We start from the raw sequence: 144,179 nt of genomic DNA, 5'->3' as shown, positions 1-144,179 counted from the left end.
GAAACACTTTTTTTATTCTATCCAGCTAGCCACAGTTTGTTTTCATTGCTTCAGTCACGTTTGAAATCAGTGCTTCTGTCTACGTTACTTTTATAGACAAATCATTAAAACGATGTATGTTAATTTAAAAGTAAGGAATATGAACTAAGTGTATTTTTAACTTAGGTTATATGTCTAGAATGTGCCACACTTTAAGAAAAGCTTTTTCAGATCTCAAAGAGAAATTTTTAAACCTAGGTTAGATGCCGTAACCTATCTTGAAAACAAAGAGCACCTATGTCTTCTGTTATTTTAGTTCAAGACGGTGAGGTCTACTGAGACTTAGGCTAATGTTGTTTAGATGTCTGACTGCTGGTTTAGGAAATGAGCTTTCAGCATCCTGGGCCCAGCTGTGTTAGCAAGACCTGTAAGACAATTTAAGGAGCACTGTGGCTTCTCTTACAGCTTTGGGGGAAGGCTGGTACATCGCACCCTGCAACAGCCCATGGCACCAAGTAGACCTTGGAGGGCTGCGTGTCCGTAGTAGAGACTGAACTTTACTGAGTTGAGGGTAAAGGTAATAAGCCTTCTGCAAATGCAGTTTTTTGCTGGGTAAAAGGGATGATTTCTGCCTTAATGAGAGCATTCCTTCACGGTTATCGGGAGAGGTTATAAAGCCTTGATCCAAAGCTAACAAACCCAGGTGTCGTCCCCTTGCGAATCAGGTTCTAAGAAGGGAGAAATCTCTTCATCTGCCTGAATATTTCATTCAAAATCATGTGTTTTTAGGGGTTAGTTTTTCCTGCCCGCTGCCCGCCCATTTCTTATTCTGCACACTCAATTTAAGGACAAGGTGCTTCCCCTCTTAGGTGGAGTAGGAGCTATGTACTGAGACCCCTGCAAGGGGCTGTCCTTCAGTCTCCTGACACGCCGTGTGCCCTCGGGGTGATTTCATGGGCGCTGGGCGAGCACCGCAGGTGCTCCTCCCTGCCACGCATGCTGCAATGCCGGGGAAGGCGGGAGGGATGTTTTGAGGGTGTCGTTCTCCCATGGACTTCCCCTCACTGAAAGGCATCACACTTCACATCATTTCAGCAATGGGCAGGCTTTTCCTCCACAGGAACTTCTGAATGTCTAGTCTCCTCTTAACATTAATGGACTAATGTGTTTGGTTATCAAAGCACGGGGAAAGGAGTACCTTTAAGAGAGAGGTATCATTACGGCTCGCTAGGATTTGAGATTTGACCTTTCCTGGGTTAATTTGAAAATCCAAGCCAAAGAGCATGGCAGAGAGTGAAAACAGGCATGTATGTATAGCTGCTTGAAGAATGTACTAGAAAAACAGCCAAAAAAAAGTCTTCCACTTCCTATCTCTGCCTTTCTGTGATCCTTACTGAGACCTGTTTGCAATCCCCAGGTCAAATCCTTGGCACTAACGGACAGAGACTTTCATGGCGTACATCATGACTGACACCAGAGAGAGGAGGTGGAGAGAGAGAGGAAAGCCTATAGTCATTGCCTGAGGCCCCTGTCACTGCAGAAGAAATATCCATATAAATTATGGCCATAACCTTGGGAAACTCTTGCTTTTGTTGTCCCAAAGGGTTTGGTATTTTGTTAAATAAATAGGAATTAAGCACATGCATTTTTTAATATCCTAAGAATTCAGTGCATATGCTGCAATGACATGAAAGTGGGAATATTGGCAATTTTTACGTGCTAGAATTCCACCTGCACGCAGAACAATAGCAAGTCCAGATCCCCTAACATCTGCTCAGGACAGGGTGATGATGTTTTGAATCATGACGGGTACTAAGTCCCTGCCTGCTAACCTACACTAAAATCCAGCGTCCGCAGTCTGAAAAGGTGTCTACATAATGGATTGTGTAATTTCTGCTATTTCTTGCTTTCATGTGAGCTAGTATGCCTTTGGAAATCACCTTTGTTACACAATATACTAATCATAATGTTGACTCTATTGTATCCTCAGCAAATATGAAATTGGAAGATGCAGTTTCCTCCCTCTGAAGTTGTGCAGTCAGCACTATAGGTCTTAGGGACAAGGTATCCTTCCATATTTTGTAAAGTGTCTTCTATAAAGAGATTAGAGACTATAGCTGCAGATTGCAGATATTGCCATAGTAGAAATAACCATATGTAATTATTAATGGGTATTGTACTCAATGAAGGACTTGAGTACTTTATGGTCTAGATTGTATTAATATTAAATAGTTATGTATTTTTTTATATAAATATAACTATCTGGATAATATTTTTGTCACCCGACAAAGCAAATACATGTTTCTTCCTCTTTAATTTTCAGTGATTTTTAATAGAAATTATCAAGTGTGAGAGACTTATCACATCAAGTTTTGTACTTTTTATCAATACCAAACCAAACCAAGCTGCATGGGGTCAGTGAGGGTTCTTTCTATTGCTGTATCCATTCTAGGCACCTTCAGTGGTATAACAGAGGGAGTCCTTAGGAATGCACTTTCGAAGTGTGATTTTTTTTCCTAATAGTTAAGTTGGTGGAACTAGTTGAAAAGCATGAAATTCTGCCGCATAAATTATCATTAACAATGTGGTTTATTTTTGTTTGGCAGTTGAAATTTTAATGTAATGTGCTGCTGAAATTCTGAGATTCAGTCGAGTTTTAACAAGCTACAGCTAGAAGGAAATTGCATTATTTTTTATGTATTTGTTATTAAAATTTTGATAAATGTTGCAAAGATTCTACCTGTGAGCTGTTTTTCACTCTCCAGCTGATATTAAATACTTGCCACCACAGCTGCATTTTTTGATGGCGATTTGTCACATGGTATTATTTCTGCTCCTAGAGTGGATGAATGCAACCTTCATCAGGTTTCTTGTCTGAAGCCTCACAAGAAATACATTTCAAAATGAAAGTCTTCAGTATGTATGTGCATAAAATTTTCCATAAAGATGTACAAGTACTGTTTTCTTGCATGAATGTTTATGACAAGGGGATGTGAAGACTTTCAGCATGGGTGAAATGGATACATATTTTAATACTGATCAAAATTTAATAGAAAAAGTTTGTGTTGTTCACCCAACTCTCTTTTGGTTTAGTCAGCATTTATCTAGGAAAAGCTACTCAGGAGCCTCAGAAAAGCCCACAGACAAGGCTCCTGTGACCCACGGTGGGTTTTGGCCACCTGGGAAGGTGGGAACGCTGGGGCTGTGGGATGCTGCTCCTCAGAGCACATACTTGCTTGCAAGACTGGTTGTGGTTGTTCTTTAGGGGTTAAATGAACCCTGGTGTGTTTCTCGCGTGCAATGCTACCTGCTTTCTTTAAAGCATCAGGTAGTCCTGCAAGAAGTCAGCATGGTGGCCTCATGCAGACTCCACGTGTGCCAACCTCACCCCAGGCCCTCTGGCCAATTGCTGTTATGGGAGATGCTCGCACAGCAGTGGTTTTGTGCACACGGTTGTCCAAAATGAGTGCAGAAAAGTGAGTCAGTGATTCCATGTCTGGATGTGGGCCTGACCCATCTTCTCTCCCGGTCCTTGTGAGCATCGTGCTTCTTCGAGCTTTTTGAGTGATTCTGCGTAATGAATCTTAGTCCACTGTGCTTAACCCTCAGCAAGGACTCGCAGCTACAGGTCAAGTTGTTTGGTGGTAAAACCTGTAGAAAGGGACTGCCAAGAAAAGAAATCTCCCCAGGGGTTCTTCCCCGATCACATAAACGGTCACGCAAACTTTCAGCATCCTGGAAGCCCAGAGGGAATACAGTCAGTGCTCTCCCTGACCTCAGTCACTCTTTCACACTATAATTTTGACGAAAAATCAACTTGCGGCAGGATGGCTGTTCCCAGGACGGACCCCTGCGAGCGCAGACTGGAGTCACAGAGGTACCTGCCCGTGGGTGGTTGCTCCCGCCTGTCACGCTGGGTGCACCCAGGGGGCTTCTGCGTTATCCCGGGAGGGTGGGTGGCCGGCCAGGGGAGCCTGCCTGACAGAGGAGGACGGAAAAGATGGCAGCATCCTTTCACGTCAGGATCTGCTGCTACTCTCTGACCCTTTCCTGTAAGTTCTATTAATACGTGAACACAATTAAACCTTAAAAAATCTATAGGTTTTGTATACGTGGCAGGCAGAGAAGGGTTGGGTGTTGGGTTTGAGTTTGATTTGAGGGAGGAGTGGGATCTGAAAGTTATAGATGCTGTTTTAAAGCTTTTCTGCAGTAATGATGATAATGAATGACGTAAGCCATTCCTTAAAGCTGATGATTAATCCTAATGAATATGTTGCAGACATATGTTTCACAGCTGTCATTAAGCTTCCATTTTAACCACTCTTCCCCTTTCCCCACTCCCACCCATGCCTGCAATCTGCAAACTCTTATTCCCTGTAGGTATTTTGATAGAGAAACAGACAGGTAACGATCCCGATGTCAGACTGTAAGCCATGCAACTGTCAGTTCACTTTGTGTCTGACAGTCATTGACAGCTTGCTTCTTCAATTTTACTAAGATTAATATTCTTCACATGTTTTATTTATATTTACTGATCTTGCTGCAGTGAATTTTTAAAGAGACATTTTCACGTTAAAATTCCCTGTTAAAAATCAAATCTGCATTTTCTTTAAAATTTAGAATTACATTTCACCAATACTGCTTGTGGAATTTTTTGCACATTGCTAACGGCCCGATCACATGCACGATGTGGTTCTGATAAATGCCCAGGATCATCATCCTGGGAACCTCCTCATCCTTGGAAACACATCCGCACATGGTTAACTTGACACAAGGCAGTAGCTTCGCAGCAGAAGACTACTCAGATGCATACAATTATTCAAGTGTGCAAGCATTTGAAAGATTCAATTTCTGTAAGGGTAACATTGTCACCAGAGTAATGCTGCTGAGCTTAAAAGTATCCACATGAGCGAATGATTGCAAGATTAGCTTTTGTACTCTGTAGTGAAACTCTTGTACTGTTCTGTGCGTTTGGGCTGGCTCACCAGCTCCCTAGATGCTCACATTGAAATAGCACCACACCGGGATGGTGTCAGTACAATGGGGGAAATTACACTTAAGCCGAAAGATTTTTAAACAGAAAAGATAGAAATAGTAGGAATTTTGGGGAAAAAAAAAAAAATCTCATTTTATGACCACTTTTATATAAATAGCAATGGGTTATTTAACTAATTTATATGAAAATAATGTTTGAAAAATGTAAAATTATATATCTCTCTCTATAAACATATATTTTACATTATTTAACTACAAAGACAAAAGCTGAATCTTTATTTCTCTGCTATGTCTGCTTTAAAAAGTGCTAACCAAATGCCCACTCCCTAGTCAAGGATTTTTTTATTGGGTGTCCTATCTGAGTGCAGGCTGACTTATTTGACCCAATTTAGGGAAATCCAGATCCTCACGTTGACCATCTTTGTATGTTTATGAATTGGAAATTTTCCACTCCAGGACTCCTTTTAACCCCTCTGATCTTTCAAATTGCACGTCTCTTAACTTCACGGATAAATTAGCCAATCCTGACCTCATCTAGCCTTGAGATGACAGCGGTGTTTTATCTCCTTTTTCCTTCCTTTCTCTCCAAATCTGCATCATCATGTTTTTCCTATCGCCATGGCAATACGGCTAAGTACACAGAGGAGTGCAACAAGCCAATTCCATGTAAAAAGTTTGCACGAAGGCGGAGCTGCTAACTAAACAAGGGGCGCTGCTGACACATGGCTCCTGCAGGGATATTGGGGGGGGGGGGGGGTGTCCCCTTTTTATCTTCGCTCCTTACCGAGCGATTACAGGTGAAAACGCAGCCGGGGAGGTGAAAGGCGACGCGTCAGGATTTCTAAAGCAGCTATAGGAGGGGGAATCGGCGTAAGATAAGTACGGTAGCACGAAAGTGTGACGTTTCGTTCGGATAATATGGAGCTCAGTCGGCCTCTAATGAAAATCTGGGTGATTTAGCACTTTCTTCTAGTGAAAATAACCCTGCCCTGGACTTTGGAGAGGGGGCGTATTGTTAACGAAGAAATGGTGGCACAAACAATCAAGGGCACAGAAAACCCAACGAATCGGTGAAAAGCCCCTCCATTTAGCCTGATAATGCTCTCCATATTCTTAGGTGTGAAACGAATAATAATTTGCCCTTCAGTAACACTTCAAGACAGCTTCTTCTTTTTTCTTTTTTTTTTTTTTTCAAATAATAGTAATAAAGTAGTTAAAACAGAGATCCCTTTGATTTTTCCTAAAGTAAGCGGAAACGGCAGAGGAACAAGCTCTAGCTTTTTACTTTTCTGGCTTGGTTTCATTTATATCTAATTCATTAATTATTTTTTGAAAAGGTTTGTCTTATTTTCAGCAAAAGGAATGCTGATTGTTCTCCTAGGGATATTATAAGAATGTCAGGGAAAGCCATAAATATTTGATAAAGACTGATAATAGAGTTTTCTGTGCTAAGGAAAAGTCAATGATTTTTGAAAAGATATACATAATGATTATCTGACTAACTGCAAAAATGAGATGGCAGTAATTTTAATATTAGTTAATAAATATTGACATTAGTATTTCAATAAGTGTAATCAGGCTTTGGTTGGATATTGGAAAGTCATGATTTGTTCAGCAGTATTATTATAAAAGCTTGACTATTTCCATCAAAGCGAAGCTATTAAACAATCTTTGCAGGAAGCCTCAGTAACTTCTCGGAATAAATCCGGTAAGACTACGCGAGAATTAACACATGCTCTCTGCATCATATGGTGAGCTCATCTGTTTTGCTGTCTGACTTAAAAACAGCATTGCGCAATAGGTTACGTGTTTATGGCATCCTCATACAAAATCAGCCTTTATGCAAACCGGTTTGGTTAAAGTGACAGCATGAGGCACATCATAGGTAATCCGATGTCCTCAGCATACTTTACCGTGTTGTATCTCACAGTTATTCAGAAGCTTATTGGCTAGGAAAAAATAAAGAGCTAGAAAATACCCAGGGGTCACCCAGAGTCTGAAATGTCAGCCGTTATTCATGGTGGTGGCCTATTATTGCAGAGACAGTCCGAAAGTCATTATTCCATCATGACTTTTGAGTTTTCAAAAGCTTTTAGTCCCAAAGTTACCACCCCTCCACCAAAGCCAAAATCCAAAACTGGTTTCAGAACTGCTCCATTTCTGATGAAGGATCCCCCTGGGATACCTGGTATTTGATGAATTAAAAATTACATCATTCTTGTTGGCTTTAGGGTTGATAATTACTGCCTGCTGAGAACACGCAGCAGCGAATGGTGGGAGAGGAAATGGAATGAGCTGACACCTTGCTCTTTGCTTAGAAGTTCATTAACAGAACGGATATGTTTGCAGCAAACAGACCAGAACTTAAAAGTGACCTTTTTTTTTTTTTCAATTTAGGCCATTTTCAACAGAAAATTCCCGAGCAGTGGTAAGGTTTCCTCACAAAACAGCCCGTTTCCAAGCAGTGTATTTTTTAGGAGGCAGCGAATCCCTGTCCCTGGAAGCCCACTCTTGCTTCTGCTCTTCAAAAGCCTCTGCTATGCTGGCACGGGTGCCCAGTGAGCTGGGCTGGGGAACAGAGCTGAAAAACAGCCTGTCTTGGATAAACTTTAGTTGGATTAATTCCTGATCCAGGTGAAATCGTTCGAAATAAACGGTGAGAGCGGGAGAAACTGAAGCTGGCTGGTGTAAGAAATGCCACTCGATGACCCTGTCTCAGCGAGCGCTACCGCGCCATCCTCACCTTGGACTTGGTGACGTATTCCCAGACTGTGCCCTTTTGCTGGCCCTGGTCCTTCCCTGACCTCTCTGTGACTCAATTTAAAGTCTCAAACCAGCTGAAAAGCAACCCTGTTTAAATTTGTTTAAATTGGCTCAATGAGGGGTCAGAGAAGCAAGCGGTGCTAATGCACTTGTGTGCATCGGCAACATGTGGCACGGCCCAGGGAAGAGGGAGGACCCTCGCTGGCCGGAGCAGTTTAAACTGGCTTGAAATTGCTCCCGGGATGTCTTGCCGGGGGCTGCGGAATAGCAGGAGGAGCAGCTTCTGCATTGCGATGTTTAGCCTTGGCGGATTTTAAAACGTAATGTAAAAAGGCTTCCTCTCTTTAAAAAAAAAAAAAAAAAGGGGGGGGGATTTGTGACCCTTTCTTTTATAAATACGCACGCACACACGCAGTATAAATCCATCTGGAAAATGTGTTGATTTATAAAGTGGAGGGGAGCAGAGGGGACAGAAAAACTAAGCCATCTCTTTTAGTCTTGGTAATATCGTGAATGCCAAGCCTGGTTTTCCCCTGCTTGGGGATGAGGAGGTTGGAGGCTTTTGAGGGAAGGACTGGGATTTTATTAAGAGGTTTTTCACAGTTGAGATGAACCGAGAGGGATACTAGAATTTTAAGGGTGGTTTTTTCGCCTATATGATTTTGCATGCTGAAGTTTAACAGCTGTTGCAGGCAAGAAGAAAACATATTTTTCCCACTACATCTTTTGACTCTACCAGATGAACTGAGGTTCTTTGGCATTGTTTCTTTTTTTAAAAATTTCAAAAAACTAGGCAGTTAAATTTAACCCAGATAAAATTCTGCTGATTTAAAATTACATTAAAACAAAGGTTGGATTTGGCCAAACCTTTTAATTGCTCATGACCCCATTATTTTCTGACCCCCTTTACTCCCCCCTCTTAACTATTTGTCCCATTGTTTCACTGGGGATTGAAGTTAGATTTACTGGCTGGCAATTACAAGGATTGCTCTTTTGCCCCTTTACCCCTTTCCCTGTTTTAAAAAATAACAAGGGAGGGGATGGGGGGGGGGAGAGAGGGAAGTCTCAGAGGGGTTTGTTTGTTTGTTTTTTTTCCCCAGTCTCCCTGTAGGCTGCTGGTGTTATACCGTGACTTTTTAGGAAAAATGGGAATACAAGCCAAGCGCTTCCCTTCAGCTCCACAGGACTGCGCTTTCCTGGGACAACGCAAACATCCGATTGCCCTGTGAACTCTCCCATCTGATTTTATTAGATTTGTTTTCCCCTGTGCTCTTGTTTATCGTCATTTTTATACATACATGTTATATTTTTGCTGTCAGCTAGAGCAACAAATAGGCTTTTATCAGCCTGCGAGCCACATGCAGGGGAGCAGGAGCGGGCGGCAGCCGGCGTACAATCTCCCCTCCTGCACCACCAAGCCCCCCGCGCCACAGTGGGATTCGCTCCCTAAAGAGATAAAGTTCCCACCGGGTCCTCCTCCCCCTTCAGACTTTCCACGGGCGTGAGCGCAGGCGTTCGCTTTAGTTTATGACTGTTAACAGAGGCCGTGGGGGACGTGCTGGGTCAGCACGTCCTCTAACTCCTCCGGCCGGCAGAACCAACGTCGGGGGCTGCCGCCATCCCCAGGAGGTCCCCCTCAGCCACAGAGGGGTTACGCTTGGTTTTGGTGGTGGTAAATTCCTCTACCGACAGATTTCCCACCTCAGGGGTCCCCTTTGGGGGTTTATATCATCATAAAATAGCACTGACTGGGATTGAATCTGGCCCCGTATTTATATCCAAAACAGCACATAAACCAGCAGTAAAACTGCAGACAAACATAAATAACACATGCTTGCACATCCTCTGCTGTGTTGTGATCCCAGGGATGCTGAAACCGGTGTCTGAGCGCTTCGAACCCCGGTTTTAGAGAATTTGAAATGCATCTATTAAATTGCAGCCTTTGCTGAACCTGTCAAGAAGGGTTTCTGCCCCAAATGGAAACTGTCCAAAAAATTATGCATGGCCATTTTAAAGTTATGCAAGGTCAGAAAATACAAACAAAACAAAACCAAACAAAAAAAAAAAAGAAAAAAAAGATGGGTGATTGAATGGCTGCAGGACAAAACCGTGAGCTAGGAGAGACCTTTCTTTTCAGTCGTGCCCACTTAGCCACGTGAAATCAGGGCAGCGGTGAGTCATCCTCACCCCGAACCACAGAAGTTTAGATTCCAGTTTTCTAAGTGTTTTCAGTCCTGACTTCATTTTAGGCTAATAGCTGGGGTTAAAAAAATACGCTTCATTGAACCGGGTGGGTATGTAAAATGGTCCTCTTTTTTCCTGCTCAGCAACAGCAAGCTCTGGGGAAATAGGGGAGACAGGTGGGGTTTCAAACCCGAGGCTGGCTGGGATTCAGTGCTCACATTAGTATGTGCTCCTGCCTGCGCTATCAAACAGGTTTCCCAATATCAAAAGCCCATCCCCTTTTTCCCCCAAACACTAGCCACAATAACCACGTCGAGGACAAAGTGAAATACTAAGCATCCTCTGATTCATAGGTGCTTTTTCGGAGTTTGGTGCATTGATGAATTATGGTGGTGGCTGGGAGAGGGTCGTGATTCCTAGCTTTGCTGGATCTGTTTTCCGGGGTACTTCAAAAGGATGAGGCTCCAGATCCATCAGCTGCTCCTCCTTCCTTGGAGACACCCTTTCCCCACCCCAGTCCCCAAACCGTCCCTCTGACATATATTGTGGTTCCTGGTCTTCAGTGATTTTCCCCTTGGTTAGTTGAATTCTAAGCTCAGTTAATCTCCACTTGCTGGATTAGTAAAAACTTCTTTGTCTTCTTGTGAGCTGCACTTTTTGTGATCTGTATTTTTAAATTCCTAACAAGCAAGTTGGAAAGGAAATATTAAAAATTTACTGGCTATGACTGTGAAATCAAATCAACCACAAGTGACTTAAAATTTTATCCATGCAACTTGATAAATGGAAGGTCTAATTTTTTCATTTATTTTTTTCATTTAAGTGAACTCTGAAAGGGTTTTGCAGAATGTCTAAAAAAAAGAATAATAATATCTCTCTATCTAAAAACATATCTCCAGAGAAAATGATCTCAAAATACAAAAAAGAGTCGAATAATTTAAAACCTGTGGGTTTAACTTCCACTGAGCACGACAACCATTTTGCAAGCTGAAGGTGCTCTGGAGCCAGTGTAAACCAAAAACACTGGGATGCTGAAAATTAAAGCTCCAAGCCTGAGTACAAACTGCCTCCCTGTGTACATCCGACAGCACAAACAATACCTCGTGTTGGGAAGACATCACTCCCCCTCTGTCCAGGGAAGCCTGGAAGATGCAGCAGCATCAAGACATGAAAAAGCTGGAGTTTGAGCCGTGGGTCTGTCATTACCGCCCTGCCTCTCATGGAAGGTAGGTCCCTGGCCAGGATTTACAATACTCTGGTTTCTCCTGGCGTAATGTGATGAACAACTTTTCAGGAAGGCTGCCAGCAACCTCCTCTCCCCCTTCCGCTGCCACTGCTTCATGTTGTCCTTGGCCTTCTACTGGTTTGTCCTGCCATGTGGTGAACTGGGTGAGGGAGCTGAATCCCTGGAAAAATCAGTTTATTCTTATATTTCCTATTTATTTTTCTATTTTATCTTTTCTCGATATGTTGGTTTTTTTGGGGTTTTTTTCAGGGGATGAGGTCGGCCATCCAGCCTACTGCACAGCTGGGACAACACTGCAGGAGGGACACAGGAGGAAGAAGTTGCCGGCGAGGGCCAGAAACTGCACAGGGCAGCTAAAGCATCCTCTGGCCCCATCGAGTGCCAGATCACAGCTTTAGTCCATTTGGAGACCCGCTGCCTGCTACGGCTATTATATAGATATTTATCAGCAGGTCTGCAACCACCGCTTCTCTGCTGAACTGTCCCTAATTTACACCAAAGCAACGCGAACGCAGCACGTCCGCAGAACGCCGCTGCCTGACTGCTGTTTCGACTTGCTTTGCACAGCTGTGAACGCAAGGTAGAAGGCAGTGGAAAATCAGGAATAGAATAGCTAAGGGTGTTATAAACAATGTCAGCGAGGTTAATTTAAATTTAGGTTATGTTTCTCAAGAGCCATTAATGATAGATCACTTTGCATTCTTAGAAAGGGGGGAGGAGGGTACCCAAGTAAATTGACACTGTTATCAAAACAACAAAAGAAATCCCTGGAGGCTGTTTAGAAGCTGTTGGAACCAGGTTTCCCAAATACCGTTAATTGTATTCTTCCCTGTTAGTGTGTTAAAGCATGTAGGGGAAGACAGAAGCAACAACAAGAGAAGACACAAAGGTGCATGTATGATGTGATGTGCTGCATATTCTTCTTGCTCTTCTTCCTCTTCCTTCACCGCTCAGGGTACTTTTATCTGCCTGCTGCTCTGACGTTACTCCTTCCAAAGGAGTAATTGCAGACAACAGACTTCCCTCTTTGGTTTATTGGCAGCTTAAGGCACTCAAGCACTGCAAGGATTAAGCCTTATATTTTGAGGAACACCTTTCTGAATCATGTTCTTGGGAAAGCTAGTGGTTATTAGAGATATATGGGCAGGTGTCTGACTGGCTTAAAAGTGAAAGATTTTTCTGAATGACTCAGTGTTTATTTTATTTTTATATGTTTTGATTTTCATTTAACTTTCCCTTGAATCCCTTTTCTTCCAGATACTCTAAGAAAGGTGCAAGGTTCTCTAAGTGTCACCTTGATCCGACGTCTCCTCCCCATGCTCTGCTCTTCGGACACAATGCTGCCTATCATTGCAGAACATAATGGACAAATGCTTCTTATACCATAGTTTAAAACGCATTTTCCAGTTACACAAGTATATAACATTTTCTGAACAAATAGTCTCATTTTGTATATGTAGGCAGCTTTTTAATAGGATGCTGCAATCGAAAATTACCATACAATTCTTAAGGCCCTGTATCATAAACATGTTATTAATCTCCTAATGAAAACATGTGAACTGCTCCATGCTTCACTGTAGAAATCCCCCCCCCTTTTTTTTTTTCTTTTTTACTTTTTACTAAGTGCAGGTATCAGGTTGTTTTGGCCTATTGGAAACAATTAAATCAAAGTCCGTGGGGCTTTCTACAGCTGTATTTAATAGAGAAGGGCAGACTCCTTCCTGCTGGTTAAACTGGTTGCTGCGATGCACAGTTATTTTTATTTTTGTGTGAAAGTGAGGTTTTGAAACCTTAAAAACAAATGATGGACTGGCAGGGGAAAAAATACTTGGTTGTAAGTCAGCATGAATATAGTGCCCTCTATTTACTCTGTGGCATGTATCTAAATTTCTATTTTGATTCTGGAATTTACCCTGATAGATTAATCTATGTTTAGTGAGAGAAGCAACTCATGCTACCTGTTTCAACAGTGATTTGCATTAAATAAGATGGGTAAGAGCAAAGCTGAATACCCCATTTGCACATTAAAAGCTGATCATTAATCCTATATTTTAACTCTACAACTGTCAGGAGCTATTATTTCCCCGAGAGCCTGACAGTTCAAGGGATAAACTGGAGTGGGTCCCATTATAAAGGTCTATGAATAGACGTCAGAATAGTTTGCGCATCAAACCCCAAAGGCTATTAAATGTGATACTTTAAGAATCAATTTGTAGCTAAATTAAAGTGGAGGGATGTGAAACCTAGGACAGATTTTAATAAAGCAGAAAATGTAACATATAGAGAGGCATTTCAAATACAATTAGGCAGATGCAAAGATTTTTAAAAAGATGTATTATTTACCTAAAAAAAAACCCCCAAACATTGATTTTCAGCCTGCTGCTTGGAAAACCGTGCCACAGTTCGCCACAACAAAGAGACCAAACAAGGAGAAGTGCTGAAATGCTGCTTTCAAAATTATGTTTTCAAGTGACTCTAGCGCTGATCGATAAGGGAGCTGATAGCTTACGAGCCTCTGAGACAAGTCAACAAATGCCATGCAAGAAAAAAGGACCAAAGTGCTGTCTTTGTACAAAAAAAATTAGTTTCTAACAGGACATCCTGCTGAATTTTAGCTTAGTTCATTAGGCTTGAAGACTGAGATCTGCGAATTCCACATGAAAAGTTCCAGACATTTGCAAAATCAAATCAAATGTGACACTGTGCTTAAGCTTGTTAAGAAGTTGAAGTTAACACTGAAACCTGCTTAAATGGGCTATCAGGAAAAATGCTATACGCGCGGTACCATACGCACTCTCTCAGCAAGCCAAAAGAAATCACGTAAGCTCGAGGCAGCTCTTGTCGGGCTTTTAAGCAACGCACTACACTGCCCCCCCCCCAAAAAAAAAAAATGCTGGGAAAGAACATGATTCTCCAGTATGTTAATTCTGTTTTTTCCCCCAAGGGGTCTCAGATGAAGTCAGGGAATCAGGCCCAAATATATAATTACAAGGGCAGGAGTGCAGAAAGACTGACAAGCTCGCTGTACCGAGAACAATTTTGTAGCTGTTATCTCACACTTAATTCTACAATTTCTTTCTCTTAAGTAGTTTATATCCCAGAGTCCTCGAAACAGGATGTGCCTTAAAAATTCTCCATCTTCCTCTGCGCTCTGAAAGTTAATAGGTGTTTATTATTCGAAGTAGGCTACTGAAATAAAAACCGAAATCACGGTTCATTCATTTCCATAGCTGAAAATGAGGCTCCTTGCTTACTGCATCTGGAAGAGGTGAAGACAAAGAGAAGTTTATCATAGACAGTTCCCCGTTTAGAGCTAGCTGAGACATGAATGGAAACTCCAGAAAGCCCTTCACTTCGTACTTCACTGGTTATCACAGATTTTAATATTCCAGGGAGGGATAGCTGAAAGCTCTATGCTATGGGTCAACCATAATGTCTAGTAAATCATTGTCTCTGATAACTTCAGAGCCATTCCTGCCTTTTTTATATTGTGAAATGCAATTAACTATTAACCACTGCATGGTCCACCAATATTTGATTATTTTCAACCGGAGGTAAGCTGTCTATAGGCATGTGCATGTGTGAATCTATAAACATACATTAAAGGAACTAGGTTCTTTACTATATTCTTAAGTCGTGTAGACGAAATAATACAGAAGGTGCCAATACTGAGGATGTCTGTTAACTCAGGCCCTTATATGTGTGCTTTATGGCATCACCTTTAATTGCACAGCCACATCCTAATTGTATTACAAAGCATCATTTAATTTTCAGGAATCAGCAGCAATTCTGTATTTTGTTACCTTCAAAGCAGTTTGTTATCCTACGCCTTACTTACTGTATGCTATTCAAACGCTTCTCTCAAAAAGGAATAATTAAATTCCTCGTGAGATTTTCTGTGGTGACCAGTTCTGCAATACTTGAACGCTTCATGAACATAAATTAAGTTACCTCCCTCTTAGCAGTTTCTGTTGGAACTCATCCCAACCTTACTGCTCTGAGTTCTTAGTACAGTGAAATTTTGGCTTTGCCCCTGTAATCTATCCTAGAATAATATATTCGAGCACAGAATAGTGAGGGCACTAGTCTATAACTGAGGACGTGGCATATGTGGTTCAGTCGGCGCTACCAGCTGTGAGAAACCTGAGCATCCTCAGTTACAGCAGAATCTTCTTAGAATTTAGCGACTCCAATTGAAGAGGTAGTGATGGAGCATGTGCAAACTGTGATTTTTCACAGACTTATAACACAGCCAAATGTACAACGAGAATAGCAAAAGGCAAAGCCCTAACACGGGGAGCCTCTTTAGATTCTTCAGACTCTGGCTTCAAATTGTGGAGGTGCTAGAACAATTCCCAGAGAAGATCCAGAATGTTTTAAGATAGCAAAACCAACCTGGTTTCTGTTAACCTCACTCTCAGAAACAGCTAAATAGTTTTGGCTGAAAATTTCATTAAAATTTGAGCCTGAATCAGACACTGTGCATGCAAATGAGGGCAGAAATGGCTAAACTGATAAAATTTAGCTGCCTGTGAAGAAGGGCTTATAAAGGTAAAGCGTCAGGCAATTTTGTCTTTTCACACCGTGCATATACACAAATGTAATCATCTCATTATACGTAATGCCGTGCACGTGATACAAATGTGTATGTGCCACATGGGTGCAAATGTGCTTGTGCAAATATACGTGAACATCAACCGTTTTATCATGTTCCAGATTATCGCCTATAGATAGTCACCGCGTGTAATTCGGGATCAGTTATGCAAGCACACGAGCCTACTGCTTGTCAGCCACTCGGCAACAACGCTACCTCTGACTTCACTAAGAACAGGACAGTCAGGATTATAATCTTATTAAAGGAGAATAGATTCAGAAATCATGTCCTACTTTTGTTAAATGCAGCACTGGTAGGTTACATGGGTAGCTTATGGTTTGAAATGCTAGTTAGGGATCTGGCTTGCAAAAATGATTTCATTCATTCGAAAAATTCGAAATATTACCATTAACAGAACTTTCTGCCTTAGGCCCATAAATCCAGGTATATATATTAAAAAAAAAAAAACAAACCCCAACCCAAAACCCAAACCCTTGTGTTTATCACCTGTAAAGAAGTTCTCGTTGTCTTTTATTGCAGAGAGCCAAGGGTGATCGCCACCAGAGGAAACCATCCAGTTCAGCAGCAGCCTCAGCAGGAAAGCTGAGTGCCAGGTGCCTGACGTGTAAGGATATCTGTGCTAACTATGTGCGCACCAAGGCTTTGATTTGCATTAAAACAGCACTGAGTTGGAGGGACAAGAATGAGAGAGAAGATAGGTAGGCACCTACTCCACCACCTCGTCTCTGCCTGCTGAAAAGGCTTGGGTTTCATGGCAGCAACACAAATACAGCGTGGAGCTAAATAATTAAAGCCTGGCATTACGGGCCAAAGTAATTTCTTGTTATCGGGAGAGTATTTTTTTGTGTGTAACAGACAAAGCTTATTTTGAAAGATTTTAAATGCGTTCCTAAGAGAAAACATAATCTCTTCTAGCATTTGCAAAACTTATATTACCCTGGGAAAAAAGAAAAGTACCCGACACCACTGAGCACATGGGCTTATCTGCAACCTAATACTGTTATTGTAAGGGTTTGTATAGCTCACTTCCTGCCTTTAGGCTTACACAACAGGATATTTAAATTACAAAGACAATGAAGAAATGAGGCAAAATGCTCGTGATATTAAAAATATTCCAGTAGCTTTGCTGCTCTAATTCCCCGTGAAGTGACTCGCAGAATTAATGAGTAAACACAAGGTCACTCCTAGAGTCGTGCTGGCTAAACAAACTACAGGCAAATTAAAGGCAGCCAGCAGGCAGGTACAGGGTTTATCAGCTGTCCCACTATGCTGTGAAAAACACGTAACTTACTACTATAATGGCAGCCACTACCCCTTACCACGGTTAACAGTCTGTCGCTGTTTCCATTGTTAACTTGGTCTTCAGGGTTTAATATCTCACCTGTATCAAATTGCATCAGGTTGAAACTTGGCACACAGGTGTGTCTGGGTGGTACTTTTTTTTAAAGAAAAAAAAAAACCAAACAACAAAAATTAAATGTTATCAATCAGGGCTCAGGAATATCTTCTTTTTTTTCTTTTTTTTTACTTTCAGGCGCTGTTTATTCACTTCCCAAGTCTGAACACAATGAACACAAACAAAAGTTTAACTTTTCACTGAAAAAGCCTCTAAATATAATTCAGTCGGTCCATTGAATCTCTTGGTTCCTATTCACTTTATATTGACAAGGCTATTTTTATCCTAGAGGTCTTTATCTGAGTGGGCACTTCTCGGCTTACGTTTTCCTGATGTACCACCTTGGAGTACTGAAAGAAACCAAATTAACCCATACTGGATTGCCATTAGACCCTGTTTTTTTTCTCTGGCTTGCCTTTGGGACAGATTTTCTGTTCTATTCAAAGTATATTTATTCTCTTTCAGCTGTGTGACTGCCTCTCTCTGATTGCACAGCCAACTCAAGGAAGGTGCAAAAACGCTTCGGCAGAGATTGCTGAACGGATTTAACCCTCGCTACACGCTGCGTTAGGTAAAAATGCCAAAACACAGTTCCAAGCACAGGTACCGCGCATGACCTGTGCCGGGGTCAGAAAAGGTCTCCGGGTGTTTCGTTACGGCAGTCGTGTGCGCAGCTCTCTAAAAGTGCTGACCCATTTTGCAGCTATAAAAAAATGAGGCTCGGAGAGAAAAATTGGCTTACGCAGCGAGTGGAGCATCCCCCCAAAACCCAGTGCATCCGGCCGCAACAGGGGTCAGACCCAGCACAGCGCCTTGCGAGCAGGGCAGAGATGCGCTATTCCTGCGTCCCGCGCTGCGGCAGGCTGCAGGCGATGCCCGCGGAGAGGGGCATGTGGCGCACGCCGTAGCGCGGGCAGGTAGGTGCAGATGCAGCCGCAGCCACCCAGTGACCTGCTGGGATCCAGCTCAGCCACAGGAGCTGTGCCGGGTGGTGTGCTCCTTCCTCTCAGTCATCTGCTCCGCAGCGGGCTCTTCCACCGGCCCTGCCCCTGCGCTGGGACCCAAGCTGCGGGAGGTGAAAAGAGGACGAGTCTTACCAACCCTTGGTAAAGACTGAGTATCTACTCGTGAACAGCTCGTGTGAAATGCAACTTGGATTAATAGTTGGAGTTCTAAACCCGTTTTGCGAAAAAATGAGCTAATATGTGGATCAATGTAACTCATTCATGGGTTTATGGGCCCAAAGGTCAGGGAGTGGAGGACTCTGCCGTAGCTTTGATGGTTACATTCTTCTATTCATATCTCTGATTAAGTTTAAGTGTAAAACTCGCGGAATTTCCCATTAACTGTACAACTGAGGAAGCTGCTGAATGCACTTATGCGAGTCCAGATAAGCAGAAACTTTAGGCTACATAAACTAGTCACACATCCCCTTGCTTTTGATAAAGCAGAAGGCCAGTAGGATCGTATGTGTGCTCAATAAACGGCATTAGATGAAGTAATGCCTTTTTTTGGCATTTTCCACTTTGCATTTGGAAGTCAAGAGGATCTGGAAAAGCACGTTTTTTTGAAATATGGTGGGAAATCATTAAATAAGAATGTTGCTGTCAGTCTCTCGCGTGCAAATCTTACAGGGTCTGGAAATCACCAGTGAACTTTGGAGATAATTTTACCCTTAATACGGACTAAACACATTTGGTAGTCAAAGAGAAAACACTTGGCTACCAACCAAGCAGATACTTCCTTTTAAAAGTGTTCTAGTGAGCAAGTGAAAAATGAGGTCATTCATGCAAATACCCCATTCACCAGAACTTTTTTTATAACCAGATTATGGCTACTACGCCTGCCCTGCAGCAGAGCGGTGAGGACTCTGAGTACAAACCTCTTGAAAGTAAAGCTTTGCAAAAAGTGGTGGTTGCGTACTCCTTGCAGAAGCACTTGCGCTCGCTTTCATTCAGTCGGAAAGGGCCACACTGAAATTAGGAGCGTGCTAAGGTGTGGTTAATGCTCCGCCACGTTGCCTCCTCCTCCAGGAGGCAGAGGTGGGAACAGAGCGGGTTTCAGGAGCAGATGTGGAGCCGGGCGGTGGGCAAGGCTCTGCAAAACCAGCCAGCTTTGCCCCAGGTCCCGCGGCAGAGCCGCTCCCCACCTCCTGGCTGAGATCTCACCAGTCGCCCGTCTCCAGTTCTTACAGCGGAGGGCAGTGGGGAGGGGGAGCATGGGTTCATGTTCAGCTCTTCACACCAGCTTCCAGTCCCTGACCTCACACGGACTTGGCACTGGGACCACCATCACGATGGTTGGGGTGTCTCTCTTCACAGTCCCTTGACCCCTTCTTCCCATTTATGCCGTATGCTGTCTCTCCTATGGACTGCAGAAGTACAGATGCATGTGTTAGGTCAGTTCTACCTAACTTCAGGGAGTTGAGCACCAAATGGTGACCCCAACTCTCTTTAATTCCATAAAACAAACAAGCAAACAAACAAAAACTTTCATGACTACGCAGGCGCACCAAATGGAGTAGCCACTACGCGCTCGTATGCATCCTTCTTCTCTGGAGAGACAAAACACTGGCTTGGACAGTACCGACAGCATCATTCTGTGAGCGTTTTTGGCAGCGTTGTTACCACACTTATTTTGCAATGTAATATTTTTATTACACCAAGTCCCACCAAAATAAATAGGATCCTGGACTCCTTAGATGATAGAGGAATTTGGCGTGAAATGTTCTAATGTCTTAGGGAAAAATATGTGGGATATTACACAGCAACATACTTCATAGCAATAAAAGTATGACTAGCGGTACATCTTGTATTATGAGAACATTGTCACACTGGTGATGTGAAGAGCAGATCTACCGCATCTGACTTTATTAAGCGTAACCCTTTTATTATATAAAGCCCCTAGGAGCTAACAGGATGCTTGCACCATTGATATTAATGGGAACCTTTGCAATAAAAACAGTACTCGGGAATCTTTTGCACAGCAGAAGGAATCTAGGAGTTGCTGGCGTATGTGATAACTGCTTTATTGAGTGAGTACATCGCCGCTTTTGTCAGAGAAGCAAATGAAAATGTAAATAGAAGGTATCGCTCCACAAGAACAACGTTCAAAATGAGGAAATGTCTCCCAAATAGCCTGTTCATCTCCTTAGGAAGCGAGATAAGTGTTTTAGAATAAAAGTGCTGCGTATTCCCGAACAAGGCACCCACATAGGGAGCTGCTTTAGTTTGGTCATTCTGCAAACAATTCCGATAGCAAAAGCTATGCCAGCCGGCGTCCTCGGAGAGGAGGGGGGAGGAGGTCTTAACTGCATTAGGAGCCTTTTGTTGGTCTGATATGGCTATATTCCCTGCCACACTGGCGTTCAGCAGGGTTTCTGGGATAAAATAGAAATCCAAATACCCTTTTCTGTCTACTTGAAAGTTTGTTCTGATTTGAACAGAATTTGTGTACTTACCGGACAATTGAATAGTGTAGTTTAACACGCGGCCTTTTCTGCGCTCGTTTTAAAACACGGGGGGGGAAAAGCAAAGGGGATTATACTGTAGGAAACAGAGAAGCAAAAGTGCACGTTCAAAGTACGCTGCATATGACTAAAATATCTTCAAATCCTCGCCCCAGAAGTTTCTCAAAACCTTGCCGTCTCTAAGTACGGCCTTTGTTGACATGAGTGCCTCACTTGTTACTGAATGCTCCCGGTTTATTAGCTTTGGAGTTTAACAGAGGAAAAAGGCAAATGCCTGGCAAAGTCTGTAGCGGACCGACTTCCCTAACTCACTTCTGTCTTTCGAACCCAATGGAAGCAACAAACTAGAAGCCTTCTGCGATTTTTTTTTGTTAAAAGTTAGGATAATTTTACGTCAATAATTTTATGCTAATGATCCTGGGTGTTTGTTTCAGCCTCTTTCTCTCCGTAGAAAGAACTCACTTGGTTGATTTGTGGATCCAAACGTGGAAAAAGGAGTCATGAATTTTGCGTGATTTATGGGGAAATTAGAAAAGTAGCCAATTTGGCATAAAATTGTACAGAGAAGAAAAATGGTCTATCAGCAATGAAAGAAATAGCAAGAAGTTTTTGGAAGAGTTCCCGTTCTCAAAATAATTTTCCCCAGAATTGTGCATCTTTATTATGACTTATACTGTTGCAAACTACTGCATTTTGAGACGTAATCGTTGTACTTTTACGCATTTTTAATTTATGCTAGTTCAGAAATACAGGCTAGGACACACAGTTTTAGGAGGAGCAGATACACAGCAACGTCTTAAGCTACCCACCCTAATCTAGTGTTTGCATGATTTGATTTTAAGAGGTGGGCAGCGGTGGCTAATGCCACACATTTCTGATTCAAATGAGATCCAGAAGGTGGAAAAAAGGTTTGGGAGCTTCTAAATCCCGAGGTTTTGTCTGGCTCACTGAAAGGTTAGAAGGCGCTGGCAAACTTTGTCTCCAGGCTGTGAACAGATCTGTGTGGATGGATCTCAGTATAGGTTGCAGCATCTCCGAAGTGAGGTAATAAAATCTGGGATTTAGACTCGAAAGCATCTCTATTTCTTATTTGCAAGTTATCGTGTGCTTTCAGCAAAATAAATATCTGGCGCTGGTTAAGTTTTTCTGTTTCTTCTGCTGCTCGTCATTGCAGATCCACATCCTAGTGCTTACAGCATATTATGTTACAACCAACCAACCAACTTCCTCTTAAACATGTTACTTCTACTCTGTTGCTCGTGATATTGATGGCTATTCTGACCTTTGCAGTTCTCTAATTACTGAAGCCTTAAAATAGTACACGTCAGGTAAAATATTCTCTTTTTGAAGTTCCTTTTTCCTCGCATGCCTGAGCTGAAAGACCATATAAACCAAGATTATTCAAACACTTAGACCACTGCACAGAATGTCAAAGGAAATTTTGTTAGCGAGAACAAGTGACTGTTTTGTTCCACTTTTACTTCTGAGGTATTTTTTACTGAGCAGAAGATGATGGTGCATCGATGCATTTGCCGTGCTGTTACAGAAAGGGTTCAAAGCCCAACCTCCAGAAATGAACATTTGTGAAACTATTTTTTCTGTATTTCTTTATTTCAAGTTTGTGAAACATCACCAAATAACAAGTTGTTTTAGAGCTAGCAACCAGTTTCCCCAGTTGTATTGAGCGGTGTATTCGCTGTCTCATCAGAGGTCATTTTTAGCTATTGTACCTCTTTGTCTGGTCCAGTTAGAAAAGCGCACAAGCACTCCAGTACTATCAGTTATGCTTGGAGGAACATAAGAAGGGCGAGGGGGAGGGGAGGCGACACAAACTCAGAAATAGCCCGTTTCTTTGCTTCGAGAGAGCGCAGCCCGCTAACAGCCAGGCCCAGCCTGCCAGAAAATCAGCGTACTGCGGTATTACCATTGGTAGGCAGCATGAAAAAACCCCGGCCACAGAAATATGCCCTCCCAAAGATGTCTTAAAAAAAAATCTCTTAAAAGTGGCATCCTTATTGAATTTGTCTTCCTTGAAATTAATTCTACGTTGTGGCCTAGTTCTTTTTTATTTCTGAACCTATTATGGGCCACATCTGTGGAAGTCTGTATCAGCTATTCTGAAACCAGCTGCTGCTGAGATTCTTTCAGTTAAGCTGAAATTAAGAACAGGTTTGTGGGCTCCCTACCTGCTGTGAAGCCATGATGTAGTTTATAAAATTACATATGGGTGAGAAAATCTGACTGCCAGGGTTGGAAAAGTTGGTACTATATACAGCATTTAGCATGAACCTAAAATAACCATGTACACCGAGGCTGCACTTGCCTTGCAATATTAACTTTTTCTGCTGTCTTCCTCAGTGTCTTTGTAAAAGCGATGTTGAATAACGCGATGTAAAAAAATGTGGGTTTGAGAGGATCAAAGCACGAGAATCAAAATCAGGCTATATCCTAGCAACTGTGTTGACGGTAGGGGCAAATATGAAAGACATGAGAGTTAAAAATGTTGATTCTTCAAGAAAAGTCTCTGGATTATTTCTGCCATAAGGAAAAGCTCATTACATGCCATAAATAAGATGATGGAGACAAACGCTGATCATCTTTTGTCATTAAAGCGATTCCATTAATAGCAAGGGGACAACTTGTATGAGTAGAAGGTAAAGAGGATATGACCGCATCCTGACACCCCATATGATTTGTCATCAGATACGTTCAAGTCGCTTATTGTGGTTGCATGCTAATAGATTCTTCAGATCCCGACATACGTGCAGCTCTCCGAGTGGAAAATTTTTTTTGCAATCTGTTTGCTAGATTTGTGCTTGACTAAATTAACGGGGCGCAAGAGCTTGACCTCCGTGCAGACCCAGAGCGCACCGGCGTGCAAAACTTTGCTGGGTCGTGGCGCGTTTTCACGGTACAAGCTGTGGAAGCAGCCTGATGCCGCTCAGCTACTGAGGCACGATTAAAGAAGAGAAAAAGACCCTTGTGGTGCACATGAGAAGTCGATGTATTTCATCCAAGAGTATACGCTTGTTATTGATTGAAACCATTTTGTCTCAGAGTGAAATTTGTGCCACCCGCATAAACTGGGAAAGCACACCAGTGTCAGAGTGGCCCATTTTAATTGGAGTCAGAAATGTTAGTTTCTCGTTAAAAAGCATCACTGGGAACGTTTCTGTGCGGCGATCTGCAGATGTACATGGGTATTGCAGCCGCCTGCGCCTTCCAGTTTGTGACTTCTGTGCATCCTCTTTGTATTTCCAGATATACTAAGAAAAAGTCTGGTTTAGAATTTAGAAGACTAATACAAGATAATTTGTAGTCAGGCTTCGCGTACTCTTTTTTTCTGACCCAAGCACGCTTCGAAAGCAAAATCTCTGTTTAGATTAAAATAGATATATATCGTTTTACTGGCAGAACTTGAGAACTAACTGAAGTTAAGGGCTGTGTTTAGAAAGGGTTGTTGAGAGACAAATATGACAGGAGACACCAAGGAAAATGCTAGTCTGAGTCGTGAGATGGAGAGACAGATTCCTTAAAAAAATCTAGAGCCTCAAGCCATCCCGGATTAGCATTATTCAGATACATTCTCTACATTTCAGATAGATTTGTAACACCACAAAATATTCACCAGCACAGAACCTGAGTAACTCTGAGCAAGCATACAGCGAGAGCTAAAGCAACTGACTCCTCCAGTTACATTTCACTGAATATATCTGTACGTGCGACATGTATACACACACACAGACGCACGCACACATATCTATAAAATGTAATCCAAACTTGGCTTGTTTGCCTGCCTTGAAGTATTTATATATGCTTTCAGCTTTGCTTTCAGAGAGATGGCCTTTTTTCCTTGCTATTCTATGATGGTGTTTCTCGAGAACCTTTTCTTATCTAAACTTCCACCAATCATTCCTAAGGCTAAGTTATGCAGACAAGCCATTGCACAGATTTTCATCAAAATGCCATTTTCCCTAACTTGAGAAAGCCTGGTCCCAAATGCTGAACAAATAATTTATTAGACCATAGCAAAAGTAAATAAATGTTTTCCTGCTCCGAGTATTTCATTAGCCAGAATTATTATACATGTGAGTCTATAAATAGCAAAACACGTATTGAGCCATTAATATCGCTGACATTCTCATACAAAATACTGTAATTTAAAGAATTTGAAACGGGAGGACATCTCCTGGACGATTTCTGGCAAAGATAAAATGAGTAAACAGTGTCTGCAAACAGATTAATCACCCATGGTAATGGTACGTTACTAATGATTTGAAAATTAAGAATATCTTCTCTACCTGAAATTTCTAATGACATTGACAATATTATGCAAATACATTTTGCATGTCTTTTAGGTATATAAATTCTTACTGTGTTCCAGTTTTGCTTTCAAAACCTGGAAGCGCTGGAGTCAGCAGAAGAAATGTGAGAAAATCTCCTATTTAAAATTACATGGACGGAGGAAGTCTGCTAGTGACTTTCTGTGAAATTAATATACGGCTTGATTGTTTTTAAAGTCTCTGCATCTTCTGAATTTTTAATTGCCTTTCCATTAAAGTGGAATACCCCTCACTTCCTAGGCTTGAGATGGGTTCTCCAGTCCTTTCACCCCCGTAGCCTCAAGTATCCTGTTTTTTTCACGGGAACAAGGAGTGTAAGACTGGGCCCTATGGAAGCAAATACGGAAAATATTAAGCGTTACTCCATCAAGTAATCCAGCAAGCACTGTGTTGTGTATTCTCATGTTTTACTGTCCAACAAAGAGAATCTATACAGACTATGAGAGAAAAGGAGTAGGTTGTAAAAATCACATTTTTACGTAGAGGAGTTGGGAAGTCTCATGCACCTTTCATTGCTCTGACTTGTCAATTTTCGCCATATGGAAATTATTAGCTTAATACTGTAGTTCTAAATACTGCCCAGGAATGCTGATTTATAATGGATTTCTTACTCTTTGTGTAAAGAAATGCTAAACTACTATATAAACTGTGATTAGAGAATCTACACTCTTGTGTTATAAGCGTGTGCCTGGGGTGAATTCCTGAAGCTTAGAGAGGTGACGTCTGCTCCGGTCCACTCACAGGTAAATCCGGCATCAGTGAACTTGGAATTCCCACAAAACACTGCAAGTCTGGAGTAACTGGGAACACTATTTGGCCTGCGATTGAAAAAGTGTGCAGGAAAGATGCTGATGCATAAAGAACAGAATCCAGACATTCCAGATACGTTATTTACTATTGAGGCATTCAGTAACACTACCTTAATGTAACGAAGCTGCCTTTGAAGGACAGGCAAAGTGCTTTTTTTTCTAAAGTGCATCTTCTCTATATTTTGACCAGCTGCTACACACATCCGATTTTTTTTTTTTTCCTGTGAATTAGAATTAAATTTGATTGTCCCAAATACATCCCACTCGGGCATTCATGCTGAAAGCAGCAACAATTGTCAATGACCTTTAACACGCCTGCTATTCAAATTAGTGCAGATCATTAATCACACATAGCTTACATTTTATGATTCGTGTATCCTTCATTACCAACTTTCCCTCTCGCTCGCTGCCCCCCACCCCCGCCCCTTTCCTTTATTCCGAGAGGTTCTGGTAATAAGCGCTGGAAAGGGCAGGATTTAAAGCTTCCCCCCCCACCACCCCCTTTCCCCGCCCCAATTTTGTTTCCTTCTCTTTGCCAGCGGTGCTGGAGCGGTTTGCGTCCCAAGTGCAAGACGGGGCTGGAGGGAGGCGGGCGCGGGGCCGGTGCGCCCGGGCAGGAGGGCCGGGGCCGGGGGGCAGCTCCGGCGGGGGGCTCGGAGCCGGGGTGCCCGGCGGAGGGGTGGGGTGGGGGGGAACGACCGCGCCGGCCCAGGGAGCTCCGGGGCGTCGAGATAACACCGACCCTCCGTCAAAAGTCCTCCGTGTCAATTCTACGTCATCGCACATTACGAGACAAAGAAAGAGGAAAAAAAAAAAAGCCTCCACACCCTTGATGTCTAGTACCAAGCTTTAGCAGATTAAATTAGGCTTTCCAGCCATAGACTAAACATACTCCCCTCGCCTATGGCACACATATTTGGGGTGATTAAACTGAGCTTCGCAAACACGCAGGAAAACAAGAATTGAACTTTTCAGACATAGGAGCGGTGGTGGTTTTTTGTTGTTTTTTTTTTTTTTTTTTAAAAGCCATATGGCAGATTGATTTGTTCGGAGGTCTTTCAACTTCCCCAGCGTGGCTGTTGAACAGTATTCCTCTTTGATCTTGATTGAGGACTTTAATGTTGTTGTTTCTGCGCATTTCAATAGATCCATAAATATTTTACCAGTGGAATTCGCCCCCTCCCCAAAGACAAAAAAAAAAAAAAAAGAAATAAAAAGTTTCTAATAGAAATGCATCTGGGCCAACTCCAGCCCGCACCTTTCGCAGCGGAGGTACGTGGGAACCGGGGAGGCGGCGGGCAGAAGCGCGTCTCCTCGCCCGCACAACGCGACGCCCGGCTGAGGGGCGGCGCGCCCGGCTGCCCCCCACCCCGATTCCCACCGCGCCCGGCCGGCGGCGAAGCTCCGGTGCGGCGGCACCCCGCGCCCCAACTTTGCACGGGGGAGACAATAGTCGCCGGCGTGCGGGCTCCGCACCGGCCAGACCATCGCGGCCGCCGGGGGACGCGCAGCGGCGGCGGGGCGGGCGGCAGCGGCGGGGCGGGCGGGGCGCGGCGGGCGCGGGCGCGGCGCGCGGGCGCGGCGGGCGGGGGCGGCGCGCGGGCGCGGGGCGCGGCGGGGGCCGGCGGGCCGCCCCCGCCCGCGCCAGTGGAGCCGCTCGGCGGATCATGTGCAGCTCGCTGCCGCTCGCATGCGGCGCATGGTTTCACCTTCAGGGCGGCGGGTGGCTCGGCGCGCCCTTCCCCAAACGTTGCCGCCGGCAGCGGAGGAGGTGAGGGACGGCGGGGCGGGGGGCTGGCCCGGGGGGCGGGGGGTCCTCGGGCTGCGCCCCTGGGGAAAAAAAAAAAACCAAAAAACTTCGCGCGACCCCCCCCCCCCCCCCCCCCGGGAACGGGGACTGTCCCCCCGGTCATCGGAGCGGCTCCAAAATGGTAACTTTGCGCTGTTCGGCGAGGAGGAGGAGGTCGGTTTTACTGCAGTGGTGTGCCGGAGGGGGGGGCTTGCGGGCTCTGGGAGCCTTTTGGCTTTGTACGCTCCGTCAGGGGTGGGGTGGGGGGGCGGACTACGATATTAATCCATTAAGAAACAAAGAACAAATTGCCTCACTTTAAAGTAAAACGCTTCGGCTAATGAAGGTGGGTGATGGGTTTTCGAGCCCCGAGTAGCCACTTAAATTATTAAGTGGGGTTCCCCCCCCTCCCCTGATAATACTATTCAGCGTGTGCGTGAAATGCCCGATGTGTGGCTGTGTGTGTCCCCCTCTTCCCCCCTCCCTTGTTTTTTAGCTCCGCTCCGTTGCGAGTCGATACTGCGTGATCCCCGTTACAGAAGTACACAGTTTATCAAAGGAAGTTGGGGGTGGGCGGGTAGAGAAACCAATTATTCACATATAGACAGCGAGAAGGACAATGTCTCCGTAGCGATTATTTCCAGAAGAGGAAAATAGCCCGTTTGATGCGGGTGGGGTGGGGAGAGAGGCAGGGAGTTTAATGTATATGTTAAAAAAAAAAGGGGGGGGGGGATCGAGGGGAGGGAGGGAAGGAGAGAGAGAAAAGAAGAATAGAAATAATGCAGTTCCAGACATTTTGTGCTTTAAAAGCTTTCCTCCTCCTCGTCCCTCCCTCCCCCCGCTACTATCTTCGGTGATAATTAGCATAGCGCCTAGTCGCGATCCTAATGCGAATTAAGTACTTCGGCAAGTTGAGGAAAGTTTGGATGGGTAAACTTTGCTCTGAGGGAACAAGGTGGGGTGTTAAAATAGGCAGTACGTGTGGGGAGGCGTGTGGAGCATGACAGCCGGCCGTTGTTTTTCCTCTCAAACCAGCTAACCTCTGCAATTAACTGCTGGAGACAAACCCTGTGTTTTAAGCCGAAAAGTGTCGGTTTGGAGTCAGCACCATTTATTAGGAGCGTTAATAAGCTCCCAGCAGCAGACAAGGATCTTCTGGGGAATGCGCATTGTGTGTGCCCACAGCTTATCCTTTACATTACCCCTACAGATACGGAGGCGCTCGGGCACTGGGCGTGCAAATATAATTTTGCTCGGGCTACTTTCTAAACATTAATTCTGGTCTTTATTTAATCCAGATGCAGGGTTCCCCTCCCCCCCCCCCATTTGCTGCCTTATTGTTGGTTTACATTTTCTGAAAAGGCGACTGGTGTAACCTGTGGAATTTGAAATGCAAATAAAAGCCTGTGGGAGTTGAGGCAGAACAAATCAGCATTTATAAAGTGAAAAAGATTTAATGTCTTTGAAAGCATTGCGAGATTTTTTTTTTTTTAATAAGAACTGAATCGTGACGTCAAGTCGTTCGGGAAAGATTTTTTTTTTTAATGTCTGAAACGTGGGTATGCGAAGTGCTTACAGGAAAAACAGATTACAAGATTAACATCTGTTAACATGATCGTTTATCTCCAGCCAAAAATAGGTCAGTCCTTTCTTAAGGAAACACGATTGCTGGGCGCATGATTAAATAATGAAATTAGGCTGATGAGTTCATAAATTAGACGCTGTGCCGACGTGCGTTAGGATCCGACCTGTGACAAAAATATGTAATTCGGAGTCCGCTGGAGAGCGGTGCGAGGTCAAAGTCCCTTTTTGGGGAGAGGCGCAACTCTCTCGCCTCTTCCTCCTCCTCCTCCTTCTCCCCCCAGCACCCAGGCCGCCGGCAGTGACTCCCCGGCCGGGGAGCCGAACTCTTTCCCTGCGGGAGGAGAAGTTTCCTCGGCGGGGAGGGGCGCGGGGGGTACTGCCGGGGGGGGGGCGGGGGGGGGCGGGCAAGGGGGCCGGGGCCGGCCGCGCCGCGGAGCCCCCGCCCGCTGTTGGTCCCCGCCCCGCCGGGGCGGCCCCAGCCCGCGGGCCCGCCCCCCGCCACCGCCCGGCCCCGCTCCGCTCCGCTCGGGCCCGGGGTGTCGGGGCGCGGCGAGGTGGGACGAGGAGCCGCCGGGCCGGGATGCTGCCTTCACCTTGCCCCGGCGCTGTGCGCGTCCTCCGCCCTGCCTCGTTGTTTACATCCCCTCGTAGTTCCCCGCTCAGCGGTGAGCGGTGGGGTTGTGTGGGGTTTTGTTGTTGTTTTTTTTTTTTTTGGAAGTGGATGCAAAAGTGCCCTTAAGAAAAGTCTCCTTGGGCCTGGTGGTGCCATCGATAATTTTATTTTTTAATTTTTTTTGGAGGAGGATTCACTGATTTCTAGAGGAAGATTGCAGCTCTTCAAAGTTGTGGGCTGGCCACCCTGCTCTCGGCTGGCTCCTCGGCAGTCAGGGAGAGGTCCCAGAAGCCTGCCCGGCAAAGGGCCACTGCGCTTTGGCCCTGTGCCATGGACTTTATTTCATGCTTGCTGCACTAAATGAGTTAACAGCCAAAGGGTTTTTCATTAACTCGACTTGGCAACCGTGTATTTGGTTGGCTTCCCCCCCAACCCCCCAACCCCTCCCCCCCCCCCCCCCAAAAAAAAGCATAATTTTAAGCAGACACTGAATGGCATAAAATTGGTTGATTGGGGTATGTGTCTGTTTTTCAAACTCTTCTGTCAGATTTCCTTTATACTCCCCTCCCCGTGCATGGCATGCGGGTGGGTTGATAGCTGAGAGTTTTGTTTTGCAGGGTGTGCGTGTCTCGATTTTTGACCGTTGCTTTCCTGCGGGGCCTTAAGGCCCCGTGTGTCCTGGAGGGGACCAAGCAGGAGGATGCTGACCCTGAGGGAGGGCAGTGACCTGCAGCTGCTTCCCCTTTATCTCCCCCTCAACCCCGCAGGGGGGGTGTGGCGGGGGCCAAGGAGGATGTGTGCATGTACATGCTGGGGGGCAAGCTATTGCATGCAGGGCAGGTGCACGTGGGGCCGGGGGGAGTTGTTGCAAGTGGGACAGGTGTGTGTGTGTGTGTGTGCACGCATGCAGGGCCAGGGATGGGCGATGTTGATCGCCTGCATGTGGGCCAGATGTGTGTGCCTGCAGGTCCTGCTGGCTGTGGGGGGCACACCAGGATGGGAATCGCATGGGTGCAGGTGTGTGTGTGCATGCATGCAGGGGTGGGGGGCTGCTGCATGTGTGTACTCCTGTGTGTGTGTAACGCTGGGGCTGTGCCCCACGGATGGGTGTGGGTGCTGGTGGGCACTGGGTGCAGTGGCACGTCTGCTTCTCCAGTGAGGGCCCCCGCTCTTTCCCCTTAGGCTGGCTGCTACTAGCAGGCCAAAAATAACTGTATTGCAAGAGGTGTTGGGTGTTTTGGAGGGGGAGAGCAGTGCCAGGGAGGGGTGGCAGTGATGGGAGCAAAGGTTTCATTGAAGCAGGGAGTATTTTGGGAGTTTTGCTCCTGTAGTTTTGTCTGCGGCGGCTGGCTGGGACGAGTTGTCTGTCAGTGAGTGCTGCTGCTTTGTTTCCCGCCAGCGTGTCCTTCAGCTCTGTCACAGCAAACCCACGGCTGGCGTGGTCATGCACTACTCTGCGCACCCCATCTTGTCCCACTGGGCGGTGAGGAGGGGTGGGCCGTGGTGGTTTTGGGAGCTTTTTCCCCTGGTAAAACAGGAATCTGAAGTTGTGTAGGAGCACCTGTGGTGTAATTAGTGTTATCATGCAGTTATTCTAGGAGACGTCTTTAGTTTCACAAGTGTAGGTGCTAGTTTCACAAGAGTAGGTGCCGTAGCTGTCTTGAATGAGCTCTGTACAATAAAGTGATTTGTGTTACTGGCGTGGTGCTCACCTTCACTAGCTCCTGGTGTAAAATGTTTTTCAGGTATCTGATGGTTGTTGCCTGGGATTTGTTTTCAAGCGTTTAGTTCCTGTAAAACTGAGTGATGTTGAGGTGACGTCTAGTTAGTGATAAGTACTGTGTGGTCTGTGTGAACAATAGGGCATTATAACCCCCTTCTAAACTGTTAGTTTAATATGCAAAGATAATGCTTACAAAAGAAAAAAAGAGAAATTCTCACCGAAATTATTCAGTGAGAATAGCATTGTCCTAAGGAGTGATCTGACAGGAGGGTATCCAAAACAGATACGGAGAGAGGAGTGGTATTTGTTAGCACGGCTCCCACCTAAGTTCAGTGTGACCTTCTAAATTGCTGTTACTCGACTGAAACAATATGCATCGAGAGCTGCATACCGTCCCTCCGTGAATGCGAACGACGACTACACTGCATCATAGAAAAGAAAACAGCTTACATCACTAAGGTGAAAGCTACCAGTTGTTATTTGCAAGTGGCCTCGGTAACAGCGTAGCTGGCTGGCGTGGAACAACAGCAGTGACATTCAGCTTTCGTAGATTAAAGTTTTCCCGTGACAGTGACTAATGTCTTTGCTTTAAAAATTAGGTTCATCATATGTTTTTATAGTTGGTCATAGTATCGTGCTGTCACCAAGATTTAATAATAGCAATTATCAGTACAGAAGTGCTCATTGAAGGGGTGAAAACGATTATGCCATCGTTCTGAATCTCTGCCTGTTCAGCTGCCCGTAGGTTCAGCCATTTCTCATTTTAGCAAACAAAGATGTTTACATCTTAACACTTTACAGATCTACTTCGGAACCAGGGACATGGGCTTCAGCTGACTGAAAAATGAGTACCCTTTAAAATGCACTTTGCTGTTGGTGCTTGTGTACCAGAGGGGGCAGCCTGGAAGAGCCTCATCCGATGAATCATGTAGTCGCCAACTCTTGCAAAGTTTGGGCAACCTGTTTATTCTGATTTTCTTTTAAAGGTCTTTGCGTGCAGGTGACTTCAACAGAGTTATCTATAGTTAGCTGTGATCTTAACTGGCAAGTTTTACACTGAGGTCCCACCTAATGGGGGGGATCTGTATTTAGTATGATCCAAAACCTGTTAACTTTGAAAGACCTCACTTCTGTGAAGTCTTAAATTCATGCCAAGTACTTCCAGGACTTCTTCGGGATTACATACAGTATGCAGAATGAGCCTATGCGTACGCTTTTGTGAGACACGTGACGAAGTCTGTGTGTATACTTAAACTGGAAAGCTGGGTTTGACTGTATTCTTAAAGTCATCAAAATAGAAAGCTGAAATACAAAGTGATTGCATTTCACAGGAATCAACTTGTCCGAGCTTGCAAATTTTACAAGTCAAATGTGCCTGTTTAAGTTTTTGAGACACAAGTATGTATGTGTAGATACATATTTTTTAAGCCTGAATGGGCATTAGATTTCTGTGCAGAAAAGGGAAATGGACAGCTGCTGGTTTTCATAGCTGTGTGACGTTCCTCAATTGAGTGAGAGTGTGCACGACCATCCCATAAATTGACTTGTTGCTTGTGAGCCCAGTGGTGTCCCCTAATAAGCATGCTTGCCACTCCCATTGACTACTGCTGGGAGTTGCATGAGGCTGTCTCTGGGTGGAATTACAGTTTCTGTATGTGAGTCTGAAATCCTTAACAATATCGGCAGTTAATCATCTAAAACTTACTACAGTGTTTTTCTAATTTATTTTTTTTTTCTGCAGCCATAAACTTAAGCCAGATAATTAATCACTGCATGGCAAAAAAACAGAGAAAAAAAGTCACATTGATTTGATTAGATATCTGCAATATAAATATTTGAACCTTGGAGCAACATTGCTTTTTCAAAGCAAACATCTTACATGCTGCAAGTGTTTATACACTTCAGTGCTAGGATAAAGCTGTTCTGACTCAGTTACTGAAGGCAGAATTCTGTTTTTCAGTTACCCACTGTAACTGCGCAGTAACTCTCTGGGCATCATCCGTACAGTACTCGGGAGTTACAAAGACTTCACAAATAGCAGTATTTCTTGATTGTCACTGCTGTGTTAAAAGTAAATGAGACTTCCTTTCCTTTTCCAGCAGGAGCGATTCTAGTAAATATTATGTTAGTGAGCCCGCATTAAAACATGCTAGTGGATTATGGTCCAGGTAGTTAACATTGCCATGGCTTTCATTAGGATGACGACTTCATTGCAAATGTTTACTTTCATTACCTAACTGTTAGTCAGCAAATGTTCAGTCTCTTGATCTGCTGAACCTGCTTTGCTATTTGAAGCCAAGGAGCTCTGTTTTTTTGATGCGATGATTACTCAATGTCAGTTATTCTTTTTTTTTTTTTTTGATGTTGTTTACATCTTGGTTATCTGTAGAGGCCCATCAGCATTGTTACACACTTCATGCTAGCAGTTTCTCCTTGCGTTCCTGAAACTGTATTACAGCAACAGCGCTTATGCAAACGGACTCGGGGCATTAAGCATATGTTCCGAGATTAAATTAGTGTGCGGATGGACAATACTTGCATCTCTCAAGTTCCTGCCAAACTATTTATTGCCTAATAAGTTCTAGCAGGTATTCTATAGCAGTAGCACATGGCTGCTGTAAGATAATTCGTCTGTTTACCGCTCCCGAGTTGTGAGCTAACACTGCGAATCGTGCCTGTTGCAGGGACGCTGGGACAGTGGCTGTTCACACGGTGACTCACGTGTTAACGAAGATGCTGGTCTAAACCCTTGTAAGTCTTATGTCGTGGAGGAACAGAGGGTTTTTACTCTGGATTCAAAACCATTTATGTTCTGATGGCTACTTAAAACCCGTTTTTGCTAACCTTTCATTAAAGTGAATGCTTATGGAAAGGAATTTAATTTGTATCAGCAGGATATTGCGTAGCTTAACGCTCATTCAACGAAATCCACATTTCATTATGGGCTGTTACAGAAGCCAAAGGCCAGGCGTTGCTGTTGTACAGTCGTCCTAAACCCACGGTAACTTTAGTAGAGTGGCTGAATTTACAGGGCTCTGTGTGTGGATGAATTTAGCACACAGCACTTAGCTCCTAATTAAAGCTTATAGTATTACATCCGTAATCAGGGCGCTCTTAGAATCTCTAAGAAATTACTTTTTTCTTTGTCTGCTCTTCTCCCTTTCTTGCCATCTTGCTGTATGGCGTTGGGAGCTTGCTTCTCCGTGTTGGGGCCTTCATGCTTCCGTCCCAAAGGAAATGTTTTCCAGCAGCGTACTCCAAATTGCAAAGTAGAATAATTTTGTGGCTCCCCAAATCTTTAAGGCCAGTTTCTAAAACGATCTAGCTTTTAATCTTCTTTTCAAAGTAAAACAGAAACTACAAAGCATATGTAATTACAATTTGTAGCTATTTTTAGACTCCTGACATGTTTCATTTATAGTATAATGATAAAAACAAATACTCAGCACAGAGCCTAGACAGACAATTTTCAAACCAACAGCATCCGCTCCAGCTACCCTGCGTGTATTTCATACATGTTTGCTTTGGTCCCTTTTTTTCTGGGGGGGTGGGGTGGGTTTTTTTGTCCTTTTTGGTTGGGAGTGTACCAAAACTGTATGTTTCAGTATATGACTGGGGGAGTGCAGACAAAACCAGAGCTCAGTCTATCGGGCAGGTCCTGTTGGGAGTGTTTGCTGAAAATCGGATCATGTGTCAGTGAGTTTTAATGTATTGCGCACACACACACACACACAGATGCATGCTCTGCTTTTTCCAGCAGGTAAAATAAAGGAAGAACGGTGAGTTGACTTGTCACTATTTTTACACTGCATGGAAATGCTCATATTGGCTTATTGCAGGGATAAAGCTGACTTAATAGTAATTTTTCCTTGTCTTTTTAAAAAAGATGGTGAGCAGTGAAGTGGCATTAGTTCTCAGTAAAGAGATAGAGGCTGGTGGAAATTGAGGTGTTTTAGTCACCATTGTAGCCTTGTTTTAAAATAATCACGTTTATTTATTTAAAAATAGATTTGGGAAAGAAATTAGCCATGTTCTTTGTTTTCAAAAGGGTAACGTGTGTGCACTCACCATATGGTAGCATTTAACCCATATTGTATGAGCTGACAACAAGTCACATTTATGCTCTGATTTATTAGTGTTTCAGAATGTTCTTTTTCTGAAATCTAGTACAATAAATGATGCATTAGGATTGTGCAATGTAACTGTGTCTTTAGCTGTTTTGCCTCATTGTTACAGTGATACCAGGTTCATGAGTAAGCGATTTTTTTTTTTTTTTTCCCTTCTGAAATAATTTCCTTAAGAAATAGTCGGGCTCTGAATGTTGAAATGATTTGCGGGAAGAGTTATGAACAATAGCCAGTGACACAGTGTGTTGTAAAAGGATCGCGGGGCGAGGTGTTACGGTCTCTGCTGGCTGAAACTAGAGCTGCTCCTTTGATGGTTAAGGATGTGCTTGGAAAGACTTTCTCCCCCCCCCCCCCACCCCCGCTTTGCACAGAGGTTGCTTAGTTGTCTATTTTAATGGATGGATTCTGGCTTCCCTTGTGGTAGACTGTGAGGCACCTGCATCGGTGAGCTGGTACACCCGGTATTGGCAGCCACAAGTACAATAAAACCATCAATCAGGCAGCTTAAGGATTGACTTAGACAATTAGGGAAATAAGGTCTCTTATTTTCCCTTTGGATTTGGAGCCCCTGGGAATTGTATTTTTAGGCTTTCTTTCCCCCGTGCCATCCTAGCTATGCGTATCTTCGGGGATTCGGGAGATGGGGCTCTGCTCAGGAGTCCCGAGGCGTGTGGTAAATAGGAGCGAGTTAGCCCCATACGGTGCGTCCTGTGAGAACTTCCAAAAGTCGGTGGCACTCCTCGGTGAGTTACCAGTTGCTCACCATCTGTCTCTTAAAGTCATTTCTTTTAACCTTGGAATACAAAAATATTTCAACAAGGTTATTCATGTGTTTGTGTGAAGTGTCTATAAGCGTACCGAAAAACTGCTAAGCTTCTAATTTCAATGTGGTGTTTGAATACTAATGTATCCCAATTAGAAATGGCTAATGCTGTAATTTATAGAAGTTGAAAGGAACATTAAACACCACCCTTCCAACACTAAATACAGCTTTTCCTCCTGTGTGTAGCTGCTTACATGAAACTGAGGGTCTGTCTTCCAGATTGTTGTGCTAGCACGTTGATACATCCTTGGATAAACTATCAGTCTCGTGTATTATCACATCCACCCCTTTGCAACATCCTGTGTATAACTGTACCTTTAGCTGATTAACACAATACTTTCTTGGTACTGTTTTTAATGACTCTGTGAATGCTTATTTTAGACCATTTTTAGAGGAGTGTTGTCATCACTACTGAGAAAAGCTGTATGAAATCTATAAATACTTACTTTAATTAGATTTGTTCTGTTTGTCTCTTTTATTTCTTTTTCTTTTCCCCCAGATAAATTTTACCTCTGTAATGAATGCTGTGATCTTCAATGCATAATTTATGTTGACATTAATAATGATACTTGGAGAATGGTTTAATGCCGGTTTGAGAAAACATGACCATTTATGTTGGTAACCTCAGTCCCATTAAATTTGAACAGATTTTAGTACAGTGAGCCATGACTATTGGTGGTATGATGAAATAACCCACTTCTTCTCGTTGTGGCAGACATATTGGAGAGTTCATCTTATCATGAGCGGTACATACTAGGTGTCAAGTGACATGCCAGACACACAGCTTTGCTTCTGAATGACTCCTTCCAATTAGAAAGTAATGGCTTTAATGGGATCAACTGAGTAACCGGAGTCTCTTAGTTCTCCAGTGCCAGGAGGTGTATATTTGCAAATGTTATTTATTTATCTGGTCTTTAATGAGTTGCAAAATTGTTGGTAACCTTGGGTGAATTTGGGGGGGGGTGAGTACTGTGTGGAAATTGTGGGATTAATGGTTTAGCAGTCGGGATTAAAAATAGTCTCAGCAAATTACCCTGTTGATACTGAAGCCAGAATCTGTTAATGGGGTTACAAGCAGATTGGTTTATCAGTCATTTATTTTCTAGGTTGATTAGGGATTATAGTTTGCCATGTATTTGTATCATGAAAGTAAGCAGTGCAAAATGCAAGGATTGCTAATATTTGACTTCAAAGTTTCATACACTTAAAAGGAGGGTGTCTGGAGCTCAAAAGTGTCTTCTAGACTGTGGGCAGCCTTTTCCCCCAGATTTTGATGCTTTGGAGTGGATGTCTAAGGAGCCTGGGTATTGTAAAGGGGTGGCTTGGCTTATTAAAAGTCTGAAAAACACAGCGAAAGCAGTAAGGTAATATATGAAATTCATGCAGGCCACTAAGCACGAAATTTTAAATGTCTGTTGCCGAATAGTCTGCTGTTACGTCTCCTACTGTTTCAGTGCAGAGCCTAGGGCATTTTTTTAGTCACAATAATGTATATGACATGCAGTCTATGCAGTAGACTGATGGTTTCTGTGTGTCCTCTTCTAACCTGCAAACAAACTGTCTTCGTGTGTACCCCCCCGCGTAACAAAACCTTTTAACTCCCACCTGTGTCTTGTGGGTCACACGTTCGTCTCTGAGCTAGGTGTGGAATTGCGAAGCGGGGCGTCCCCTCTGAGTCCTCATCAAGGATGAGAGCCACGATGGAGTCCTTTAGATACTGCTCTTATCTTCCACTATCTATCTCAGAAGACGCTGTGGCTTTCACACCCTTTGCTGCTGTGTCCTGGTGTACAGCCTGAGATAACCTAGTGACGTTTATTGGCTCTTCAGTACTTGCCAAGTGCAATGCAACAAAATGGCAGGTGAAGAAGATTTCTGCAACTTTTTAGCTAAATCTGGAGCACTGGAGAAGATTGGTGGGCAGACTCCTAAACGTTTTTGCTTCCTTAGCTCCGACAGAAAATAAGGGGGAGAACAAAAAGTTTTAAGAAGAGAAATGCTGAACTGGTTTGAAAGAGGAACGGAAGATATTAGCTACAGAGGAATCCACCGGGGACTGGCCAGTCTGGCAGGCTGAGGAAAGGGAAGGAGATGGGGTCCTTGAGATGTAAGAAATCTGGCTAATTCCTTACCATTCTCTTCTCCCCTTGCAAAAAGCTTGTCCAAGCCTCCTGCAGGCTCTGGGACTGGTGTCCAGGGGTCAAGGCGTGTATCACCAGGCTGGAGAGGAAGACAGATGGTTATCCCTGTAACTTGGCTCTTCCGTGCGTGAGCGTTGTGCTCCCGGAGGATGAGAGATGGGAGACAGAGCGTAACGGATGTGGTGAAGGATGAGCAGCCCAGGGCAGTGACAGGATCCAGAAGTTTGTCTGAAGTTTGGTTCAAGTCCTCTCTGTTCCAGGTTGTTTTGTAGACCAGCGCAGGTTACTCTGCAGTGTGTAGGGACCCTTCGGCAGTCGGGCTGGCTCCGTAGGGTCCGGGAACACTGCTGTCAGAGTTGGTGCTTCCCCTGCTCAGGAAAAAACCCACCCATTGCTCAGGAGAGTTCTCTGTCCTCTGTTGTCCTCATGGAAAAGGATGCGCTCTCTCCTAGACTAAACTCTCTTCAACATGTAAGAAAAAGGATGAGATGATCAGAAGTGTGAGTCTGACAGCTAAGAGGATGCTAGACGTGAAACAGATTTTTGTTGTTCTTACAAACCCGGTTTATTCTGCTTTGTTTAGTGTATTTTACACTTTGGAAATGAGAACAGTATTTGAAGGGCTGAGATCCCAGTTTCTTATTCTAATATGCAAAATGAAGTTTTCAGTTTGAATTTTCTCATTAGCCATTTAAAAAGAAAATATCTATGTAGGTATAGGGGTATATGAGTGTGGAAAAAATACATGAAAAATCACACGGTCATCTCTACTTCCATGTTGCTAGGGTCTAGTGGATTTTGACTAGCATAACTCAAGAGTCTTCTCATGGAGTCTTACAGCGGTTCTACGAAGTTTACTGAAGACCAGATACACAGAATTACTCTATGTGTAATTCCACGCACAAGGTTACACCTTGCGTTCGGGGTAACGGAGCTGTGCCAGGGTGAGCTGGTTGACTTGTAAAGATGTCTCAGCCGTTTCACGGCTGGCATCAGCATTGGTCTCCGCAGTGACAGTGAAGAGCTGGTGTGGGCAGCACCTGCGGCAAAAGCTGGAGGAGAGGGAAAGGCAGGGTGTGAGGAGCTGAACACAGCCTTAAAGGAGAGGAGGATGCAACAAGACCATACAGAAACAAGAGGGAAGAAAATGGGTGTTTAGAGGAGCCAGTGGTTGAAGGCAGAGAACCAGTTTCCCCTGTAGCTGGGGACACTGGGCTTCTGTTGGTGGGTGTCTTTGTTTCATTGGAAATCACCACGGCAGGAAGCTGGGGCTATCTGTGTTAAGGTAGTAAAAGGATCATTGCCCCTTGGTGATGCTTTTCTTCATGAGTGGTGAGGCTGAGGTGGCAGCTGGAGCTTCCCTACTTGTCGTATCCCTTTACAGATTTGCTGGTTGTTGCTGTCTGTGATGGGTTAATGTGGTCTAACTGAGATCTTACTTGTTTAATTTCCCATGGCACTGGCTTGCTGGGTGGTCTCTGCCATCCCTCAGCAGCACAAGAAGGAGACAGGGAGCGTGCAGAGCTGTGTAGGAGTAGGATGTGGAGATAACTGGTGTTTATCTGGTGCCTAGCATGTGCGGTCCTGCTCCATCACCAGGGGTCCTGGGGGTTACAGAGAGATGTTAAGCAGAAGGACAAGAGGAGGTTGGCCAAGCACGTGTGTTTGCATGTCCATGAAGTAACTGCATCTTTCTTTTGTGTGGTTACTTTAAGGGACTTAAGACTTGGTTCCCACTGCACAAATCACTGTTTATCACAGATATTTTTCCTGCCTCTTGTTCCCCGGATCCGCTTTGCTCTGCAGTCCTTGTTTCCCTGCTACTGCGCGCTTCTGAACTTGAGCTGGTATCAGCATTCAAAACCCGAAGGTGGAGGAGACTTGAGATGAGTGGGTGGATGTGGCATGTTGAGCATGAGAGTTTTTGGAGGAGGAATATGAAGTGGAGCAGGTTTGCATTCAGGATGAAAATGGGAACGATCCGAGTGTTGCAAGGGGCCCGTGAGAAGGACGAGGCTCTGCCGAGAAACCGGGCTGTTGGCATGGGAGGGCTGGGAGGGTGGCAGGCGGGATGCTGCCAGCCACCTAAGGCTGATTAATTTTTAGCACTGGCAGCAAACTTTCTTAAAAAAGAAAACAAAGAAATTGCTGTGAATGAATAGAATTTGTTAAGACTAGCTAGGTTTGTGAAAGATGCATGTCAGCAAAACCAGACATTAAAAAAAAAAAAAAAGCACTTAGGAAGTGTGTTGTTCATCCCCCGTCTTCTCTGTGACTACTCATGAATTTGTCCTGAAAGCACATTTTCTAGACGTGACTTTTACTGCTACGACCTTAACTCTGATTAATTTTACAAAGAATGTGCTGGGTATAATGTTTCTGATCTCTTAAAAAGAAGTAGTAACTTAATGTTTTAAGCATTATAAAGGAGATAAAACGAGGACATGCAGCAGTTACTTTTTCCAAACTTCCGTAGTTGTGTTCAGTTCCTTTTGCCAATAGTTGTCCTTTAAGTCAAACCCCAACATGATGATCAGGTAAAGGTGTGTGGGAACATGCCGGGCATCTGTTTTTATCTGACACAAAGTCAGCGGTTTAGGCTTACAAAAGATTATGATTTATCAGGACAGTATAATTATAGCTGTTGTCATGTGGTGGCACCCAGTAGCAATGATGATCTGTTGCTGTTGTTCCGGGATGTGTACAAACACATAGTAAGGATCGGTCCCTGGACTTGATTGTATCTTCGCTGTGTACATGTGGTTGTATGGATCCATTAATGGGTCATTAAAATTCTTCAAAGCATATCTGCTGTCAAATTAAATGCTAATAAATGCCTGTTAATTATCACAACCCTCTTCACAATAATGTTATTAGAACTGAATTTACCGTGCATTTTACTACAGAAGGGGGGAAGCCAACTTCAGCATTTGATCCTCAGCTGGGGTTTGAATGTGTATCTACAATACGAGGCAAAAATTTGGTGTCTGTGTGGGGACTGCTTCTGCCCCAGGCTTGCAGGAAAACATCACCGTGGGGCTCCGGTTCCACATTGCTCCGTGGGCGCCCAGAAGCGTGGTCAATGCCAGCGCACCCGGGTCGTCACAGAAATTAACCTGCCAGCTACCTGGAAAAATAAGGGTGGTTCACCTGTACGTTAGCAATCTTTGTATCTTTCGCAGAGGGGTAGTAGTGAAAAGTCACACGAGATGAGAGCAACCGAAGAGGAAAAAGTTTGGCAGGCCAGGTAGCATGGGTGTACTCATACGGGTACAGCACTCGCCTGTGGGGTAAAGTATTATTTATGCAGTTTTCCTCCACTGCAAAGATACTCTGCTTTTGCAAACAGCAATGGCAACTTTTTGGTTTTGGTAATTCAGCTGATCAGTAAGAGCTGTGTGGCATAGTAAATATGCACAGATACAAAGCTCACTTTTATGTATTTTCTGAGCAGCGCAGCTGGGAGTAAAGTGGTGCCGTATCCAATGGACATGCAAATGGCTTTGTAATTTCTTCTAGACACTGGTCAGAAAATTATACAAATTCCATCACTTTAGGACCTTGTATCAACTTGACCCCAGAGGCTAAACCTTGCTCAGATACTCTGAATTTCATTGGTGTTTCTCCACTGACTTCAGTCATGTTAATTTAAACTTACATCAGCATGCATGAGACCAGAGGTTAACATTCGGTGTGCTAAATATGCACTGGGGCATAGAAAGTGTAGCAGGATGGAAGGGGAGTGAGCCAGCAGAAGGAGGGATACTAATGGCATATATCTTGTGCCTCTGTGTATTTTACTTCAACCCTGTACTCCCTGAGTCATGTTTAGTCCTGGTGTAGGTAGGTACAGCCTATGCTGAGGTTATTGCTACCTCAAGGTCACAGCATAGGGTCATTTATCTCACTTTCTGACTGCTTTTCTCTGTAACCCATACTGCCTTGTAGGCTGGCGATGATTTCATGGCTTTTATGTAGTCATGTCTGCTCCTGTGCATGTGCACACGCACACGCGCTACTACAAAATAAAACCTCCAAAACCCTCACTGAATAATCTGTACTGACATCAGTGAGCACTTCTTACTCATCTGAGGAGTCTTGCTGACTTCAGAGGCACTTTCTCGTGAGTAAGAGTTTGCCAGGGCTAGCAGTGGTTACCCAGCCTGGCCCATAGGGTGGTGTTATGACTCAGTCATCTTAAGCTTGGCATTGCCTGGGCGCACACGCACACAAAAAGTGTTGGTATTACCAGGCCAGGACTTGAAATATTGAAATTGTTGGTTTCACTTCTGTTACTGATGCTGGCCATCTCTTTAAAACTAGGCAGAGTACCTACAACCTCGTAGGTACAAATGTCTCCTCGGCCATGCATGATGACGTAGAACACTATGTGTTTATGACAGCGTGCTGTGATGCGCTTCTGTCTCCTTACCTCCTCTTTGTCCTGGTGGACTGGATTCTCCTCGACTCTTTGCCATCACTACTCAGTGACAACGTACGAGATTCGGGGGTGCAAGTCTGGCCAAGCTGGTCCTCTGTGTATACAGGACATACACCTGCACACTCTGTGAATGTATTTGTTTAAAGTGCAAGTCAGTTGTTAAGAGAAAATGGTACATGACTTGTTAGGTCATGGGAAAACAAAGGCAATATTGTCATGATGACGACTTTAGAAACAGAGATTGTATTCTGTAGTTCCTCAAGTATGACAGAAGATGCCTAGCTAAGTATTGTTAAAAAATGTACTTGTTTGCTAGAATAGCAGCAAGTGTATGATATAGTTAATGCCAAAGGTGAGAGTGCAGTTTAATAGAGGGACTTAAGAATCTTGGAGTTATTCAGTATTTCTGCTTCTCTTATCTTGGCAAAGAGCAAAAGATTTCTTCCTCCGCCCCCCCCCTCCAGTTTTGCAGAAGTAGGTTATTTCTAGTCCTCTATAGTTTTGAGGTTATATGTTAGCAAACATCATATTGTTAACCCTTGCAAGTCAGTATTCGTTTTTTGTAACGTAAGCATGGGCTATGCCTATACATGTGGAGAAAAAAAAGTCACAGATTTATTTTAAAGCTGTAAAGGTGGATATGTGGTGCTGGCAAGTACCAGAGTGTACCCTAAGGCATCCTTACTTTGCCAGTTGGGATTTGAGCTTTTATACAAGTAAATTTTATTGTCTAGGTTAAAAGCCAAATTCATTGAACCAAATTAATCTCCAGTTCATTTCCAGTGTTGGCAGAGTTTAACCAGGGACAAATGTAGCTGTTTGGTTAAACATTAAAGGTTGTTATTGATTTGATATTTTTAAACTAATATTAGAGTGAGCTCAAAATTAAAAAGGTTTTGAAGTTTTTGCATGGGGTTGCCATGCTGCCAGTAATAAAATGGCTCTAACTTTATTTATTTATTTATTTAATCGACATACTTGCCCTGAGTACAAAGCTTGTAATTTAACACTCGTCCTTGGTCTGGCAAGCTGATCCATGTAGGCAGATGCTAGTGGCCACTTGGAAACCTATTGAACTGACTGCAAAGATTTGCTCATGTGGGTCAGTCTGTACAACTGGGGGTTTAGTTTCAGAGGAATTAACGATCCACTACTGCCTAATTTTAGAGCTCAAATAATTGTTTTGCTTATTCAAGAGAAGAAACACTGCTTCTCTTTGAAATGTTCCTAACTAGTGTGTACAAGCAGGTAATGTACACGAAATGGCAGGAGAAAGTTTGTCTACTGCATGAAACCGCGCTATATTTATGTATCAGCGTAATCCATCCATTAGTTCGTAGCTTCAGAGTCCTCCTGGAAGGGTCACAAATCCGCAGTGCCCCTGAGTGCTAGATTTAGCACTTGATGCTCAGATGTAGTTTTCAGATCTATAAAGTGTCTGGATCCTTACAGCTCCCCACTGGCCGTGTTTTTCAAGATGCTCAGGTGCTCGGTACCCTTCCCAAGTCAGCTGTAATTTATGCTTAATCAGAGGGGTCTCGGGCAGCCCAGGTGATCATTTGTAATTATCCTAAGGGATGCTGTCGTCTTCAAGGTGGCAGCTGTCCTGTCCAACTTAAAAGCCTAGTTGGGTACATAAGGTAATGTCAGCGTGCAGGGTAGCCCTGCTGCTGCTGCAGGTCGGGGGCTCGCGTCCCAGCTGACGCTTCCACCCAGATGCCTGCAGGACAGCAGGGTGCATCTGCTGCAGGGGCAGAGTCAGGAACTGAAGGAGCAGGCAAGAGCGTTTGTTGCTGTAGATTTTTGTAAAAGCAATGAGGAGAAGGTGAAAGAAGGTTTAGGAAAGCAAAAATGCTGACTTGAGTAAATGAAACAATTTAATAAATGCAATCTGACATAGCATAGGTGAGATCTTCTTGCCCCGTTGCTCCACATGCCCTGTTGCGACAGCAGGAGCAGTTGAGCAGGGAAATGCGTCGCCACACCCCTCCCCGAGTTTTCATGCTGTAACCACTATACGGATGTCTTTTGGCCAAAAATTTCTCTCTGGCATTTCTTTAGGAAGCATGTTTTGACACTGCCTGCTTGCATATGTGCGTAGACAAAGTCACCGCAGGTGTCACTGCAAAGACGACTCCTCTCTAGTGTGCGGTTGGAAGACTCCAAGGCGAAGAAGTCAGTGAGAATTAATTCTTCTTCTTAACAAAAATAACTAACTCTTCCTCCTGGAAACAGCATAAAGGTTACAAAATTATCTGTCAACAGAGGGTTGATCTGGGGGCAGGTGATTAGTTTTAATATGAGATGTTTATTTTAGAAAGTTCCAGGTGAAGGCCATCATATTGCAAGTTGAGAAGGTTTAGGCTAATCCAAAATGGTATTTTAACATTTTCAAGGAAGTGCTCACTGCAGTGTCAGGTACACTCATTTTACCCCAAACTTGCTCCTTTTTCATAGACAAGCAGTTTTACTTAGTAGTGTGGTCTTAGTTGGAATGTGCAAATATTAAGCTAATAAGCAAGACCGATGTATTCATTAGATCCTGTTGTCAGTATCTGGAGACGCATACGCACGTGGAGTCTTCCCTGTTGTGTGAAAGGAGAAAAACCTTGAGGCTTTGAAAGCAAAGTTCAAACTCCATGGTGGTCTTCAGAGAGCAAAAAATACATCCTCTTGCCCAGCCAAAAGTAGAGGTGTGGGATTGTTTGGTGGTTTGGGATTGGTTTTTTTTTGTTGTTCTTTTTTTAAGCACAACGGTATATGCCCTTGGGTGTGGAGATGGCACTTGACCGTGACTGTTGGTAGAGAGGTGACCTTAACAGAGTGTGGTGGGTTGACCCTGGCTGGAGGCCAGGTGCCCACCAGAGCCGCTCTCTCACTCCCCTCATTGACCAGACAGGGGAGAAAAGGCATAACGAAATGCTTGTGGGTCGAGATAAGGACAGGGAGAGATCACTCACTAATTGTTGTCACGAGCAAAACAGACCGAACTTAGGGAATTCATCTAATTTATTACTAGGCAAAACAGAGTAGAGGAATGAGAAAATAAAATCAACTCTTAAAACACCTCCCCCCACCCCTCCCATCTTCCCGGGCTCAACTTCACTCCCAGCTTCAACCTTCCCCCTCCTCAGCGGCACAGGGGGACGGGGAATGGGGGTTACGGTCAGTTCATCTCACGGTGTTTCTGCCGCTTCTTCATCCTCAGGGGGAGGACTCCTCTCATCGTTCCCCTGCTCCAGCATGGAGTCCCTCTCACGGGGTGCAGACCTTCAGGAACAGACTGCTCCAGCGTGGGGTCCCCCACGGGGTCACAAGTCCTGCCAGCAAACCTGCCCTGGCATGGGCTCCCCTCTTCACGGGTCCACCGGTCCTGCCAGGAGCTTTCTCCAGCGTGGGCTTCCCACGGGCCGCAGCCTCCTTCAGGTGCCTCCACCTGCTCCGGCGTGGGGTCCTCCACGGGCTGCAGGTGGAATCTCTACACCCCCTCATCCTTCCTCCATGGGCTGCAGGGGGACAGCCTGCTTCACCATGGCCTTCACCACGGGCTGCAGGGGGATCTCTGCTCTGGCGCCTGGAGCTCCTCCTCCCCCTCCTTCTGCACTGACCTTGGTGTCTGCAGAGTTTCTTACATCTTCTCACTCCTCTCTCCGGCTGCAAAAGCTCTCTCTCTAACTGTTTTTTCCCTTCTTAAATATGTTATCACAGAGGCGCTGATTGGCTTGGCCTTGGCCAGCGGCGGGCCTGTCTTAGAGCCGGCTGGCATTGGCTCTGTCAGACACAGGGGAAGCTTCTAGCAGCTTCTCACAGAAGCCACCCCTGTAGCCCCCCCCACTACCAAAACCTTGCCATGCAAACCCAACACACAGAGGTCCTGGGCTGGGTTGGTTCCTCAGCCTGCTGTACCCCATCTTTCAGGAAAGGATTGCTATGAAATGGCTGAGTCGATATTAAGAGAGGTGTGGTTTTTGTTTTGTTCTGTTTTAATCCATGCGCATTGTTTCTTTTGTGGTTGTGACACTGATACCTGTGAAGACCAGGTCTGTTGAGAGACATGATTAACACACTAGATGTCCTATGCAACTCTGTGAGGGTGAGGAGGAAGGGATTTGGTCGGGATGTAGCAATTGGCAGGTACGCTAACATGTGCTAAGGCCCAGTCGATGCCATCAGCAGGGTGCAGTTGGATTCGGTTGTCCTGTGCTTAGTTACTCTTCCTGTGGTTACTGACAGGTGAGGCATCCTGTAGCGTAGCAGGCGTCTGTGCGTTTGAGCTAGGTCATACAGTACCTGATTTCACTGATTTAATAATCTGGAGAGGTTTTACAGCATAACAAAAAGAGTTTGCATACTTCTTCAGATTAACAAGATCTGTCTTTTAAAGCAGGGGATTAAGATGCAATCATTCTGTGTTTATCTAAGTCACTTGTAGCGGTGTATGCTAGGTAGCTTATATAAACGTTTCTTTAGGATTGTTTCTTGTTACTTCATTTTTAAAAGCTATTAGGTGGCTGAGGAGTTGGTTTTATTTATTTTATATTTTTTTTCAGCTAAAATTTGACAATAAAGCTATTTTTTTCCCGTGTGCATGGGATGTGACCATTGCAGTGGTACAACCTGAAATGGAAGCATCATTTGCTTTATGCTAACCCAGCAACATGGAAGTTGTGCCTGTTGCTCGAGTGCCTTGTGCTGTGTGGATCTCTTTTCCGTCCTTTCAAGCCCAACAGGCCGGGCTTCTTGAGCAACCTAATGCCTTAAAAAAGAGCCCCTGTCCCTTGTGGCGTGGGGTCTTTGTCACAGTGGTCACGCAGTGGAAGGCAGAGAGCGCTGGCAGAGGAGGGAGAGGAGGAGACGCCGTGGCTGGGGGTAGGCAGGGGAGGGCAGGGCTATGGCGTGGAGGTGGTGGCTCACCTCCGCTGGAAGTGTTGAGATGTTTTTGTTTGAGTTGGGGAGTGCTTTGAAGTCCTCTGGTGGAAAGGCTGCCTCCTCGCCCCGTCTTCGCTTTCAGGTGGGTAGGTTTTTCTACCTACACTTTACCAGAAGTGGAGGTTTAGTTGCCGTGCTTTACAAGAAGAAAATGTTTCCTGTGGCAAACAGAAATTGCGTACAGAAACTTGTGTTTGTTTTCTCAATTCTGAGTCTCTCTCTTCTTTCAGAAGAAAAAGTTTGATGCAATTATTTTTGTTTCACTTGTTAAGTGTTAAAGGAAAAGATTCAGATTGTACTGTTGAAGACCATGTGAAATATTTAACTAATCATCTTGGCCAGCAGAGAAGACCTGAGGGAGTTGGGAGGTGGAAAGCAGAGGAGACAAAGATACCTGTCCAGTTAAAAATAGTGGTGCAGTGAAGTTAACGACCTTTTAACATTTTTATGCCAAAACTCAGACAGGAATCTTGTTCCAAATGTTGATTGACACGATCCTTGTCCCTGTTGCAGCATCTCACTAACTGTGAGGAAATACCTGAGTATCTCCTGTTTGCTGACGACGTCTTGGTGACCTCATGCAGTGATGTACCCATTTTCTCTCACTGGGGCCTGAACCGCATGCAGCTGCCTGTGCTTTCCTCCATCTACAGGTGGGGAGGAGTGAGCACCAGGTTTCACCTCTGTACCACTGCCCATTCTCGGAGGATGGAGGTACATCTCTGGACGTCGGACGCTAGAATCTTAGTCTTCAGTTAGAAGTGTAGGCAGCCCTATCAACTTCGGGCTTGTAAAAATTGCTACCCCAGCGGGTTTTATTGGGTTTCCTTCTTCTGTTTCTCTTCATCCTTCAGTGTTTGAAACTTGCCGCTGTTTGAATTTCGAGCGTGAAATTTTAGTTGCTAAATAAAACTTCAGTTTTTCCTATAAATTATGAGGGAAGCAGTAACAGCTTCATGTTTCTTACCATTCCGGTTACTCCTGCTAGGAAACTTTAAGGAAATATATGGAGCTGTCAAGGATGTAAAAGCAAGAGAGTCTTGTTCTTGAAGAGACTTGGATGGCTGATGAAATCGCAGCCCTTGGGTGCTGCAGAGAAGTAAATTGAAGTCATTATGACATTATGGCAGAGAGCGCCTGATCTGCCAAACTGTCAGCGTTTGATGGACGCGGTACCTACTGACATGATGTTGCACGAGCGCCAGCCAGTTTCTCTTTCTGTCAGCGTGGTGTTGATACTGCCAAGTGCCTGTTATTCCCTCGAACTATTGCACGTGTAAAAGAAAAAAAGCTGCTGATCAATACTATAAATGGGCAATTTATGTTTGGCGATTATCAAAGGCGTATTGATCTGTCTTTTGGTTATGGGTGTGTTACATTAGGAAATCAGTGATTGAGAGGGTTGAAGTATTGGTAACAGATAATTTTCTAAGTAACATAACAATAACATAAACATTCACAACGGTTAATAATTTGCGAGACGTAAATAGTTTCCTGACAGCTTTCCAGCATCAGTTTCATTCGGGAGCTGACTCACTAACACCCTAAAATTGAGGGGAAGGAAAAATCAATAAAAGTATTGGGAAGTTATTTCTTTAAAAAAAGAGAAGTTTGGTGTGCTTTTTTTGCTTGTTTGTTTAACAGGGCACAAAGTGAGCATCCCAAGGAAGTGATTTTACAACCGTGCTATGACTACGTGCCTCCAAAATGAGTTTGGGAGCAGGTTCTGAAAGTGGAGATGCAGCAGAAACAAAGGCAAAAGTTGAAAGAGCGAACGCCGACATTATGCAAGATAGCAGCTGAGAAATGATTCAATAATGGTTACAAGTATTCATACAAAGGGCAAAAAACCCACCAGATTTCCACTTAACAGTATTGATTCTACATTTGAAAAATGAACTGCAGCTTATTGCATCCAAGTTGTAGAGAATGCTCTCCGCAGATACAGGGAGAGGTACGACAGGGAGGTCTTTACGATGTGCTTAGACAATAAAGTAATACAGGAAGGATTAAAGGACTTCTCAGGTGAAGTCATCCTCTGTTTAATTCTTGATGAGAAAGCACTGGCATCTTGTAGTGTTGGCCGAATATGTTTTGGAGGGTTAAGGATATTTCTGCTGCTGTGTGAGTGATTGTTAAAAAGAAGATCAAAGCTCTAGTCTTTTATTGGCATCCTCTCATGCAATTCTTTGAAAGGGAGTGTGCTTTTTATTTTACTATGTCATAATTTCAAGAGTGGGTTTGGTTTTTTTTGGTGCGATAGTTTATCATCTCTAGAGTAATGCACAAATTAGTTACTCAGACAAAACCTGTGAAATCTGGATGACCTAATTATAGATTTCTAAATTTGCACTCCTGTGTCTTGGTATTAAGTAATCCCTTACTCAGAAGAGCTGAGTACTTAGAAATCCCATTGCAGTCAACGGGAATTGCAGTAATAAGCACTTTGAAAAGCTATCTCTCCTTGTTAAGCACTTAAACGTGATGGTTTGTAGAGATACCTGAGACTTTTAAAGTGTTTGCCTAAATTAGTAACCTAGTTAATATCTCCAGAGCCAATTAACTGTTTGAAAAATATTTGCACATCATTTGGGAAATTTCAGATTTAATTTTGAATATTGTGGGTTTTTTGCTTAGAGCAGATGAGTAGAATTTGACCAAGTGTTTTAAGTACTGCCTTTCTGGAGTAAATTTTGAAGTTTCAAACTGAAATCTCTGATTTCACTTTTTGTTAAATCTACTATGACGTGATTCTACTAACACTTAATAGGTATAAGTAGCTTTGAAAATACGAGTGGCCCCACTGGACTTCATCAGATTATGTGTGTGAAGTTACTTGGTTGCGTAAGTGTTGGCAGAATTGGGGCTTGTGTAAAGTTTCAGTTAATGACTTGAGTTTCTTTTTGTTCCGTTCTTAATAACTTCTTTTCAGACATCTTAAAAAAAAAAAAAAAAAAAGCAGCCTGTATTTACTGCACAGCCCACCCTCTGCATTCAGTTTCAGAAAGGAAAATAATTTTAGGTCAGCTTTTGTTCCCATAGAAGGAAATAAAGTAATGTGGAAATAGAACGGATTTTGGCTTTGCATGTTTTGTCAGTGATACAATGGATTCATTCATAAATCTTTAGTAAGATGTATTTTGATATTTTTCCTCTCATTGTAAAACGTAGGTACAAGTTTTCCTGGAGAATAACAACACAAAAGCCTGAATTTAGAGTTATAATTACGAAATGCTGACTTTACCATTCAGAGCAGTTTGTTTTATGTGGAATGAGGAGATGGGTGAGGCTTTCTCTAATGCAGGCCACTTTAGGACACTATAATTTATGCGCATCAGATATTTTTATTCAGGCAGTCTAAAAACAAAACATGTGGAAATGCTAAGACTACATCTTTTAGGAAAGTATATTCATAAAAAAGCAGTTTTAAATACATCCTGTAATAGTGCCATACAGTATGGACAAACTGTGAGGCTCAGAACATCATAGATTTCCTCAGCCAATATAGAATACTTCTTGTTAGTAAACTTTAAACAGGATTCACTATGTGTCCTTTTAAATAGCTGTTCTGGGTAAAACTGGAAGTTTAATGGCTTCAGACACTTTTTGGCTTGCTCTGCAGACAAAATAGGGCATTTTCAAAGTAGCAATTAAAGCATACTGAACCCCCCCATGCACTCAAGGGTAGACCAAAACCTCCTTCCTTCAAAAATTCACTCTGTAACCTCTCTCTCTTTTTTATTTGTGCCCTTTTTTCCCCTCTCCTCTGTGGAAGAGATTTTTCCCCCCGCCCCCCTTTCTGGGTATGCATTCTTGAGTACTTATTACTAAATTATGTGATTAACCATTATCCAAAAAAGCAAATGAGGAAACTTGCAAAAAGCACAGCGGAAGTTTTCAAGAGAACTTCCAAAATAGGATGCCTCTTTGGCTACTTTGAAAATTTCAATTTGCACCTCTCTCTTTGTCTGTATATAACTGCTGCGTGTCTGTGTGCATGCAAGTATATAAAATTTACGGTATTGCAAAACTGGCTTAACATCTCTTTCAAGTTAAATGTGAGCACTGAGGAAAGGTTGCTTTAGGCTCAGGTTATTTTACCGCTATTCTACACTGAACTTATATTCAAACCCAATATTGCATGTGGAGTTGGAGTGATGCCGGAGTGAAGAGATGTCTTGGTGTGGCTGGGTGCAAGAATGAGCTGACTTCTCAAAGACATTACATCTGTGGAACTCACGATAGCAAGATATTATCAGAGTAAAACGTTACAGCTCAGGCTAAGTAATGGAGAGGTTATGGCATATAGCTTATGGCATAAGAGGGGTACTCAAAGCACGAAGTCAAGAAGACCGTGTTTTGAACATGGATGCTGTTGCCTACTTCTGAATTACCTTGCATCTTCTGGAGTTGGGGCATTGGTCTCATCTCTTATGGCTGTTCTTATAATGAAGTGATGGTGCTGGTTTTAGAAAAACTCCTCCCCCCCCCCCCATGAATCAGTGCTACCGTGGCTCAGATTTTAAGGAAATGTGCTCATGGTTGTGCATGCTCCGATATCTTGTTACCAAATATGAACAGCGTGCATCATAAAATGGCTTTTTATTCCCATAAAATTGCTTTTTAAGAAAGTAGTGCAGCAGTTTAGATCAGCCAAAGTAAAGCCACAGAGTGCTTGCAAAGTCACTGAAACTACACTAGCTTGTATGACCAGGAGTGGTGACCTACTGGCACGTGTACTAGATTATCTTCAGAATTTTTTTTGTACAAGACACTCCATATTAGAAACAAACACTGTAGTATTAGGAAAGCAACACACTACTTTGCTCTGCAATTTACACCTTATGCGTTTCATTGAAGAATAGCTTTGTTAAACCAGCCACTGCTTGCAGATCTCCAGCAAGACCAAATCTGAGGCTTTTTTTTCCTTTCCCTCAATGATGAAACAAGCAGAAGCAGGCAGACTCGCTGCACGTTGCTTCTCCATTCATGGAAAAGGTGAATTCAGAACTATCAAGCCAGTTTCCTGTTTAAATTGCTGGGTTTTTTGTTGCCCAGAACTGGAATTCAGATGAAGCAAGAACTGTTTCTCTCTGACCTTGACACATGTTTGCTTTTCTTGGCCAGCTGAAAAAATGTTAGAACAAACTTCATGGCAAGACACTAACAGAATAATTAAAACCTTGTATATAGTTCATCAGTTGTTGGTTGCATTTCTTTAGATACACGATTCAAATAATTAAAAATAATAACACTCCCAGGAAACCGTCCTGTGGGTGCTAGAATGGATGGTTGAAGAACGGTGATTTTGTGCAGGTTTGATGACTGATCATGGTGGAGACTCTCCCTGGAAAGATTTTATTGTGCCGAATGAGTGAGGCCAACTTTTGGCTTCAGCCTTTGTTCTGTAAGGTACTTTAAATAAGGAGCGCCTTCGGTGCTCGGCAGCTGCATTTCTTCCTTTAGGGCTTTCACCAGTGGAGAACAGGAACAATAACGTGGAGGTAACTTAATTATAAAATGCATAGATGTTGTGTCACTTATTTGCCCAATAGGCTGGAGACATGGGAATATGAACCAGCGAAGCAAGAAGCGTTCTTCTAATAGAGAAGCATTTACAAATGAAATAGCTTTTAAATTCAGTATTTCTGTGCTGTGCTGAAGATATGTCGTGGTTTTATGCCTTGGAGTTTAGTATGTTTGTGTCAAAGGGCTACTGGAGTAGGTTAAATATTTTTGGGTTGCAAATCCCTTATAAGGAAATGTAAGGTGAGACAAGCTCGTCCTTCAGTTGTGCTTTCCAGTTATTTAATGTATACGGAAACAAAGTTCACTTCAGCTTTGTGAAAAATACCAATCTAATAATACCGGTACGCGATGTGAGTCTTTCGTCAAAGCCCCGTACTGTGCAGTTAAAGCCACGCTGGACTATAAATCGGTGTTTTTGCAATCCTAGGAGTTACAACGTAGTATCTCCCAGCCCAGCAGCAGCTCCGTATCGGTGTAGCTACCGCCGTCCTTAGGTGCTGCCGCACAGGCGTGGCAGCACCGGGTACAAACTATTGCAAGCAAATCCCCGAATTTGCATGTGTTGTTTTCATTTGCAGCGTTAACGTAGATGACAGACATTCTTGAGGTCGGGTAATTGAAGCGCACGTCTATAACTTTCTGACATCTCTGCAGTTTGTTTTAGGTTGCAGGAAGCAGTATGAACTCTGAAAAAGCTGTTAAGAGAGGTTAATAGAAGTTACTGAAAATAATTTGAGATCTAAATGGGAAGGCCTTTAAAATTGTTACTGTTTCACTCAGATGTTTACGTATATTTCATGGTTTCTGAACTACTTTTTTGGGGGACTTACATAGATTCTGGGTTAGTCATTTTGAAGTATTTCTCCTGTTGGGATGAGTGTTGACAATAGATGGGTCTGACTCTTTTTAATGATTTTAAGTTGCTATTCAGTTAAATTAAATCTCGCTGCACTGATACACATCTGGTCATTACTTTCTTTGGCAGGATTTCCCTAACAGTTTGCCTTCATTAACAGCTACCAAGTGACTCTTAGAAAATAATTAAAATTTCATTTGATGGTATTTGTAATACGATGGCTGTATTGTTGCTGGAAAGTGAAATCAAATGCTTGTTACCCACAAAATCTCTGCAGATGAGTTTCACTGTTTCAAACAGAGAAACTATTGGTCGCACAGCGAAAGCTGTGAAGGCTGGCACGCGCGTGCAAACGCGCCGATAATGTCCTCTCTCTCTCTTCATAGCAGCGTGCCGTTCCCTCAAGAAATCTAATGGTGTTCGGGTACTGAAGGCCCTTTAAATCTTACGACGTCTTTTTAAATGTCATTGCTTCGGAAAACAAAATCCCTGCGATTAATTATGTGTGCGTTTTCCTTGATTTCTGTTCCTCCCCTTTGGGTGCAAGACACTTGGGTTGAGTTGGTTGCTCGATGGAGGCTCAGCGAGGTTATCTTCTGAAGCTCCCTGTAGGCAGCCACGGCGGTGTCTGGTTTGCAGTAAGCGAGGTGTCCGTGTTCCTGATGGCCTCTGCGGTGGGAAGCTGTGACACAGAAACAGAGCAGGTAGCAGAGTGGGAGGAGATTGTGTGGTTTTTGACTGCTTTTTTTGTTTGTTTTTTGCTGGTTTTTTTTTTAATGTCCCAGGGAACCAGCACTGTTTGCCTTCCCAGCTTGAAAGTTGTGCAGTCAGCTTTTCTGGAGACTGTTGACCTCTCGCATGTGTTCATAAAGAGGCAGGGAAGGGAGTCAGCTTTACGTTGGCGAGGCGTGTTCCCACCGCTCTGCCGGAGATGCTGGCTGCGTGCTGGGCGGCTGCAGTGCCGGCTGTTTGGCAGCTCGACGTAAAGATAAGGCTTGTCCTGAAATTCTGCGGTCACATAAAAGCGACTCCCCACCCTTCAACTGGAGGTGGCTGGGGTGTAAGATCTGAACACGAGGAGGCCTTCAGCCTTTTCTTGCGCAGCAGCAGATGGCGTGGGATTTGTTACTAATAGTCACAGGAACGTAAGAGGGTCTGAACTGGGTCAGGCTGAGGGTTCGTGTGCTCTGGTATCCTCCCTCCAACAGCGCTTGGTGATGGCTGCTTCGGGAAGGAGCTTGAGAAGTGGGAGAAGTCGGTGGTGGTAACTCCTCCTGGGGTGCTCTCCCAGTTTGACCAGCTCAGTGACTTCCTAAGCTAGAGGTCATATCTGTGTCTTTTTGGTTTCTTAGCTCTGGATGGGCTTGTCTCTCATGACTTTGTCCATTTGCAAATGTTGAGCCTCATTTGAATCAGGTAGTGGTGAGGTGCTAGGTGATTTGGGAACTTTCTTATCATTTTGGGCACCTTGGTTTCCAGCTGATCTGTACCTTGTATGCGCAGGCAGGGTTTAAAAAGAAATCTGGTGCAAAAGGAAATAATTCCAAATGTATAAGGAAGATAAATGGCAGCTTTGCACTTTGAAAACTGAAGGGCTGGTGTCTCCCTTCTGGTGTGGGTGTAAGTGTGCAGCGACTCCGATAAAGTCGGGACGGACACCCATCTGACTCAGGTTAGAATATGACTCATAGTTTGTAACCAAAAAAGCCTTGAGCGTGCTTAAACCTTCTGTGAGCCAGCGATCTCCCCACTAGCCCTGAGATGAGAGATCCTCGTGGAATAAAAGAGGTACACAGAACCGCTGTAATGAGGTTCCCAAAGAGCAGTTGCCTCGTGCAAGAGGTACCATGTTGCCCCATGGTGGGCAAATACTGCTTCAGAGGCTGGACCACCCTCGGTTGGGCCAGTCATCTAGAAGGCAGCATGAGGAAGGTAGGAGCATGAGACCACCCTTTGTACGTTTGGTTAGTAGTCTGCAGCACATGGATGAACGTCGTCCTCACAAGTTTGAAGGTAATAATATGTTAGAGAATAAGATGGTGAAATAGATGCTAATCCGGACCTTTTTTCCCCAGCATTATTGATGTGTCTCAAAGGGTTGGCCTGTTGACTTCTCTATTACAGGATACCTAACAATTTGGACCATAACAACTCAGTCCTTTCCTCTTATTAGTTTTGATGTTAGCAGATGCTGCAGCTGTCTTCAGTTGTACCTGAGACAGACCCAGTTTTGCAAACGACAAACCCAGTGAGACACAGCAGGATTTGTCTGCTCCCTCAGAGCTATCTTGTCTCACAGTAGTATTATCACCATGTATTCTACTTATGTTCAGGGTTATGGTTTACTAGAAACATTCTGGCAGAAGATCAAGGTATTTTTAGTACCATTCAAGGTTTTGCAATGTTGGTGCCACATTTGCACCACAAGGCACCTGGCAGATATAACAAAGGACTTGTGTCCTGCAGGAGAAGTAGCTGGGTCGAAGAATATACGGTGCTGGATGTCTGTCAGTGGGTACGTTGATTTTTTTTTTTATTGTTATACAGGCTCATCAAATAAAGGGGTTTTTTTTAAAACTGTATTTTATCTTTACTGTTCTTAATTTGTTAAGTCTAGTCGAAAGCATTAAAGAAAATATTTATGAATCTAGATCTCAAACATTACATACCTGAATTAAATATTATTTTTTTCCAAACCAAATAAAATTGTTTTCTTTTGCCTGATTTTTTTTTTTTATTATTGGTACATGTAAATCCCATGGAGTAAGTGGAGGCTATGCATGCTGCGTACAGCTGACCATCCACTGAATGAGTATGTGGAGGGATTATTCTGTCCCTCTGCATTAGATGTTTATTGGTAAGCTGCCATAGCCTTCTGAGGAGTGTTTCATGAGCAAAGCAGGGGAGGAAAGGAATACCATGTCTGTTTGCTTCAGTTATGGTGTTCCCACTTCTTACGATTTTGTCAGTGGAAAAGGTAGGGATCATTTCCCAAAGCCTCTTTTTCTGCAGTCCGGTGGTTGCAAAACAGAAGATGTAAGCCTCTGAAAACAGAAAGTTCCTCAGCTTCGTGGTTGTTGGAAGAATCTTGAGACATGACTGAATGCACTGTAAAAGCTCAAAAGGCAAATAAGAGAATTTGCAGCTAAGTTAGGTTTAAAAACATCTCCTAAGTCTTTGTATCAATGATATTTGAGTGCTTGACCCATGAGGTTTAGTGCTCTGAGTTGGCAGTACTGTAATCATCATTTCTATTGTGCTTTCTCTGTGAGTTTTAACATCCTTGGTTTTGAATAGTGTTTTTAAGTAACACCTTGACTTTATATGTTAATTGAATTAATCACACGTAGGACGTTCAGGAGGTACTTGAAAGCCTATCAGTAGAATAGTGCAATAGAATGAGTAACGGTACTTAGCATTTAGTAGTAAAGCTGTATTCTAAGAGTTGTGATGTTGAAAGGAGTTGTCCTACTTGATTACAAGCCTGATACACGGGTTTTATGAAAAAAGTTTCCTTATGTTTAGAAAATATATGATTTTAGATAAGGTGCTGTACTTGTGACCCCATACACAGTAGTAATAATGCTATGCGTGTTTTTCTTTCAAGAGTGTGGGGTTTTTTATTGTTAGTCAAATTGTGAGGTGGGATTTTTTTTATTTTTTTTTATGGCAAGTTTTTTCTTGTGAGGAAATCTTCTCTTCAGATTATAAACAGTGACTTTGATAAACGTACTTATTACCTAAAGAAATAAATATGGGTGTGCTTATCTAAACCTGTTTTAAAAAAAATAAAATCCAAAATCCTCTAAAGTATTAGCAAACAATGTAGCTGACTATTGTAAACCTGCCAAGATTAGATTATACCTGCCTAAAAATCTTCTTTTAGTCAGGCATTTTTGATTAGTTTTGCTTGATATTTCTACTGAAATAAAAACCTCCTCAGCGTAGATTGCTTCTTTTTATTTGTACGCTCTGTGTTTAGCACTGCAAGTGGAGTAGCCGTGGCGTACTAAAGATAATATATAGTTATAAATGGTTTGTTTTGATAGTAAGAAGTGCCAAGTAACTGTAGTGTGAGCAGTAGTTTATATACAGAGCAAGTACAATAGTGTGCTGTTACATCATGATTATTTAGCACTCTCTACGATGTAAAATTATATTAAATAGGGAGTAGGTGAGTAATAAATGGGTGAGATGCAGAAAAGTGAAAGCGATAAAAAAACATGCATAGCAAAAACTTGGAGAATGGTCTCTATGTACAGGGCTAAGACAAACGGTGTTTGTGTGTTAGGAATAGCATCACAAACCATCCCATAATAAACCAGCCATGCTGTAATCCATGCTTATTTGTTGTGTAACAGGTTTAAGGACTTAGCAGTGTGGCTCCAATTCTGCTTTCGGAGTTAAAGAGTCACAGTTACGTTGTGCTTCTCTGGTGGAAAATCTACTCGCTTCAGCATCACCCGGAAGAGTAAAGGAGTGTGTTTGTATTTGCCGAATGGTGAAATGTGTGATACAAAGCAGTATGCGCGTGCTGGAGGAAAGTGAGTTTGGAAAGCTTTTAAATCATACCCGTAGCCCCAGGTGTAGAAAGAGTAACCCCTGTAAGAAGAATACCTGACTTAAGTGAGACTTATCACTAGGGATCGTATACTTTATTGTGATGTTCTGCATAGCCCACGTTTTTTTCCAGTTGGTTGTGAATTGAAGAAATGGAGAGAGAAATGTTCCCTTTGGTGGCACGTGGCACTTGAAATTTATTTGTCGTGATGCTTCTTGCTTGTTGTTATTAATATCTTGTAAATGGATAAAATTAGCTGGAAACCTGTATTTCAGAAAGGCAGAGATGAGAGGTTAGTGACACGTGATTTGTGCTTTGTTCGTTTCTTCTATCTGATGGTCCTTTTGGTTCACTAAGAGGTAAACTCTGGGTAGGCAGATTAGGGGATTAGTTTACTTTTGGGGCTCACGGGAAAGAATCTCAGTTTCTCAACTTCTGGCTGTGCCTCTGATGAAAAGAGGGCCTTTGACTCTGAAAAGGTGAAGCATGACTTTATAATGATAATTTGCTCTTAGAAATTATTTGAAGTCAGAACATTTGGCAGTGTATAAAAGTATATAAGAGAGCGTCTATAAAACATCTCCAGTCCCTGCCTTGAGGAATATACATACCAATTAGAACACAGCAATATGTACTACACATACTATGCATTAGGGGGGAAAAACCCCAACAAAACCAAGTTGATGTATTTCATTTTGTAAAATAATTTTGAGTCATTTGTGGAAAATATGCTTTTAATAATGAATAAAAAAATAATGAAAAACCAGTTCTAAATGCAGTGTTGAAACACAAAGTTGTAAGTGGGAAACCGATAGAAAAGATGCATTAGGGAGAGCAAATCACTGCCCACACAAAAGAGAGTAGGGTGGAACTGTGGAGGTCCTTGAAGAAGAGTGGCACTTGAACCTAACACGTGAGGTATTTGACCTGGGTGTTGGCATCCTTTGATTTTTTGGGAGAGCGCTATGCTGTTAGCAGCAGTTACTTGAATAGACTGGAGGGGAACAAATTACGAGCTTGGTGGACAGAGATGACTCTGTAGTGACCGAAGATAGAAAAGCCTGAAAAATGGGCATCTCCTAGGGAAGAGGACAGAAGGGGCAAGGAGGCGGCACTTGAGCTCGTACTGAAATGTCCTGGCGGACAAGGAGCCAGTGAAGAGGGACCGAAACTGTGCAAGCGAAGGAGAGCCCAAATGGAAGAATTGGTGACAAAGGGCTCAAACAGGTTTGAGAGAGAGAAGGAGGCGAAGGTGCTCCTGGAAGAAGCAAGAGCATGGGGGAGAACTGAGAGCAGGGGTGAAGAGCGAGCAGACAGAAAGGGAGGAGCAGGGAAAAGAAGTGGCCTTTAAACCGCGTCCGTGGGATGGCAGCGGCCAGGGAAAGGGACCGTGCGCCTGGCAGCTGCCTGCAGGTGATCCAGAGGGGATGTGACAGGCAGGCAGTGTGCGCGGGTACCTGGGGCTTGCAGGCACCGTGCTGACGGAGGCGGGGTGAAGCCCGGTAGGAGACTGGAAGTAAGGAGGTCAGTGCCGCCCGCAGAAGTGGTGTGGGTACGAGCGGGATGGACGGTGATGTGGGCCGCAGCGCAAGATGAAGTGATGCCTATGTAATAATGATGGCGTGTTGAGTTCTCTGTTGCGAAGAGTGTGTGAGAGGGGAGAGCGTTGGTGTGTGTATGTGGTACATAGACACATCTCTTTGAAGGGAGGAATAAAGTCTAGCTACAGTTTTTGGTGATGCAAACAGACTTATGTTCTTGATGTGTGCAATTCATGTTTGTCTCACCAGTTGATAGATTTGTCTTGCAAGTTGTAGTTGTAGTGTATGGAAAAATAAACAAGCAGGCAACAGCCGGTGCAGCAGACCACTCTTCCTTGCAGGCTTGTTTGCTTGCTATCCTGTGAGTGATAATTTCAGGGATTTGGTTTTGTTTTGTTTTTAAGTAGTTGCTCGGCATTTGTGTGCTGAGGCTGTACAAGAGTTTCTAAGTAGGGGGTGGGTTTTGTTCCTCTGGGTTGTTTTTGTTTTGTTTTTTTTTCCCCTTAGCGCTACCTTCCTGTTCCCAAAGCCAGCAATGAGCTCAGGAATGGTTTTGGGGATGGATGTCCATCCAGGCTCTTCTCCTTCATGAAGGATGTAACACAGAGTAATTTTCTGCACTTGGGTAAATTTCTGTTTGGATTTCTGGGGAAACGACTTGTACGTTAATTAATCAAAGTCTTTGATTAAATGGCAAGGGGAGGGGAAGTACATGTACCTGTTTATGTAAGCGCAGTTGGAGTAGTTCTGAACAGAGTTGTCAAAGTTTATCTTGTGATATCCACAATGTCCTGACCTGCCTAAATCTGAAGCATGTCACTGTGCCGTAATGAGAGGAAAGTTAACAGAGTTGGTAAAATGTACCTTGAAATTGTATTTATAAGCAGTGGATGGAATCTGTTTGTCTCTTTGGATGATACATTGCAGTGACGCTCCACAGAGATAGTTCAGTGCTTCATACCAAAATAAACCAGACCAACTGACAGCTGAAAGATTTGGTTTTTGGGTTTAGTTTCTCTTCTCTTGACTGGGAGCTTTGAAATCCCGAAAAATTAATCTCGTGCTTTGTATTCATTTGATGTACAAGACTATTGCTTTCTTCCCTTTGTGTTTTAAAAAAGTAAGTAAAAAGAGAAGAAAAGTAGTTACCCTACTGTTTAAGTCAACTCATGCTTTATGGTAATGTCTCTCTTGTTGTTCTGGCTATACCTGTTTGCTTTTCTATGCTGCCAATGATGGACCAGTACAAGATTCAGTATATTTCAAAGTTGGATTTATCACATACAGACTGAAAGTAGCTTTTAATAATGAGAACTGTAGAAAACTCTAAAATAAATTGATGGAGTACTAAAGCAACAGCAGACATCTCATCTTTAAGACTGCTGGTGAACTTAGAAACTTGCGATCCGTCTTTTAAACTCCTAGCAGTCATCTGTCTTATTACTAAGTGTAAGATAAGCTCGTCATCACTAATTACACTTGTGGATGAAGTGATCTTCAGGAGTACTGTGTACCTTAGCGAAAAGAAGGTGAAATGAAGGTATTTCTGAGACAGTGGCTATCCTCTGCTGGTTTAGGGCTGGTTTCACTTGAGCCAGAGCTGTGCGCAGTTGAAGCAGCGCAGTGGGTCCTGAGTCTGAGCTGGTGCAACGGGAGCTTCAGCCTGGCTGGTTTGGGATCTCTGAAGCGCAGAGTGTCTCTGTGCTTGGGCCTGGGCATAGTCTGCATGCTTGACATTCAGAAATGTTGCAGAGAATGGAAAAAACTGTGATTGAAAGTCTTAATTACCTGCTTAAGTTCTTAAACATTTAAGAAAGCTTCCTAAAATAGAGCTCGGCCATGCTGTTCTGTACTTTGTGAGAGCTTACAGTGAAATACTACATATATATATATATACACACACACACACACACGCATAAATAAATTAAAAAAAATAACCCAACAACTGAAAATGAGGTTTTGGTGGTGTATTTCATGAGTTTTGTGTTGCTCCTCAGTGCTATCTCAGAAGGTAATGTTTAACAGAATGCTTTTATGGCTTATTGCGTATGATTAGCCCTCCTTGTATTTCAGGGCACAGTTCCTCTCCCTTTCCCCTCTGCCCTTTCTCTCTCCCTCTCCTTTTCTTCCCCCCACCCCCTTTTTTTAATGCAATCTTTTTACTCTCTTAAAATGGGATTTTGAAAAGAGATAAGGTAGTGTAGCCCAAAAGCTTGTTTCAGTGCTTTACAATTCCTTTATAGTAACGGGGTGGGGGGAGTGGGGAGGGGGTGGGGGGGGAGAAGTAAGCAAACATCTTGCTGGTGTTACTTCGAAAATAATTTTTTATTGCGGTAAGGCTTTAATAGTTAATCATGCAACAGTGCTGTAATTCTAAATCTGTTAACAGGTTAACGCTTGGCAACACTTACATTTATAAGGTAATGATTTTACTGTAGCAATTTGATCAGTAGGATATATTTGGTATAAGAGAAACGAATTTATTACCTTGAATTTCTTAATTCTCCACACAGCTTATTTCATAGCAACGTACCGTAGAAATAATCTTTACCTTCCATTGACCTGCTGAACACATAGCTGTAGCTAGTAAATTTGCTTGGTATTACACATACAACTTTTTGCATTTGAGGTCCGCTATGGGCAAGGTATTACAGTGCTGTGTGAAGGTACTAAAGCACTGAAGTTCCTTCCTCGCTGGTGTAATTGTTAGTTGTGATAGGGAGGAATTTGGGCACTTAGGACACTGTTGCTTCATGTAACTTTTGCTGGGGTAGGAAATCAACAGTTCAAAATGTTTACTTTTAATTATGGTCATGTTTTTCTTGCATTCAAGTCTTGATTTACACAGCACAAAGGCATTCCGGTTTTAGCTAGTGGCATAGCTTCTCATTTGATACAAATTGATCTCATGGCACTGTGTGCACTTACGGCAGCTGAGGATGTGGTTTGTGTGTAGCTGAAAGATGAAAAAGGCAGCAAGAAGGGCTGGCTGGGTGGGTGCATGTATATGTGTGCAATATACTGCGCTCCTGAATTTTCTGCCAGTTGATGATCCAATCCCTGTTCTTCTGCAGATAATGTAAAAAGAATAAAACTAAGTATTTCCTTGTCATGACACTGTAAATAAAAAACATCCTTTCCTCCCCCCGCAATTTTAAGATACAAACTGAGCACATAACAGAGCATATTGGCAGGAAAATACCCTGCCCGTACAGTTTGAAATCAGCCCCCTGTGCTGAAGATTTCAAATGGCCATGTTACAACTCCGTGTAAATTGGTTTGCAGTGGAAACCCTAACAGGATCATTAAATATAAAAGCACTGTTGGATGCTGGGAAAATACTGTGCTGCCCATGTGTACGTGCATCTCCATAGACATGCATGAATAGACAGCATCAATGCCATCGATTTGAATAAGGAGGTAATATACAGTATTGAGGTGACTTTGCTTTGTATGTGTAACTGACTTATGTGGTTTGATACTATCAGAACTGTGGATGTTTCTTCAACTTTTCTTTTAATTTTTAGTACTTGAGAATACTAAGACACTAAAGTAACTCACTTGGTGTTTGTGGCCAAATAGGAAAACATTATTGTTAGATCGAAGTAAAATGGGGGGCTTTTTTGTTTGTTTTTTAATGATCTTTTTTTTTACCTATATTCTTATATTCAGAATTAGCGATACTATTACAGCATGTCAAAATAAGAGCTTTTAACTTTCCAACGTATATCATTAATGACCCCAGGAAAAAAAAAATCACATCTGCGCTATTGCAGTTCTTGGCTTTTCTAGGGCTGATCAATAATCACATTGTGTATTCATTCCCCCTAGCCCCCCACCTCGCGAGGTCAACTTTAACTACTAGTCTTTATATTTCAGAAGAAGGACATAGGCTGCCTTATGCATTAATAATGTTGGTCTCGGTGTTTCCTTTGGATCTAATTTACTGTTACCCATCAAAAAATCAGTAACTTTTTCTTTTTTAAAATACTGTAGCTGTCATTTTTCAGGAGAGCTTTTCTCCTCCTCTGCCTTCCGGTGCTGTGTTGAGAGGTGTATGTAGGAACTAGACTGAGGCTGCCGAGGTTTGCTATGGTTGTGCTATTTAGATGGATCCTCTCTTGATTGTATTGTAGCATGTGACAATGACAATGGGAGAGCAACAATTTCAGGGCCTCGTGTCTGGATGGTAACACAGCTGCTGCGGTAAAGTCTTGTTATGGTTGACCAGTCACATTTGAACAGTGATTTCTAATTAGAAGTTCTTATTTATGTTGCATTAGAAAATAGTTTGAAGCAAACTGGTAGATACTTGGATGCAGTTACTTCATTTTCTCCTCCTTGCTTTGAAAGATTAATGTTGCTTTTTTGTTTTGTCCTGCAGCCAGAACTAGTAGTCTTGAAAGAATCATGCCTTTAAAATAAGCTTTTTTTAAAAAATTTGCACTATAACGTAGCGGTCTCCAGCAACTGCTGTAAAATAAAGGGTTATTGTGGGTAGTTCTGTCAGTGTTAGACATCACCACTAGTTTAAGTCTTGTGATGGTGGCATTTTGTGATTTCTGCATTGTTGGTTTTTTTCCATGAAAGTACTAGTGATACTGGTTCCCTTTTATTCATTTCTTCATATTAGAGGGGAAATGTAGTTTGTTCATAATGGATTATTGATTGGTCTGCGAACAGCAGAAGCCCCAAGGCCTTGTCATCAATGGTACTTACTCTCCCAATAGTGAATGCATCGCTTCATGCAGCTATTCGCAAACCCAGTCTGTAGAATATAAGCCCGTAATTGTTACTCTCGTGCAGTGCAGTTTTTAGGGAGAGGAACTCTTCATTGTCATTATGGGATTTTCCCCCTCAATTTGTTCAAAGAATAGTCCCTTTGTTTTGGTAGCAAGATAAAGCTTGTCCTGGATGTTAATGATATATTTCAATTCATTGCTTAGAATACTACAGTGTAACTAATAAAGTACATTTCTTTGTCTCCCAGAAGACAAGCACGCACAGTATACTAAAACACAAAATATGTACTGAGTGGGTGACAGCTCTGTGTTTCTCAACATACCCCATAGCAGTGCAAACTCCCTCCCCAGCTTCATCCTGAACTGCTTCTTGAGGAGCCACAAAAAAATCTGGGTAATGAAGGTTTTGCTGACTTTGTTTTGAGAGAGATCGCCTCGCTGCAAATGCCTACGTCCTGCTTTTCCAGCATTAGTGTTTTTAGCTTTATTTCAGTGTGTTCTTTCCTCTGCTAAGGGTGTGGCATCGGTTGAGAAAGGCCTGACTCTGCTTTCACAGTCCTGGCTGCTGCTCTGAAGCCTGCTGCAAAATGTCATTAGCTCATGAGGGACAAAGACACAAAAACACATGATGTATTTAGAGAAGCTCAAAATAATATCTCAGGGTTCAGACAGCAAAGTTTTCAAGTGGGAAGAGCTTCCCCAGCTGCAGGGGAAGGCTGGTTTAGAATAATTAAACAAAAAAGTATTGCAAAATGCTGCCGAAGGATTTTATAAAGCCTAAGCGGAAATAGACTAATAGAAATTCCTTGTTTGTTTTTCCAGGAGCTTTTTATTTTTCCTTTCCAGTCCTGTGTCAGTTTTGGCAGGCTTAAACAAACTTCAGGAGGTCTGTTGTCAAGATTACTGCTTTTAATAACTGAATACATTTGAAAATTCAACAGTCTTTTACAACTGGCTCAGGATTTTTGGATAGTTTTTTACTGGGTTAGTTTGGATTACTCTCAGAAAATCAATTAAGAACTGTTCTGCCTTTATCTAATGGCAGGTTTAGTCTATAGGTTGCAGAGTGCCAGGATTTCCTGCAAATTCAAGTATGGGCTTACTATTTACAGATATGCTCGCTCTTCTACCCTCTGGTGTAGTCTGAAGGATGCTATCAGCTCAAGGCAACAAGGGGTCTATAGACTAGTGACATGGTCCATAAGAAGCATTTTGGTAGGGCTGGTGCCTAAATGGTCTTCTGGCCTCTTTACTCTGAACAGCAAAGTCTGTCTGGCGCTGGGGCAACCAATGTCTTCTCAAATCAGGAGAGAGCAGCTCGCCAGGCTGCTGTTCTCTGAAAGGTACAACTTTTTCAAATTCACCTAGATGTTTACGTGCCATGTCCTATCATTTCATCATCTAGAAGGAATTTCAGTAAGATATTTTTTCCACAAGGTCACGCCTCGCAGTGGTTTTTTTTTTTTTAAAAGTCGTTGTTCTTGGCAGAGGAACATGGTGGAGTGATTGCAGTGTATATTCAAACCTCTTGGAGATTAGAAGAGAGATATTTCTCCAGTGCATTTATCTTTCAGATGGGACTTGAAATGCTCACACTCAAACTGCAGGCAGTTTGTTTTAAAATATATGTTGTGCTGTTTGAATTAGGTCTATGTAGCTTCCCAGATTGTAGGTTCTTGATTATTACTTACTGAAGAGTTTTCCCTTCGTGCCACTACAGCCCATGTAATGTGATTTTTAAAGTCAGGTTTAATTGAAGAGAAATTAAAAAAGAATGTATAGTCTTCTGCATCTTGGAACTAGAATAATTTTCTTGTATGTTTCCCTCTCAGTCTGCACTGCACAGGATATGTATGTAAGAAATGAATTTGCAATTACTTTTTCAGTGTGGTATCTCTTGTGTTCTATTTTTCATTTTTTTTGTGTTGTTTATTTTCAATTTCTTTTTTTTTTTATTAATTGTTTTCCGAGAAGCACAAAAGTTCCTTAAGAGGGTCTGTCTCGCCCTGCAGGCAGTCCTCACAGCATACCTGGCCCTGCAGGCAGTCCTCACAGCATACCTGGTCCTCTTCCAGAACGCGCAGGTGACATGAAGAGAAAAGTAATAGGTGTTTCAGAGTGCTCCTGGTTTATTTACAGAGCTGTTCCCTTGTACGTTTATGCATGCTTCGCTTCAAGACTACGTGAGGGTCTTGCAGAAGTTGTGAGAATGATGCAGCTGTGCACCGGCGTACCTGCCGCAGTGCCGGCAGGGACAGGCTACCACAGCCTGGCTGGGGAAGCTGAGGCTGGCAAAGGCACCGGGGACTCTGTGGTGACAGCAGGTCACTTTGGCCAAATGTGTTTTCTCTCAAGCCAAGAACTCTGTCTGACTTAGTTTTAAAAACCAGAGAAGTTTTGATGCCTAAATACTTGGTTTAAGCTTGTAGGAAAGCTTGTTTTCCCTTCTGGGGGGTAATAAAATAAGTTTATTTGCATTTGTTCTCGTGTAGGTCAAGGCAAAGACTCTCTGTGAGGCAATGGGTGCAGGAACAAGCCTTATAACTAAAATATTTGGCTGAGCAAAGGCATTTCTTGGTGCACCACCCCTCCTGTTTTTGGGTCTTTGTTCATGCTTCTCTTTCACCTTGCTGTATATACCAAACCTGCATCTAAACAGTGATAGCGTTAAGTGCTTCTGTATTTTAAAGGGGCTGAAAATACCTCCTGGACATTGGCAAGTGGCTTCTTATGTGAACTGCTGATCCCTAGTCCAACAAAATGAAGCGCAGCTAGTTCATATGCCCCTTACAACACAATATCAACACCCCTCCCCCCCCCCAAGGAGTCGTATGGCGTTTGGCAAAGGCTGCAATGCCATTAAAACACACAAAATAGTTTTAAAGACTGCATATTAATGTACAGTTTACATTCACTTGCATTTCCTTACGATTTGCCTCTGTGCTAGTGGGGATCTCCGTGCTGTCACAGTCTGGGAGAAATCTGCAGGCTGGATGCGACTCTGCTATGGATTCTGTGTGACAGGCTGGTGCTAAGGAGCTGCAGGCTGAACTTGGACCAAAGCGATGAAAGGTTACTGGTTACCAACTGAAATTACCGAGAGTTGAAACATTTTTTAGTCGCCTTAGGGTAGCCGGAGGTGTCTGCGTTCCATGTGTGCTGAAAGAGAATTATTTCAGAATACTTTCAAGTTCATAATTATTTCAAAATACAAATATTTTCATCATCGCAGTCAGCCAGAAAGAAACAAAAATAGGTATGGCAAAATTTTACTCACAGCGGAAGCATAATCGATGTGATTTCATTTACCAGCTGACGTCTTCCATCCCTTGTGCCATCTTTGATGTTGAAATAATTGTTTAATAATAAAACAAATTGTTATGCCAAAATGTTATTTTTTATTGGTAGGATTCTTTACAAGTGCTGTTTTCCTCATTTTGTACGTTCAGTTTTCTGAATTGAAGCATTTTTCAAAGTTGTCATTTTTATTTTGTATTTGCGGCTTCTTTCCTTTCCGATGGATGCTAGTTCTGCTGTTCTGCAAAGAGCCCCTCTAAAAGAATTACTTTTAAGTGGCACTCAAGTGATGTGAGGAGGGACTTGTAAGCTGTTCATATATGTTCGTGTCAGTCAATTTACCAAAGCCTAAAGCGGGCCTCCACACACTGTGTAAAGCAAACTCAGGTTGGGTGGACACCCTTACTCCCCCTGGAATTTCTGTCTGTGGAAAATCAGACATGAAATTTTGTAGGTCTTAAATGTGTATGAATTCAAATAATTCAAATCTAGGAATAATTTATTTTAACTTTAAAAATTATAAATCGCAGTGCATTGGCCAAGCTAAAGTAATAAAGATGAAACAATTTTCTCAGAATATTTTGGTGAAGATGATAACACTTCCATTAAGTATTTTTCACTAATAAAATAATTTGGTAATTTTTTAACTCTGACTTTTTTTTTTTACCTCCTCAGGCCTAATTTAATATAGGGCTAGAGGGATCTCCTGTGAGTGGCTGATACCCCTCTTAAAAATAATGCTTTCTTCATATCCTCATTTTCATAACTAAGTTTCATTAATGAAAATGCTATAAATAATTAAAGTGAAATATGTCAAGACTGAGCACAGGGAAGCTGTGGCCAAGTAAACAAAGGGACTCTGAAGGTTTGGATTTATATGTGCCTGAACTGCTGCATTACAGCATTCTTGTCTAAGTTTGGCTTTTAAAGCTCTTTTGAACTTTCAGACAGGAAGCACTGTAGAAAGTTAAAATGGGACCTATGTTTCAAAAAAAAAAAAGAAAAACGTTGCTAGTCTAAAAGTCAGCCTGCCAATAAACAGTGTTCTCACTGGTGGAAACTGTAGAAAATGTAGAATGTAGAAAACATTATCTGAAATACTTGGAAAAATCTGTGCCCAAAGCTTGCTATCCTGTTTCCTGTAATGGTGTGGAACATTTCAGAAGAAGCTGTTGCTTGTTCAAGTAAACCATCGTGTTAAACACAAGAAATCACTCTGTCATTTCTTTTTATTGTCCAATGAGTTTTAGGCTAAGTCTTTGATTATAAGACAATATGAGTTGTTACTTTGCAGACTTAGATTACAGGTCAAATAAACGATGTTGCTTTGAATTGTTCCACCCATCAATATGCAGTGTAAACTGAATTTGTATTTGCTCTTTGGCATGTTTGTACCTTTTGGTACAGCCACAACTTGCAGTGGCTGCCATCCTTTATATACCCAGGGAGTTTCTTCTGAGGCTGCCCCTCAACTTGGTCTTAAATGGCTAATTTCGGAGATTAATTTAGATACTCTTGTTTGTAAACTTCCTGCTCATGTGGACTTTTGAATTTGTGATCTGAAGTGATTTTTTTTTCATAAATATAATAATGCTTCGTTATTTATATTTTCATAATATAAAAATGCTTCATTTAAGAAATGAAATTGTATTTGCAACAATTCCCTTAGATATTACTGTCATCTCTCTGAGGAAAAGGTAGTTTGGGTAGATGCTGTTGATAACTTAACATGCTGAGCGGATACTAGATATGCAGAAAATCAAACCCAGAAATGACTGATCTTGTAGCAAATAAGAAGGCTAGATTAACTTAAACCTAACAAAGTTATAGTGTGTAACTGAGATGAGCATTGCATCAGTTTTATCTTGCTTTTTGTTAGGCTCATGCTGGTGATGTGGTTAGACTATTTATTTATTTACATATTTAAGAGACTCAGAGGTGAATACAATGAGAAACCTTAAAATTTGCAATTCTGGATCTGTAGCTCTGTATTTATTGAGTCATAGATGTCGAGTGATGGATGTGTGAATATATAGTCTTGTTATTGTTTTGCATATTTTTAGCTGCGTTTTAAGAAGCTGATGTTTTCTTAGTGTAGTAATAGATTGGTTCTCTTTATTAGAGAATACAGTATTCTTTGATCTTAGTCATGTGGTGTTTGTAGTATTTAATGAGGATAGGAAGGGGGGGAGATTTTTGTTTTACAGTTGTGGTAATTGGAAAAGAAACAATCTGTGGAAATCTTAACCATTGATTTTTGCTGCATATGAGATGGAGAATTGCTGGTGTCTTGCATCTTGCATTGCTGAGGCAGATAGTGACGCTTGCATTTAATCATAACAAGACACACAAGCTTTTAAACTTTTATTAATCTGTTTTGTTAATCAAAGTTGTTTGTTTGTTTATGGTTAAGATTCTGTTTCATTGAGGTGGGTGGTGCTGTGGTTTCCTGTATGTCTTGCTGACATAAATCACTTTTTAGATCATTTGATACCTACACACATTATCAGTTTATTTTGTTAGATTGAGATTAAATATTACACTCGAGGGTGGGTTTTTTTCCCTTCATTGTCCATCAGGAAATAACTTTTAGTTTTCCTGAATGCTTTGTCAGGCTCTGGATTCTTGTTGTCTCTCTAATCAAAGGCTGAGCGTCCTCAGCCTTTGCGCCTGCTCTGTGCATGCCACATCAAGCACAGCAAAGCTGTCTGAGATGCAAAGTAATGCAGTTGCCAGCAGGAATATGATACTTGCTGAAGTCTCTAGGAAAGCCTTTTATCTTTGGCAAGTAAGTATTTTACATGAAATTACACATGATGGTAAAGCCACAGATTTAAAGTGTAATAACCCCCTCAAGAAATGTTTTCCTCCATTTAAGGTGTATTTTTAGCCACCTCTGCCTGGTTTTAAAACAAAAAAATATTTTTAAAGTTTGCACTTTTTTTGAAGACACTGTGCTGTCAGTGTATGGAAATGAATGGTTGCTCTTTTTGGGATTTTACTTGTTTATTAATGATGCTTTGAATGCTTGCTATTGAAGTCTAGAATGTCAGCGAAAGGAGAAGCTGCTGCTTTTTGGTGCAATAAATTGTAGTACAGTAAGCTTTTGAATGCGGGGCGAGTGACGGAAGCTGTTGAAGTAAAAATATGAATAGGTTTAAACATATTTAAGAATCTACTTACGCAATTTCTGTACATTTGTGTGATTTTGTTTCAGGTGATCTATGCCATCCACTTACAGAGCACGCAGAAATAAATTGGTGCTTCGGACTCTCTTGAGAAGCTGCAAGGAGAACCATTACCCTGAGAATGAAGCAATAAAACATCTCTCTGCAGAACCGTATGATTGAAAACGCGGTCCAGCCCTCCTCTGCTGCCGGACATGCTTTTGTCCTACTGCCCCGCTCACCCAATGTTGCAGTAATACAGATGGATCGTAGTAGAGAGGCAGAAATGGAGTTACGGAGATCCTCCAGCCCAGGCAAGCTGAACAAGAACGACGTGGATGCTGACAAGACCATGTGCCACAGCTGCTGCATCTGCGGTAAAAGTTTCCCTTTTCAGAGCTCCTTGTCACAGCACATGAGGAAGCACACGGGCGAGAAGCCCTACAAATGCCCTTACTGTGATCACAGAGCTTCCCAAAAGGGCAACCTGAAGATCCACATCCGTAGTCACAGAACAGGCACTTTAAGTCAGGGGCATGAGACGGAGATGGGAGAGGCGCAGCTGGGGGAGATGGGTGTTTCGGAGGGCCTGGGCGGGTGCACCAGCCCGACTAAAAGCACGTCCGCCTGCAACAAGATCTTGAACGGTACCGCTCAGGTAGATAGCAGCAAGATCTTGTTGAGAAGCAGCAAGAAGGAGGTCACTGAAGTGGTGCCGGCTGAGGAGGATGGCAAGCTGACCTCTTACCAGTGCACCTTCTGCAAAAACAAATTTGAAAGGAAGAAGGACCTAGAGCAGCATCTGCACCAGGTTCACAAACCGTTCAAGTGCAGGTTGTGTAGCTACATGACCCTGAGGGAGGAGACACTGTTAAACCACATAGAGAAGGACCATATAACAGCTCAGGTCCCAAATGGGGAGGCCTATGTTGAGAACTGCAAGAGCGAGCTGAGTGCGGGCGAGTTTCCATGCGAAGTCTGCGGTCAGGCCTTTAGTCAAACCTGGTTCCTGAAAGCTCACATGAAAAAGCACAGGGGGTCATTTGATCATGGGTGCCACATTTGTGGCAGGAGATTCAAAGAGCCCTGGTTTCTCAAAAACCACATGAAATCACACGGCCCCAAGACTGGGAGCAAAAACAAACCAAAAAATGATTTGGAGCTCATAGCCACTATCAATGATGTGATACAGGAGGAGACGATTGTGACGGGCTTGTCTCTGTACGAAATTTGCACCAAGTGTGGAAATCTGTTTACAAATACGGAAAGCCTGAAAGCGCATAATGCTGTTCACTACCGAGCGCAGCGGGGCAGCGCTGGGGATAAAGCCGAGGGCTTAATTGATGGGAGCCTAAACTCCTCGATAACGAAGCAGTTTTTCTTGCAGTGTCTCAATCTAAGGCCGTCTGTAGCGCTGGATAGAGTTACAAGAGGACAGCCTGGGAAAAGAGTAGCCGAGTTGGATCCGGTCAGTAGCTACCAAGCTTGGCAGCTGGCCACCAAAGGAAAAGTAGTCGAGCCCTCTGAGTATGTGAAGTTTGTGGGATGGGACGAGGCCCTGGCGGATGCGGATGTGACTTACGATAAGGATAAGAGAGAGTATATCCTCGTCAACCAGGAGAAGCGGAAGCGAGACCAGGACTCTCCCGGTGCTTCCAGCAACCCCAAGAAGAAAAGCTGCACCAGCGGGCGCCTGGAGAAAACGGCCGGTGCCCCGCCGGGGGAGAGCTGCCCGCTCACCCAGGGGGACCTGGACTACCGCCCTGCCTCGCGGCAGAGCCGGCGGGCCGCCCAGAACAAGTCCACTGAGTGCTTCGAGTGCGGGAAGATCTTCCGCACCTACCACCAAATGGTGCTGCACTCCCGGGTGCACCGCAGGGAGCGGAGGAACTGCAGCGAGGGTGGGACGGCCGCCCAGCCTGACCGCTACGGCTCCAGCAGCGAGGAAGGGGACTCAGGGTCTGTCAGCGGGCCCAGCACCCCCGGCTCTGCGTCTGCCCCAGAGGACTCGGCCACCTCCGGCCTGGGGGAGGAGGGGGCCGAGGAGAGCTCAGAAGAGGGAGCAGCCGACCCCTCGCTAGGTAAGATCACTCCCAGCATTGCCCTGCTCGCTGTCACTGGTCCCTGCGTCTCCCGGTGCGAGACACGGCGATGAGCAGAGGGGGAGATGCGTGAAAGCACGTGGGAGGTTTAAAGGCAGTGTGGATGGGGTCTTGTGCCTGCTGAGCACTGCTGCGTATCTTGGCATGGAGGCTTGTTGTTTCTAGCGCAGGTGGTAAGAGCGAGATCAGAGGATGTCTTCATAAGGTGCAGGTGAACTTGCATTTCAGTGAGGGACACCTCAGAAGTATCTTAGTGGCCTATAGCAGTGCTGTAGGGTAGGGTAGTGTCTTCCCTGGACATCTCAGGGGCTTTTTTTCCCCAATTTATGGGCGTCCTGTGCACTATTCTGCCTGTAGCGCACAGGTGTAGCCTGTGTGGTGTAGCCCTGAAGCACGTAAACTTGTTAATCACCAGTGTGAGAGGTGTTTCTCTCCTCTTCTCTGCTTCGCTTCCCAAATTGTGTTTATAACTCCAAAGGCGATAATTAATCTCTCTGGATTAAAGCGGTCCTTTGAGTCCAACACTACTAAATGGAACAAATTATTCTCCAAATAGCAGCAAAGTAAATATTTAAAAGAACACCATTAAGCACTTCTGTATCTTTTTTTATATTTTTTGTTGTTCGCCATTCTTTGTTTATAATACCCTCTTAGAAATGTGAGATTAACCATTCTTTCCTTACTAGCCTCACACTGGTTTTTTGTTTGTTTTCTGTTTGGTGAACAATAATGTTTTCCTCTCATTTTCATTCCTTTTGTTGTGAAGAACATGGTTATCTGTAGAGTTAAACTCATTTTCAAGACCATCGCGGATGAAGTAATCTGCACCATTGTGGAAGAGGGTGGGTTTATTCAATTAGCTGTGTTCTTTCAGGATTTTATATAATGTTGTGCTTTCTCTGTTGGCTGCAGACCCAGCAGCAGCAAAGCAACATTTTCCAGAATAATAGTTACGTGTTTTTCATAAAGTTTTGAAGCAATGTTGGATATATATGTTTGGTTGGTTTTTTTTTTTTTTGGTCATTATACTTCTTTCATGAAAGTCTCATGGTTTTAGGACAACTGTTTGGGCCAACACTGCTTGGCAATATAACTTTAAAATGTAAGGCGTAGAGGGAGGACAGCTCCAAAGGATTAAAATTGTAAAAAATTAAACCCATCTGTTTGTCCTTAAAACTTAGAAGAATGCTCCTAAACTTGATTTTGCTACAACTTGGATCAAATCCCCAATGGACAAATAGGGTGCACACTAGAACAGAAATGCAAATTAAACCAAGAACTCCACTTTTTTTATGCTTTCTTGCCCTTTCCGTAAACCACAACTCAAAAAGCCCTAGTGACAAGCTGACTTAAATATTTTCACTATGATTACTTGCCCATTTAAGAGACTCAAAATTTGGCTTTCCCATCTCCTGTTGGATTTTGGACACTTAAGCAAAGTTCCTTATGGGAGCATACATACTTCCTTTGTGTGAAAATACGTCAGCTGCTGCCTGAAACACCTCCGTACTGTTGACACAAGATGTAGTGATAAAACCACAGCTTCGTCTGGAGTTAAATGGGGCTGCCATCTTTTACTGTGCCCTTATGAAAACTGCTGTGATGGAAAACCATCTCTCTGGAGATGTGCTGGAAACACCAAATTGCTTTTTTCACATGATGTTCAAATAGGAAAGCTGTTCTTATGCGCTCTCCGTATTAAGCACTTTATTTTTAATGAAAGGAGCTGTTTCATCTCTTGGCCTGTCCTGCTTCTTGCCTCAACTCAAGCTCTGAGCCCTTGTTGCAGGAGTGAAAGGTGAGAGTTAAAGTCATGCAGCAGTTTCTCTCACAGGAATTAAAGTGACTGGCTTAACCAATGTCACTAGCCAGCGCCCGGAAGCTCCTTTCTTTGGGTGTCAGATTGGTCCTTCTCTTTCTTAACTGTAAAGAAGCAGGAAACTGATGGGCCTAAATAATGGTGCATCTTGGAAAAGTTACGTGTTTGCATTGATGAGCTGGGAGGGTAGCTGCTACATTTTATATTTGCTAAGTCACCTAAAGAGGTAATCAATTAGTTAATTGATAATTAAGAAACATCTTGATCTTCTGACCAAGAGAAAAGTTACCCTTGCTTTTTAATGGAGTTTATTTAAATAAAATCACTGTGTCAGTGAGGCGAACGGTTTTTACAAGTGACAAAGATTTTTTGATTTCAGAAGAAAGTTGGTTTTCTTGGGAGGCTTTTATTGGTTTTGTTTTTTTAAGGAGTTTTCATAGGTCAGTGTTCAAGACAAGTTTCTCAGTTTTCTCTTTTTGGTATGCAGATTTACTGACACTGCCCTTACATCGTTTTCTAAAGGACTGGGGTCCTGGTTTCCAGCAAGCTGCAGAATTAGTTTTACTCTTCTGCAGATTGCTGCTTTAACTCAAGAGGCTTTATTTCCCTCCCCTATGAATGGAAACTTAAGGTGTACAGAATATAGGCCAAATTCCGCCCTCATGTATGCTCCTGCTAAATCAGGTGTTCTGGTGTGGCCTTGAAACACATTTTGTCCTAGAAGTGGTGTGGCTTGCTATCCTCTGCTGTGGCTTTTTGCACTTGTTCTTGCTGAGGAAGCTTTTCTGTGGAGAGCCACGCTCCAGCCCCATGGACAGCATCCCTCCCCAGTGGGTGCGGGCAAGCAGCACCCTTGAGTCCTGTCCCTGACATGCCTTCTACGGTATTATTTTTACTCAGGCTGTGGTCAGGACAATCTTCTGCTACTCATAAGGTTATTTTATATGGTATCTGTATTTTTTTTTTTTACTATCATATCTTTACCTTTTTTTCCTCTTTGACACGTTACTGTGTTATCCAGGGTCAGAAAAGGGCCTTGAGACTGCCAAGTATTGAATGTTGTGGCTTTGACTCAGCTGAAAGTACTTCTTTGTGTGTTTAATTCTTAATAATCTGACTAGTCCTGTTGACACACAGTGTCTTGCAGCAGGGAAGCCAGCAATGTACCTCCATAGATGCTTAGGGCCCACAGATGTTGGGGCTGAGGGTGACAGGGGCCGGGAAGTACTGAGAGGGCTTATTGGGAGAAGAGCAAGAATTGCATCTTGCGTGTGAAAGGGATTGGGAGCCTCCAGGGTAGGCACTTCTTTGCTCTTAACACATCGGTCATTTGTCTCTGCCGTCTACGTGGAGTAACATAATGATTTCTCAGGCACGGGGGTAGTGTTTGCAAACCCAGCTTATCAGCTGCCAGGGGGTAAGCTAGCTGGTTACAGAGTGCTTTCCATCTTGTTGGAAGGAGGGTAAAAATTAGTTTTCTAGAGTTACACACGGTGTACTGTATGATAGCTGTCATACAAAGATATATGAATGAGGTATACGTGCTTTCTGTGGCAGCCATGTGGGAAGAGGTGGCCCAGAGCACATTTGCTTTGTTAAGAGCAGACCTTGAATATTTTCGAGGTCTTCCTGCCACAGATGAGTGTTTTTATTTGGCATTCAAGCAACTAGCAAACTGTACCTGAATTTCCAGAGTACATCCAATACATCCAAAGCTGTTTGAATCACCGGTGAGTTGTTGCTCAGCACTTCCCCAACTTGAGGCTTTTTTTTTCAATTTTATTTTCATTTTTAACTAAAAAAAGCCCCAGAGCTATTTACAGAGAGAGTAGAGTGGGATTATGCATGTGTTGATAAAAGTGGAAGGGGAAATACTCTATTTTTTACATCTTTCAGCTTCTGAACTAAAACGTAGTTTTAGGTGTGCTGAAGAAATAATTCAGCCTGCGTGCATTCTGTAGTTAGTATTTTTAAGGCTCAACGTGGGCCCCCTCATTGTCATGGTGTATTTAGCAGTGAGGGTGTTAAGAGTTTGTTACATTAGGCACTATGAACTTTTTCAGTCCTGAAATGAAGAAGGAAATATAATTTTTGAGGCTGCGACTGCTGCTGGCAGGTGGGAGGATGAAGAAAAGAAGTGAAAACGGTTTAAATACCACTTGGCGCTCAGCAAACACATAGTAAGAGCACAGGTCTGTGATGCCCCAGTCAGTAAGGGAGTGCCATAAGGGTACTTTTTTTTGCATGTAAGTGCCAGACTGGGCAGGAAGTAAATGTTAAAAGTAACCTAAGGAGGGAAAAAAATCAGAAAAGAAAAAGAAAAGGAGTATTATATAGGAATAAAGGACAGGAATGCTGCTTCTAGCCTGACCTTGTCAGGGAAGGATGGCAGTGACAGGAGAGGGTGTTGCACCTCAGAGGGAACGCTGCTTCGGGTGAAAACCATCTCCTCTGTTTTGTTTCCTTCCTCTCTTGCCTCTTCTCTCTCTTTTCTTTTTCTTTTTTTTTCCTTCTGTCAGATTCCTCTGGATTTTTGAAATGCTTTGAGAGACTGATTCAGCCTTACTCAACACATGCTGTTCTTATTATGCTGGCTAATGCAGGAAGGGGCTGATGGTGAATGAAAACTGTCGTGCTAGGCCCTGTACGAACATGGCTTTCGGCCCAAGGAGCTCATGGTCTGAATAGATGAGGTGGACGTGAGTTCCTGGACAGCACAGAATATAAAAAAACAATACAAAACTGGTTTGAGGCCACATCTGGAGTATTGTGTCCAGTTCTGGGCTCCCCAGTTCAAGAAAGGGAACTACTGCAGAGAGTCCAGCGGAGGGCTACGAGCATGATTAGAGGACTGGAGCATCTCTCGTATGAGGAAAGGCTGAGAGAGCTGGGTCTGTTTAGCCTGGAGAAGACTGAGAGAGGATCTCATCAATGCTTATAAATATCTAAAGGGCGGGTGTCTAGAGGGTGGGGCCAGACTCTTTTCAGTGGTGTCCAGTGACAGGACAAGGGGCAATGGGCACAATCTGGAACACGGGAAGTTCCACCTGAATATGAGGAAAAACTTCTTCACTGTGAGGGTGACCGAGCACTGGCACAGGCTGCCCAGGGAGGTTGTGGAGTCTCCTTCTCTGGAGATATTCCAAACCCATCTGGATGTGATCCTGTGCAACCTGCTCTAGGTGATCCTGCTGTAGCGGGGGGTTGGACAAAATGATCTCCAGAGGTCCCTTTCCAACCCCTACCGGTCTGTGATTCTGTGGCGCGTGGTTGCATTTGGCTTGTGTTGGGAGTTACCGGTGGTATGGTGGGACTCGCTGTGGAGAAGATGAACTCCATGAAGGCGCGAGACAAGAGATGGGAGTGTAGAGTGCAGGGAGCAGAGAAAGGGGAATGGAGGAAGGCAGAGAGGAGCTGGAGGGCCACTGCTTGGTGGGTGAGGAGACCTCGGTGAAGGGAGTTGTGCCACACAGTGAGGGTTTGAAGGGAGACTGAAAAGAGGCGTGGGATGGTGTTGGGGTTCAAACCCTCCAGGGCAGTGCCAGGGTGCTGGGTGTCTTGTGCTGAAGCCATGAGGGCTCATGACACCCCACAGCTGGAGGTGGGTAAGTCCAAGAGGATTTCCATGTGAAAACCAGAAGGTCTGGAGCAGTCACATGAATGAGAGACAGCAGCAGGAGATTGCCTTGTCCACACCTGCCAGTTGAGCCCACTGGCTTCTTAGCGATCTGCTAAAAAGTCTGAACTCTCAGCTCCTTCCTTGGTTTTAGCTTAAGCAAAAAAAAAAAAAAAAGGAGCAGTGCTTGATTTTGGAGCTCTTTGTTTGTGTTTGTTACATTTTAAAAACTCTTAGAAATCCATGGCCAGACTTTATTAGTAAATTGAAGGAGAAGAGACAGCTGCCTGTGAATTGCTTACAGGTTATACAAACTGGGGGGATGTAACACATACCATTTATCCCAGACATGTTACAAGAAAACCTGATACATAAATTTGAATGCCTGAATAGAAACATAATGTAAGTTTTGTGAAAGAAGAATAGGAGGAGAGATATATGAAGCATAAACTTGTACTTTGTTTTGCTCAGATAAAAATTATAACAAATCCAAGAGCTGGAACTTTACAAGTGCCTAATCTCATAAGGCTTTTGATTTAAAAGAAATCAAGTTAAAATTGTCCAGAGTTGCTTTAATTTTCCAGTAAAATGGCAAAGCTGTAATTTGGTAGAGGAGAGGAACAGTAAGAATAAAACAGCTAAGCAAGTGAAAATAGACAAATTTAAATGTATAGTAACTCCAAAGAAGAGAGAAAGATAGTCCTAGTAATTTTTTCTGTTGCCAAAGTGAGTGCATAACACACAGCTGCCAGTATCCAGTATCAGGACATCATTGTTCTGCTTATATGAAAAAATGTTTCTTTGTGTGCAAAGGAAGTCCTCTCCACTACTTAAAAGTCAAACATTTTTACTGTATATCTTAATCAAATAATTACACTTCAGATACTTCTCATGCCAGACTCTCACTTACTGTAAATCCCACAGCATAAAGCCACTGAAGGCAATACTGTTGAGACATTTTATACCAAATGAAAATCTTGTTCTGTATGTACAGTCTTAAGTATATTGAAGTTATTCAGCATATTTGTTTTGCAGAATAAGCATACAACAAACTGGAAGATGTCTCAGTGCTGGACAATTGGTAACTACTGGCCCAAGCTTCCAAGAAATTATGTAGGTTCTAGGAAGAACAGTGTCTTGGTGGCTTCTGTTAGATCCCTACCACGAAGATAAAAATGTTGCACTGTGATTACACACTTTACCAGTTAATTTTGGAATATAAAACCCTCCAACTAATTGTTCTGGTTGTTAACGCCGGTGGGATTAATGCCAGGACTTTTGAATACAGCAAGTTGATTCAAGTCATAGAGGAAGTTGGGCAGAGGCAAGGACCCTGTGTTTGCAGAAGTAAGATCCAGTAGGTGTTGTTTTGGACTTTGCAAAGTTGGAAGTGTTCCTTAAAACAAATTTGGTGGATCAGGACTAGATCAGTTACCTAGTTTGAATGTGGCTTATAACACCAGTCAGAAATTTTGCTTTTATATCTACCTGGCTGTAATGCACGTAGTCCAATCCTGATGCGGGTAGCAAGGCCACATGCGGTGTAGTATTTTCTCATAATATGAAGTTTCTCTGCAAAATACTGCAGGTTGGAACATCATTTTTGACCAGTACAGGCCTGTGTGTATCTCCACAGCAGCACTCTTCCCTCCCCTTTGGACTCTTGTATGCTCCTCAGGACTACGGAGGATATCTCTGATATGATATGTGGGAGTATATTCCTGTGGTGCTGCCATCAGCCATAGCTTTTTGCTTTAATTTATCTTTAACTGTAGGGTCATATGGATGGGAAGAAGAACTGAGGGAACAGAATAAAATAGAAATTATGCTGATCATCCCAAGGAAATGGATAACAAGAAAAATTCTGGCAGCCGGAATCACTGAAGTGTGTATCGAGTGTAATTCTGGAAAGGAAGAGAGAAGACCCATAGAACATCTAGAGATCTGGTTAAAACCTCCCTTGGCACATGTACCTCACACGCATGAAGTTGCTTGGCCCTTCTTAGGGTGATGGTGAGAGCTGCGCTTCAAGAAACTCGTGCGTGTTTGACTGGAACAGGGCAGCAATGCTTTAGGATAACACAATCTGTACCCTTTAATACTATACATTACCCTGACATCATACCAACTAAGGAACATTTAACGATTGCCCTGTAGGCATCTTGGGTAATTTCCACTCTGTTCCTGATTACCAAGCTCTGTGTTAGTAGGTCCTGTGTTACTCAGTCTCATGTGGGTGGCCAGCAAGAGTGTTAAATAGTAATTCAAGTTCCTCTCGAAATGGGGCAGGGTGATGGGGAACAGATAACGCACAGTCAGCTCAAGTCAGAACTAAGGCTTGCTGGTGAACTTGAGATACTTCAGTAGATGAATGACTTCTCACAACAGAGATTGCCTTTGTTGTTGCTTAGAGAGAACTTCTTTTGCAGGATTTTGAAGTTATTAATCCAACTGTTGGACTGCTTTTATTCCTTGCAAACATTTGTGCAGAATATTTTGATAGAGCATGTCAAAGATACTTCTACTGTATTTAGCTTTAATTGTTAGTGTTCTTTTTTTGCAGATTACCATATACAATAACAAGAGACACAATTAGGAGTATTGTTTAGACAGTTTATTGTAGCTGTAGGTCTGTGATACTGAGCGACCAAAGCATAGCTCAGCTTGGAAGAAAATTTGTACCAAGACGCTAAGGGAGAGATAGATTTACCCAGCCTTTATTTTATCTGTTAGCAAGCAAGGAAGTGAGTGTGGTTTCTTAAAGGTAGGTCATAGTAGGATAAACTTTGCCCAGTAGCTTATGTAAGATGCCCAAAGCAAGATTAGTTCTTCATACTTCTTCCACAGCTTTTGGAAATGTTGGTACAAGAGCTGCTTCTAAGGATTGCTTGTGTCTATGTTTAGTCCTCCCTGAATTGTCAATCTCCATTCCATACTTACCGAACACTAGCATTTAAAAAAAATATTTCTGAGGCTGTGGAAAGCTATTAGCTGTCTTGGTTTCAGTTTGTGTATTCAAAAATACCGCTTTAAGTCAGTTGCATGGGGGTTCGTAGCTGGCTTTTAGCTCTTCTTCAGCAAGTATTATAAGCATCTGCACATAGGGATGTGCACTTGGGAATCCAGCTGTACAGTAACTCAGGTTTGTCAAAACCCTCCCTTCTTGACACCTACCCTGGCCTTGCTGCCTTGTAAAAAACAGTTTAGCAATTCTGGTATTTCTTAGTACTGGATGTTTCTATTACATCAAGCTATAGCATGTGAAATACTGCTTTGTGACATTTATAGTCATAAGATCACATTGTGTAGTGCTTTTATTTTCTAGCAGTTTCCGATTAGTGAACAAGGACTCCCTTCCCCCCAGCTAGTAAAACAAGATTCAAGCCATGAAAATTGCAATGGTAGCATTTTTAATCTGATTTCCAAATATTTTGGTGGTGCTCTGGCTGTGTTTAGTGGGATTCTACTGATCTGTAAACGACTGCTAACAAGGGGCTTGTGTAGATGTCTTTGATGTTAAATCTTTTTGCTGCTCTTAACATTATGGTTCACAGTTTGCCCTTCATCCATCTTAAACAGAGAGTCAGGTTTTCTTTGTTAACGGGTTAGGTTTGGCAGTAAATGCTCTCAGTGGATATGATGGGCTAAATTCTGGGGGAGCTGAAACCTGGGGGAGTCCCAGGGCTGCACAGGGTATAACAGTAATGCGCGGTTTGGCCTAGCACAGGTAGATAGTTTGTTTTCTGCAGGTGTATTTTACAAATACAAGTTTTACTAGGACTCACTTGACTTCACTTTACTACTTTTTAACCCAGTAGTCTCGTTCAAGCACTGGATTGCTTAATGTGAATGGGTCTGACTGTGGTACCTGTCATACTGGTAAAAGTCAAGAGCAACTTAGCTGCAGTCAAAGGAAGCCTTTACAGTGGGTAATCAATAACTTTTTTCTTATTCTCAGGTGTTTTTTTATTGCCTACAAGATTTATCAGCAGCAAACCTGGAGTTTTAGGGAGATAAAAAGCATATAGTGAATTTTATGGAAACTGTGCAGGAAAACTTTTGAGTTTTTCATTATAATTTTCAGTGCCCTAGTTCTTGAATGAAACTTTTGGATCCTTAGAGCACTTGGTGTGTGACTGCTACTGTGCCATAGTTTGAGACTGATATCTAGACATTATTTTCAGTGCTTGGAATGGATTTGTAAAGGTGTAGGGAACTTATTTTCATGGTGAATTTGTTTTCCTTGTTTGTAGACCACATGGGTTTGAACTGGCAAATTGCTGAATGCTTTGGCCCTGATCCAGCAAACCTCACAACTGCTGGCTTGATTTTAAGCATATGAGCAGTCAGGTTGGAATCATTGTTAACTGCTTTGTTGAACCACTTGGCACCTAATGGCTTGAGGTTAGAGAAGAATAGAGAAATCTTTCTTTTCTGTAATCGATGCCAGTGTAAATTGCATATCCTGAAATGTGCTGTAGCATACAAACTTTACAGGGGATAAGACTAGGGGAGGAGCACGTCTCAGAATTGTCTTTTGTGGATACTCTGTTAATGGCTTCGGTTACGCTTTAGTGATGCTAAGGGCAAAAATCCAACACTTTGTCCTTTTAAAGTGCAGAATCTATTGAGAAAGTGTCCATGTGAAAGACAAAAGTACTCTCTCAATTGATGCTTGGATATGGGTGCTTACTTAACATGGATTTAGAGCATGAGATACTTCTCGTGCAGGACCCATGAGGGAAGATATACCCTCCTACTCTTTAGAACTTTGTTTTCCAGGTTGGTAATCTCAAACCTCAGATGTTACTTCATTATCTTTGTTACTTCAAATAACAGAAAAATAAATAGCCAGTAAAATGAATTTTTGTCTCATCACAGCTGTAATTTTAGCCTTGTGTGGGAGCCATAAGTTAGGGGTAGTTACTCCAAGTCAGATCTCTCTCTTTTTTTTTTTTTTTTTCCCTCCTGAAAGGATACAAAATCACTGATTTTTTTTTTTTTTTTTAAGACTGAATTTGGGTTTAGTTTGTAATATAAGACACTCCCAAACCTTGTGTTTCTTTGAGATAACAAATTCATCAGGCAGTTGAAGGCATCAGCTACACCTAACAGCACTTCAGAGGTGTGTGTTATCTCAGGATAGCATATGTCTTGTGATGTCTTACTGCTTAAATAGCATTTGAGGCAAGCTGCTGTCAGCAAAAACTAAATGTTTGGGCGGGGGGGGGGAAGTACAACCACAGGGGAAATATATGGGTTCCTTCGGAAATGTGAACCTCAAGTCTAAACGGCTTGTTTTTTGTGTTTTTTTCCCCTCCGTGAAACATTTTCTATGTGTTTTAACAACAGACGTTGCACGCCAGTGTCATGATGGTGAAAGACTGAGTGCAATGAATCGGGATGATAATGGGATGTAAAAGACTTCATCTCTTCCTATCCCCGCTGTACCCCAGGGTAGTGGAGCAGATGCTTCATTTGGTCTTTGCTTTTTGCATGTTTTGCTAGGTGTGTAGCACCAGTGAACCAAAGGTGTGTTCACTTTTCTGTGAATTAGCCTTTATTCAGTAGGTAGTAAAGCCTTTTTTACTAGATAATGAAGCAAATAGATCCTGCTCTTCCCTTAAAAGAGAATTCAGGAAGTACAGCTTACACTGCACATGGAACATATTAATCCTAAACCCCTTGTAATACTTTACAGAAGTTTCTTGTCCTTGCACATGCCTGTATCCACATGCACAGCAATTTCCCAGAAACATCTTAACCTTAAGTACTGTTGAAGCCTGGAGAAGCCTTAAAAAAAACCAGTCAAACAGAGTGGCAAGTAAAGTTGTAACAGGAAAAAATTAAATCTTTACTTGGATCCTTCTGAGGCAACAAAAAGGGTGCATGGAAGTGAGGATCACTTACTTGCTACTGTAGTGCTAAATATGTTTGACAAGGAAGCCTCTGCTGCTGTTTGTGTGGAAATACGGAGTGTTGGGTGGTTTTTTTTTTTCATTAGTTTATGTACAGAGACATGACATATTAGTTATAATTCGAACATAATCACTTTATTTTGCAAGTGAAGTTGTTAGGTTTTTTTATCTCTGGTGTTATCAGCATGCAAGTGCCTAGTATTAAGGCTCGTAATGGAAATGAAGTGTTATTAATGCATAATGAAATTTTCATGTGCTAGTAAAATTTTCTGCTAGTCTGACCTTTCTTGGTCAGTTATATTACAGCAAGAATTTTTTTTCTTTAAAATCTCTTAGAGTATATTCAATAAGTTGAAATACTGAGTTCACTCTACCAAGGCATCATGGAAAGTACTCTTCATACAGTATTTACTCAAATTCCAGTTTTGCAACTTTCTTTGAGGCCTTCAGAAGCCAAAAGGAAAGAAACATGATACCTAGGTAGGTGAAGGTTGGAATGGGCCAAAACTTTTTTTTTAATGTAATTAAAAACTCCGTCAAGCTGAAAAAGGTTTGAGAATGGCAGGGCAAAAATTCAGAAAGCGTGTGAGTGTATGTAACAAATACAGATTAATATATATAAATGGGAAAGGGCTGGTGTGTTAGTATTAGAGATGCATCCCCATGATATAAACAACTTTTCCTGGAAGCTCACTGATACTTCCAAGCAAACCTCTGATGCTGTGATCAGCCCTCCAGAGATCCCTATCATAGTGGGGAGTGGAGGACATGCAAAAGTGCAAGCCAGAAATGTGGTCTTCTGCAATAACTTCCCTATCTATGAATTTGCTTTCTAACGTGAATACGTTTGGTCTGATACACAGTATTGAAAGTATCATGCAGCATATACATTGTAAGATAACTAATCTACATTTCTTTTGTTCAAGGTCTGAATTTAGAGTGAGACAAAGTGCCATTTCCCAACATACCTCAGCAGTGCTGTGGGCGAACCAGGCACTCGGGCTGGCGTTGCCAAGAGCTGGGGGGATGGACGGGACCCGGCTTGGGGCATTTCCCTTTGATCCAGCTCGTGACGATCACATGGTTGTGAACTGAAGGAAGCAGTAGAAGAGTTTGTCTTGAAGGGGTTGGTCTGGATTCAGGCTCTTGTCAGCCACAAAATATGTTTGGTTTGTGTAGGAATGGTAGCAAATGGGAGCCTTAGGAGCAGCCTTGGAAAAAAGCTGAATCAGTGGCATAAGGAAGTAAGCTGGAGGTAAGCATGTTAGGTTTGCGTAAGCGATGTCATGGCGTTAGCGTACTAACAGGATAAGGGCCATGAGGACAGCCATGGCCTAGAGCAGCAGGTGCCAGGGCGGTTGGCACGCTGTGTGGAGTCAGCCTGTGCAGGCACAGCTGGCGCTCAAAAAACGAGTATTGTTTAAAGGAAGGAAATGAGTGACTGCGGAGCGCGTGTGGAGAGAAAGTGGAGCACCGAGGAAGGAGGTTCTGTAGTCGAGTGTCATCCTGTTCACGTTAGGGTGTGGGAGAGCATCGGGGCAGGAGGTTACGCAGTGCCTCTGCAACAACCCTGCACGGGCAGTCCCAGCACTTGAGGCTGGCTGTGCACAGTGGCAGAGCAGCTGGAAGAAAAACAGGTAAAAGTTTCTTTCACGTCCTGAAAACAGTGGAAACTGAAAGGGAAAGGAGAAGCGATAACAGCGAAGCATACAAATGAGGGATTCTGATTTGATACGTTGCCTGTCTTAGTGTTTCACCTGGTAAATCACAAGGATGACTATATTCCTTTGTACCTTTTCATCCGAGTGCCTGAATGTTGGGAGATAATCATTATGTTTGGAGAAATACTTTGAAAGAAGACATTTGCAATTCTTCTACATCTGTTTTACTTTCCTGGTGTGTGGGGAAATGGAATAAATGTATTTTTATCAAAAGTGTCACTGAATGGGAAGATTCAAAATGATAAAGTGCTGGACTTTGAAAACATGACTGTTAAAACTGGTGTGGCTGGACCTCTTGGCTTAAACATAGCATATCATTTCAAAGGCACTACAGCCAGATAACATAACTTGCCTCAGATGTTTAGATTCAGTGGAACAATCACACATGGTGTTTTGAACAAAGTTGCCTATACCCTAGTAATGAGTATTTTATGAGTAATACTGTAATTCCAGACACCTTTCCTTGCCTGTGTTTTCACACAAATAAATTGGCATGGATGGCAAGCACTGTGTTTGTCAACCCAGCTTCAAAATCTTAATGTGTTGTTTTCTTGTTAGGGATACTTGAAAGTACTTGCTACGTTTCTTTCCTTTAATGAAATTAACAGCTTGTTGAGAGCTAAGGATGCGCGTTGGATTCATAATCAGTTTTGCTTATATGGAATATTTTATTTTCTGCCTTTTTTTCTTTTTGGGGGCATTTATATAGTAACAGAACTTCCATTAACGCCTGCTGTTTATTCTTTACCCCTAAGCTATAGCCCTTTGTTGCAGCATCTCGCAGTGTTGACCCTGGAACCAATTACTGTGCATAACAACCAGAGGATGGTGAGGCTTATTCTGTAGCTGCTGTTTTCCAGTAGTCTTGGTGTACGTAAGTCTCTCGTAGTACATGAGCAGTAGGATAAATCTGTTTAAGAACTTTGTAACACTACCTGGCCAAAAAAAACAGTAAAAGCAATACAGGAGAAAATAGGCTCCTTTGCTGATCTCGTTTTACAGTCCTGACAGTGCAGCTGGGAAGGCTGCAGCATTCTTCCTGCATTCAGAGAGTTGGGATGTTCTCCATTAGTTTTGATGTCTGTCTCTTCCCTGGAAGTGAGTGCATGTGCAAATGTCACACAGATGTTGTATGAAAGCTTAATTACTCCTCTCTACTTCAAGCTGTGGTGCTGTTCTGTTTTGACCGCCCCCCCCCCAAAAAAAAAAAAGGCTGAGAAGAGAAGGGAAACCATTTTCCCATTCTTCCCTTACTCAGGGGTTAATTATATTCTGCACTGTGGCTGTACCTCAGCAAAAGCAGAATGGAAAAACAAGACTCTTTTGACAAAAAGGTGGAAGTTTTTAGACTACCTTACATTTTCTGTTCTTTTTTAGGAATTGGAAGTCCTTACCAATTTCAGCCAAAAAACGAAATCCCACCCTGAGGTTATGTTTCATCCACGCGCTTTGCTTCTGAGAGGGCTTAAATCTCTCTGCTATTTCCTCACATTTGGTTGCTGGTGGTTGACAGCCAGCTCGGTTAAATTGTCACAGGTGCAACTGTAAGCAGCTAGCAGGAACTGAAGAAACACGGGTAATCCCACTTAGGAAATCCCCTACTAGCTTGGCGCTCACTTGAAGCAGAAGACCAGAAATACAGTTAGTGGCAGTTAGAAAAAAGGAAGAAAAAAATAATCTTAGAGTTCATGAATCAAAGTTAAAGGGATATTCTCTGCTCTGATTTTTGGGGTTAACCTGTGCTATCACAGCTCTCCTCATAGTCTTCTGTATCTGGACTCCTGAAACCAATGAAGAAATCACTTCATTATGCTCTTAAAACCAATACTGTACTCTGGTTCTGGGATGCCAGATATGCAGTCAGATTGGATAAACACATTTATTTTTATTTTGCTGTATTTATTTCTGTGTGTGCCTTTGTGGCTGTTGACTTTTCTTGCTTTCACAATCACCAAAGTTTCCCCCTTTCTTTTTAAACACCCCCTCCAATACAACAGAATGAAACAAGCCATTCTTTCAAGATGTCTGAGACCTGACTTGTTTATATTTTCAGATGAAAAATAACAAGAATAGTCTCATAATATTTATGAACAAATGTAATTTTTTTAAAGTCACCTGAATCATGAGGTAATGAGATTGTCAGAATCAGCTTCCAAGCTAACATGGCTTGTAACTTACGTTTGTGGAAGAAGATTAATTGAGCAGATCTGAGACAATTTTGATATTTGGGGGTTTTTGGGAGTTTCTGGGGGTTTTTTTCTCCCCCCCCCCCCCCCCCCCCAGAAGTAGAGCTTCCTGTCTCTTTTTGGAAAAATGGTCAGCTTTTTTTTTTTTTTTTTTGAGGGGGAGACATATGTGAAATGAATTATTTCACATGACATTTAAAAGAAAAAAAAATAACAACCCCTTCTTGTCCATCAGCTCTGTTGGTTAAAAGTACTATTTTTTTTTTTCCTTTTTCCTTGGTTCTTTTAAGGAAACAGGTTGCATTTTCACAGAATTGTATATATGATTTTTTCTATTAGAAAGAAGCTGAGTGACAGTGTCACAGAATCGTTTTTCAAGTGGAATGCTTGGCAAAGTCCCTAAGGGAAAAGTAAAAGAAAACTTAGAACAGGGATCAAAACAGAGAGTTAGGGAGTAGATAATGGTGTATCTGAGAACTATGAAACTGTTTATGACCACAGTCTTCCAGCAGGATTTCCCACTGCATGGTACTATTTTCAAACATACAGCTGTGTCTAATTATCTAAAGCTGCTGTACAATGCAATTAATGTTATGCATCTGAAGAGCCAGGTAACAGGGCAGCTGCCCGTGGATGTGAATAAATAACCCAGTGTGTGTGCAGTGCGTACACGCAAATGCATGAGGAGCAGATTCAGATGTTCACAAACCTTTGCAAGCCCAGCTTGTGGGCCAGTGTGGACACAGAAACGTGGAAGTCAAGTAAGAAAACAGCAGACACAGCCAGTCAGCTGGGAGCATAGTCTTTAAAGTTCAGTGAAAGCATTTCTAAATTCAGTTTCAAGCCATAAATACAAACAATCCAGCAATTGGTTACTGCAAAATTAGAGGCATTGTGACTTTTTAAAATTTCTGAACAGCTGATATCATGACCCTGTATTCTTTGTTATTTATGGAAATGCGTTACTTGCCAGACTGTGAAAATGGCTGCCTGCTTGTATATATATTATTTTTGAATTTCTTATAAGTCAGCAGCTGCATTTTCACTAAAAGCTTGATAAAATTATAAAAGATGGAAAAGACAACATCCCTTTATTAATACCTAGATATGAAATTCTTTAAATGCTTTAAACATTCAAATCAGTTGTGTGAAACAAAAAGGCTGGAAAAGCTTTCCCAAATAAATGACTGTCATCAAAGCTGCTTTCCATATGAGGCTCATATTTCAGATCTAAGCCTAACTAAAAAGAACAGAAATAAATGATCATCACATATTAGTAAATGACTGCCTTCTGATTGTGCAGTAATTTTACTAGGCTTTCTTTAAAGTGCAATTAGCTTTTTCCTACATTATGAAGCTAATTTGAGCTTTAGATTTTGTATTTTGCTCAGATCATGTAAGGCAAAGCTAATCTTCATAATTGATTTACTAAATGTTGCTGTCTCTATTTTCCTGTCTGTGTCAAATATTGTTCGAGCCTTTTGACTTTGTAACTAGCTGGGGAATTATGTGGAAGCAACAGAATTAAGTTAGTGATAAATTCTTTGTGTGCGAGCGAATCTTTTTCCCTCTCCGTCTCTCCTTCTCTCCTTCTCCCCACACTGCCACCATGCCAAGGGTTCAGCCAATTCAGCTGTAAATTTCTTAGTGAAAACTGTGCAGTTTCGTTGACTATACTGTTGCCAAAATGATGTTTTGATCCAGGTTCGTCCACTTGCCTGGAAGTCCGTATCCATAAGCCTCAGGAGTGGAATAGCTGAGAATCCAGCCCATCAAAAGCAACCACTAGCTGTACGTGTGTGAAGGTGTCTACAGCCACAATGCTACATGCAAGCCCTTGTAAAAGCGCTTGGTGTGAGAAAAATGTTTGAAAGTGAAGATGGGAGTGGGATTGGGTTTTGCTATTTACATGAAGCGTGAGAGAACGGGTGCTGCAGTTTTGTTCAGGCAGGATGTTAATTAGTTTCTGGTCAAAAAGTGGCACCACAGAGTTGGTGAAATGATGAGTGGGAGGTTGTAAGAAGTCAAGTACAAAACCAGTATTACTGATCTTGGAGTCCACAAGACCAAAGTATGCAGGCTCCAAAACTCAGTCAAAATAAACAAAATTTATCTCCTGTTGGGGAAAAAGTGGAGATTTGAACAATTCTTCAGGCTGGTTTCCTAACAGGCTGAGCTGAAGAGAGGACGGCTTTTGGCAAGGAAAGTTTGAGTTTGTCAAAAAGACCGCAGCATTTTTTGCTTCTTTCAGACATAAGCCAAAGAATTGTGCTCTTTACAGAATATATAATACTAATTTGCCAAAGACCAAACAGGTTTTTTTACAATCCTTAAAATTCCAGTATACCCTGGCCTGCCTTATATGCAAAGAGAGCGCCTTAAGGCTAGTGTCTAGACAGGGCCTTGTGTTTCAGCAAAGGGAATTAAAACCAGGCTCTGATGTCCCTAAATTTGCAGAGAAATCTTTCTTTCGACTACCTGTCTCTCGTATTTAATGACAAAAAAATAAATGTTACATCTCTGTTGTGTCCTGGGATATGTGGAGATAAGGAAGGTGTTTCAGGGATTGCTTGTCAAAGGTCGTACTATATCGTGGCTGCTTCGAATGCTGCTGATGAGCTGCTGCTGTAAGGAATAAACAGTGGGGCTGCTGTTCTTAGACAATCCCGTTCAATGTCTCAGGCTGTCATTGTAGTAAAGGATTATTCTGACACTATAAATCACACAAAGAAGGCTCAGTGAGCTTGACCTTCTTAAATCTAAGATGAAATTATGATCTGTTTTGCACCCTGCAGTATGGACTTAGAGAGTCCGAGATGGTGATTCTTCAGTTCAGTCACGGTGAACTGTAGATAAAATGCCCTATCTTAAAAGGCAGTAGTTAGTAGGCCTGTTAGTAGTTAACAGATTCTTATTTGGTGTATTAACCTTGCTACGCGTTTCAAAGGTACGCTGCCGTTTGCTACTGTTGAAATTAATGCCATCGGTGGAGTAAGTTAGTAGGGTAAGGGCTGTGTCAGGATTAATGCAGTACAGGTCGTATTGCAAGTCTTAGTTCCTCAGGTGTCCGGTGTAGTTTGTATATATAGCTCTTCCTGGCTTATTTATTTATTTATTTTAAAAGTAACATCAAAATCTTGGTCCATAATGGTAAGGCTTTTTATTCTTTGATTGTAAGTCAAAGTCACTTTATCAGGAGGATGCATACTAGATGCTCAGTGCAAAGTATGTAAGGGAATGCACTTCTCAGCCTTCAGCTTAAAAAACCAAGCTTTTAAGAGATTTAAGACTGAAACCTCAAGTTCAGATTTAGCTGGTGAATTTTATTCTTGACAGTAAATTGTGCAAAATAGGTAGACATGAAATACTGTTTTTCACAAAGGATAGTGCCTTGGGTCTCAGAAAAATTCAGCTTTTGTTTTCAGATAATCTGCATTCTGTCATCACTGCTTGCATCATTGAAAATAGTTCCCTATAGTGCCCCTCCATCCTTCATCTGCAGTGCTCTTTGCTGTTGGTGAACGGCAGGTTTAGAATTTTGAATAATAGGCTGGGACTCAAATGGATAACCTCTATCAATTATTCACGATAGATCTCAGAGTAGCCAGTGTTCAACACTGACAACATTCATACCTTTCTACTGTAATATGAACTGTAAACGATATAGTGATTGATAGACTACACATGACCTTTGGTCATTTTTATTAATTCCTGTTGCTGAGTTCTGTAACCTGTTTTTCATTGCTTATGCCATGGAATCACTGGGTTTTTTAAAAACTCCAGCTGTCCAGAGCTGGGAGAAGCTCTGAATTTACTGCTTATTATCTATTTATATTCTTTGGACCAGTTCTTCTACCTTTAAAGTTAGTAGTTGTATCTTCAATGACTTCAGTGGGATTATAACAGGCTTCTTGGACATATTTAGAATAATACTAGGTGAATGAAATAAAATGTATTTAGGGGTTTCTGTACAGTGGCTGATGGTGAGCAGAGGCGAGTAAAGCTGTGGGGAGTTCCTCAACAAAAGCAGAGAAAAGAAGGGATGCTTGCCCTTTGCTCATTGCCTGCTTCTGTTTGTGTGGAAGGTTAATATAGAGAAACAGATTGAAACAATGAGGATTGAGGTGTGTAGCTTCCAACCTGTATGCAAGGGAGTTCCATTGTATGGTCATACATTACATATACTGTGCTGTGGAGAGCCTCAGCTGCAAATTTAGCATTACAGAATAAGCTGAAGTTTAAGAGCTTTTGAATCTGTTTACTCAGTGTCCTACTGGAGAAGTGTTTTCTAAAGTCCAAAATTAGAAGACTCTAATTTTGCATTTGTTCTGCTTACAGAGTACATTGCTTACAAGCACAGTAATTTGGGTTTTTTGTAATTTGTTTGAGAATGTGCTGTAGGTACAAATCTACAGAGACTTCTACATTTGAACATGCTACTTACCAAGAGTTCACATATTAAGAAGATAAAAATAAAATTCAGCCAGACTTGAGAGAAATCAATACTGGCCCCTTTACTAGAAGACAGAAGGGGGTGGTGGGGAGTCCTAGTCCATGACAATAGCCAAAAGTAACCCACAATTGGAAGACAACCAAGAAACGTGTCTTCCGTAGGAGACGTAGATGCACTCTGCATTGCAGGCTCCGCCAGCAGAAATGTCTGTGTTAGGATTTATAGGGGTGTCACCCCCTGACCAGTATAGGTCTGGTGGAAGGGACCCCTAGTGCAGATGCAATGATGTCATCCAGGTGGCACTTTTAACTGGGTTTTGTGTAGGGGAAGGGGATTTTGGCTGTAACAACACAAATAGCAGCCTTGCTGGGATACCTGCATCCAAGCTGACAGTCCTGTGGGTGTCCTGTTTTGGCTCCTGGCATGGATGTAGCCTTGGGACTCTTGGCGTGAGGAACCTCGCGGTGACACCACGGCTGCTCTCCCTATCAGACCTGTGAGGCAGGGCTTCTTGGTGTGGGATGACAGGGATGGCATGGTGGTGGCTTGCGTTGTAGTAACAGCTGCGCCACTACTCCTTTGTGGGCGAGGGTGCTGTTGGGTTTGGCGTTTGTGCAAGCAGGGATCAAAAAGTGTTTGGAAACCCTGCCACCTGTGCTCACAAGGTCACAGGCATTAAACCAGGAAATCGCTTCTCTTCAGCTCCTTTCCAGGTAAAGAGCTGTGGCAGGCTTTTGCCATACATGAGGCGTTCAGGAGACTGAACCGATGTGTTAGGTTACCAAGCAGTCCTGCTGCCACACCTGAATCCTGATCAGGCTGCTGTGCCTGCCCTGGCAGCCCTGGAGCGCCAGGCACCGTTCCCCGGGGAACGCAGGTCCTCGTGCTCTGCTCCCTCGTATTCGCGGTGGGTCTTTAGCGTAGCTGAAAGTAGGGCTGTTCTCCACTCACCAGTCCACCTTAACAGAGCATTACCGGCCAACATATTTTGTTGATCAGTGTGGTTCCAACTCTGCAATAATATGTAGACTAACCAGATGGAGGCTCATACCTCTTGTGATTGTAAAATTAACCAGAATCATTGATAGTTACGAGACTGATGACGGAGACCCAGGCGCTGTCAGAACAATGTGCTTTGAGGCATGCTTAAATCTGTTAGGACAATATTTCCTGTTGGTGCATGCTCAGTACACAATTTGACAACACGGCAAAGCGTGTACGCCTCGCGCTCAGCCGTGAGGGTGGACAAGGGATGAAGACTAATCGCTGCTCCATTGGACTCAGCAAAGAAGGGGCAGGTCCCGCTCCATTCAGAGGCGCATCCAAGAAATTTTAATCTCAGGTCCAGGCGTCTGTATTTTTAGGTTTTGCTTGGGTTTTTTTCTTTGTTTGGTTTGGTTTTTTTTTTTTTTAAATAGGTCAAAATAGGATTTTCTAACTTTCTGAATAAAAGAAATTTTTTAAATTGGATCCTAGTGTGAGAACTTCCAAGGAATCAGTGAGAAATTTGTAAGAAACAGCTGGAAATAACAGCGGAGAAGGCAGTGCCATCTCTCTTCTCTTCCTGCCACACAGCCCACAGACATACTGTAGATCCCTGTTCATTTACATCAGTGACTAAAGGAGCTATTTAAATGAATGAACTTCATAAATTAATAAATGCGGGGAGGGAAGAAACCTGCATTACAAAAGGTACTTTGTTCTTAGATGTTGAGAGTTAGAGTTTGGTTTGATATTTCATAACATAGCACTGACTGCTGCTTGCTGTATTTCATAATACACCCCTAGTAACATGAGATCGCACCACAGATTCCTGCTATTAAATGGTTATTCAGACGTGTCGCGCTACCAGCAGCTTTTTGCTTGCATGTGAATTATTAGGTGTTTGAATTAGCAAAATGTGGATTAGCAAAGTTTTTGCTTCTCTTGTGGTACAGCAGACACTTTAACCATTTGGTCGTCAGCTACAGTCGTTCTGTGTTTGACCTTCTCAAAATAATGCCTGCTAGTGCCTCTGTAATTAAACATCTGTCAGGGTTTTCAAAATGCCCTATGGGTTTTCTTTTGGGGGGAGGGGGGGGAACAGGCCCCTGCTTTTAGGGGGAAAATGACATGTGTAACAGCAAAATGTATTTTGGCCATTTTTGCAGGAAGGCAAACTTAGGAGATCAGCAGCTTTCTTCTCCATTTTGGCTGATGTAAATAAGCAGTAAATTTATTGAGACATCCGGTGCAAAACTGGTGTGAGAACAGAACTTTGGGCCTCGTGTGGCAGCTTGAGCAGATGGGTGCTTCTTACTATTTCTTAAAAACTGAAATGACAGGGAGATTAGGGTTTAAAAATCACAGCTTCTGTCGCATGCATTAATTAAAGGGGTTTAGTGTAATAATTTTATCTTATTGTTCTAAAGCACACGGTCAGCTACTTTCAATTTTTAAAAGCACTCAGCCCTTCTCTGGGAGCCACGGCTGTTTGTTCAGTTAAATTCCTTTTGATTAAAGCTCCCTGAATAGTCATTGCCTTCATATACCGAGACCAGCTCTGTTTTCTCTATGCTACGCTGATAATGAGGTCACTGGGACATTTCTGAATTACAAGTTCTAACTGAAGTTATAGTGCTTCAGGGATGCTTCGCTGCTCAGCACAGTCTGATGCGCCTCAAAGTACCATTGGAGCACTTGGGGCAGTGGCTCATACATTTCTATTCCTGACTTGTTTTGCTCACAGGGGAAGCACTGTATCAATTTTGGTGATTTCCTACCAGGTCCAAAATATCACTGTATTTTTTAATATGGAAAGAGCCTGGAACCCAACCTCTGCAGTGATCTAGCAGTACTAGCATTTTTCTTTTCAGAAAAAAATTTTTTTTAGATATACCTGCAATAGCCTGTCCTTTATCACTTTTTCCTGCAAAATATAAACCCACAGATTTTTCAAATCTGAAAATGGCATGCATCAAGAGTGTCAATTTAGCAGCCTCGGACAGGAGAGGTAGGCCTCCTTTGGGGTCTTAAGCTGATGGGTTGTGACAAGGTCGCTTAAAGAAAAAGACCCTTATTGTAACTGTGATGCAAGTTTTCTTTAAAAATGTTGGTCCTATGGATACTGTGGATTTGGTACAGCTTTTACTTCTTCCAACAAAACTTGATGTTCTCTGGAAGAGCAGATGTTCATGGAATGAAGTCTTTCTGGGGAATTAACTAATTAAGAAGGTTGAGCTTCTGCATTCTTCCAAACCGTGTATCCTGAGGCTGCAGTGTGGTGTCAGGGCTCTTCCTTGGCAGTGCTTGATAGGCACGTAGGTTAAGACTGGGTGAAGACCTGTAACTGTCTGCCAAGCTGGTGATCCAGTACTGGAGTTCAGCAAGGGAAAAGGGAAAAGCTGCTAGTCCAGCTTTCCTGTTTTCCCTTTAAACTGATGATCGGGAGATGTGGTGGAGATGGCATCCATTTCCAGCAATTTGCTGGTACCAGTTCAGTGAGTGAGTAGGCAGAGGTGATTTATCCATTCCATCCAGCATCACCTGGTAAACATGGGCTTTGGGTCAGGGATATGCAGATATTGTCATCAGCTCTGAGACTGACTTAGTGATGAGTAGTAAAATGATGATAAACACAAGTTGTGTGTCTCTTTCTTTGTATTTTTTTTTTTTAAATTTATTTTTTGGCCAAGCTGGGAAGTGGCACTCCCAGCAGTTGGGAGGAGCACCTCGCAGGAGCTGAGTTGTTCTTTGCCTTATTAAGCGCTAGAGCTCCCTGTAACAAGCTATTAAGCTGTTAGGGCAGGCTGATCTATCTTTAGATTGTATTGACCCATTATCACCCTGAGTCTTCATGTCTTAGAGGACAGGCCACACCAAATAAGGGATTTCTTAGATCCTCTTAGATGTAGGAAGGAGCTTGGTAGAAGAGGTGGGTTGGCACGCACTCTCAACAAGACAATCACAGTAAAAGGGGCTGTTGATAGTGTGTTTCTGCCTTTGGGGGAATGGAAAGCCTCCTCAGAGGCTGTTTCAAAGAGAGGTGAGACTCGTTTAGTGGTGGATCTCCGTTTTGAGGGTGCAGCCATCTCTTGCAGAGAAAGTCTGCATGTTGGAGAAAACTAAATCAGCAGAGATTTGGGGTTGAGACGACTGGCAGAGGGATAGAGACGCTCTTCACAACCCCTCCTGGTGCCTTTCAACTTGGATTATAAAACCTGTCAGCCTGGAATTTGGAAGCAACTTTAACTGAGCTTATGCTGATACATTAAATTTCTCATAAATGATTTTAAAATGAAGGCTAGAAAAATTTCGTGAAAGCTATTTAAAATTAGTCTAAATTCCAAATATGCATATTTTGAAAGTACTGTTTGTAGCAGGGTGATTTTAGAATGTTTAAATCACTGCTTTCCACAGAAAATAATTTATTTCTTGTGATTCTGTAATGTTGTTAGACAAAGTATTGCTTTGTTTTTTGTGGTTTCTTTTCCAGCCTAGTAACAAGATGACTCAGATAGTAACCTGGATAATTAGGTTACATAGAAACAATTTCTATTAAAAATTTATTTTTATATTCTTAACATTACAGCTTAAGTTTGCTACGGTAATAGTGGATCAATTTTGAACCAAAATATGGCATGCATAAAAATTTCAGCTTCATTTTAAAGACACCTCTTATTGTAAATACAGGAGTACAACACTGCAGTAACAATGCATTGTTTAGGTAAACAGAACGAAGAGTTTTTAGAAGAGCCACTATGGTATTTGCACTTTTGATTTGTTTGAAAACAAGGATTGTATTTTACCACAATATTAAAAGTACTCCATAGTATTAAATGTTTCTGTTGAGAAGATTTCCAGGGTAAAACTCTACTTCACTTTGAAGTCCAACACTAAACAGCAAGAAAACATGTAGCACAATACAAGTGCCAGTAATATTCAGCTGTATGAAATTCCTGGTAGTTTAATTGAAGTCTGAATTTTATGTTTAGGTTGAGGGAGCGTGAATTTCTTGGGCAAGAGTTACTGCCTAAAGGATGTTTTTCAGCTTTCCATAAGCACAAAGGTACTGGAATTATAAAGAGAGTTGAGAAAAACCGAAGAGTGGCGTTCAGAGATGTTGGGGGAAGGAGAAGGGCAAAGAGAATGTAAAGTGCTGTTTATTTTAAATTACATTTTCTTCTTCATAACGAATGCGGCTTTTTTTGCCCTGCTTAATTACTTAGAGCTTCACTGCAACTAGTTAACTTGAGTGGAAAGAACGAATAAGCAGGGTACAAACTCTGATGTAAATACACAATTGTAGTAAATGACGAAGACTGGATATGATGAGGAGTTAAGGACAGTGTGGCTGTTCTCAATGCATTACATCTTCAAGTGCACCAGCTTATTAAGTTCCCTGTCCTTATCAGGGCAGGTGGTCAAGGAACCGCAGCTGAACTTAAGCCAGAGACTTTTATGTGGAGAGTTAAGTTGGGTAGAGGACAAATCTCAGTCAGTTGGAGCTAAGAGATACTCTCACTTCTGAGTAACAGTGCTCTTCTTGGAGAGAATAGACAACTTTAATCTCGGAGGGATTGAATAACTTTCTCATGGTCGTTTATGGGACTAAAGTATGTGGTAAGACCGAAAACTGTAACTTGGAATGTCTTTGGATGCCTTTAACTACAAAACCATCCACTATCTGAGATACATGTGTGTCTTGTGAAAGCAGAGAACGAAGCAAGACAAAGGGACAGAGAAGGAGTACTGGTGAGTAGCAAGAAGGATGTGTTCTCGAGATACTGGAAGGGTGTGTGGGAAAGAAGGCATCTTTATGGTTTTGACTTAAGGCAAAACTAGGTGTAATGAGCTTTTCCACAGGCTGCATAATATAAAAAGATAGATGGGGAAGATTCAAACAGGGAGGGCGAAGGAGGAAAAGCGTTAGGGTAAAGTCCTTTTTGGAACTCAGCAGAGGTTGAAAGGTTGACTCAGCTTTGTAGTTGGTGGAAAGTGCTTGTTCCTGAATTCCGCAGGATGCCGTGGAGGGTGGCTTTCATGCCTGTGACCTTAAACACAGACCACTGCAATCTAGAAACCCTGCTAAGGATTCCCTTCTCAAGGGAAGCCTGCTTGCAAACCCCAAACAAGATGAAAAGACGTACCTCATAGCATAGCATTTCTTAATTATAGACAAAAGAAAACTTTAAAGGCTCTTTACTTTAAAAAGAAAGGGGGGGGGAATTGTTAACGGTGAGCTTGGGAAAGCCAGTATTTCATCAACAAATCCACAAAATTAAGACAGAGCCTTGGAAAGTCCCTGATAAACTCTGTGCTCATTTATGCTCTTGATTTTTTGCAGGGAACTTTCATTCTGAAATAGTGAAGAAGTATTATGTGAATTAAATCTAAATCTTTAAACCAGGCAATTTTTTTGAGAATTTACTTTGAAAGCGCCACTTTTCATCAAACTTTCACAAAACATCCTTAAACTGCATGTTCTGATTTTGCTACACTGTTGCTCTCCTTTCATGAATAATCAAATGGCAAAAATGCAGCATCAGGGAAGAGTCAGTGGTTTGCTCTCATTCCTCCATAGGCTGAAATGGAAAATAGATGCCAATCAAAGTACCAAGTGCACTTGAGACCCTAGTGACAGGTGGCATTCCCATGTTTTTCAGAACATGATGAAATAGATTTGTCTTCTGAAAGCTATGCCCTGTGAAAGAAAGCATATGAAGTATGCTTTAATGCTAAAAAAATAGGAGTACCCAAAATCCTTTATTGCTTTAACAAACCTAGGCCTTTGTATCAGAGACTCCTCCCCCTAAATTCTTGATTTTTTTTTTTGCTGAGAATAGAGTTGTCTCCATTTATCCTACTCCAGGTGTTAGGCTTGAAGTTGAATTCAGAACATTAAAATGTACTTTCTTCTTTTCCTCGCTACACTTGGCAAAAGTTTTTTATTCGCATGCCCTCTCCAAATATTTTTAAATTTAATAATGTGTGGCTGCAGCAATTTAGCTTGTCCTCCTCTGACCATAAACCAGCAGTCCGGAGCAGTTTAAAATTGACATGGTTGCAAATGTTGGATGCCATCTCCATAGATACCTGCTTCCTCATGCATGCTACTGCTTATTGGTTTACTTTCCTGTTAGTTGTACGTAAGTGAAGCTTCTCCCACTCCTACAGCACTTTTTCAATCGGCAAGAACGTTCTCTCAATTAGCACTCGGCAGGCAAAAGGTTTTTGCAATTTGTGAGGTCTTTGTATTTCCTTCTCCCACGTTTCTGTATTTTTTCCCCAGTGAAAACGTTCAAGCGATCCTTTCCTGCAGAGATGCACGTGGGCTAACTGATGGCCGTGCATCAAGGAAGACTCTCTGAAAAGAAAGATAGAGATTGGCATTACCTCATCTTACTGCTGACCACCCATACTCTGGGCTGTTTTGATGGAGATCTTTCTACATAGCAGGAGCAGTGAACAAAAGTCAAAACCTCTGTGTCGGAGGTTTTGTTTCTCCTAAAATGGATGCTTTTCTACCGTCTGCGAACATGGTGCTTCCTGTAAAGTAACCTATAGTAGTCTATTGGGGGCTATATATTTCAAGGGAGTTTTGATTTGGGGAAGAAAAAAAAAAAAAAAGAAAAAGGTATAATACATCGCATTATGTAGAAAACCTCATGAAAATACTGTACTTTCTGTCCCTGGTCCTGGTGTTTCTGTAATTACATCCCAAATCACTGGACCAGACACAGCTTCAGCTGTGAAAAGATTTTTACACTTTTTCTTGGTGATCACAATCACTTTGACCTAGGGCGAGTTGCTCGTTGTTGTTAAACATGTTGGCACACCTCCCTCCTGCAGGAAGTGTTTGCCAGTTGAGAGGATGGAGCCCCCCTCCACCCCACAGCATGGGCAAGCACCTCGCACTTGGTCACTTACTGACTGTGTCCCCATCACACAGAGGCATAACGGCACATATGGTTTTGGTTATGGATGGCAGGGCAGCTCAGCTCAGAGACTTCCCCAGAGTGGGGACCAGGTTTCCCAGATTCGCAGCTGGTGCAAGGTGTAATGGGAAGGTGTGTGGGATGCTGTCTGCCCCTTCCCTGTCCTGCAGCTAGCTCTCCTTCGGCATGGGAAGGTGCTTCTGCGTCTGTCCTTCAAGAGCGTGCTGGTAGATGCTCACATGGATGCCAGTGACTTGACCGGCACGATCCATGTAATCAGCTCAAATTCAGTGCAGGAATGGGGCTGCCCGAGCAGGTGGTGAAGCAGGGAGGAATCCCACTGAGGAGTCCCTGTCTGGGGAGCCGTGTCCCGTGTGGCACTGCTGTTGCCTGGGGTCGCTTCTGTGAGGTTAGCCCTTTTCTTTGATTGGCTTGTTCAGTGGCTTTTTGTTTTGTTTTTAAAATTTTATTTTATTTTAGCCACACACACACTTGTCGGTGTTCCCAGGTGCAGAGGACCCAACTGAGGCCACGGGTGCTGATGGTGACTGCAGGAGTGCATGCTCGTGGAGGGGAACTTTCCACCTGTGCTGGGTTAGCCATGCTTAGGGCTGGTGGTCCTGAGCAGCAGCTGTGGGAACACTGTCACCTGTGGGGGTTTCTTGTTCTTTTTTTTTTTTTTGGACTGTTTTGGTTTGGGTTTTGTTCGGGTGGCTTTTGGAGCAGGAGGCCCAGGCACCACCCGGACTAGCCCAACGCAAAGACGACGAAGCGCTTTTGCAAGCGGGGGGATGGCTTTGCAAACCGGCTCCAGGCCGCGGCGGCCCGGCCCCTGCACCAGCAGCAGCCGCTGCTCCGGGCTGCTCCGCGCGGCGGCGGCGGCGGGGGGCTCATCCGCTGGGCGGCGGCGCCACCTGGCGGCGGTGGGCGGAACGGCCGGCGCCGAGTCCCTCGTCCCACTCCTCCTCCTCCTCTCCTCCTCCTCCTGCCTGCCTGCCTGCTCGCCAGCTCTGTAATCCGCAGTTGCCCGGTGCCGGTTTGCTGCTGAGGCAGGGACTGCCATCGGCGTGCAGGGCAAATAACGGCGGCTTTAACGACAGTGAAAATACCAGCGTTTTCTTGTAGGCTGTGTGCTGTAAAAATCTGATTTAACTGTGCTCTTTGGGACACAGGAGCTACGATGGTGTGTTCGTGGCAGGGAAAGGTCAAATGTGCAGCATGTGACAATAAATTCATAGGGTGGGATTTTAACTGAGAGCATTACCTGTATGCAGGTGAAGGTGCCAAGGTGAAGTACACTTTAGTAGTCCTGAGGGAGTATTACCTAATTCCTGGGGATAGGTGACTCTTTTAGCTACATAATCTCTCTCATAACTGCTTTGGGTCACTTCAGAAGCTATGTATTTCTTTTGATTAAAGAACTAGAACTGAAATTGGCTTGATGCAATGTTTGTGCCATAAAGACCAGTTATCACCTGGACCTTGTGTGGTCAGGTGTGCGGGTGGATTAAGTCACGGATTAAATGCGTTTTAGTGAATAGATTTAAAATGAATCTGACTTTGAGGAGGATTTTCAAAATGCTTTGTTTTCCTGACGTTGGCCTAATCTATATCTTTGCAAAGTACTTCTTTGTGTAAAACTACTGGACACACACACACACATACACACGCCATGCACTCATTTACCTCTCTCTTTTTGGAAATATCTGGGCAAACATCTGTTTTTCTGTATGGTTTTCTGCTATTTAAGAATCTGAATTATCCAGATTAATTTCTTAAGCCCATTCTTCTTTAGGCAGGTTTAATTTCCGTCTTGGAGCAGTCTTAAGGAGTCAGCTGTGGTGGGGATGGGGGATGTCCTGCCTTTTGTAACTGGAGGGTGTGCATAAATGGCAAGTAAGAGATGTAGGTGATATGAGGAGCTCTGTCTTTATTGGTAACTTAATCCTTCATTTTTTTTTCTGTGGAGTTTTATGTGAGTAACAACATACCCTGCAACTGATATGCGCCTTGGACGGTGGGGCGGGGAGGTGGTTTGGTTACCTCAGTTCCCCTCGTCCCTCCCCAGTGTGTTGTTTGTTTAACCCTCCTGGAGTTGCTCTGACCAGACCCGTTGTGCGCTGCTGGGAAAGCAGATGGCCTTCCTGAGTTTCCAAAAAATCAGGTCCCCGTAAGACCTGAATGCTGGGGAATAATTAACACTTAAGCTCCTCAGGAGAAGAGGTGTCAGTACTGCTTCTTGCAAAAATATACCAGGCCGCAACCCTTGCCCAAGAACTGATGCTGCATCCCGCCAGGTTGGCATGTCTGAGGAGAAAAGCTTTGCGCTGAAGTGGCAGGCATCTTTCTGTTTAAGGACACCTAATACAGATAGCTGGTCATCGACATTTTAAAGTCTTCCTTTGTTAATCCCGCGGCAGGCGCAGGGATTTTTCATGCTGCTTTCTAGGGGCTTGCTCTCAATATGGAGGCAAGAGATGTCAGTGAGGTTAACTGAGCCTCTCGCCCAAAATGGTGTTTGCAGGCTGCTGCAGGTATACGTGTAGAACCTCTTTTCTATCAAACCAAGTTTGTAAGTTGCCCTTAAACATACTTTCCTACTTGCTTGTAAGGTACGTAACAGAGTAAGGGCTGAGGAAAGGAAAAAAATCTGAAGTACTTTCCAGCCCTTCTGGATGTGTGGTTTTTGTTTTGTTTTGTTTTTTTCTTCTTTTAAATCCTTTTGAAAAGGAGAAATTCCAAATTAAGCCAGCCTGTGGCAGTATTTTTCAGCATTTCTTTTGCTTCTGATGCATTTAAAGCTTAAGCCTTGGTGCTAATTGGAAAAGTTGGGAAGATTCCCGTGCGCTGTATGCAATAGTTTCAGTATTTAATAACATTTTAGCATTTTAACACAGCTCTTATTAAAATGAGCATGTGATATAAATAATCATGACTCACAGGTGTAGAATTACTATTTCGTTGTCTATAAAGCTTATTTTAAAAGTCATGTGTTGCTATTGCCATTTTTCAAATGGATTTGACTTCTCCCTCCCATCCTCCTTCAGCATAACAATGTTTCCATTATTTGAAGGATTCATTAAACCACATTTACAACTGGTTCTTCTTTTTTCAATACATATTTGAGACATTCCCTTGTCTCCTGACCTTTCTGAGCTACATCATGCACTGTGGGATGATTCTCATCTGACTTCCCAAACAGAAGGCTTCCTCTTTTTTTGAAATGGGAAGCCTATACACCAGGGATGAATAGATACTGGAATTTATTTATTTTATCTTTTAAATTACATCTTAAATGTTACTTTTTTTCCTTTACTCATTTTCCAGATGAATAAGATTTTTAAAAGATAAGAATTTAAGCGAGCTCAGAACTTTGGTGCTCTCGTGAGCTCTCAAATTTACCTTTTGGTATAAAAGGAGAAGTGTTAGAAAAATGATCAAACTCCAAATCCCTTCTAGAGCGCATTTTGCCTGTAGGCAGCTGCCCTTTCTGCTGCTGTGCTGGTGGTGGTAGGTTCCAGCCTGCTTTGTCTATTAGCTTTTCAAGGGGATTATGGAAGTTGCCGGTAAATGGCTGATGTCTTTAGTGATCTGTGTAAGGCTGTCACAGAGTTGTGTCAAGCCAGGTCTGAAAGGCCATTTACTTTGCTGGAAGTGCCTCCCATAGTTACTGTTACTGTTTCCTCTGTTCCTGCTCAAAGAGGCGAGGGAGGACACTGGAAAGAAAGGAAAGGCGAAAGGAAAGGCTCCTTACCTAGCATTTAGCCAACCTGCGAATGCCGCTGCCCTGTGTGGTCAATAGGAGCAAACGCCACCGATGGTGAGCCGGAGGCTGGGTTGAGGGGAGCTGGGTCTGGCAGGCAGGACCTCAAGCCTCTTCTCTTGAGGCCTTTGTCTCAGGGCTGCAGGTTGTGTGGCATGTGTACAGAGTATTTGGTGCAATTTGGCTGCAGTTGGTACTGAGTTGGTGGCCTTGGCCAAGTGGCCAGAGACTGCCCTGGTACTGGCAGCCACATCTTCCCCGGGAGCTCTGGTTCCCTTTGGTCCATCCAGAGCAGAGCTGTCAAATCAACTTTTGACCTATCGGTAGCTTAGAGCCTTCCTGTACCTTGAGGAAGCTTTGCACATCCCAAATCCTGCTGGGCCCAGGCCCTCATCTGTCCTGCCACATCCTGGCGGCACCATGTCATGGTGATAATTATGATCTAGCAATGCCACCTCTCACCAAGGGTGTCTGGTTTCCAGTGATGACAGTTCAGTCTGTCCAGCCTATGTCCTGGATTTGATTGGACCTGATCCTTTTCCTATTTCATCTCTGGTTTGTTCCATTCTCTTTCCAAAGTTGTCTCCTCTGAAAGCCTGAAAAAATTAACACAAGGAAGCAGATTTTCTGTCCAAGTACTGTATAACTAGTGAATCTTTAAATACTTGTAATACTTACAATCTAAGTTCACCTTTCTGTGATGTGCCACTGTATTTGATGTGACTGACATGCACAGTAGACATCCTTGACTGCCTTAAGTCTGTGAACAGAGCCACCAGCCATGGTAGTGTGGCCTTCGGCAGGAGAAGCAAGGTAAATTAGGTCATGCAGAGCTCCTTATTTCCATAACTGTGCTACCTCTGTTACCACGCTGGGCTTGCTGGCTGTAGCTTAGGTATTTCTGCAGAATGCTAAGCTTCCAGCACAGCTGTACCCTCTGTTTTCAGACTGAGCAGCTCTAGTAAAGGTCTTTATGATGTATGGCAATGCGCTACCCACACTTAACAAATGATAGGAGAAATGAAATATTGGATGAGGAATGTTAAGCTGTATGGGGTGGCTGCCAGTCCACAGTCCTGGCCTGAAAAGCCTTTCTTCTTTATGCACTTGAAGGAAGAGGAACAGGTGGTGGCCAACAAGATGCTCCGGAGCAGACATTGCGGCAAGTCTGACTGTTGGAATGAAAGGGAAAATCTCCAGGAAGATTTACAACTGTTTGGGTCTGTGTTTGGAGTGGCTGTACAGGCAGGCTGCCACTTGCTTAAAAAAAATTCAAAAATCTGAGTCATAATTTTCCATCTCCTCTGCAAGTAGTTTTGACGCATCAAAACCAATTGCACTTCTCTTTCTGTGCCTTAAACTTAAAAAAACTAAACAACCAAACCCCAAAAAGCACAACAGCCCCTACCCAAATCCAACGCTCTCAAATTTAATTATGTATCCTGCTGTGGTTAATGGTCTTACGCCCTTTCTTTTTCCTCCTTCTACCTGCACCAAACTTCATGGGCAGGGCCACACACGCAGAAATGCCTAGCAGCTAAAGAACGTACTGGAAGTACTCTGCTTAGGTTTTGGACCAGTTCATACTGTGTTGCTATTAACTCTGGAATTACAACAAAACTGTGTTAGAGTCATATTGGTATCATCTGGCCTAATCACTTCCTAATTTGGCAGAGCATTCCAGGGGTTTTATATCCCATAATTTTCTTTAAGTATATTATGAGCAGCAACATTTAAGGCAATGCCAAATTGTACAGTTTTCATTTTGGCAAGCAGTCCCTGCAAGTGTTTTTGCATTGGTCCTGTGTATGTATTAATCTCCCCCTCTATTTTACACGTTAATTTATAGATAAGTACTTGGTGTTCCCTCAGCACTTCCCAGGATCCCAGCAATGATGTGGAACTGTGAAGGTGCCTGTACATTTTAAGCCAGTATAGTGCCTCCACTCCAGTTCGGTCCGTGAGTGGGAATGATGAACCCTTTCTTCTGTCTCCACTTACGCACTTTGACATTACGTTTCCTAAAGGAAAAAAAAGCAGGTTTGAAGTTTTGTGAGCTGGGGACAGAGTTGCAAAAGCCATGTGTAACGTGGACAACTCACTTGGGTTTCTCAGAGCTGTGCTTTGCCTGGCGTAGCTGGAGCAGCCCTGTGTGAGATGGGAAGACATCAGGATGCTCTTGAAGCTCACAGGGCAAAGAGGGGCTGCAGGGCACGACTGGGAAGTCTGGTCCCCAGTGCCAGAAAGGGCCATGCTGGGGACGCGAGCAGGATGCAGTGACAGCATGGGGATTGGATGCATTAGTTGCAGCCTTGCTGTGTGAGGCTGGACAGACTGGTGTCACCTCCCCTCAGCTCTTTATTTAAAGGACGAGCTTTCTTCTCAACTGGCAAAAGCCCCACTGAAGTCTTAACTGCCCTTGGGTCAAGCTAATGTGGATGAATGGTGAAAAAGGCACTTGGAAATACTCTGATAACAGGAGCTACAGCTTTGTCTGCAGATAGGTACAGGTTATTTCATGGGACTTTTCCCCTGCTGCTGGGCAGAGATTACCCTCACAGACCTCCGTGAAAAATATGGAGGTGAAAGGATGCATAAGTCATCGTTAGCTCTGCCGCTGCCCAGAATTCCTGTGCACCGTGTATATAATGACTTACAAAAAAACCCCACTGAGGAGGTACGGAGAGACCTGATGAACACTGGAAATATGTCTGTGGCACGCTGCCAGCAGCAGCCATTTTACCCACACGTGCACTTTCACTTCATTACATGCTCTGCTGTGGATGCTTTCCTTCCCTTGTCTTCAAATAAAGTCTATGTTGACTCTGGAAGGGCTGATACATGGGAGACAGATCCCAAAGCACCCAGCGCTAGAAGAGAGTTTGCATTTGGGTTTCAGCACAAAGCTTTTTGTGCTTGATGTGCACCTGCGCAAAGTGGGAGGGTGATGAAAAGATACTACGTGAGGGGAGAGTGGAGTAATTTGCACATGGAGCTGCTCTTGCAGCCACTTGGCCTTTGGGAAGCTCATAGCATCAGTACCCTGGATAACAACAAAGCCAAATACTCTTTAAGGAAAAGTTATATCCAGCTAGCTGGAAAGAAAAAGTTTACTGTGAACTTTCAGGCTTGTTTTTCATCATGTCTCTGGTACCTAACAGCGTGCACTTCAGCCTGGCAGATTTTGGACCTAATACCGTTTCCCACCTAGTTCTTCAGTTACTTTGTTGGTGTCTATTTGCTGATTGTGCTTGCAATTCCTATAATCCTGCTGGCGTTTGCATCTGTGGCTATGCGGAGGGGGGATGGTTTCAGGCCTCCTTTTTTTTTTTTTTTTTAAAAGTGATACTTGAAGTGTGACATAACTCTAAAGCATTTCTGCTGTGCAAAGGAATTTGTAATTTTACTGAGCTAGGGAATACCTTGTAGAAAGGGGTCTTTTGTGTGCTATACCGTAACTGTTCTCAGACTCAGATTTCACTCATCTTAAAAGGTTAAATTTCAAATTTAATTAACTACAATTTTTATGGTATTTTTCTGGTCACTTTGGTGACCTTTCAGATTCTTTCCAAAATGCAAAACTAACGCAATCAGTATCTCTGATGATAATAACAATAACGATCTAAAATAATTCAAAAACCTCAACATGTGCAGTCCAGAACTGAACAAACTTTATTGAATTGGTTTGATGGTTGCCTATTCATGTTTTTTGCTGCCCGGATTGTAAGAGCTCAGTGGGTTTTGTTTTCACAAGCAGCAGGTGTCCTCCCTGACAATGCCAGAGAGATTAGTCAAATGGGGACCGGGGAGCGTTAGGAGCCGTGGGCTCGATAAGGCTGTCCCGCTTTCATCCCCTGCAGTGTCCCCCACTTCTGCAGGGGGAAGGAGATGAACACTATAACAGGGCCCTTCAGCTATTTGCATGCTTGGGGCATGGCGGTACCATGTTTTAAGCGTTTGATGGCAAGAGTAAAAAGTAACTTGTGGGTAAAGTTAGAAACTGGGGAGGGTGAAGTTAGTGAAAACTGGAGTTCAGAATAAATCTGTATGTTGTAGTTCCAGGAATAGAGGGAAGCCTGAAAACAAATGTGCAAGAATAACAGCTGAAAAATAGCATGGTCGTAATAAAAGTTGAATTTTGGGTTCCAAGCATTAGTCATTTAATCAGCATGGCAACAGTGGTAGTACTGTTTGGGAAGAAAAGAGTGGAAGGTAAAAAACTAAATTTTGTTACTCTAAGGTTCCTAAAAACCTTAAAATTGCTTTGGTCGGATAATAATTTCCTCTCCCTGGGCCCACTCTCAAAAACCAGGGATACAAGACTGCAGTTCTTCTCTCTCTACTTGTGAGATGATGCTTTTCTGTAGTTGACATCTTTTCCCAAGAAACACTTTGTTGCAAGTTGACAGTGGCCATCATGCAGCTGTGTCTTGAAATTGTTGGCCATGAGATTAAAAAGTCAATGAGAAGTCATTTTAGGATTTGTAAGATTTAGATGTAGAAAAGGAGAATGGAGACCATGAATACCAAAAGGCTGCTAGTTCAGATGGGTAAACCCATGATCTGAGTTTATTTGCTAAGGATGGAAGTATAGGGTTGCTAGAAATGTCCAGCTCATGGCATGGAAGTGAAAAGATAACTCCCCAACACGTAGCCACAAAAAAGATAGGGGAGAAAAATATGATTGTAAAATAATAAGGAAAAGCAGTGCTATATAAACAAGAAACACCTCGCTCATGATCAGACGAAGGCAGGACTTCTTGAGGCACCTGGGACTTGTTTTCTGTGCACTCCCAGGCTCTGCCGCAGGACAGCGTTACTCCCCTTTCCTCCTCACGTAGCCGCAGTGAAGCCTCTGTGGAGTGGGGTGAGCTGGCTGACTGATAAACCCTCTGTATCAGCCAGCATCTCAATCTCAAGAGCTGCATTGGGTTTCTGCCCTGTTAAAAACCTCAAACCTCAGCCAAAAATGCTCACTGTCAATTCTAAAATTAGTCTGAGAGGAAGCAGGCATATTAGTTGATCGTGTGCTTTCTACCCTTCAGCATCACCCTTTTCCCTGCTAGCCTGCCCTGTCCTGCAGTGCTGAATACTCCAGTCTAATCCTTGGCCATCTCTTTCTGAATTACTGGGGAGCTATTGTAGCTGCATCTACAATCATCTAACAACATGTAAAGCAAGAGAAGCTTTGCAGAGCTGGATCTCGTATCAGAATAGCATAACTTTTTCTTACCAGTATCTCATTGCAGCATGTGGCTTTGGGCTGTAAGAAAACCTAAGAGGGTTTGTAGTAGTTGTGTCTCACCTCGCATCCGCTTTGCCACCGTGTTGGCGATCTGCTGAGTGATGCAGCCAGAGCAGAAAGCAGAGGAGGTGGTGGATAGCATGTGGAGTACAAAAACTAGACACGCAAGCAGCTAGGACAGAGGGCATGGCTGGCGTAAGACAAATCATCCTCTGCAAAACAGGTACTGGGTCTCTTTGAACAGCCCGACCTGCGCTCAGATGATAAACCTGCTGCTAAGGAGGGTCATGGGCTCACTGTTGAATGCTCCAGGAGTCCTTTCTTTAGGTAACCACATAGGGAATTAGTATGAAAGGAAGGTTGATTTTGGCGTATGTCTACAATGCAGTTGTAGCGTGAGGGTATAAGCTTATGAGGGGTTTTCGTTTGCTGTGCTGGTAGACCAAAGGGAAAGTCATGCTTTCTGCCTTCCTATGAAAGGGGATGGATTTTTATCATAGAACCATAGAATGGTTTGGGTTGGAAGGGATCTCAAAGATCATCTAGTTCCAACCCCCCTCCCATGGGCAGGGACACCCTCCACTAGACCAGGTGACCCAAAGCCCCATCTAACCTGGCCTTGAACACTTCCAGGGAGGGGGCATCCACAGCTTCTCTGGGCAACCTGTTCCACTGTCTCACCACCCCCACAGTAAAGAATTTCTTCCTAATAGCTAATCTAAATCGACCCTCTTTCAGTTTAAAGCCATTACCCCTTGTCCTATCACTACAAGCCCAACTCACTCAGCCTGTCTTCATAGGAGGGGTGCTCTAGCCCTGTGATTACCTTCCTGGTGACTCTTCTGGACTCGCTCCAACAGCTCCATGTCTTTCTTGTACTGGGGCCCCCAGAGCTGGACGCAGTACTCCAGGTGGGGTCTCACAAGAGTGGAGTAGAGGGGCAGGATCACCTCCCTCGACCTGCTGGTCACACCTCTTTTGATGCAGCCCAGGACACAGTTGGCTTTCTGGGCTGCAAGCGCACACTGCCGGCTCATGTTGAGCTTCTTATCCACCAGCACCCCCAAGTCCTTCTCCTCAGGGCTGCTCTCAATCCATTCTCTGCCCAGTCTGTAGTTGTGCTTGGGATTGCCGTGACCCACGTGCAGGACCTTGCACTTGGCCTTGTTGAACTTCATGAGGTTTGCATGGGCCCACCTCTCCAGCCTGTCAAGGTCCCTCTGGATGGCATCCCTTCCCTCCAGCCTGTCAACCGCACCACACAGCTTGGCGTTGTCAGCAAACTTGCTGAGGGTGCATTCGGTCCCACTGTCCATGTCACTGACAAAGATGTTAAACAGTGCCGGTCCCAGTACCGACCCCTGAGGAACGCCACTCATCACTGGTCTCCACTTAGACATTGAGCCGTTGACTGCAACTCTTTGAGTGTGACCATCAAGGCAATTCCTTATCCAACAAGTCATCCATCTGTCAAATCTATGCCTCTCCAATTTAGAGACAAGGATGTTGTGCGGGACAGCATCAAATGCTTTGCACAAGTCCAAGTAGATGATGTCGGTTGCTCTTCCCTTATCCACCAGTGCCGTAACCCCATCATAGAAGGCCATTCGTTGATAATCTGTGTTTTGCCCATACAGGTTTTACAGTCCAAGCGGTGTTCCACCTTTTGCCTTGACATTTATTCTGCAAGCCTCAAATACGCATAATTGGGATTTTTTTTCTGTTAATCATGCGTTTTCCTGCATGCACTTATATCTGATGGTTGCGATAGACTCCAGTGCTCAGGATGACATAATTCTCTCTTGGATCTTGGCGCTCCTAGGGAGGCTGCAGGTGTTGGCCTGTCACCCTCCCATCTTACCTCAGCCATGTCAGGGACACTTTAACTCTTCATTTTATTTTTTGGCTGGTTACTTTACTGTTGCAGTTCTCTGAACTCCTTCTGACTTGTCTGTATTTGCAGATCTGCACACGTATTCTGGGGGCACTGAGTATTTTTGTTGGACCTCCCTTTCATGGGATAAAAGACCTCGATTTTCTGCTGCAAACCTGATTTTTGCCTTTTTTCCCTTGCCATGTCCCATTGTATTGTGCTTACTATGGACTTTTACATATTGCCCATTACTATGGTATATATATTTTGTTTTACATATATGTGTGTATATATATACAAAAAATAATGTCACCAGCATGGCCATCATGTGTCTTCTTCAGAGGGGTAGTTTTATTTGTATTTTTATAATGTGTACATTTATTTGTGAAAGCTAAGCTGAAGAACCTCACCTGGTACACTCATATTTAACTTGCCATCTATTGTAACATCTGTTATTTTCAACATTGCTGCTTTCCAGATTTCACTCTCCCACTGCATGGGTTTTTTGGATTGTTTCCCTTCACTTGTCTTAGCCTGCTTTTTTCCAGAATGAATCTCATTTGATTATTTTCAGACTGCATTTTTATTCTCTCTAAGTCCCTGTGCATTATTTCCTTGTCCGTGTTATTTTTGCAGCTCCTTTGAATACGATATTTCCTGGAGATTTAAGTTAGTATGCTGTCTAGAGTCTCTTCTGGATCATTAAAGAAAATACCAAGTGAAATAGGACCTAATACAGATCTTTGCAATATTGCACCTTCTTCCAATGTTATCCTTTGCTTTTATCATGATTTATTTGCAGCCAGTTTTCAAATTGAGCCACAGCATTCATCTCAAAGTGCAAATCACTATCAAATGTTTACTAAAAATCAAACACATCACATCTGCTCTTTTTCCTTCAACTCCTAGTGCTGTAATGCTAGCCAGAAAAGGGGTCAATTTCTAGCCCGTTCTGCTCTTCTGAATAGAAATCATGGTTTCATTGTCCTCGGGCTTGTAGCCTGGTTTACTTTATAGGAAGCCTCATGAATTAAAACAGCTGGGCGGCCCGTTCTGAAGTTCAGTTTTCTGGAGAAAGAGAGCTGGGGAGGAAACAAGTGGGGTTTATGCATGTGAGGGGGAGAAAGAGAAGAGGGATGTGTGTGGGGAGAAGGGGAGTCACTTTTATCTGCCCGTGTCAGATACGTAACTAAGTGATGGCAATTAGATATATTTCTGAAGAACCGGTTGAGTCCCTGAATGTTCCTGTGTTTGTAGACCATGGCTTCCCCTATAGTTAAGTGTTCCGTGCTGTCCTGCTTTGTTCTTCTGCAGTCTGCCATGCCATCGATACTTGAAGCTACGGCTAAACTGAAGGCACAAGATGGCATCAGCAGCCATCTCCTGGCTGTGCACCTTGTAACATTTGTCTGCTTCAGATGGATGGGTATCCATCACACAGAAAAACCATAACACTTTAGGGATGTGGTAAAAGGATCTTTCTCACTCTTAAGTGCAACAGGTAAATGGCCATTTTTGGTAAGAAACAAAAGAATTGAGACAAACGTGAGGAGACGACAGGATCTGTAGGATAAAAAGTGAGAGCATGCTTAGTCAAGAACTCTTTCAATGGTGAATGTGAGTTATGGTCCCTGGAGATCATGCAAAAGGCATCCCATTCATGGCTTTTTGCTTTGACCTGGCCATAATAAAATCTCGAAAGTTTCTGGTGACAGTAATGCCTGCACTGTGCTGGTTAGAGCAATATTTTATACCAGTGATTTAAAAGGATTGTTAGTACCCCTTTTCAGCTGGGGCAAACGGCTGGGAGCAGGCAGAAATAAATTTAATCTATTTTTCTAAAAAGGCTCTGCTTGTGTTATTAGGTTGCATACCGTCTCTTCTTGCTCTGGCCTGCATCCTTTCTTCCCTGCCCCCAGCTTTTACTCCCTGCTCGCAGCCCAGCTGGGACCACCACCCACGATGGGGAGGATGGCACCTGGCAGCGTTTCAGCCTGGGTGTTGGTATCTGGAGTGTCGGGTCCATGGGGGAGAGCAGGATGGGGCTAGGTAGAAGCTTAGGCTGTGCTTTGTGCTGGTGAAGAAGTATGGGTTGGCCTGCAGGTGAAAAGCGTGTGCGTCCAAATCTTGGGGAGGGGGGGTGGGGGTGTGGTTTTGGTTTGGGTTCTTTTTTTTTGCTAGAAGTGCAGCTTGAACAATTAACACAAATATTGCTATTGAGGCTCCTGATCTAAGCTTTTAAAATTATTCCTAGTATGTTCAGTACAGTTCGTGTGAGACACGAGAGGAATTGAATCTAGCAAGATACTGTGAAGAGATGTTAGAAGCTATGTTTTGTAATAACCTTACAAATTTTCATATATTGTACTGACAGCATATGCCTTCAGCATTGGGGCAACTGCAGGCCTAGATACACCTCAGAAGTGCCTTCATCGTTTTCCTGCTCTGTGCTACATTTTCCACCTGGAAAATCCCTTTCTCTTTGATGGCTGCACTAAAGCAATGGAGCTTTACAGTCCCAGGCTTTATACCCATGGTTATTGGGGTGCACAGGACTGTGGTCTGTCTCTCTACTTCCTCCTCCTCCCTCCCTCCCCAAGCACAGACCTAAACTGAACAGTCCAGACTTAAAACCAAGCCCAGACCTAACCCGTGCCACCTCACTGTCTATTTGACTTCGTCCTCTTTGCTGAAACAGCACGGTACGTAGATTTTGACCAAATCAGAAAGCATCAAAGGAGCATCTGAGGTACGCAAAGCAACCTGGGACTCCTGGGTGTCTGCTGATGCGCAGGTGGACCAAGGAGTGGCTGGAGCCTCCCAGCTCTGCAGGCCCCCAGAGAGCAGGGCTGGTGGGGGTCCCACACCTCCCTCCTCTGCCCGCTCTGCTCAGCCTAGCCAGTAGGTCGGTTCAGTCTCTGCTGAGTACTGCTGTGACCGAATGATTTGTTTTTGCTTTGCTTTATTATTTACTACAATGATCAAAGGAGCCACTCCTTGTGATCGTAAAGACAAGCCTTAAAATCTTATTTAAGAGCACAAATATTTTGGGCTTTGACAGATGTGCTTTGAAAATAACACAGATGTGCAGTGTCAGATTTCACCGCTGCATGCAGTGTCTTTGTTTCAAACTGTAAATTTGGCTAGTAGTGCTGGGCATGTGCTTTCCCAAAGCCTTGCCCCCTGCAACACAGGAAAAACAAGTTTCTGGATTGTGGGGGTTTTTTTCCCCCTGAATTTACCCACTTAGAGTGTTTGAAAGGAAAATTATCTTAGCAGAATGAGCACTCAGCCCTGCAAGGCTGCAAATCTATGCGTTATTTTTAACCTAATTACCTTGAATTAAACAAAAGCTTAAGAATTTTTTGCTTGAGTTGAAGGTGAGGCTAAGTAGACTTTATTTGCAGTGAAACTCCGGTGGAAGACATGCTTCTTCCATTGCGCTGTGCAGAATAATGCCCGTGGCATTGCACTACGCTAACAAACAGCGCTTGATTTTCTGAAGCATTGGCTTTTATGAGTTGATGCGAGAGGATATGCAGCTCCCGAGCAGTTCGCTCCTTTCCCATTCTCACCCCTCCTACGGATACAGTGATCACTTTGGACTGGTGACATTTTAGATGGAGCATGGTCTCCTTGCACTTGCCTGGCAGTGGCTAATTAACTGCATGTTAATTGAAACTGAAAGTTTGTCAGATGATTCAATTGAGTTACATGTTAAGTGGATTCAGTGCAGTAAGCATTACTACTGTGATGAAAATCTCTGTGGAATTGATCTGTGAGCTGATTTGGAGAGATTCAACGGCTTCATCAGCAGCTCTGAGAGATCAGCATCGGGAGAGCGGGCAGAGGTAGCTGTGCTCCCAGCAAAACAAATCCTACTCTTCTCTTTCCCTCTAAACGGCTTTAATTACTGCCCAGTATGTTCCCTTTCCAGGACATGTGTTAGGTAGATAAATTTACTCTGGAGAGCTGAGAAGCAAAGAAGAAAATGGGAAGAATCGAAAGTCTGGTTTGAATTTTGTAATCTAAATGGCTGAAAATGTTGAATTCCTTATCTCTCAGTGGATCGAGCAGTCATAAAATTTTCCTAAAGTTTGACTCAAATGTAAAAGTATGTTAAAAAAAATGTATCTGCTTTAAACTAACGGATGGAAAATTCAAAATTTACATCCTCTGTAACTCATCTTTTATACTTGGCCACTGCAAAAGTCCCTCTTAAGTGAGCAATTTATTCTGTATGCTGTACCTGCTTATATACTTGATCTCCATGTGGAGCCAATTTTTATTGCTGAGTTATAAACCCTTTGGAAATAGGGACTTGTAATTGAAGCGCTGACGGATCTTTAACTAGGTTAGTCTTATCTGGCTCCATTATCTTTGCTTTTGTTAAAGCATTAAATGGTTGCATATTTGTTTATTTTTCTTGCAGTCCCAAAATTTTAACATGGGTATATTATTGAATTGGTCTTTCTTCAAAATGTCATGAAGATGCAGCATTAGAGAGTTTATCAGACTTCACCGTCATCTTTAAAAGTAAATTGAGCTGTTGTGTCTTATTTCAAGATTTTCATGCTTATACAGTAAATTTACTCTGTAGCATGTCATTATGATACTAATACCAAAGTTTGCTTTTTCTCCTGCTATCTTATTCTAATCTTGAATTCTGCTCTATTATTAGGCTCCTTTCTGCATAAAATGACTATGATGGTTTTTTTTGTTTGTCCCATTCAGATGAAAAGCCATACCACTGCAGCTTTTCTGAAGAGAAGACCCCAATGGTAACGTCTCAGTTGGATGAACTCCCGAAGCTGGGAAGCCGCAACGCCAGAGAAAACGAGGCCAGGGAATCAAAACCAGAGATTCCTGCCCTGGTGTCAGCAATGGAAAGTGTCATCAAGGAGCCCTTTTCGAAATACCAAGATCTAAAAGTTTCCGTAGATATAAAGATGCCAGCATTTCACCACAGCCAAGGGCTTCCTTGCTCCAGTCGCATTGCTAGCTTTGCTTCAGGTGTGGGCCAGACGTCTACAAACATGGTCATGGACTTGAAAACGTCACTTGAAGTGCAGGCTAGTCACACTAGAGAAAATTTACTAGACTTAAACAGGGAGCATCCTCTGCTAGAAAAAGGTGCTGAAGCTCAAGTGGTAGCTCCACTTGATTTGAGTGAAAAATCAACAAGGGATAATTCATGCAATAAAAATCTGAATACATCCTTGCAGGCTGCTTTAATTGTCTACCCGTGTCCTTTCTGCAGTCACAAGACCTACTACCCTGAAGTCCTGTGGATGCACAAAAGAATTTTGCACAAAATCAGCTGTAACTCCATGGTCCCCCCTTGGGTTCAACAGAACGGATTCAAGAGTATTAAAAACAGCCTGGTCTTCCTGGCAAGGAGTGGGCGTACTGGCCCCCCTCCTGTTCTTGGTGGTAAGGAATGTCAGCCTTTGCCTGTTGCCAGATTTAGGCGCACTCAAGTGCCAAGTGCATTGCCAGGCTCCAAAAGCAGCTCTCTTTCTGTCGGGATGACTGCGAAGTCTGGGAGTACGCATCAGTCAAAAGACGGTCATGCCTTTGGCCACTGTGGTCCACGCTTATCAGGTCTGGATGGGTACAGGCAGCCCAAGTTAAACCATTCCCAGGAGCAATACAGCATAGCGGCACAACAAAAAAGTAAATACGAAGCGAATTCCAAACTTTTGCAAATGGGAGCCTATAGCAGAAGCGTAACGCCTACCCAGACGGTCATATCCAGGCCTAACACACAGCCTACCAACAGTAAGCAAGTGGAAAAGTACATGGTTCCCCAAGGAAGTACTAGTTTTGCCCCTCCAGGTAAGCACTGTGCATCCGACTCCATGAAGGCCAAATTCAGCCCACCGCCACAGTATCATCCGCTGTGTAAAAGCGAGCAGTACACTAAACACGAAGAGCCATTGGTGCCTCAGAGGGAGCCTCACATGAAGGCTGGGAATGAGATGAGGACATTGGCAAACTGCACAGCAGTAGCACGAGCAAGTCCTTTGCTGCAGCCCCAGCCTGGTGGCACGGGAGTTTCTCCGGCTTTACACTCCAGCAAACAGGATCTGGGATCAGACGGGCATGAGAAACGTTTGGACGTTTTAAATATCTTTAAAACATACATTCCAAAGGACCTTGCTTCGTTGTACCAAACCTGCGGTGCCAACAGCCCTGTCCTGGATCACACAGGTAAGATTTTCACAAGCCCTTGCATGGCTGAGGACGCGGCTTGCTTGTTCCTGCTTCGTTTGGAGCCACGACACGCTGTTTCACAGTTTCTTCCTTCTCTCCCTTTAATGATTGGGATTACAAGCTCATTGTTTTTATCATTTCTGGATAGGCTTGAATAGGTTTGTTTACTGATCTCTAGCAATGCAGCATCCCCCCTCGTGCACTGTGTGACATTTCTGTCGCAGGTTAAATGTATCTGGTTCCACCTGGAGTATTACAGTTCCTTTGTCCCCTCGCTTCAAGCAGGCTAAAGTTACGCAGATGTGCTGTCACACGAAGAACCCCCTGATATGCTGCTGCTGGCACACATCATCATCTTTTTGCTTTGGGCAAAATAAACATCCACTGGGGCTTATCTGTGATGTTATTTTGGAGGTTTTGTTCCATTTTGTCTGCAAACAAGTCTTCCAACAACAGAGAGAGATAATCACTTGTCAGTGTCCTTTGTCTTTCTTGCCAAAAGTCTTAAGATCTTCCCTGTTCATATCAAAGACTGCTATGGTATATTTCAAATGATTGTTTTGATCTTTGTGTATGTTTATAATTAAAAAGAGGTAGGGCCGAATATGTGTCTGCTAATTCACGTAAGCAGGAAAGGCAGTTGTGCAAATAGCCAGTTTAAAAGTTCAGGGACCAAAAAAAATATCAGAGCTCTCCTTCTGTCTCTTGCCAGTCAACTGCCACGGAAAAAGGAGGAAATAAAAAAAAACAAAGAAAAAGAAGCCTGTGTATTTGCATTTGAAACCATACTCTGCTGATCTTGTGCCAGAATTAGCTTGTTTCAGTGGATACTGAAAATCAAACTGATTTATTACTCTTGAGATGGAGGTGTGTGTCTGGGGGGGGGAAGCCATAGTCACAGCTCTCACCATTTTTAAAGCATCACATTTTTTTATACGCTTCTTCTCTTTGTAGAAGTTGTGCAAGAACTGAACTCCACATGGAAAGAGCACATATTCCAGGCCGGTGTTCTAGTGTCCTCACCAGACATAATGCTCTCTGTTTCGTCAAAAGCATGTGTGAAATGGAGCTTGTGACCCCATTTTGCAAGTGGGATGAAACCCAGGACATTTGGAAGCTAGTAGTCTAAGGGCAGCTATGGTCTAGTGCCCAGAAGGTGTGTGCAAGTTGACTGCTCTGGCAGCTGTGGGGCAAGGAAGGAGCCGTAGCATTTGGTCAGGTCTTGGTGGAAGGCCTTTTGGAGAAGACAGGAAGGCAAAATCTGTATCTGAAATACTCCATGAGGTGTACCTTTAAGCCACTCCATTGTCAGTTTTGCTCAATCATTTGAGAAGTAATGCTGCATAGGAGCTGCCTGTTATTTATTACTGTTGAGTAGATGGTTTTGCAGGTGCTTAGAGGTTGCATGATTACTGTAACTAACATCAGGCTCCTAGTTTTTGTTAAGGAAGCAGAGGAGGACGTGCTCGGTTTCTAAAACTACAGGGTCAGTGTTCCTTTGTCCAGCTGGCTTTGCTTTTGCCATCCCAGTGCCTAGGAATGTTGTCTAAAGTTTCTCTCTGCCCGCTTCCTGCTCTAGATACCACTTAATTGTTCCACCATCAACTTGGGTACCTTCACGTGGGGCCCTCCTTGGTATTACTTACTATTACATTGTAGCAGCCTACTTAGAGAAATCTTACTGATCCAGTGAGCTCCCAGCTGTGTTAAGAGGGATGGAGAGAAACAGTAAAAGCCAGGAACTAGAAGCTGGCTTAGTGAATGCAGGCACCAGAAAAACCGTGAGGACCGTTGGGGCAAAGTGAAGTAGGGGCAGGGTTTCCAAGGAGGTCTCTGTTTACTTGCTTTTTAAAAGAGGGATTTTATTGCCAAAAGTGTTTTTTGCTGGGCAGTGATTTCCAGAAACACTTTAACTGGAAGTTATTTAGTGCCCATCTCTGCTTTGAAATCTCTTCTTTCATTCCAAGTGTTTTACAGCAATCAGGTTTTCAGAATTTGAAACCTCTTATTTTATGTAGCTTGTCTTCATTTTATATACAACTTCCACGTTGCTGATGGTTCTCCAAACCTATTGGCATGATGGCTGTTTTTCATAGCACTAAAATAAGAAGCTGCTGCAAGCAAAAGGAACAAGATTCCACCAACTGCGAGTAGAGGAGGGTAAATGAACCTTGTCTGAAATAACGCATGGCTGTAGACCAAGCCCTCTGAGTCAGTATGCATCATATAATTTAGTCTTAATATGGCAGTGTGAACGTGGCAATCATGACATAAAGGACAACCAAAAATCCCACTTAGATATACTATTTGTCTTTTTTTTTTCTCCCAATTGAATGTTCCCAATAGACTACTTGGGTCTTTGGTAGACGACCTCATCTTGGATCACACTAGAATATTTTAGTGTACGGTAGTGCAGTGTTCAACTTCCTTTAGAGTGGCTGGATTTACTTCTAGGATCCGTTTACATTTGTGTTTATTCCAGTGTGTCCTTGGAAAAGAGAGTTGTACGTACTGTTGTGAGACAGCTGCAAACACAAAGCTTGCTGCAGCTAGGCTAGGTTTGTTTCACACTGCTCAGTCTTCCCAAACACTTATAGAGAGAATCTGATTGTTATATTTATTAGTCTTTATTTATTTTCTTCATAATATTTACATGAATCGTCATATTAGGAAAGGATGGGTTATGGCAGCAGATGCACTCTTTCCCTGGGGCTCCTTTGAGAACAGCTTTGAATGGGAGCTCCCATTCAGATAGTCACATTCATTTACCTGAATTTGCTCACACTTGTAGTCATCCACCCTCTTTTGTTCACATACAGGATAACCTTGGTGATGACTCACAGGGACATTGCCTTGTGGCAATGATGCCCATCGCTCAAAGCTCTGAACTATCCAAAGCCTTTTGTGGTGCTCCTATGGTAATGCAACAATGGCAAATATACCTGGAGGCAAACCATTTTTCTTTACACCTGCTTTTTAAATAATTACCATAAAGTGAGTGCTGGGGAGGGGTTAGATGAAAGTCCCAACCTGCCTACCTTCGGCGTTTGTACAGTCTACCTTGGCTTACAACAGCATCCTCAACCTTCCCTCATGCACGGGTCAAGTGGAAGCAGTGCGTCCATGAGGGCTGTCGCACCCGGCCCGTAATGGCTGCTGAGACAAGTGTATTCACCTTTCACAGAGGGAGACCTGCAGTATAGAGAGATTAAATCTCTTTCTAGAGGTGGCAGAAAACCACCTGAAGAACCCAGGTCTTCCAGGCTCCACAGGAGCTGCTCTGCCAGTAGCAGAGCCCTGCTCTGCCTGTCCCTGCCTGTCTGGCGGGCAGCACAGCAGTCTGGCAAAGGCCACGTCTGGTCCCTGAACATGCTTCCCTCAGCTTTGCTTTTGAGCTTGCAGCTGTAGTTCTGGCCAGTGAGGGGAAAATGCCAGTAACAGACCAGAAAATCTACTTTAATCTTGACTGCCTTAGAAGGCAAATCCGTTTCATTATGGGACAGTGAAGCTCTCACTGAAATTTATGTGATTTTTTTTCTTTTCTTTTTTTCTTCTTTTCTTTCATGTGTGCGTGGGTATACGTGATCTGGATTTGCCCCTAAATCATGATCTTATCTTTGACTGCCAGGAACTGAACTGTTGGGAGTGAGCGTGTTCAGCTACATTATACAGACTGTGCTGCCATCTGCAGGAGGTGCTATTATGAAAAGAGAAAACAATTTGTGAGTGGGTTGGGGTGGGGTTTTTTTGCAGCCAGACATTTCAGTATATGCTGTGGTAGAAACCATCACAGTACACTTGGTGCCGTACTAGCAGAGTAAATGGCAGCCCATCTTCTTTTCCATTCATTTTCAGGTATTGCATCTGTATTTCGGATGAGCCCTCTGGAATCCTGCAGTTGATTTTTCAGTTGTGGGGGGGGGTTTTGTTGCCACTTTTTTGTTCACAATTTTATTCTTTTTAAATGCTGTAACAGGGCGGGGCGGGGGGGGGAGATGAAAGAAAAGCTGAAACTTCACTTCCGCTGACAATCCCCTGAGAATTTCTGTAAAAGCCAAAGTATTCCAGTGGCAAATGGAAACATCAACTATTTCTTTCCGAGGAGGGTGTTTTACCAAAATAGAAAAGATGATGTTCAAGCATATTTTTTATTTAATAATAAAAAGCCCAATAAAAGTCAAATGTGTCTTTTTTGATCAGCAGCAAAAAGACAAAGACCAGCCCTTTAAGTCAGATGCTGTAAACTGACCTTTGGAGAAAAAGGAGAGGTTTGAGCGGTTTTCCACAAATGCTAATGGCCTAGAAAACATGTTTACCCAGGGCTGGGGGAAGGCTGCTGCGCTGCTACCAGCTCAAAATGTCCGGAATGACACTTTCATTCACAGATGTCTGTCGTCTGTGCCTCAGAGGTCCGGGGTCAAAGCAGCACCGGCAGGCAGGTAGGCAGGGGCGAAAGGTTTGATCAGTCTGTGATGGCTCCGCTCGCTCTGCATTTGTCTCTGAGGTATTGCCGCCCGGGGGGGACAGTCGGGCTCTGGTCCTACTCACTTCCTATTATCCATGTGACTTGTCTCCGCCACGCTGGAGTCACTTTGATTTGCCTGATGTACTGCTTGACAAAGCTGGGTGATGGCTGAGAAGTGGATCCAGCTGCTCTGAAAAGCGCACACCTGACATGCCAGTCCTGGTGCGGGCACATCATGGGGAGCATTTTTTAATTCAATGTAATTTATGCATTCTTGCAGTCCTGTGTGTGCCTGGCCTGTCAGCAAGTGCCTAGATGAAGGCTGACAGTTGTCATCCAGGGCCTGAAGGTAGCCTCACATAATGACACATTAGACATACTAATGATGTTTTCTTCTGGCATAATGTTTTCTTCTCAACTTTCCTCTCTCCTCTCCCCCCCCACCCCCTCCTCCCTCCCTCCCTCCTGACTACAGGGATGCTCAGGACGCAAACACGCCAAGGAGACTGTGTCTGCAGAGAATGTGGAAAATGCTTTACCCAACCCAGTCACCTCAGGACTCATCAGAGGTCCCATGCAGGTACCTTTTCACACTTGCTCTTGCTTTCTCCCATTCCCACTTGCCTGCTTTCGCATCCAGCTAACAAAACACCGAGAATTACGTTTCACATACCATGTTAACCTAAGTAATTCCAGTACCTAAATCTAATAGACAGGTTTTTTATTTTTATGACTATTGCTCTTGTTCTCCGGATATTGCTTACCTGATCCCCGCCCGAACTCCATAAAATTGCAATGCATTTAAGATAAGTCTGTTTGCAAATGTTTTATTTTAATTAGAGAGTAGGGTACTCAGAAATGAATATGCTAATGAATTCTGTTGCCACCAGCACAAATTGAAATCAAAGTACCCCTTTCAGCACAACATAAGGCTTTGTTTTGCCTCATCGTTGCTGTTGACAGGAACGTTTTTGCGGGAGACGAGATTTTAGCGCAGACCGGTCAGCCCTAAAATGGGAAATCCCTACCAGCCATTTTTAACATGGCACGGTCTGTGGTTGAGGCTGTAGGAGACTAAAGCCACCGGTGTCGAGAGACCTCCTGAGCATTGCACGAGACAGTGAGACTAGCGGGTTCCTCCTGAAAAGTGTGAATGATGCATACATAAGCCAGTCTGATGCAAAATGACAGAGGCCAAATGGTAAGTAATGCAAGAAGAGGGTCCCTTTACACATATACTGATAATTAATGTTGTCAGTGATTGCTTTCTTCAGCACCGAAGTCTGAATTAAAAAGGGCAGTGGCCCTAGGCTGCCATTAGCACACTCTCTTACAGTAAGTGTTACGGTAAATTGGTATTTTCCGGCCACAGGCTAGTAGCTGGTGTCTTTTTTTGAACGTGGTTAATCTGTAATGGTCTCAAATAATGTACACACACTAACGAAGCTTGAATGTTCATCTGTTAACAAGCCCCCTTGTTCCCACAGTGGTATTTGAGTCTAATGGACTCCGAGGTACTGAAGTTCACACCACCTCCGCAGATGCCCCAAAACAAGTATGTTTTACAATTAATTGGATGTTTGGTTTTTAATGTGGTAGCTGGGAAGAAGTTGCACAGTGATGCTCATCACTAAAGCGCTGTTTTATAACATGTATAAATAATAACGGTGTTGCTTGATTTTTAGCTCTTAAATTTTTTGAGCATTTTATCAAAGTCTGTTGTATAGAGTCAGTTAATTGTAGAGCAGGTAGTTAGTGTTTAAATAAACATGTTACCGGCTTACTGGGTAGTGGGTGGGATAGGTAACTCTGTAATGTGCAGTGATATGTAATAGTGAGATAGTACATAAAGAATTCCTGGAAATAATTTGCTTTTACAACTAACACATTTTCTGCTGCAACAATGCAATTAATGCATAGCCTGTATTTTTCTGAAGAGTATTCATACCCTGATACCCAGTGCCTGGCCTTTGAAAGGCTCTCATCTTCCACTTTCTGTGGACTCTGTGTGGTGGTGTGCTTTCCCGTTTCTAGCATACAGTGTTTCCTGTCTTAACAAACACTTCTCAGCGCTCTGAATTATACATGACAAAGCTGTTACATAGAAAACCATTAAACTGGATTTGTTTCGTGTATCTTACGTCTTTGGTGACCAGTGTCATAAACTGGATCTTTCCACTCCATCTTTCAGCTTGGCAGGTGGGTTTCAGGGCACACCTCCTGATGGTCAGTTTTCTTTCATTGTGGAACTGCCTCCAGCATTGCTCACTTTTCATCCACGTTTTTAGTTTAATTTTGTTTACAGCACTTTTCTTGTCCTCCTGTCTCTTACTAAATGATCGCAGATGTTTTTGGCCTTGCTTAGAGAATGCATCTGCATGCTAGTCCTTCCTTCGTGAAGTTCAGGAGTTGGTTTCTACTTGCTCAGTAAACGTCCTCACCGGGCACCACCACATCACATAGTTCATAAGCTGCACCCTTCATGGAGACTCTTAGCACCTTCTCTGTTGCACTTGGGTCTTTCTGGTCCAAAGGCTGTGTGGGGAACCCAGCTGCTGCCACAGGTGTATCTTGAGTTGCCATCAGGCCGTAGGAGTGGCCAACAGCTCTCCACAGTTTTCAAGATGACATAGCACTTCAGTAGTTAGTGTTGTGGGCAGCATTTGCTTTGCTTTTGTGGGACAGTAGCAGCAAAGTTATGCTATAGTTGGAGAACTGGATGAATGTGCTCTCCTTATGATGCTTACTTAATACAATTGTGCAAGGACATCTCTCCAGTAGAAGTATGTGACAGAGTGAAACACTGCAGCTCTGCAAACTAACTCAACTAGTCTTTAGTTCTCAGTGGTTTACTAATCTAGATTTAATAAACCTAAGCATCTTTAAAATGCTCTTTAATCATTCCATGCTCATGATTTTCTCTCGTGTAGTTGAGATGGGATTCTGAAGGCATCTGGGCTTTTTTCCTTTAAAAGACAATGTAAGATCAAAGTTGGAAATACATTTCCAAAAAATTCTGAAATCTATCCAAAAAGAGATGCGGCAGCTCAGTCCACATCTGGTCTCTTTCTGTAATTCAGGTTATATTAGTGCACAATAAATTTACTCATAATCTTGTCTTTGTAAACTACTGCCATGCCAGAATTTATTGACTAACTTCTCCCACGGCAAATGTAGTTTGCTCCTGCAGTCTCGGTCCGTGTCAATCTGTCTTCAAAGTGTTTGATCAAATTATAGCATCTCTCCGTACAGCAGAATACTGGGTAAGGGTTAGCTTCATGAATCACTTTGTCTCTTGCCAGTCAGTGTTTTTTCCACAGAAGCTGCAGTATGATCACTTCTCCGGGAGATAGTTCCCTTTCTTTTGTCTTGTTTCCTCCTCAGTATCAGCCTTTGTCTCAGTTTGTCAGCGTCTGCGTCGGTTAGGATTATTCAGTTGTCTGCCGTTTTGCTTGTTCGCGTGGCGAGCAGGCTTTGCGCTCCCCCAGAAGACTCCACCTGCACAGTCCCTGGGCATTAGGGAGGGAATACGCTCATTTCTACCTGCAGCTGTAGAGGCCTTTAGAAGCACAGAAATGAGCTTGCACCGAGAACGATGCCTGCAGCGTTCTGGTAACATTATGATTTCCCACTTTAAACATTGTCACTCTGTGTCTTCATTTCATTTCTTAATTGGGGACAGATCTATTCATGAGAGTTTACTGTGTAAAGTCAGTTCAAGTTACAGAAGTGCCATGCACATGCTCCGAGCAAGAAACAATAGTTAGCACATACGGTAGCTTGAGAATGAAAGGGTTTGTTGGTTTGTTTTTTTTTTTTATGTTAAGTGGAAATTATTCACTTTACATAATGTTTCCTCCTTACAGGTAAAATATCTTCCCCTGAGTAGTCTGCTAAAGAGTAAAAATATTAACATTAGTATTTCACAGTTCCCACATTCTCTTCAGTAGTCAACCAGAAGATCATCTCAAGGTTTCCTTTATGAAAGAATGTTAGGTAGGGCTTTTAAAGTCCCCCAGCGTAGTAGCTTACAACAGTGCTATATTATAGAGCAGTTTTCTCACAGAATAATTTTAATTCTGCATGTTAAAAATAGGGTCTACAGCCAGGCTTTTTCAAAAATGAGCCAGCTAAATCTATATTTAGGTGTCTAAATAAGAAACCTACTTCAGGGTAATGAACCACCAACCAGAGATGCAGATGTTCAGCATCACTGAACAATAGGCCACCTATAGAGGCGTGTAAAGAAGACCATACACACCCAGTTTTGATAATATTAGGGCTATGTTTCATGCTTTGTCATGAGCACCAATGAAATATAAACAAAATGTAGGAAATAAGATATTAATCTCCTTCATAATGCTATTTTCTGTGGTTTTGTACTTCTACCTGAATGCTTAAAAAAAATAAAGACGTTTTTACATCAAGTGAATTTCCATCAACTCTGGAATATTTGCTACTGTTCTTTGTCTAAAGGACAAAAAATGCTCATTATGTACCCCGAGTCAATACAATCTGTGCAAAGTTGTGTAGATTCTCTTGAAATGCTGCCATATTAAACATACTGAATATTCTGAATATTTTTATAAATGCTAAGTATCCCAATATATCCATAATTAAGCTTGCTTATCCACAATGAATATGTATCTTAATTTGGAATACACTAAGCAGCATCCAAAGACCTGATTTAGTAGGCAAGAATTCGGGGAGCACACTCCAGTTGCTTATATATGGCAAGACAAAAGCTGGCTCCTCTTCGGAAGAGTCCCTGTGACCACGTGAATCTCGAAGCCACTGCAGCTCTCAAAGCAGAGCTCTCCTAAAGCAGGGGGTCATTTCAGAGACACTGCCTGATGCCGCAACATCCTAGCCAGAAGCCCAAATCCCAAGGGCGTTCAGTGGCACAGGAGTCAGTCTCTAGCCTGCTTTTGCAAAATGGTGACAGCAGTGGTAGCAATTTCCAATACACATACGCCTTGTGTTTAACTTCTGCTGCTGCGTTTTTAAAAACATATAAAAACTTTGCCTGCTTTAGGAATATAGTTTATCCTCTGTCAGTGCTGTGTCAAACAATATGCTCTAAAAATTTTGAAGGACAAGTAATTGGGTGTTCAAAGGCATGATTTACTGGTTAGCAACGAGGAAGAGTTCTGTCTAATTGAGAGTATATATACGTGAAGCATATTTGCAGTGTTGGAGCCAGAGGCAGCAAGTTCTCTGCCTTTTGTGTGAGTAAAACAAACAAAACCTCCAAAACCCCAACCTTTGCCTTCTCCAGAAAAACACCCTTTTACTCACAGAAAATCAATTAAAAGCTACAGCCCAGAAAAAAAAATGAACTGTTGGTATCATGGATATCTCCGGCTGAAGCTCTCCCCATGCCAGAAGGCAGTGACAATCCTTTTCTTTGAAAGAGCTGTGGCCACCATAGTTCTTGGGCCTCCTTCCGTGAAAAGAGGGGTGCATAGTAGGTCCTGTGTGATGGGGTAAACCACCTTCATTAAGTAGTCCATAAGCCTTAATTTTCTCCACTGTAAGTATTTAAAAATACTTCTTGCAGTGTTCAATACTTGAGATAGCATAAATGTGCATAGTCAGAATTTGGAGGATAGATTGGAAAGAACCATCAAGAAAACACTCCATATATATATATATAAAAATGCGAATATATATGTATAGTATACATATGTATATTGTAAAGGAGCTTGGGGAAAGGCTGGGAGCGTCTGTTCCCTCTAATGTTTTTACAGTCCAGCAACACTAGAGCCCTGCTTGTCCTAAAGCAACTTTGGAGAGAAGGGGAGGAGAAAAAAAGCAACAGACAGATCAAAAAGTTATTTAAACGATTGGTTTCTGAGTTTGGTTGGTTTGGGGTTTTTTGTATTTGAAATTTTAGCACTGTCTGTTAGAAGTCCTGTTTATGACATTTGTTCATATGAAATGTCTTGCCCCAGTTCCTTACAGAGTTCCTTCTAGAGATCATGATTAATAGTTCAGTCCTCATTATTGCAAATGTTATTTTTAAATAGTTATTCTGAGAACAAGAATTCCATTAATCAAAATAATAGATAATGAACAAATAAATGGCAACCTAATTTGTCTCGTTCATACATATGGAGATTATAATGCAAACAATCAAGGAATCATGGAGGCTGCTGTACCGGCATCTGAGTAATATGCATGTACTGTATGTCCATTAATTTATGAGTGTTATAGACAGGATTAGCAGCTGTGGTTCTTGCCCCAACGCTTTCTCCTTGCCAGCAAACTGGAGTGGTATCTGTGCTCCAAACTGATCATTGCAGTTTGTTTCAATGTCACACGATAATTTATCTCCAGTGTATTAACATGCACGCAAACTGTTTTTTTCCTGTTAACTGGTGAAAAGCCCTGGAAGTTGGTATGAAAGCAGCTTTTGGCATGGAAGCTATAGGTTTCACTTAAATCTGCTGGTTTCCCCCTTTAAAATGCTGAAAGTGAAGAAAGCCTACTTTTTAAAATGGTAAACGTTTCCCTTCAAGAAGAATTCAATCCAGCTATGTATCAGCCAGTTCAAAATCTGCCTGCCCCCTCGAGCTGGTGCAAGTACAAGAGGGTGAGCCACTGGGTGGGTTTTGGCACACCTGAAGCTCAGGTGCGGTGTCCCACTGAAAGTGGGAGCAGAGCCGTGTTATCAGAGGGGTCCAGCCGCCCGCCGCCCACCGCCCTGGCCCCTCTGCGCCTCCCTGCCTTTTCACAGGTCCCCCGTGCCGCGTGATCCATGGGTTATCCATCCCCAAAAAGCTCCCCTAATTACACCCCTTTTTTTGGTTCTTACCTAGGGAAACTGGGGCGAGGTGCCTGCCATCCCCTCCCCTCTCTCCCTCCCTCCTCCCCTGGCTTGGCGAAACCCTGCTGCGCTCCCCCGTGTACGTAGAGCCAGTTCGATACAAGATGTTTTAATGATGAATGCCTCCTCCTGGAATTGTGGCTCTGTCTCTCAGGCATGATGCAGCCGCGCAAAAATGTAAAGCATCTTTCTTGGTTTACTGCAGGAAATTCAGCATCCAACTAAGGAAGTTTTATCACATCTCTCATTCAGTTACTGTTTCCTACATTTCAAATATACTGCCGTCTGTACAGCAGCTTTTTTTTTCTTTAATTTTGTTGCAAATCTTTCCGACTTAAACCAAACTTTGACTGGTAAATGTCATGAATCTCGGGCCAGGTTTAATTAGGAATTTTCTAAATCTATTAACAAAAGAGATGCACTTAATACATTATGTCAACCAGAGCTGGGCTTTCTTTAGCTATTTCGAGGGCTGCCATAGGCACAGCTTGAAACTTGCTTGGATTTTACATGGGTGCCGTATTTTATGTTGCATTAATTTAAAATGGTCTGTTTCACTTCATCAAGACTTTAGCTTAAGGATAATGCATTTATGTAAGATTAATCTTGCCATGTTGTTTTAGGATCAGGATTGTAAACTGCATTGTTCCGACAGTGATGTTCTAAATGTCATTTTAAAGCTTTTCTTGGGAGCTGCAGGCTCCCACTTATTCATGATGTTATCTTTAATTTCAGTTGATTTTAGAATATCCCTGCTATTTTTTTCAACATGGTAATTATTCATGAAAATTGGCTAAAAAAATAAAGGGAAGATGACAAGGGGGAAAAAAAAAGCTGCCTTAGCATTTGACAGACCTGCCAAGAATTCAGTTTTTCTTCTTTTAGCTGCCTCCGTGACCTAAAACTTCAGCCTTTTTAAAATGCTGATCTAGTTATGAACCCCTTTTGGCTAGCTCAAAATTCTGCTTTTCGGAGCCCTCTTCTTCCCCTCCTTGTCCTCAGCCTTCTCTGAACTACTCCATCAGCTGCTGTTACTTGCTCTTCTAGTCCGTCAGGGACTTTAGATGGGCCTGACACACTTTGTCTTGCTGGAGATGATTAAAAAAACCCACCCAAACAACCAACTCAAAAAACTTGTGGTGGGCCAAAACGAATGTACATGATGCTAATGAAGGGTAACGAACGCCAGCAGGGCTTGCTGGAGGGTTGCACATGGGAGCAGAGGCGAGAATGAGCTTTTCCCTGTGTCGTCCTTCTTGCAGGGGAGAGACCACGGCGGTGCGGAGGTGGCCCATATGCTGCCTCTCCGGAAGGGAACCTAGAGCCCCGGCGGAGGAGCCCCCCACGCCAGCGGCCCCCACCCCGAGGGGCAGCGCCGGCAGCCCCCGCTCCGCTGCAGAGCAGCTTCCCTGCCAGCCATCGCCTCGCCCGGAGCCGCTGCGCGAGACTGAAACCAGCACTCTGTGAGGAGGGGGGGTGCCTCTGCGCTGTTAATCATTTTAAAATAAATGAAGATGCTACACAAGATATATATAAATTGACGTACTAATCAGTCCCATGGTTCCTTATTTCCTTTATAATAAACAGTGGAGTTGGCAAGCACTGTGGCAGCACAAGGCATCTATATTAATCAAGAGAAGTTTGAGACACTGGAAAAATTAAACTTTATGTGATTTGGACAGCATGAAGAAGTTAAGCACTGTAACAAAAACCTCCCTGATGCTCACAATGACTATTTGATACATTTGAAAAACAGCAGTGGATTCGAGGGCTGGAGAAGTATTAATTAATGAAACTGCCACTGCTTGTCATGCTGAAAAGCAAATTAAAAAAAAAAGTGAGGAAGAAGCAGGGGTGCGGGGAAAAGGTGGCATTTGGTGCTGAGAAAGCAATGCTTGATGAAGGATTAAAGGGACTAAAGAGAAAGACCGTCATTCTGCAATGGTTTGTTTCATTACAGTTTGGGGACCACTTGCATTTCTAGTGCTCTTGCTCTTGACTGCGCACCATTAATAGTATGTGAATATGGAAATTGAAACACTTCCAGAGAAAAGCTTCTATTCTGCTTTGGAAAAGAAAAGGTAGTCGAACACTAAGAAAAAAAAAAAAAACGGGCTTCTGTGTCTTACTCTCAGGACCTTTTTTTGTAACAGGGCTACTTTCTTCGACCTGATCACAAAGGAAGTCTTCACGTTTAAAAAAAAAAAATAAAATAAAATGCTCAGCTGTCTAATGCCGCTGATCTGTATGTTTAGAAGAGAAAAGGTGTCAGTGAACAAGTTCAGGCAGCCCTGGGCCAGTGAGGTACTCTCTGCTCCTGTGTTGGGTTCAGCGGGCCAGCTACCGCTCCTCCTTGGGCCCGGTGACGTTTTGGAAAGACGAGGAACTTCTTTTGTGGTGGCAGGTTCATGTTCATATAAATGTGTCATGTTTGTACTTAGTGATCACTGGTGGTGTTAGGAAAAAAAAAGAAAAAAAAAACAGCTTTATATACCTCTTCTACAGTAACTCTTTAACTGCAAGTTTTCAAGGTGGGGTTGTGGCACATAACAGGTTGTTAAACCATGCAGTGTAAGCAATTAAAAATGTATTCCACAGATATAAATATTTTCTTTTCTTATTGCTGTGACACTATGTGTGATGGTAATATTTCTGAGAGTTTCAGATTTTGCACATATAATTTTATGCATTATCAAAAGTTACTGCTGCCTTGAAAGAAAATGTTCTGTGAAAATTTTTGCAAAAGCTTTACTAGTTTTTTTTTTAAATTGTAACATTTTGTAAAGGCAGGAAATGGATTAAAAAAAAAATCCCTAGCATGCTAAATATATTTTTCAAAAAAGCAATAATTTTACATGTACAGAAATGATGCTAACCTTTAATACAGGTGAGAGCGACAGTTTACTTAATACAATAATGGAATAGTGCTGTTTTTGTAGAAATGGGCTTCTGACACAAAGATTTGTTTAAAAAAAAGAAAAAGCAGAAAAAACCTTAAAGCGTGATCTTTCTGTTCTAACAGTTGTGGTGGGTGGGGGGGGGGGTTTGCTTTTTTAAAAAAATCTAGTCAGTAATTGGTTCTGGATACTACTTGTTACTTGTTTTAAATTACTTGACAGTTTTTGTTACTTTGCAACAGTTGCAACAATGCAAATTAACTTTCTTATGTATTTTTTTTAAACTAGTTTTTCCTTATGCTATTACACCAGATGTATACCAGAATTCTCTGTAAGTCTCGGTGTAGTTAGGAATGTCTGTGCAAATACTTATACGTGACTGTAATTAACTGTTCTGTGAAGTTATTTTGAGGGAGGTCGCATAGACACATTCCATTGTACACCAAAAAAAAAAAAGGAGAAAAAAAGAAAAAATGAAATATTTTGCTGTGTTGCTTAATGATTATCATTTTGGGTTTGCACTAGCTTTCTTGGTTTGGTTTGTTTTTGGTTTTTTGTTTTGTTTTGCTTTTTTTTGGTTGCTTTTCTGAGTCGTATTTTCCATGAGTGAAAGTAACGGTAACAGTTCAGGAATGCACAAAAGCTAGTTGCTTAGCCTATTTGTTTGTGTTTTAGTTATTAAAAACTCTTCTGTACCCACAATGGCACGAAAGTGTAGTGTACATTTGTAATTTCTCTCTTTTTTTTTCTTTTTTTTTTTTTTCCAATTGTATTTTTTGGCAAGCTGATCTAGAAAATCTGAGTTAATATTTAGAGCCAAAAGCTTCTTTCTGGAGCTTTTCTTCCAGAATCTCTGACAGAGAAGCTAGTGCTGTCACTGCCATTACCAGGGTACTAATCAGCAAAGTTTACAATCATAATTTAGCTCCATGAAGAACAACAGTAGGCGAAATCAGTTTAAATAATTATATGCTGTGTATAGCACAGAAATGAGATTTTCACTTAATTAAACAAGAAATAAGAGTGGGTGGGGGAAAACCAACCTTAAAAACCATCTGTTTTCAGAAGTGAATCCCACGATTTCTATTTTCTTCTTTATCTTTGTATTGTATTGATTTGTTATTTTAGTTAGGCCATAGTATTTAAAATGAGTCGTGTTCTTTATTTATTTAGTCAATGGGCTTTGATCGGCTCTTTTAAGCAACGTGATAACTTTTTTTTGGCATGACACGCTCCTGTAAAGCCCTTTTATGACTGTTACAGGGACTTTCTACTACCTCTACCAATCTACTGTTTCTTCTTCTTAACAGGTTTTTATGGTGTTGCAAGTCTAATGTAACTTAGACAATAAAGGGTTTGATTATCTACGCTGCAGGTTCTCAGTGTATCTGCCATCTCTCTCTCTCCTTCTCTCTCCCTCTCTCTGTTTTTTTGTGGGGTTTGTTATAGCTAAAGTGTAGAAGATCTTTTTTTATTGTAGCTAAAGTGAAAGAAAGACCTCCCTTGCCAGAGTATTTTTGTATCCTGAATGTTGTGCACTGACCGAAAGTCGAACTTTGGAGAAACTTTTTCCATGGAGCTAATCAGCTACTACACTGCCATCATGCTGTTTGCATTCTTGAAATTCCTTCTGTCAGAAATGCTATGAATAAATTGGTACATACTGCAAAACCGAAAGCAAATTAGCCAAAACAGTTTTTAGTTTTGTATTTCAAAACCACTTAAAGTCCGTAGTGAAGAGCCTTAGCGTAAATTGCTGCCCCCATCCTATCGAAGACTGCTTACAGAAAAAAAACAGTTAAGAAAATGCTTCTTTAGAAAATAGCATTTTCTGTTGGTGCAAAAAAAGTGTTCTGCTATTGACTGTCAGTTAAAAATCTGTCACTGCATGGATTTTCAGGCATTGATATCATGCAATCCCTGTAAATCCCTGTAAACGTGTCACCACCTTCTAGTATGGGGTGGTGCCGCGCGTCTTGGAACACGTACATTTGTCACGCTCGACATGTCAGACCATGCGCGACATTTTGAGTCAGTTTATGAAATGACATCCTTCTAGTGGGAGCACGTCCTCCCGTTTGCTCATTTTCATGCTCAAAGGGTCCATCACCAGGCCTGTGTTTGGTTTTGGTTTCCTTCCTTGCTGTATTTCTGTGCTGAGCTACTTAAAGCAGATCTCGGCAGCTCCAACAGGATTGCTAGGATTCGTTGATGCATTTAGAGATTTCTCCTTGAAAAACCAATCTGGGGTGAGAAGCCCTGCAACACACTGAGAGGTAACTTCTTTATTAGGTTCCTGCTACATAAAACGTGTTGGGTTTAAGGTAGGAAAGATTGCATTTTATGTTAAATCGCATTTCCCGTTCCTCCTGCAAGCCAGTATTTTTTAAGCCAGCAGTAACGTTTAAAGGAGTGAATTGCTCAGAGTCCTCCTCCCTGGTGCTCTCTCACTGCTCTTTTGCTGTGTTTGACAGCCCCTACTTGAGGGTAATCCAATGGTTGGAGGCAAAGCTCGTGTGGATTCACTGGGAGCTTATAGTGCAAGGAGTGCCTGGTTGATCCCAGCATTTGGAGAGGATCTAAAATGAAACAGAGTACATTAATATGTATAAAAATTCCTTCCGCTGTAGTTTTTCCTTAATTATAAAATACAAAACAGTTGTTTCTGGAGCAGCTAAGGGGTGTGAAAACAGTTGAAGATCAGCAGCAGCATAGACGTACTCCCCTATTGACCGTGTTCTGTGGGGCTGTGCGTATGCTGGCATTCCTGAGAAGCACTATAACCACGCGTTGGCATCCTCGGTTGTGTCAAGGTAGACAGTAGCTGTTACAACTGTACAGTGATACTTGTATTTTTTTCTTCAGTTCATTAGTGCTGCTTTTGGGAGAAAAAAAAAGAACGAACAAACACAACCCAACCCTAAACCCCAGAAAAAAATTTCCTATCATTCAAAGCTGTTGGACAAAGGACAAACCACAGATGGAAACGAATTCTTACGTGCTGGATATAAACAAGTGTTCTTTCCAACCTGATCACCTGTTAGTAGTGAAAATGAGGGATGCTTGCTATGGAGAGAGAGAAAAGGATGTTGTGTTGGGAGTAGGAAGCAGGGGATTGTTTGGTTGTGGCTTGAATAAAGAGTGGAAAAGTTGATAAAAAGGGCAAATTCAAGAGAGATCAAAAGGTGTGGAGATGGAGCAGAAGCTCTGAAACCCAACCAGAAGAGGTCTGTGTCCATTGCAGTCACCATTGCAAAGGGCTTCCATTCGGATGAAAGGGAGGAGGGATGTGAAGGCAACTTCTGGGGAGATGGATTGGAAACTTGAGAAAATAATCACATAATTTAGACGTGGTGAATCATAAACTTAGATTAGATATTAGATAGAAATTCTTCACTGTGAGGGTGGTGAGGCACTGGAACAGGTTGCCCAGAGAGGTTGTGGAGGCCCCATCCCTGGAAGTGTTTAAGACCAGGTTGGATGGGGCTTTGGGCAGCGTGGTCTAGTGGAGGGTGTCCCTGCCCACGGCAGTGGGGTTGGAACTAGATGGTCTTTGAGGTCCCTTCCAACCCAAACCATTCTGTCGTTCTATGATTCTATGATCTTACTCTGCAAAAATGTTCTTTTGTGGCATAAGCCTGAATGATGTTCTGACAGAAAATAAGGGAATGCCTTTTTGGATCTTTATTCTCGTGACTGATGGGTGAACCAGAGTTGGGACTATAATTATGAGTAGTTGAGGCTGGACTGAAGGGTCTGTCCAACACCCAAGGGGTTTTGAAAAGCATATTGCTCTTTTCAAGAAACAAGCAGACTCTGATTCGCCCCAAGCAGGAGAGGAATAAAAAAACCAAGGCAGGCAATAAGGCATAGTGTTTTAAGCAGATGCTGAACCGGAGCAATCCTTTGAGGATGCTAGAGGGTACATTCAGATAGCATTCTCTAACACAGAATATTTTAAGATGCCTCATATTATGTCGGATAAAAGAGCTGGGGATGCTCAAAGCTGTTAAGAAAAAATACCCGGTATTAAAATGGCTTCAGATACTTGGATATCTCCTTTGTGAAATCCTTCGTATCTCAAATTGAAGTTGTGGTTCATGTTAGATGGGTACAGATGGCTTGATTTGTTTTCTTCCTGTGTCATCAGTGTTATCTACAAAGGTGAGTTCCTTGTCAAGAGTTTAGAAAATATGAGGTATGCATGTTCCCTTTCTGTAAGTGAAAACCTCTGCATGTCATATTTCATCATCATCAACCCAACCACCACAGGAATCTTAGAAGATTTTTCTAAGCAGAGAAAAATGATTTTTTTTTAATCTTCTAAATATTGTTTGTTCTGCTATGACATAAAATAAAAGGGACACTGACCCTCCAGTTCATCTTACTCCTAGAATTCAACTTTTCCGGGACAGGGCATCGTTGTGCCTTGCCGGGACAATTAACGAGCCACTAGTGGCTTCTGAGACCTTGGGCTGGCCACAGAGCACTGGAGTGGTGCTCCGAGAAGCACGCTGCTGCTAGGGATCTCCCTTGGCGAAGGTAGGTCACGAACTGAACTGTTTCTTGTATTTACAAGTTTTCACGAGAGTCGTGCTGATGCTGCAGGGACACTGGGTCTGTTCTTCCAGATGGGAGCCAGTGGTGGGAGGTCACTGCTGTCAGCTCACCCACGGAGGACCATGGATTTAAATGGTAACCTTACTTTTTGCCTTCCCAAACTTTTCTTCTTCATGTGTTCCTCTCCCTCAGAGCACGGATGCAGGTGGCTGCTTGTGCCATGGAGGAGGTGACAGCTCCAGAGCTGTGATGGGAACAGGCAGCTGGGAAAAGCTTCTGTCAGAAGAAATCCACGCTGGGGGATTACTGAAGGTCCTGCCCCCTCTGCCAGGGGTTTCCCCCCACACGCCTCTCCTGTCAAATGGCAAATCAGTTGTGTGGCCGTGCTCCCAATAACAAGCAAAAGCCCTGGATATGGGAATGATTGCTTTTTCCAATTTTTTTCTTTTTAAATACTGACAGAGTAGAGAGCATCCCAGGACTGCATTATTAGAGAGCCAGTCTGGAGGAAGCCTGGTGCAGATGCAGTATTTAAGCACATTTTGTATCTGTAGGAACGGTAGGTCTACTGGCAGGCTCTAGGGGCTCCTTGCAGTGGCGGATCTGTGGAAATTCGCTAACTAGAAGGTGGAATTATGTGGCAATTTGCTCAGGTGCTCCATCTCTGGTTGCTCACCAGAGGGCAAGGCTGCCTGCTGCCACTGGCCCTGGGGTGGTGAGGGGGGACACGCACTTGCTGCTTCCCCGGCAGTGACACACGTGCATGGCTCTTCCTTGGGCTCCCTTCCCCAACCCGCTCGCTTCCCCAGCTCACAGCCAGCAAGCAGGGGGAGGCTCTGCTCCGTCACCTCCCATGAGCCGCATCCACCAGGATGGAGCCATGAAGGGAATTGTGACTTGTCTGGGCCCTGATATCGAGGAGGGCATCTCTGCTTGGGCACAGCTGGTTTTGGGGTTTTTTTTTTATGTTTTGCACCAACCATGCAGTGGGAGCAGCCCAGGAGCCAGCAGCCCCAAGCCCCTTTAGCTGGGGAGATGTGCCAAGCCTCCCTGGAGAACGCCACGCGTGATGAGTGACTGAGGCTCTGGGCAGGGATTTCTGGAAAGGCTCATTGCGACTCCGTGTTCACCCTTTGCAAGTAAGGGCTCCCTGGCTGGAGGTCATTTATGGACAGAAGTGACCTGTGAGAAGCCTGTAGGAACTTCCTGAGCTAGGTTGACTGCAGTGCTAGGGTTAAATCCAAGCAGACCCAAGGGAAATTCCAGTGAATTCACTGCTTGTTATTGCTGAAGATAATCTGATGGGTGATTTTATAGATCTGGTTCTTTGCTCAGTGTTGTGTGTGATGTTTGACAAAGCAATTTGCCTGTTACAGTGTTGAGGGTAGGGGGAAGGACAGGTAGTGAGCAAGTGTCAAAAATGACACAGGCTTTTCACTTGCTGCTGGAGAGGCTGACGATTTACTTCACGGGACACTGTTTATGGGTTACTCAATTTCCTACACTGCCCCTGGAAGTTTGAGTGCTTTCAGGGTTAGAAACATCTAAGGAATTCCCTGCAAAGTTACTTAAGTCATTTTTTATTTTGTCTCCTCCAACAGCACAAGATGTGAGAAATCACATGGCTTTTAAGGTGAGGCAAGTAGCAGGGGGATAGTCCAAGTGGCAGCAGTGTTGCTGTCCTAAACTGCTGTTTTTTCAGAGCATGACATTAAGTTATTTGGTAACTGAGTTTTTTCTCCTTTGGTTCTGTTAAAAAAACCCAGTGACTTTAAAATGAGGCACAGCTGGAGACACCATTAAACCCACCTGAATTTTGCTTCTCAAGTTGTATTTTCTGAATGTTTTGCAGAAAATGAGGCTTAATAAAGACTCTGAGAGTTTTTAGAAAAAGAAAAACAAGCTCCTAAGTTTAGAGAAATTATTTTGGTTGTAGCCAGAATTACAGTGCTTCAGGAATTTGAACTTGCAAGAAACAGGTGAGTGCTGAGGTGGCATGGGAAGAAGCACCAAGGTTGTAAACCTAGCTAGATACTGACTCAGCCGTGTCATTACTGAGGCTGGTTTGGTAAATACGACTCCAGGGACTACAGATGCCTTGCAGGGCCTCCTCTGATCATTGGTCATACTACTTGGGGTAGAATAATTTTCTTTGTAAGATTACAGTTTCCTTTATTATCTGAAGGGCCTCTTAGGTAGGTGTCTGTCCATGCTAGGCACTGTTTAGCAAGAGACGTTTCCTGATGCGAAAGCAGAGGTGACTCTGAGCTGGGCTCGAAGGCAAATCCACGCTCTGCCCACCTCACTTACCTGCTTGAGCGCCTTGAAGCTGCCCGTGAGGCAAACTAGTTGCTGCTTTGAGAAGCGAGGTGCAATGCCCGGGGGACACGCGCGGCGCTCTAAAGGCATTACCTGTCACGGGGATGGGCCCCGGCGCTCTCGCTTTCAGCCAATATGCCCTTAACTTCTGCTCTTACTGCTACCAAGATACGAAACAAATAATGCTGGCTGGGCGGTGGACGTTGTTTGGCACAAGGGCAGGTGGGATCTGTAGGCGGTTTGGCTTCAGACTGGGCCCAGGCTGCCCGCAAGGGCAAGTCAGGTGTGAGAGAGCAGGATTTCACAGCTCGGGTAAATGCACGGGCGTGCAGGGACGCTACGGAGGAGCCTCACCCCGCAGCTCCTTGCACAGCACGGCACAGGCAGCGGGCAGCGCGTAAAGGACGTGGTGACAATCTCTCCACTGGGCCGGTACGCAGGAAGAGTAGCTGCTCAGTACCCTGCAGCCATCTGTAAAGAAAGATGTTTTGGCCTTGTTATGCTCCCCAGAAGATGCTCTAACAGGAGGACGTTGAGCTGAGGGCCTGTGGAGGCACAAGAACTTGACAGTCTTAACCTGCTCGGGTAATGATGTGGAAAGTTTGATATTTCGCTGTTTTTATAGAACCTTTAATTGTTGTTTTTAATTACTCTATCTGTGAGTCCATGTCACTTTTGTACCATTGGAAGGATGCAACCTGTTTCTGAGAAGAGACTTTGGAGCTCTCTCCATCCTTCTTCAACATGCAAAAAGGGCAAACTCTCTTCTCCTCCCCGCCTGCACGTATTTGAAGCAACTGCATTGACATCAGTGGGGTTTTTGCATAGTTGCATGGCTGACTGAGGGCAAATTTGACCTCCAGTCAATGATGCACAGAAACTCGATATATGCCTATTTGCATAGTTATTTTGTGAAGGGAAGGGATTGCAGGATGATCGCAAAATGGTCCTGCTCCCTACACACATCTGGGGAAACTGTGGCACCAGTCCTAAAGCCAAGCTCTAGTTAAATCAAGAGATTAGTGTGAAGCTGATGTCATACATTAACTCATAACGTTTAACTGAAATTTCTTCTTTTGGCAAGAAACCCTTTTTTTTTTTTTTTTTTTTTTAAATGAAAACCAGCAAAAAACTTGCAATAATGTAGTCTCAGAAGATGGAGGTAAACAGATGTAGTTGTCCCAGTGAATCAACTGCAAAGAAGCATTGAAAATGATACTTAATATACTTTAAAAGATTTGGCTTTAGTATGGAAATGATACCAGTTGAAGTGAAAGCAATACTATCTACGTGGGAAAGTGGCATTGAAATATTCTTTCTTTCTGCCGCCTTTTGTCAATAAGAGAGGCTTGAATTATGCATTAGCAAGCTATAGAGTTATGGAAGATAATACAGCAAGGTTATGAACCCAGAACAAAAGAAGGGGAAACTAGGTTCAACTCAGTAATATATCACTTGGAACATACATAAATGGTTATAATGCTTTGCACATTATAAAGACAGTAGTCACATATTTAAATGAGAACAGTGCCATCGCTTCGAGATTTTCTTCAAATATTAATTTGGGCATTGTAATTAGTTTTTCTTGGGAAGCCTTGCAATGTTCAGTATGTTTAGAGTTTTGTGGAATATTCTAGAAAATGACTCTTAAGTAGATGTACTTGAGATGTAGGATTTTACATAGATATCACTTTGTATTCACATAAATGAAATTTTGAATTGCTGGCTGCGAATAGTCCTGTCTTGAAATGGGAGCGATCTTTGGATAGAGATGGCCAAAGCGATACTAATTCTAAATACCAACTATTTGGAGGAGAAACCATAAGCAAAGAATTATTCACAGCATTATTATTGTTTTTTTACATCATGAATTTTTTTTATAATGCGGTTTGCTCCCTAAATTGCCAAAGAGAAAGGGAAGTGAAATCCGTCAGCTACTCGATTTGCTATCTGCTGGCAGTTACGAAACGGCACGCTTGTGCAAAGCCTTTCCCGAGCGACACCCAGCCGCTGTGACCCACCGAGTGCTGGTGCTTCCCCCGACCTCGGCCTCGCCCCCGGCCCAGGAGGCCTTGTCCACCCCAGCCTGCGCGGGGGACTTGTCTGCAGCAGCAGCAGCAGCAGGGGAAACAGAGGAGCCCACGCTTAAGCCTCACCTCAGCAGCCCCAGGTTTATTCGTTACGGTGCTTTGTGTGTACGCACGAGGCGCACCGGTCCCACGTTTGGAGCTGGAGACCTTTCTCTCCAGTTCCTGAGGATGGAGCGGCATGGGGTGGGGAACGTACGGGAGGACAGAAAGCTGCCGTCGAAACTTCGCGCGTCCTGCTGCTTCTCGGGGCCCGGGGACATGGGATGACCCTGCGAGTTTCTGCGACGTCGGCTTCGAGCCCCTCGGCCGCCCCATCACGAGCGGCGCCGGGGCTTGGGCAGACGTTGGAGCTGGGTGCGCTCAAGTCCTTCTTACCCCCGCGGAGCAGATTCGCTTTGTAGTCGATGTGGAGCCAAGTCCTCGCTGTGCCCGCAGGCGCAGGCACGGCCACCGCCAGCTCCCAGCAGTGCTCTGCTCCCGCGGGGCAATCTGCCCTCCTCCTGCAGCGCAGCGAAAAATGGTTGGGTTGGGTTGCTCTTGCTAAAAAAGTAGCTAAAATTTTAGACTTTTCTCTACCTGATCTCTGCCCAGAATCCTATCAAGAAAAAAAGTTAACTGCAGCAGATTTTGGTTGTTGGGTTGGTTTTTGTTTTGGTTTGGTTTTTTGTTTTCTTTTGGTTTTTTTGTTTGTTTGTTTTAAAAGAGAATTATAGACTTTGAAAACAAGGTTTTCTGATGGCTGAAGCTGTTGACTAAATCGATGAGAGACATCTGATGTGCGCTCGCTGTATCATTAAACAAGTATAAGTTAACCAACCTTCAGTCCACTGTTATTTGCTTTTAATCACAGCTGAGGAGCTGCTTAAGAAAACTCTTGGGAAAAGCAAACCATTTCGTGAAGAGAGGACTAGGGAGTCCAAGGTAAGCATTTACCAGTTGCCAAGAATCTTTAGATCCATTTAGTGTCTCATTATTTGGTGAATAAACCACCTGGCATTGCTTAGAAAAACATCAGTATAATTCCTTTCCAAGACAGACCTAATTGTATAGCAGTGTGTGGCCATTATTTTCTTCCACACCCAATCTGAGACTGGGAGCACATGCCGTATAGTTTCATTCTCTTTTCATTTCAAAAGCAATGTCCTTAAAAAATGAATAATTGTGAGGAAATGGTACTATGTTTGGCTACTCACGCTAACTGCCTTGCTTAATAAAGGTGCCAGCTGAACCCTTACAAAAGAAATAAAAATACACACACTTGTCCCAGCATTATTGTGCTCCGCAATGGATGGTTATGACGAGGAAAACAGAGGGGACTTTGGTTTTGTCCTTTATGAGGTTACTTTTCAGGCTCATAGATGAGGTTCCATCATCTCGAATTAGTCATCAGAAGCCTCTCGTTTTCTTCGTCCTTGTTACACAGTTAGAGACCCCCATGCACGTAATCATGAAGACCGCGGCTTTTGGTTATGAGAGGAGAGGTAATTCCTGACGTTTGATCGTTCTCACTACCTGCAAATTCTGGAAACCAATTCTGAAGAGCGTTCGGTGGGAGCTGGTTGGGATGTTGCAGGGATAGATGTACAATTCCTTAATTTTATTTAGTCGAGAGACTGCTGCATATTGCAGTAGGCATGGAGGCTTTTTAAATTTGGGTGTCACTCCTGAGCATATGGTGTGCTGCCAGTAATGAAGCCTGACAGTCATGGATGCACAGATCACTTTGAGTAAGCGATTTCCACTCGGAAGAAACGACGTCTTGGGGCCACCTAGGGAAAGAGGTAAATGCATCCTTACCCTTATCGTATAGACAATACCAGTAAAGAGCGTAGCAGGGCTGAGTTCTTAGGTACCGATGTCCTGCAGGCGTGAAGGTCGCAACTTCATCCAGCTGTTTGCTTTTGCTTGTGCCTGTCTCCTTGTTGCTGAGGTGTAGCTCCCACCAGTTGCTTTTTAGTGAGTTTCTGGTTTCAGGCAGGCTCTGGGACAACCGGGAGATTGTGACCTGTGGAGGGCTGATGGATTTTTCCCGACTATTGCTAGCTGCTGTGGTACGTAATGTCCTTGGGAGCTCGGAATGGATGTGGAACAGAAAGCATGAGAACATACAGCCTGTGCGACCACAGGGTGCACTGTCTTTGGTGCCAGTGTTCACCATGAGAGGCTGGTGCTGATTTTCTTGCTACGCAGCTCGAATCATGTTACAATTTTCATAAGGTTTTTAGAATTTTCAAACTCTTGGATAATTTAATTGTCGATTTAACAGAAGTAATGTTTGGTCCATAAAACATAACACAGCTTAAAAAAAAAAAAAGAACAGTGAGGATACAGACAGTTTCTGAGTAGAAAGTAATTCATAACTTGGGTGGTTTCAGACCAGTTTTGGGTCTCCTGTAGGCTGAGGAAAAAGAGCCGCTGCTGCTTTCCATAAAAGTAGGAGCCTGTCCTCGCTCTTCATTTCCAGTACTTACTATTTTTACCACATTCATATTTTTATATTTTGCTTTTGGAAGACACAGGACAGAATGA

The 144,179-nt window shown here is 43.0% G+C and overlaps 1 protein-coding gene across 3 annotated transcripts; it reads left to right on the top strand.

The window, feature by feature from the left end:
* The first annotated feature begins 27,386 nt into the window (after positions 1 to 27,386).
* ZNF516 (zinc finger protein 516) lies at positions 27,387 to 132,265 on the top strand. 3 transcript variants are annotated; one of them, XM_054816971.1, is made up of 7 exons: positions 27,387 to 27,570; positions 45,102 to 45,215; positions 71,713 to 73,743; positions 117,009 to 118,487; positions 123,431 to 123,535; positions 124,443 to 124,510; positions 131,047 to 132,265. In XM_054816971.1, exons 3-7 carry the CDS (start codon positions 71,838 to 71,840, stop codon positions 131,104 to 131,106), a joined length of 3,618 nt encoding a protein of 1,205 aa, XP_054672946.1. In that variant the 5' UTR covers positions 27,387 to 27,570; positions 45,102 to 45,215; positions 71,713 to 71,837; the 3' UTR covers positions 131,107 to 132,265. The 3 variants fall into 3 exon arrangements, with proteins under 3 accessions (XP_054672946.1, XP_054672947.1, XP_054672945.1); XM_054816972.1 differs by lacking the exon at positions 45,102 to 45,215 and adding an exon at positions 34,193 to 34,259 and having other exon boundaries at positions 131,047 to 131,621; XM_054816970.1 differs by lacking the exon at positions 45,102 to 45,215.
* Positions 132,266 to 144,179: the final 11,914 nt, after the last annotated feature.

The sequence above is a fragment of the Grus americana genome, chromosome 2, assembly GCF_028858705.1.
Source record: "Grus americana isolate bGruAme1 chromosome 2, bGruAme1.mat, whole genome shotgun sequence".
NCBI classification, from domain to species: Eukaryota; Metazoa; Chordata; class Aves; order Gruiformes; family Gruidae; genus Grus; species Grus americana.
The sequence above is the reverse complement of the archived record's forward strand: the minus strand, read 5'-3'. Positions and strand labels throughout refer to the sequence as shown.

Bases quoted from the DNA above. Each gene is read 5' to 3' on its own strand.
- ZNF516 (XM_054816970.1), top strand. From the start codon at position 71,838: ATGATTGAAAACGCGGTCCAGCCCTCCTCTGCTGCCGGACATGCTTTT. The intron at 73,744-117,008 runs GTAAGATCACTC...TGTCCCATTCAG, and splicing joins AGCAGCCGACCCCTCGCTAG to ATGAAAAGCCATACCACTGC. The intron at 118,488-123,430 runs GTAAGATTTTCA...TCCTGACTACAG, and splicing joins CCCTGTCCTGGATCACACAG to GGATGCTCAGGACGCAAACA.